Source organism: Lepidochelys olivacea (assembly GCF_965140295.1).
Source record: "Lepidochelys olivacea isolate rLepOli2 genome assembly, chromosome: 3".
Taxonomy (NCBI): Eukaryota; Metazoa; Chordata; order Testudines; family Cheloniidae; genus Lepidochelys; species Lepidochelys olivacea.
In genome coordinates this window covers 208786480-208916850 of record NC_140413.1, presented here as the reverse complement: position 1 = coordinate 208916850, position 130371 = coordinate 208786480, and the positions used below count along the sequence as shown (strand labels likewise).

Here is a 130371-nt window from a genome sequence, read left to right as displayed (position 1 = left end):
TCAACTGTCAGTGTTTTATAGGACAGGGGTCTGTAAAAGCTACGTAGCGGTTGAGTAGAATCTAGAAGTTGCTGTTGTAGATTTTTAAGAATCAAGTCGGTGTACTTTTTCAGTTGTCTTAACAAACACTTCTTGTCCTCTTCACTTAAGGAGTCAATATAAATGCCTTCATTACTCAACTTCTGGGCTGAAGTCTTTGCTTCTTCCAGTACTTTTTCAATGGATAGCTCTCGGAGTGATCCAAATGTAGCTTCTGGGCAAGCTTTGCTGGACAAAGATCTACTACTGTTGTAGGAGATGCCTGGATGGCATTGTTTAATGACCCAAGTGGTTTCAACAGTAGACTTACAAGAGAGAGAACGGCAATAGTCTTCTCTGAATGTAGTAGCAAAAGTAATCCACCAGCGTCACTACTTAGATCCATCCCATCTTGGTAGATACTTTCCAAAGCCAGTAATAATGGCTGGAGTAATTTTAAGACAACAGCCAAGGATGGCTCATGAGAAAGCCAGAGGGTTGTTCCAGGTAGGACTAATTTGAACTTCAGTCCCAGTGTATCTTCGATGTGTTCGAAGATATTCAGTCTTTTTGGACTCTTTTTGAAAAAAGAACATAATGAAGACATTACATTTATAGCTTTTTAAATGTCTTTTGAAGAGTCTGCAGCTCGTACTAGCGCTAGTTGGCGTAGATGGCCTCTGCAGTGTGTATAGGAGAGAACAGGGTTACACTTTTCTCTGATTTCAGAGTAACAGCCGTGTTAGTCTGTATTCGCAAAAAGAAAAGGAGGACTTGTGGCACCTTAGAGACTAACCAATTTATTTGAGCATAAGCTTTCGTGAGCTACAGCTCACTTCGTCGGATGCATACTCTGAGCAAAGCTTGTGCTCTACCATGTCTTCCAGAGAAGTCTGTAGCTCCATCAAATGCACAAGCAGCCATCTGTTTGGGATCCAACTGACAAGCATTTAACTCTTCTAAGATGTGGGTTGTCACAGATGCAGCCAATCTGTCTTCTATAACTTGAACATTTAGAAATGCATCTACTGGCCTACCCCTGACATCAAGATAACGTACACAATGATTTAGTACTTGATGACCATTTGCATTGGTGCATTCATCAGCCATGTATGCCATTTTTTTGAATGTGGTGAGAGAGTTCTTCACTTTTTCAACTGTTGAGTCTTTCACTGTTGCACCGCATGCATCTAGCCAGTCAGTTGAGTTTCGTGCAGAAAGACAGTGAGCATTTGCTGGTCTTGTTCGGAACCAGTGTTCAACTTCAGGATGAACAAGTGACAATGCACTTAACATTGGCCTCCAGTTCGTAGCGTGTGGTATCTCTTGCTGAAACAGAAAGTAGGATGCCACAGCCATGTTTGTTCGCATGAACTGTGTTGTGGCTCCAGCATTCTTAACAACCCCATTAACACTCACCGGTGTTGTCCTTGGTCAGTGGAGACTCAGAGTTCAGAGGTGCTTTCACGTGAGTTCACCTCCCAGGTGGGGGCAAGAAGGCACCTCGCTCGTTCCTCCAGCTGCTCGCTGTTCGCTCTGGCCACTGCTGTTCGTTGTGCCACCGTTCACTCCACTGCTCTGTTGCCAATGGCCCTGCGCCGTCACCTTCTGCTGCCACTGTGACCTCTGTGAGCGGGTCTCTTGAGGCTCTACCCAGCTCTCAGTGATTTCAGCTGAGCTCTCCGTGCGGGAACCTCGCTGCTAGTGCAGACTGGGCCGTCTCTGCCACAGAAACCCTGTCCCACAGCAGGTCTAAGCGCTTAGACTTGATTATCAGTGATTTCAGCTGTAGTGGTCACTTAAAACAAAGACTATCTATGGAGCCTAATCAGCTCTGTCTTTAAACAGGGGAGACTCAGGCAGACTATCAAGCAAAACACCCTGTCCCCACCCTCTCTCTTGATGCCCTCAATCAGCAGAGGCTAAGTACAGTTCTACTGCCTTTACTCCAACAATAAGACCAACAACATTTCATTATGCCCCCTCCCCCCCGCATTCAAGTAATTTGTAACCCAACCCCAGCCAAAATCTATCACTTGGGCAACACAGCTCTGTCTGCTGGATACCTAGGTAGATTAGGTATGAATGTAAATACAGCCTGGCCCTGAAGCCTTACCTCACTAGCAGTTCGGGAGAGCTCCTTTAGACTTTGCTTACAAATTATAATTTGAAATTATTAGGGTGGCCAACATCACTGAAATGAATGCACTGACATGGTCATAAACAGCGGTACAAGGAAGCTAGTCTATGTTTCAAATCTATGATACTTTTTCAGATACACCTATGTTATCATAGCCCGTATATGCTTTTAAAGTCTGTATTAATGTTTCAATTTCAATTCAAATGTACAAACAATCACTAAATTGGCAACACTGCATGTAACTAGATCACAAAACTGGTGGGGGGTGTTAGGGAAATTTGGGGGGGGGTTAAACACCCCCATAGTGGGGGTGTAGGGAAATCCCTGGGTGGAAGTGTGAGCGGGGTGGCTCCCAAGGCCAGAAGCCTTCACCAACCACTGGTGAGGCTGGGCAATAAACGGGGCCAAATCCCCTGCTGTCCGGATCCCGGGCCAGGGACTAGGAATAACCCAGGGCAGAGGCCTCCAGCCCCATTGCGCCTGGCCTGAGCTCCCCCCGCCCCCTCCTGCGCGACCCCGGCCTCTCCTCGTTCTGTTTCCGGCTTGGCCCGGCTCTGTCCCGGGCCAGGCCCGCGCTGCCGCCCCGCATGCGTGCATGGGGCTCTGGCCCTTTAAGAGCCTCCCTCTGTCCTCGGCCCCTCCGGCTGACGTCGAGCGTGAGCACAGCTCCCCAGGAATGTATGCAAATCAAGCCCCACCCCCCTGGGCCAATGGGCGGTGCCGCGCGGTCCCCCCCCCCCCTCGCCCAATGCCGAGCGAGGCCCGCCAGAGGGCGGCCAATGGGCGGGAGGCGCCGGCGCGCGCCATATAAGGAGCGGCTTCGCCATAAAAGGCAACATTGTATCGCTTTATATGGGGGGCCAGCGGCGCGCGGGCGGCGGGCCGGAGCGGATCCCTCTGTAGCGGGAGCGAGCGAGCGAGCGGGGCCAGGCCGGGCCGGGCGGCGGAGGCGGGGGCCGGGCCGGAGCAGCCGGCGCGGGGCCCATGGCAGCGCCAGCCTGACCCGCCCTCGCGGTCCCCTGCGCGGCTCGCTCTCCGCGGCACCATGTTACCCAGCCAGGCCGGGGCCGGCAACGGCGCGGCCGCCCTGGCCCGCGGCTCCGGCATGGCCCTGGCCCGGGCCGCCTCGGGCCGGCCGGGGGCCGGGGCGCCGCGCGGCGCGAACGGCGGCGGCGGCGGGGCGGGGGGCCGCGGCCCCGGCAACGGCGCGGGGCTGGCGGGGGCCCGCTTCGAGCGGGACCGGGACCGGGACGCGGCGGCGGCGGCGGCGGGGGCCGGGCCGCTCTACAGCGGCAGCGAGGGCGACTCGGAGTCGGCGGAAGAGGACGAGCTGGGCAGCGGCGAGCGGCGCGGCCTGAAGCGGAGCCTGGGGGACGTGGTGGTCGGGCCCGAGGCGGCGGCGGCGGCGGCCGCGGGCTACGGCGGGGTGAGCGGGGCCGTGAGCGGGGCCAAGCCCGGCAAGAAGACCCGGGGCCGGGTCAAGATCAAGATGGAATTTATCGACAACAAGCTGCGGCGCTACACCACGTTCAGCAAGCGGAAGACCGGCATCATGAAGAAGGTACCGGGCCGGGGGGCTCCGGGGGGCCGGGCTCCGGGGGCTCGGCGGGGCGCGCCCGCAGCTCCCAGGCGGAAGGTGGGGCCGGGCTAGGAGGCCCGGGCCTTTGCGGAAGAGGGGCCCCTGCAGCCGCCGGGGGGCGGGGAGAGGCTGGGGGTGGGGGGGGGTCCCCTCGTGGGGTCACAGCGGAGGGTGGGGGCGGCTCGGGACACGGCGGGGGGGGGGCCGTGCGCCCCCTTTCCTGGCGTGCGAAGGCGTGTCTGGAGGAAGGTGGGGGCCCAGAGGGACCCCGCTGCGAGCCCCCAGGCCTGGAGCTGCGGCTTGTAAAGGTGCTGAGGGGGATCCCCTGGGAATATCCCCCACCCCACCACCCCAGGGAGCCAGCCCCCGGGGTCAGATCGGGTTCCGGGCTAGGGAGCCCCTCGGGGAGGAGTGGGAAAGGGGCACTGGGGTGGCTGTCTTCAGTGACAGCTGGGACTTCTCACCTCTCCCCCTTCTGAAGCAGGGGCCAGAAAATGACTTCCCCTCCAAGGCTTTGCTGAGCGGGGTCTGTTGGGCCAGATAAGGTCCTGGCATGGCTTTAAACCTGCGTGGGAGCTAGACTGAGGCTGGCATGCTGGTTGTTGGGGTGGAAGGGGGTGCAGAGTCACCCTTGTGGGATGGAGGCTAAGCCCAGTGTAGGGTTAATAGGAGGGGGTGGCTTTAGTGTGCTGAGATGGGAACACTGAAAATACTGAGAGAGATACTTGGGTGACCAGATATACTGATGAGCCAACTTGGGTGGCCCTTAGGCCCTACTGTAGTCAACATGATTGATGATGATAGTCTCTTGCCTCAAGGAGACCAGTCATATCACAGCTGGGCCAAGTATTGGCCGGGTACTAAACTGCCAACGTGCAGCGCCTAGGGAAACGTGTGTTAACTGTTGGTGACGTTTCAGGGCTCTCCCCAGATCATGAGGAAGGAAGATGTTTTTAAAGGTGTCTAAATCCTGTTTACACACAAGGGGCTAAGTAGTATTCAAAACATTGTTCAAGAAGGATTTGCGGACAGGATGTAAATCCCACCAGTTTTCCTATTCTAGACCGGCTGTACGCATGAGGTTCAGCGCTAACTGAAACCTTCTGAGAAAGGGAGGGTCTGTACCCCGTGAGAGGGGGTATGCTTGCCATACACACCCTAGTGCTCTACCCAATGTAAATGCTGACTGACCCAGCTGGGGAGAGCATTCTAGAGTCCTGACCGTTGCAGAGCTCATCTCGATATTTGGCCCAACTGGTCTCTTAGCATGTCCCTAGGAGTGACCGGATGGAGTTTTGTACTGTCCTAATAGATCCCCTCCCTCTGAGTTCGCACCCCCCAACACACTGAGTTATGCTTTGCTGCCCCCCCAAAGTGTTCGCCTAGCCACACTGGGCACATCTCTAGCTCCCTTCCTTGGAAGTCAGTCCCTCTTGCCCATAAATCCGCTTGCTGGTTTCCAAACTCTTGACATATTTTTGGTACTGAAGTCCAGAACAGAACATGTTGTTCCAGATGCGTTTCTACCAGAGCTGCAGGAGCAGGTCTGTTATTGTCTTGCCTTCACTTGATGCTCTCACATGTGATCTGTCCTACTCAGCAGACTTGCTTCCTAGCCTCGAGATCTTGACTGTAGTGAGACGGGGGAACAACCCAAAAACGCAGTATTGGTACTAAGGCAGTGGCCTGGCCTCTCTTGGAGCGGTACAGGGCAGACTTGGGAAGATGGGCTGTTGCTCTGAACAGAATGGTGTGACCCAAGGGATTCAGGAGCTGTTCATCCAAACTGAGGGGTGAAGCACAGAGTGGGTCCCCCTCCTATCAGCTGTCTAGCATCTCCACTTGTGCTCATGAAGGTGTGGCCAGCCAAGAGTTAGAGAAGCCTTAGGAGCTGGGATGAGAAGCTCTACGCCAACCCTGGTTGGCTAGCGACTCAAGGGCTCTGCCTAATGCAAGTCTGTGGCCAGCCCCGGGAAGGTCGTTGGTGAGCTGGTGTTACTGAATGGGTGTAAGGTATCACCTGAGTATAGGTATCTCAGCCAGTCGGGCAGACAGTGCGCCGAGGGGCTGTGCTCGTCAGGACTGCAGTGTGAATCCCAATTCCCAGACTATACTGGGAAACCTCAGCTTGGATCAAGGGCTCTTTGGCATCTTCTCCTCTATCTCAAGGGCTGAGCTGAGCCAGTTGGGGTTTGAACGATTATTGATTTGAGCTGGGAAAGGGGGGTAAGCAGGGATGTCGCAGGTTTGCAGAGGAGACCCAGTTATTTAGGCTAGTCGGGACCAGAGGAGCTTCGGAGAGCCTGAGGCAGGCTGGGAGAATGGGCAAACAGACTCCAGCGTCAGGAAATGCAAAGTACTGGACGTTAGAGGGGGAAACTTGACCTGTTCGTGCAGGTTACTGGGCTCTCCTATCAAATGAGGAACGGGACCTGGGCATCATTGTGGGGAGCTCTCAAAATAATCTAAAAATCGGACCAGATAGCTGAGGAATGGGATGGAAGATGATGCCATTGTACAGGTCATTGGTGCAGCCCCACATGGGGCCCATGTATAGTTCTGCCTTCGTCTCACCCGGGAGGTTACAGAACAAAGCAGTTTAGAGAACGGTCAAGGGCCAGGAGGGCTCCTCTCTGAAGAGTGATTCCTTACTGCAGGAAGACGATGAATTAGAGAGGGTGTGACAAAAGTCGATAAACAATGAGTGGGGCGGAAAAGGGAGACCCTTGGCTTATCCAGGTTCAAAAGGGGACTGGGCATCTCTATGGCTATCGCGAATACCCAGGGTTGTCGCGATAGATCCCTTCCAGAACTTTAAACCTTCTGCCTCAGGGCTTATGCCAGTCTCTGGATGTGACGATTCCCTGCTGTGTGCCGATGTGTCCTGAGAAACGCTGTCTGTGCAGGGCGCCTCTGGGCCAGTACAGTGTGATTTTCCCCCCTGGGTAGAGGGGGAAGCTGCTGGAAGAGGGTCCTGGCAGCGGATGGGGGCAGAGAGCTGCCTGTGAGGGGCTGCTGTGCTGTGCCGTGGGTGTTAGGGGGGTGTCTGGGAAACCTCTGCCGGGCCTGTAACAAACCGGGAAGAATCTGGAGCTGTGGCAGGTTGCCCCTGAGAACAGGGCGGTACCTTGCTGAGTGAGGAGAGTGGCCGGGGGCTGTACCTTTGGAAGCCAGCTGCTTTGATTCTGCAACCCTGAGGCATGCGATGATGATGCTGGGGATGGTCTGGGGTAGTGCACCTGACCGCGGAGTACCTCTGACAGCACCCCCTTCTCTTCCCTGGCTGTGGCCAGTGCCAGCAGGTGCTCTTCCCTGCATGGTGACATGCAGGGCACACGGGCAGGTGATGCCATCAGAGGGGCGGGGAAGGCGGAGTCGGCAGGCTCAGTGGAAGCAGAGCCAGCTGCTGATGTGACCTCCTTGAAGTGCTGCTGAACGGTGCTTTGCCCCCATGGGTGCCTTGCCGGGACCCCGGCATGGTCTCCTCCGGCTGGGGCTGCTCTGCACGGCTGGGGCTGTGCCGTATGTCGCTCTGTACGCGGCAGCGTCCGGGGCGGGGGGCTGCCTCCTGCAGTACGGTGTTTCTTCCCCGCTAGCCTGGCGTGGCAGTCGTGCCGGTGTAACTGATCTGCCTGGCACGGATTTGTCGCTGCTCCCTGTGAGGCTGCACCAGGGATTGCCCTGATTTGACCTGCTCCGAAGGCTGGGCAGCGGCTGCCTCTGGCTTATGGGCTGGGCTGCCCCCTGGATCCTTGGGTGCTCGTGTGCCTGGCCGTGGGCCTGAGACAGCGCTGCTGCCCCCGGGGCGCTCTGGCGGGGCGGGCAGCTCCCCTCAGCAGGCTGGGGGTGCTGGGGGTGGGACAGGCCCTGTTCCTCTGGCCGGGACTGCGCTGGGGGCTTTCTGTCCCCTTCCCCGCTCTTGCCTGAGTGCTCTGAGCACGGTGGGGAAGGCCAGTGGCTCCCACCGGCTGGGTCCAGGCTAGCGCAAAGGCAGAGCATAGTGCCAGCCACCGCAGTCCCTCTGGGGAAAGCTCTGCCTGCCCGAGTGTTGCCAAAGCACCAGGAGCAGCAATCGGCCAGTTTCACCCAGGGGGTCTGTGTGCCCACTGGACCAGGTGGGCACCTGTCTGGTCCTTGCTCTGCATGCTGGGGCGGTGAGTTGAACTGTCCCTGGTCTGTCTCGCTCACTCTCTTCGGCCACTTCGGAGGCCGCCTGGGGTAGCAGGGGTCAGTGCTGGGCCTGGCCTGACGCTTCTGTGCCCTGGCAGGGTGCTGGTGCCGATAAGATCGACCGGGGAGCTGCAAACCCCAGCTAGGTCAGGGGAGTAACACAGGCCCCTGTCTGCGTGGCTGGGAATGGGGACATGCAGCTAGTGTGTTCGGATGGTGTTCCCTGGATCCTCTGCGGCAGGGAGGTGCTATTGGCCAGGTGACAAGTGCTGTACCCGGAGCAGCTGGGCAGCGAGGGGGCGGTGGCCAGCAAACGACATGGGGCTCTGTGCTGTTTCTGCTCTGGCCTGCTGACCTGGAGGAGGGATGGGCCCCAGCAGCCATGCCTGGGTTGTGCTGGGTTTGGTGCGACAGTTTCTGCCTATAAGCACTTACTGTCTGGGTTTAGTGTCGGGAGCTCATTTGTGTGTACGCCGATGCACTTGCTCGTGGGACACTAGCTGAGAACTGCTCTGTCCCGCTGGCCCCTCGGCCCGGCCCTTGCCCCGCTGGCTGACTTCCATGGCAGCAGGATTTGAGGTGCAGGGCATGCCACACGGTGGCAGGACTGCATACCTGCTTGCTCTTGGGCCCCTTGTTACCAGAGACGATCCCAGCCTCGGCCAGGAGAGATGCAGGCCAGACCCCCGCAGGTCACTGTAGGCCAGAACCCTGCTCGCCTCCATCCCTGGAGAAGTGAAGGGCAAGAAGATTGATGGCAGACATCCCTGGCAGCCCCGGCCCCGTGCTGTTGGGCTTTGGGAGTTTCCCGGGGAAGTGCAGGGAGCCTGTGCCCCGGTGTGCTGAAAAATCAGACAGGACCCGCACTGGGTGCAGGTCCTGCCCTGGGGGACAAGGGGCTGTCTCTCCCAGGAATGTTGGTGCTGGTCCTCACAGCGGGGCAGCCTGCTTCCTGCCTGAGCGGGGCTGACTGTCTTGCTCCCTCTCTGAGGCTGCCGGAGCTCTGGCTTTGCTGGGCAGGGCGGATCCCCCAGCGGCTGGCTGCAGCAGGAGGATTGGCTGGGGGCACTTGCGGCCTGGGGGGGTCTGGCTGGTTCGCTTGGTGTGGGTGGAGGGTTTGAAGCCAGGCAGCTCTGGTGGAGCCTAGCTCTCTGTTGCTGGGGCTGTGCGCAGCCATGGGCAGGGGGCATTGGCTTGTTGCTGGTTAGGGCTGTGTGGGGGAGCCCAGAGGCCTCATAGGGCTGGTGCTGTTCAAACCCAGGGAGAGACAGGCACTGCCCAAGATCCTGGTAGCAATCTGGCGGTGGGGGAGAAATGGGGGCGAGGTTTGGACGAGCTCTGCCCATGGCCAAGCCTCAGGCTTGGGGGGGGCGTGCAGGACACTGCGAAGGCTTTGGCAGGAGCAGACAAGCAGTCGAGGCTGGTTGGGGACGCTGTGACAAGAGAGATAAGTGTGGTGGGGCGGTGCTGGGAAGGGCCCTGATACAGAGGAAGCCAGTAGGGTGGTTAGGGTGGAACAGCCGGCCTGAGCGATGATTTGGGGGGCAGCACCGACATCCATGTGGCCTGGAGGGGGGCGAGGTGGGGCTGTCCAGCTGAGTTCAGCGGTGTATGGCTCGCAGGCGTGGGAGGAAGCAGTGGGGCAGGCTGGAGTTGGCCAAGGACTGGTCATGGCAGTGAGGACAAAGGGGACATGGCGGAGGGCTCGGGGGGACTTTGGGGGTTTCAGTGGCACCTACAGACCTGGACCCTGGTGGGGACCCCGTTGTGCCAGGTGCCATGCAGGGACATAGCTCCAAGGAGCTGGAAGGGGGCATGGGGATGGAGAGGAAGTGACGTGCCCAAGCTCACCCTGCAGCCCCATGGCTGGGCTGGGTCTCCAGTGTCCCAGTCCTGTGCCCTGCCCATTAGCCGGGCTGCCTGCCTGGGCTCGGGGGAAGCTCTGGGAGAGGGTGAGGGTGCCTCGAAGGGGCAGAGAAGGCCAAGGCGTGGGATGCAGGGGGAAGGCAGAGGCAAGTAACGCTGGCGTCCCCAGTGGGGGCAACGCTAGCCCTGGCCTGTGGCTGTGCCCCACGTCGGGTGTCCATGACTGACCGGTGCTCTCTGCTGCCTTGCAGGCCTATGAGCTCTCCACGCTGACGGGCACTCAGGTACTGCTGCTGGTTGCCAGCGAGACGGGCCACGTGTACACGTTTGCCACGCGGAAGCTGCAGCCCATGATCACCAGCGAGACTGGGAAGGCGCTGATCCAGACATGCCTGAACTCCCCGGACTCGCCCCCCAGGTCCGACCCCACCACCGACCAGCGCATGAGTGCCACGGGCTTTGAGGAGACCGACCTCACCTACCAGGTGTCGGAGTCCGACAGCAGCGGCGAGACAAAGGTAACCCCCTCTCCTCTGCGCTCGCGGGCAGGGCCTGCCTGTTCTCTGCCCGGCGCGGGGACCACCCTACCGCAGGGGTCAGCTCGAAGGCTCCTCCCCTGCCACCCAGACTGGAGAGCTTGCAGGGCCAACATGGGGCTGCCCGCTAGATCTTGCGGGGGGGCTCACCCCTGCAGTTCCCTGGCGTAGTATCCTGGGCCCTAGTCTGCTGGCCTGGGTGCTGGACCCCCTCCTTCACTCCCTGGCCTGGGCTGCCGCCGGCCCTGCTCCTGTGAGCTGGGTCCCCCTCCCTGTGGTGGGGCTGTGCCTCAGTTTACCTGGGAGCAGGAGCACCAGGCTCCAGAGGATAGTTTCCTGGCCTGGGCTGTGTTAAGCTCAGTGTTGCGGTCCCCTGCCCACCTGGGGCTCACTGGCTAGGAGCTACAGAGCCGCTCTCCCCTCAGTGGGGGTGGGGGCAGCTCGGAGAGGGCGGGGGGTGGGTGACAGGTGTCACTGCCCCTGCAGGCCCCCCCCCCCCGCTCCCCCTCAGCCCCTCGCCCTGTTATCTCTCCTTCGGCGTCTCCATGCTCTCACTCTCATTGATAAAAATTTGATTCTGCCTCCATGGCCATATAAGGCCTGGTTTCCCTCGCCAGAGTCCCTGGCAGGGCCCCTCACATTCCTTATAAGCTGCAGCTGTCTCTTGCTTTGGTGCCGGTTTGGAAGGGGGCAGGGAGGACATGGGGAATGGAAACATTTGGCTGCCCGGGCTGTTCCTGCCCTGCTGCTGGTGGCGTGCCGAGAACGTGGGGCCGTTGCTTTGCCCCTGGGGGCTCCGAGGGGCCTGCTTGCTGGCTGTCTCCCTCCTGGCTTCACGAGCTCCCCTGTGCCGTCCCCGTCTCCCTGCTGGGAAAGGCTCTGTTGTGGGGGGTTGCAGCACGGGGAGATGAGACATCTGGGGACATAGGCCCCAAGCAAGGGAACACGTGGTGCGAGGGGGGAGGGGGCTGGGCAGGCTGTGGCGGTGGCTGCCAGACCCTGTTGCAGGGAGATTGCCACCCTCTCTTTGGCACCAGTGTCCCCACTCCCCCGGTACTGGTGGGGGTCTCGGGTCTGTGGTATCTCTGCCAGCGGATCAGACCCCAGTGAGACCAGCAGCGGGGCGTTAGTCGCACCGAAATGGCTGCGCCCTGGGCTCGGTGGCCTCCAGCTCCATGGTGGGAAGGAGCAGGCAGACTGTGAGGGCCCAGTGGGGTGCTGCAGATGCCCAGGCTCTTATGCTGAAAGGACCTGGGGGGCGGGGGCGTAGCTACCCCCTGCTGTGCGCTGGCTGAGCCCCAGTGGGGCGGTGGGTTCGGTGGGGAAGCTCTGCGCTGCATTGGGAGACTCCTGGCCCCCTCTCTGTGGCACTGGGGGTTGGGGGCAGCACACAGGGCTCGCTGGCCCCGGAGCCTTGGGCATCCTCTGCTGGGCTGGGAGGGGCTATTGGCACCGTCCTGAGCTGCGGCCACCCTGTTTCCGGCTGTCCCGTCTGCTCCCCTGGAGTCGGTGGCTTCCTGGCTCTACCAGCCACCCATGGGGGGTTCCAGGGCTCTCTGGGCACACTACAGCCTGGAAAGGCGGAGGAATGGGGCAGCAGAAGCGGGGACCCTGCAGCTGAGCCCCTGGCGTGGGTGGCCTGGGCCCTTGCTTGGCTGGCAGGCTGAGGTGGGAAGGAAATCAAGCATCCGCTGGGATCTGCTAGCACTGGCAGTAAGGGGGGGCTGCTGCAGCACCCCGGCTCGGGGGTGGGGCAGTACGCAGCCTGTTGGCGTGCCGACCCACCATCTGCGGCACGGGGCAGCCCCCGCGCGCCCCAGCACTTGCTTCGTCTCACGCCTCGTGTTCTGCAGCCTGGGATCCTTCCCCGCTTGTCTCTCGGCCCTTGCCCCTGCTGGCAGGGTGACGGAGCCGCACAGCGTGCCCAGCCCGACTCCCCAGGAAGCTGAACTGGGACCAGAGTCCTGACGCCCTGCACCGCCACCTCAGGGCTGAGTCTCCATGGCCTTACGGTCCCTCGGCAGCTGAACTGCTGGCGCCAGAGGGGAACTGGCAAGCTGCAGCTGCCCAGCCCTGGAAAAGCAGAAGCGTGTCTGTTGCGAGCACTCACGCTGCAGAGCTCGCGCAATTCCGAGAGCCCAAGGCCAGAAGGGCCAATTGTGCTCATCCCTCCTGACCACCTGTAAAGCACAGGCCAGGCAGCCTCCCCCGGCGACTCTGGCGTGCGGCCCAGAACGTCTGTTGGCGCTCGAGCCGGTCTCTGCCGAAGAGATCCAGTCGCGATGTAAAGTCTCCAAGTGTCGGAGAATCCACGTGCCCAGGGTTAATGATCTTCGCTGTTAGAAGTTGACGTCTTTTTTCCGATCTGAATGTGTCTAGTGTCCGCTTCCAGCTGTGGGATCTTTTCTGCTGGCAGGGTGGTCCAATCCCGCAAACACAGGCATCTCTTCCCCATCTACACACTTGTAGATAAACTACCTAGCTGGGCCTCCTTCAGTCTCTGGCTGTGAGAGGTGTTTTCAGACCATTCTCCTCCATGCGCCGTGCTGCAGAACCCCCTCCAATTTGTCCACATCTTTCTTTTCATTTGACGGGTGGACCCAGCGTCCGGTAACAATCTCCCCAGTGCTGTACATGGTGATGACCCCCATGCTTCCTACTTCTGCTTGATGTTCCTCTGCTTTGCAGCCAAGGATCTGTCACCATCTTTCCTACAGTCCTGGCAGTGGGAGCTGGCGTTCAGCCGTGACCCACCCGTAAGTCCCGTTCAGAGGCGCTGCGTTCTAGAATAAAAGCCTCCGTCCTGGGGTTTTGCTCCTCACACGTCTGACCTGGTGTTGGGCTGCATTAACATCCATGTCAATGGAGCCGCTTTACCAAGCGATCCCGAACGCCGAGTATCCCGTTGCCGATTACCACCCACCAAGTTCTGTCGTCTGCCACGTGTTTCCGACAAGGACGTCGGATTTTCTTCCGGACTATTGATAAAGACGTAGAATAGCGCTGAGCTGGGTACAGAGCCCCATGGGTCCCACTGGGAACATCCCCAGCTAGTTATTTTCTGAGCGCTGTCAGGAATCTGGGTCTGTGGGCTGCATGGAGGGTCGCGTTGGCTTCCGCCAGTCGTGTGGCGTTGGGTCTGTGGACGGGTTGTTCGCTTATCACCTGGCCTTGTGATCTCGTTGGAAACGACAGCTGGCTTGTTTCCCACGTGATCCTGTTGACTGGCATTAATTAAGTTGCCCCCCTTCAATTCTCTGCTGATTGATCCCAGCTCCAGCTTTTCAAGGAGTTTGCCCAGGATTGATGCCAGGCTAACCAGCTTTATAGAGCCCTGGGTTCACCCAGTTTGCCCTGGTATAATGGTGGCTCAACGTTAGGGGGTTTTGGGGCCGATTCTCTGGCACTTGTGAGCGTTCCTGGGTGCAGCGCAGGCCGGCCTCCAGCGGCAAGTGTGTGGGAGATTTGTGTGCTCTTTCAGTCTCCAGCCCCCTCGCTGCCCCCAGCGGTGGGCCAGCCTGAGTGCAGGTCGCAGCGGAGGCTGAGATGCTCCCAGGAGACGGGTGCTCTGTGGCAGCCAGCTCCATGCTTGTGGCTACACAGACCCTGGGGGGGCTGATGGAAAGCCCCAGCCTGGAGTGCGTCCTGGGGCTCTCTGCAGTCACAGGCCCTCCAGGGAGCTGGGCTCCTTCTCAGCACCTTTCTGTGCTGTTGCTGGAGGGGCAGCACCTGGGAGTGGCGGTGGGGACGGGCGCTGCAGTACGGTGCCGGGGATGGCTGAGCCCTCGCAAGCACTGGGCTGGCGTATTCATGCCAAAGCGAAGCAGGGAGTGGGGTTGGTTAGTGCGGCAGAGGTCGGAAACGGGGGCAGGGGCAGTGCCCTGAGGTGCTCGGGCTGTGGGGAGGGTGCTGGGACTCCTAGCCGGGGGCCGCTCAGGCTGCTCCAGGAGTCTCTGGCTATCGGCTGGCTGACCGGGGAGGCCAGTCTCTGCAGCCTGACCGCTCCCTCCACCGGGTGCCCGGCTGCACTGAGGCGTGGTGGGTCCCTGCTGCTCTCCCCCTTCGCCAGCCTCCATTGCCTCTGGCAGTGGGCAGACTGGAGAGAGTCCACCAGAGAACGGTTAGAAACCCTGAGCAAGGAGGGAAGGTTACCGAACTGAGCATGTACTGAGCCTCGAGAAGAGAAGGCTGCGGGGGGACCTGATAAATCTTCGAAGATGCCAAGCACTGCTACAGACAGGAGGGTGATCTTGTTCTTCCTGCCCACTGAAGGGAGGACGAGCAGTAACCAGCTTCATGCACCACAGGGAGATTTAGGCGGGATATTAGGAAAACTTCTTGTCTGGGTGGTTAAGCTCTGGGCCAGGCTGCCCAGGGAAGCAGTGCAATCCCCGTCACTGGGGGTCTCGAAGCCCAGCATGGGCAACCCCTTGGCAGGCATGATCTGGGGTTACTTGGCCCTGCCTTAGTGCAGTCTCCCAAGCCTCTTCCTGGCCATGGGGAGCATCTGGCCCAGCAGGGGCGTGTGCCTGGGCATGTCTCCAAGCCCTGTGTGCTGGCTAGGACCACACTTCTGTTTAGGGGGAGCAGGGCTTCTGGGTTTAATTCCTACCTGCGTCCCTCGCCTCTCTCCCAGCGCTGCTGTGCATACAGCATGTCCCAGCTGGTGCTGTGGGTTATGTTCTCCTTAGATCTCCTAAATTAAGCCTGATGGGGCCTGGCTGGCGCTTGGCTGGGGAGTGGGGGAGTCGTTCTGCTTGTGTATCTTTTCTACCTGGCTGATCCCTGGGCTGGCCCGTCTGAGAGGCCTGGAGCCAGGCACCGAGCCATGTGCTGCAGCCTGGTGTGCCCCTGGACGCTGTCCGGGCTGCCAGCTGTTTGATGAGGGCTCTGCTGCGTGGGAGCTGCCTGAGAGCAGCTTCCAGAGGGGGGCCGCCAGGCTACTGCTGAGCCCTGGGCGTTTGGGGCTTGGGGCTGCCAGTGCCTGCAGCAGAGAGGGAAGGTCTGGCGTGGGCAGCCCCTTCCCCACCAGGAACACCTAGCCTTAAGCAGCACCATGGGGTTGAGGAGCTCCAGCAGCATGTCAAGTCCCGTCCCTTGTGTCCCGCACCCGGCCACCGCTGCCTGGGGGTGAGCTGAGAGCGCCCGTGCTTTGACTGGGGCAGTGTAAATGCGGCCCTGGCTGTGGGAGGGACTGTGCTAGGCAGCAGGCTGTTAGCGGCTCGCTACCAGCTTCTAGGAACGGTGGCCAGGAGCCAGGCTGTGTCCTGTTTTCCTGGTGTAGAGATACTGGAGTGAGGATTCCCATGGCATTTGGGGGGCTGCGAGCAGGCCTGAGAACCTCCCCCGAGTCCTGCATGCAAACATGTCACGGGTGGCCGTCCAGGAATCCCTGGCCGCAGGTGGGTTGGGAAGTGTCCCCAGGTTAGTTCCCCTGGCTGTTAGCAATGGGCGTCATGTCTCTGGCCTGCTCTCCACTCTGGCATGCAGCCTGTGCCCCGCAGCGACCTGCAGCATGGCATGTGGTGCATGCAGGGGGCAGGTGCTGGGCGGGCTGGACCATCTCTCCTGGGGCACTGTCCAGCATGGTGCCCCAGGCAGAGCATTTGATCCCTGCAGCAGTGGCAGGCAGCTGGTGACCGTGCTGGGGCTCGGCCTGGCCGGGGCGTGGGCGGCCTGGCCGGGTGCTTAGCCCAGCAGGGCCTGCATGGTGAAGCTGCTGAGGTCTGACCTCACACAGACAGCCCTCTGCCAAGGGTGGGAGGCACCTGTGGGGGCCTGCTCCTCACTGATGTGGCCAGAGACCAGCTTGGTGCCTTGAGCTACGCAGGCCCCCGCAGGTGCCTCCCACCCTTGGCAGAGGGCTGTCTGTGCGCAGGTCCTGGTGCAGCTCAGTGGCAGGAGATTTGGCTTGATTCAGCCGCGCCTGATGCCGGCACACCCCACTGCACGGTCACCTGGGGCAGACAGTAGCACTGAGCTCTGCCTTGGCCCTTCTCCTCCCCCCATAGCTCTGTCCCTCTGGGCTTGGCTCAGCTTGCCACGGGGCCCCCCTTCCTCTCCTGCAGCCTGGCGCCCGCCAGCGAGGGCTGCGCTGGGGTATGTGTGGGCAGAAGGCTCCTGGTCACTGCCTGCCCAAGGGAAGGACACTGGCCTAGGGGACAGTACAGCTGCACCGCCAGGGAGGGTAGGCAGCTGGGAGTGGGAGGTGGCGTGAGCCTCCCTGCTCTTGTCACCCCCTGACAGAGCGGGCAGCTGCCGCCAGGGGCAGGGAGGCAGCCCCCCATCCCAGCCAGCCCCCTGCGAGGGCTGGGTCAGCCTGCGGGTTCCCTTAGAGCAGGTGGGAGCTGAGCGCTCTGGCCTGATCCCTCCTGGGCCTGGCAGGGGCAAGCCAGCCGTCTCATGTCTGTCCAGGCCAGGCTGCCAGTACCCCATAACTTCTCTGGGCCTCTAGCCCCACCTGCTCAGTGGGCATGACAGCCCTCTCCTGCCCCACGGGGTTAGGAGGGGAAATAAGGTAACGGTTGTGAGGCCTGATAATTCCCTGCTAGCTAGGGCTCTCCTTCACCCTGCCCTGGGAAAGGGGGCACGGGGGTGGGGGGTGCTGAGCCTACTGCAAATGGGTGTGGGATGTGACCCTCCTTGCCCCGCTGTCCCTGACCTGAGTGCATGTTGCCCCCCGGGGACCCTGCCGCAGACCAGGGCAGGCACACTCCAGCTGGGAGCTCCCGCAGCGCTCCCCGTGCGGGGGTGCCTGGGAGGCTCGCTAGTCATTGCTCCAGGCTCTGTGTCAGCAGCTGGCGGGGCTCCCCTGAGGGATGGGCCTGGCCTGGGAGAGCTGTAAGCTGGCTGTGGAGAGCAAGGGGGCAGAGAAGAGGCCTCTGGGTGAACCCCAGGGGAGGGAGCTGATGGTTTCCTGGTTCTCTGCCGCTCTGCGGGGAGGTTGGCTCCCTGTGGTGGTGAGTGGGGCCAGGACAGGCCTGGCCCCCTTCCTCCTGCTCTGGCCAGCCAGGCGCCACTTGTGTGCTGACAAAGGGAACAGCTGCAGTGGCCGAGGGGCTGGAATGTGGCTGGGCAGCAGGTGTGGGGGAGAGGCCGGACATCCCGGAAGTGGCATTGGTTTGGGGTGGCCCCTCCCTTGCTTTGCAACTGACCCGGGACTCACATCTCTCACCTGCCGTGTGGGGACGTCAGATCTTGGATCTCCGGCGCCCCTTCTCCGGGACACTTCCAGAGCGCCCTGCTGGCAGGCGGGCCGTGCCCGGCACACGGCTGTGGGAGCCTTCCCGGAGACACAAGGACAAGCTGGCCCCTTCCTCTGTAGCGTGGGGGTTCTGCTCACTTGCCAGAATGACCTGGGTAGAGCTCACTTAGATGTCTCCCCTCCATTTCAGCGGGCAGGGGCCATGGCGCACCTGGGTCCCTCCTGTTCTCTGCCAGGGGCACGTGCCGGGTTCTAGGCAGGTCAGGCTGGCACGAGGAGTTGCTGCTTCCTTCTGGCCTTGGATTCCATGATTCTCCAGTGCGGCAGGGACCTCAGGGTGATTGTGCAGAGCTCTGCCCCCCTCAGAATAACATGGGGCCTGGCCCATTGCTCATTCATCCCTGGTTGCTCCAAACAGCCCCAGCTGCTGCCCGGTTCCCCTGCTGCGTGGGTTGTTGACGTGCAGCATGCTGCCAGTGGGCCAAGGCGCCCCGCCCAGGTGGAGAGTGAGCCTAGGGCATGGGGGCTGCTCTAACTTGAGCTGTTCTGCTGTGGGCCCCCAGGGGCTGTGCATCTGCTGGGGTAGGTGGCGTGCAGCACATGCCAGCTGTGTGCGCCGGGGACTGCAGCGGGGGTGGAGGAGCCAGGGACGCTCCCCGCAGAAGGTGGCGGGAGGCGCACGGGTTGTGAAGGGAAGGGTTTGGAGTTCGCACCGGAAGTTGATCTGTGTGCACGGGGCTGGAATGCTAGCTGCAGTGGCAGGCTCTTAGCAAAGCAGGGAACCTGCCCCCAGAGCCTTGTATGGCCCCCAACCTCTCTTTGGAAATAAATTTGCTTGGCCCCTGGATTCCCCTGCCCAAGAGGGCTGGGAACCACTGACCTGTGCCCAGCTGGGGTCTCTGCAGAGCTGGCTTTTGGGGGTGGGTGCTGCCTTGGCCCGGATTCCCCTCAATCCCCTGCTGCCCACTGCAGGTGCTGTGTGGGAATGAGGCTGCCCAGGCCAGCCGGGACAGCCCTGCCCCAGGGAGCTGCCAGGCTGGGCAGGGGGACACCTGGGCTTGCCAGCCCCAATGGGTCAAAATCCTGAGGCCAGCCCCTCCCACTTGAGACTCCAAATAATAAACGTTGAGTTCTCTCACTTTGCCCTCTGCGGGGGGTGTGTGTGTAAGGGAATCAGTGGCATGCTTGCGGGGGGGGGGGGCCCACTGGCAGCTCTGTGTGGGCACGCTTGCTGGGGGGGGCACTGGCAGGGGGTGGGGGCGCTGGCAGCTCTGTGTGCACGCGTAATGTCTATACACTACCATAAGTCTAGGTTACGAGGACTCGAGTCAGCTGACCCATGTCAGGGAGCCCTGGGCTTGAGCATCTGCCCTGCATTTGAACCCCGGTGAAGGATTTTCTGGCCTGTGCTTGGACCTAGGGCTCCTCGTGTCCACACTGCCGGGCCTGGGCCTGAGTGAAACCCACCGTATCCCCAGTGCCTAGCACCCCCCCCATCCCCCGCCCCGTCCACTCCTGCCCTAGGAGTGTGGGGCAGCATGGACAAACTCTGCTCCCCACCCTGGTCCTCGCCCATAGGTGCGGCTGCTGCTCCCACTCTGGAGTCCAGCTGCCGTGTGCCGAGCTGCTCTGGGGGCTGTCGCGGCCGCGGGGCTGTGCTGAGGAGCCCTGGGCTCTGGCCCGCTGGCAGGACCATGTCCAGGGGCTCCATGGGGAGGATAACCAGGACACAAGTCTCCAGGGCCGTCCAACTATTCAAATGAAACTTGGCAACTCTGTGTTTTGAAACAAGGGAGGGGCTGGTGGGCTGGGTTTTTTGTTTTGTTTTTGGGTTTTTTGGTCCGTTTGTTTCGAAGTTTAGTTTCGGAGAGAAAACACACCTCTTTCCTCTTCTTCCCCGCCCAGCCTTGGGCGCTGCAGAGCGGTGACGTACATCCCCACGGCTTGGGGTGCAGTGTGCCCTGCCTCTGCCGCATCCCAGGAGACAGACGGGTAGGGGATCCCCAGAAGACGGTGGGGGAGTTTTGGGGCTGGCTCCCTCTCACTGCCCTGACAGAGCAGAGTGGGGACCGAGCCCGGGGGGGCTGAGATGTGCCATGGGAACGGGTGGCGGGGCAGCCTACCAGGTGGCGTGAGTTGTGGGCGTTGCTGACAGCGAGCGCCCGGGGGGGGTGCGATACCCAGGGTGCACTGCTGTCAGCGTCAGGCAGTGGGGACAGCCCGCCCAGCCAGCTGCTATTGAATCGCTGGCTGATCCCCTGGGAGTATCAGCAGCAGCAGGGTGGGCTGGGTGGCTGGGGTCACTCTCTCTTGCCCTCCCAGTGAGGGGCTGGGGCCAGTGACTTTCCGTGAGTGTCGCGTGCCCCCACTCCCAGCCCCTACACGTGGGGACAGGAGACTGCCGCTGAGATAATGGAAAGTGAATTTGCCTGGCTCCTCTCCGTTATCACATGCTCGTTCTAATTCCGACTGCAGGGAATCTCAGTGCCCTGGCAAGCGGGGATCTGCCACCCAGCCCTCCCCTCCCCTGGGGGAGACAGGCAGGGCGCTCTGGATTGGCTGGGCCTGTCCAAAATGGGCTGCCTTCCCTTTTTTAGCTGTTAGGCAGGCTGTGAATTCCTGCTTTTTGGCAGCATGACAGGCTGGCCGCAGCACGTGGGAGCTCTGGGTCCGCCAGGCTGTCCTCCAAACACAAGCTCTGTAATCCTTGGCAGCTGGGTGGCGCTGTCAGCCCGGGGAAGCTGGCGCCCTGAGGGCTGGGGCCCCCACTGGCGTGTGGCTCGCTGCTCCTCCCGACCTGTGCACAGGGTGGTTTGTTCCGGAGCAAGCTGTGACCCATGCTGGGGCCAAGGCAGACAGACAGGATCTCTTTCTGCCCAGCGTGGGCCCCTGTCAGGTCTGGCTAATTTCTGTCCCCATCTTTGGTGCAGCTGATCTCAAGGTTCCTGTGTAGCTGTGATTCCTTTGCCTCCTGCCCAGGGCTGGCCCCCTGTCCGTCCCTTGTACTGAGTGGTCACGCATCTCTGGAACAAGAGCAGGATAGTTGGTGTTTCCTTTGAGTGTGGTTTGGTTGGTGGGTGATATGGCCGCTAAGTACCCGGCCATAGAACAAAGCTGGGTGTGGGGGAGAACCCTGTGCGTGCTGAGGCGGGGTGTGCCCGGAGCCCCGGGGGTATGCCCAGAGCAGCGGGGTGTGGCAGCATAGTGTGGATTTTTGGTTTCAGGGAGTTTGGTCCAATCCCCAGTTCTCACATGGGCCTGCCCCTGGCTCCCAGCAGCTCCCTTTACTTGCTAGCCTGCGTAGCCCCTCACCCAGGGGTTTGGCCGATCCTCGACATCTGGTTGGAGGTGGGGTGTGGATGGGGCTCAAGACCTGGTTTGGTTTGGGGGTTTAGCAGAGCCCTGAGGTCTGATTGGGGGTGAGGCACGGATGGGGCCCAGGACCCGGTTTGGCTCTCCCTCACCTGCCCCTCTCTTGTAGGACTCGCTGAAGCCTGCGTTCACAGTTACCAATTTGCCGGGGACGACGTCGACCATCCAGACCGTGCCCACCACCTCCACGTCCATGCAGGTCAGCAGTGGCCCCTCCTTCCCGATCACCAACTACCTAGCGCCAGTCTCTGCCAGCGTCAGCCCCAACACCGTCACCAGCGCCAATGGGACAGTGCTCAAAACCACGGGCACCAGTGCCGTGGCCTCCGGAGGGCTCATGCAGCTCCCCGGCGGCTTCACTCTCATGCCAGGTGAGTGCACGCCAGGGGTGGGAGGCTCTCGGGGACTGGCACCAGGCTGATGGGTTGTGGGTGAAGTGAACAGGGCTGCCTTGCCCACAGCGATGCTGGCTGGGCCTGCTCTCTGCCCGCTATCCCTGCTGCCAGGCCCTTGCCCCAGGGGCGAGCGGGGATGGGCTCTTGCTGCCTCCATGCCTGTGGTGGGGAGTGCAGGGATCCAAGCTGGGTCCGTGCGGCTGTGTCTAGGCCTGCCCCTGGGAGGAAGCTCAGCACAAGCTCTGGGGCTGGAGGAGGTGAAAAGAGCTGATCGTGATGAAGCCTTTCTTTCCCCCTCCTTTCGGCAGGTGCTTCGCTCCCTCCTGGGACCCCTACCATTCCTCTCACTCAGTTACAGTCGCACTCGCTGGCCCTCTCCAGCCAGCAGGGCCAGGCGGCCGCGGGCACAGCTGGACAGCTGCAGCAGGCACAGCAGACAGTCTTCCGCTTCCCTGCCACAGCCGGAGGGCAGATTGTGTCTCTGACAGGTCAGCGCTCGCTTCTCCTCGGCTTTCTCGGGGGAGGGGGGAGGCATGGCCCATGCCAGGCTGAAGGGCAGTGCTTGCCTGCTGGCTGGCAGGGGGGCAGTAGCCTAGACCAGGGCGGCGCGGGCTGCAGGGACGCTGCAGTCCGTGCTGAATTGATCCGTCCAGCTGGGCTCACACCGCTCTGCAAGGCCTCCCCAGGCAGGGGGCTGGGCACAGCCCCCTAGCTGGAGGGGGGCGTCAGCCTGGCAGACTGTGCATGCTGAGTTTGACCGTGGAGACGGGGCCCTGGCAGCTGTGGAAGTTGGTGCAGGAGGAAGGGTGTCTCGGCAGATTGCTGGCCACCCAGGTGCCTCTCTCCAGCCTTGGCGGCGGAGCTGTGTTGATTTTGGGGAGCTGGGAGCTGTGGAGGGGAAGCCAATTGTCTCACTGGGGTGACTGAACCCTTTTAAAAAGAACAGAGGCAGCTGCCCCAACAAAGCGGTGTTACAGGAGGTGATCTGCTAATAGGGCGTCAGGCTAGAGGCAGTGGAGGGTCCCTGAACTCCCCCCAGCAGGTAATAGAGACGAGGCAGGGTCCGAAGTGGAGCAGGAATATACTGAGGGTTACAGAGCAGTGAGTCCCCAGAGCCCACTGGACATGCATGGAGATTGGTCTCGTTCCAGATCAGCAGCCGAGAGCAGAAGGCTCTGGAACCTACCGGGCAGGGGCAGAAGGAGCTCCCCGGCTGGGCGCTGGAGTTGAGGAGTTCAAACTGGCAATAGGGTTTACTTGTCACCAGCCGGGGGGATTCGCCATTAGGAGTCAAGGTGGGGCGTCCAGCTAAAAGCCATGCTCCAGTGTCCGGGTGGGATGCAGGAATGCCCGGGCGATGTCCTCGGGCCTGGGCTGTGTGTTTACAGTTGTCCTTTGAGCTGGTCTAGCACCTCTGTGCTTTGAAACAGGGACAAGGGAGTAGTCCGGGGGCTGGAGAGGTGCCTTTTGCTGCCCCTGTGACCATTTGCCCAGATTCAGTGGAGTTGTAGTTCTCTGAAAATTCCCCTTTGCACATGCTCCGGACAGATTTGTTAGAGGCTCAGCAGCAACCATCTCCAAACACTCTGTCTGCTCTGAACATGCTCCAGCCCCAGGCCACAGGCTGAGCCGGGCTTTCCCTGGAATTGCTGGGGACCAGACTGAGCAGAGCCGGTCTCTCCTGTGCCCTCAGTGCCCCCCGCTGGTGCCCGGGAAGTCCGGAGAGGGAAGAGGAAGCAATGGCATTGCATTGACCCACATGCAATTGGGGGAGGATGGGAATAGAGCAGGATAGGAGGAGAAGGGGACATGCGTAGAAATGGTGGGGCAGGGACAGGAAGGGTCTGTGCCCACATGAGCACACGTCCCTCCAGAGCCTGGTACCGAGCCCAGGATCCCTAAGTCCCATCACTCCTCTGCTGTCAGCCCCGCTGGCAAAGCGTGACTCTCCCTGGCGTAGAAGATAGCTTCAGTTACTCCGTGTGCTGGAGGTCTGTGCTGTGGATCAAAGGTTCTACCCCTGGAGATGACCCAGGCAGGGCTCAGCGAGGTTCCTGTTTGTTTGCTTTTTAAAAACACTGGAAGTCACATAAAACCCGGCGTGAAAAGAATGGGAGCGAAGCAGAGTCGCGCTCTCCAGCCCTGCCGAGTGCACTGCTGCACGTGCTGTGTGGGGCCACACATCGAATGATGAGGACACAAGGAAATCATGAATCGATTCACCCCTTCCCAGGACGCACAAGGGCCGAGTTCAAGTTGCGTAGGCAGCTGGAGAGCTGGCATTTCCCAGTGTCTTGACTTGGCAAGCGGAACGTTCTGCCAGGGTTGGTGTGTGCAAGGGGCCATGTGTGTCCTCGTGGTTCCAGGTAGAAGCCAGTTGCTAACTGGCAGGGTTCAGAACATCCATACCTGCCCGTTTTTGGTGTCCTGCCCTCTCTCTGGACTAGCTGGTCCTGGCTCGTGTCAGAGATGGGACCCTGGGCTGCTCTGAGCCGGCCTGGTGACTGCTGTGCTCTGTGTGTATCTTGCACAAACCGCACATGGTTCCTTTGGGGCCCAGCAGGTTAGACTGGAGGCCTTGTGCTGTGTCACACGGCTGCTCCCAAGAGCATCGGGCATCTCCTTTAGCATCCGGAGGAGCTACAGAGAGAGCCGGCTTCGTAGCTCTGTCCGCCTCACGTCCAGGGCTGCAGCGAGCTTCCCCCATTGGAGCGCAGAGAGCCTGGAGGAGGCTGGCTGCGTGAGGCTCGCCTGTGGCCCTCGCCTGGCTTAGATCGGATGTGGCACCTGCATGTTGTTCGGCTAGCACGTCTCTGGGTGGTGGGTTTCGGCTCCAGCTCCGCACACCCCGGGCTGTGGCCCGTGGCAGGAGGTTCCTAGCCCCACCCCAGCTCGTTTCCTGATTGAGGCAGGGGATGGGATTGCTGCCATGGGGGCCTGGACCAGGAGCCTTTGAGGTAGCCTAGTGAGTAGAGTCCCAGTTGTGAGGGGGTCTTCCAAATCCTGCCAGGGTGGGCATGGCAGGGGGCAGAACACACGGCTGCTGGCTAGGCTCCCCCTTGGCCTCTCTGTTGTCTGGGGTAGGCAAGGGCTGCATGCCAAGTGGGGAGGGCCGTGAAGGAGAGGCCCTGACACGCCCCGTCTGCGCGGCTGGCTGCAGGCTGTAATGCCTTGGGGGGTCGCTGACATCAGTCTCCAAGGCTGCTGAGCCCAGCCAGGGAGCGGGCAGAAATCCAGTCAGGAGGTCCGGCCTTTCCTCCAGCGGGCGGGCAGGCGCCATCAGGTGCATGCAGAGAGCAGCCTCTGCCACACCCCGTCTCGGGGCAGGTCTCCTCCCTTTACCGTGTGAACATGCAGCGGGCCACCGAGTGGGGCCTAAATGCTCTGCTCCCCTTTCCTCCTGCCCTGGGCCTGCGGGTGCAGGGGGGCGGGGGTGTGGCGCGGGGCTGGCAGGTCCCTGCGTTGCCTTTGGGTGGCAGCGGGCGGTGAAGGGCTCTCCTCTCTCCTCCCAGGGGGCACCGTGACGCAGCAGGTTCCTGTGCAGGCCATCCAGGTGCATCAGGCCCCACAGCAAACGTCTCCATCCAGCGACAGCAGCACCGACCTTGTCCAGACCTCTTCCAGTGGAACAGGTAACCTGCTCCTCGGCGGCTGGCTCGCTGCCCCCGGCCACTAGGCCTGGCTGTGGCTCCCTAGCCATGGAGGGCTGGTCTGCACCTTTCTCAGGGTGTCAGGAAGTATGTCACAAAAAGTGTTGTAGCCAATACGAGGGAGTTCTTTATTATTCTTTGTCCTAACACAGAGAGGTACTGATCACAGAACTAAAAAGGAAGGGTCTCTTAAGTCCAAGTGATCGTCACTTAATCATATTTATAATGTGCAAGCAGAATAAAATACAGACCAGTAATATATATTCTGGGTGCTTTAAAAGAACCAATTTTACAAAGCTGTTTACGATCCACATCAGCTGGTTGGAAGAATTTTATTGGACCCATGTGAATGATCATTGGGAATCATTTAAGAACATATTACTAGATGCCCAAAAAGTCTCCGTTCTTTTTCAAGTGCTTGTTCATGTCCATTCCAATCAGGTGTGTGCATGCCACATGCACGACAGCTGGAAGATTTTTCCCCTAGCAGCATCCGTAGGGTTGGCCTGGGCGCCCCCTGGAGTCACGCCTTCATGGCGCCCAATATAGGGCCCTGCTGAACCCCCACCCTCTCAGTTCCTTCTTACCACCGGTGACGGCTAGCTGGAATGTCCCTCGCTCTTGTTTCTGCAAGTGCCTTTAGCAGTGAACTATATACAAAATACCACAGTAGTTTTTGTCTTAAGGTAGTAGTAAGCTAAGTTTTCATTTTAGAGGTTTCCCCCACTGCCGGGGCATGCCTCGGTTGCTGGGGTTCAAACTATGTGAAGTCTGCAGAAAGTTGATGCCAAAAAGTGACTCACACACTTCTTGTTTGAAGTGCCTTGGCGAGAGTCCCCGAAAGGACAAGTGCCGCGTTTGTAAAGGGTTTTGGCCAAGGACCCTTAAGGATTGCGAGCAGAGACTGAGGCTTAGCCTCGTGCAGGCAGCCCTCCGCCCGCAATCTGATCTCCGCCCGTGATCGGCGGAGCCTCCGCTCAGCGCGCCGGCTCCTAGAAAGGAGACTAAGGACTCCCGACACCAACACGGTGCTGAACAGAAGACTCTTGGCAGGTGCTGATCTGTATCCCCAATGCCCCAGAAATGAGAGGTGAGGGGTGCTGCCCCCCTTCTAAGCCTAAGGAGACAGTGGCAGGGAGACCTCAGCCTACTTCGGGCCCAGCGCCTCCCAGGGGCTCGTCGACTCCTGCCCCACAAGGGGTCCAGTCGAGTCTGGCCCACTATGTCATGGCTGGGACATTCAACCGCCCTCTACTCCGGAGACTTTTGAGGCGGCACGGGACCTTATTCGCCTGACGGCTTCGCCTTCCCCAAGGAGGGACGAGGCACCGGTGTCAGCCAGGCCACCTGTTCCATCTAGGGGCAAGCCAGCGATGATGTCACGCTGGTCCCCATCTCTGGCGCACCACTCGCCGGCTCCGACCACCCATGGGTGGTGGTGGGGGGAACCACATCAGTCCCCAGAGGCCTGGCACCGCTCTTCGGCACCAGCCAGTATCGCTCCTCCGTGGTCTACTTTTTCGGAGTCTGAGGCAGAGTCCTATCACTCAGACAGGTCCAGCAGCAGGAGGTCTAGATCTAGGTGACCCTGCCAGCCCCCTTCGGCGCCGTGGGCACCTCAATGGCAACCACCAACTCAGTGGCCCTTTCGAACTCCCGGGGCCTATCGTCAGGCCCAGGGTCCAAGCCAGGCATCGAGATCCAGATTGGCATCAATCACAATGGCATCTGTCCCCCCCTTTGCAGCAAATGGCACTGGGTCTATCTCCAGCGACAAATCCCGCACTCCTGCCTGCCACTTTGAGCTCCTCACTGACGATCCCAGCGCCATCGGCACACCAGCCCCACGAGCACTGCGACCCCCTGGGTGACAAGGGCAGTGACCAGGGCCATGGGCCGGTGTTTTCATCCTCGTCCTCCCCAGATGAGGCTGTTGCGGGCATGTCAACGGTCCCAGCCTTGGAGGGCAGTAGGGTCCTGCAACGTTCTGGGCCACTCTGCACAACAACCGTGGAGATCCAGACAGAGGAGGTGGTCGGGGATGCGGATCCCATGGTGGACGTCCTCGCCCCCTCTGGACCCTTGCGTATCATGCTGCCACTTATTAAAACTATAAATGAAACCACAAATGCTTTGTGGCAGACTCCAGCCTCCTTGCCTCCCACAGCGAGGAGAAATGAAAAACACTATTTCGTCCCCTCCAAGGGGTATGAGTACTTGTACATTCACCTTCCACCCAACTCCCTGGTGGTGAGTGCTGTGAACCAAAGGGAGCGCCAGGGGTTCCAGGGACCCTCCCCTAAAAACCAGGAGGCCAAAAAGCTTGACTTATTCAGGAGGAAAGTCTACTCCACCAGTGGTCTGCAGCTCCAGATTGCACAATAACAGGCCATTGTAAGCAGATCCTCCTTTTAAAACCTGCGGAGTGATGGCCAAGTCTGTCGAGCTGATGCCACCAGACTCCCGTTCCAAATTTAAGGCCTTGGTGGAGGAAGGCAAATTCATTTCTAGGCCCTCCTTGCAGGCGGCTCTTGAGGGTGTGGATGGTGCTGCCTTTACCATGGCTATGGGGGTGGCCATGAGGAGGTCCTCTTGGCTTCAGGTCTCTGGACTACCTCATGAAGTCCAACAGACCATCCAGGACCTACCCTTTGAAGATCAGGCATTGTTTTCTGAAAAGACAGAAGACTGCACCGTTTAAAAGACTCGAGGGCTACCCTCAAGTCCCTGGGTATACACATCCACCACACAACTCAGGCATTTAAGGATGCAACCTCCTCCATGATTTTATCAGCAAAACTGACAGGATGGCTCCCAGAGGAGGAATAAGAGTGGCAGGAAGAGGCCACACCCATCCTTAGGCCAGGGCTCTGGCCAGACCAAGCCTTCTGGGGGCCAGAAACAGGCCTTTTGGAGGTGCGCACAAGGACAGCTTACCAGATCAAGAACTGGATCTACCCCACCTTACTTTCTCTTCCCGACTATTCCCTTTCTACCGTGCATGGTCCCGTATCACTTCAGACCACTGAGTGCGCCACACAGTAGAAAGGGGATACTCTGTCCAATTCTGTGCCCTCCCACTCTTCCATCCCCCTTCCCTCTTCAGGGACCCCTCTCACGAGCAACTCCTTACACAGGAGGTACACTTACGCCTCTGAGTAGGGGCATTGGAAGAGGTTCCTCAGGACTAGAAGGGTAAGGGCTTCTATTCCCAGTATTTCCTAATACCGAAAGCCAAGGGTGGGCTCAGGCCCATCCTAGGCTTGTGAGAACACAACAAGTTTGTGAAGAAACTCAAACTCGTTGGCCTCCATCATCCCTTCATTGGTATGCCTCCCTCAACTTGAAGGACACGTACTTTCACATAATGATAACTGTCCCACAGAAAATACCTCAGGTTTGTGGTGAACAGCACTCACTATCAGTTCACAGTCCTCCCGACTGGCCTGTCAACGGCACCTCGAGTATTCACCAAGTGCCTGGCAGTCATGGCCGCATTCCTGTGCAGGCAGCAGGTACAGGTGTTTCCGTACCTTGACGACTGGCTGATCCAGGGCTCAGGTAGAGAGGTAAGTTGCCTTCATAAGAGCTTCTTTTGATGAACTGGGACTGCTACTGAATGAGGGGAAATTAAAGCTGTCCCTGGTTCAGAGGATAGGATTTGTAGGGGTGGTACTGGATTCGACACATGCCAGGGCTTTCCTTCCAGAAGCGAGATTTCTAGCCCTGGGTTACATTATTCAAGGTCTCAGACAATTCCCCACCACCACAGCACGGAACTGCCTGAAACTTCTAGGACACATAGCTGCATGTACCTACGTAATACAGTATGCCAGACTCGGACTTTGACCCCTTCAGTCATGGCTAGCGTCAGTGTATCTGCAAGTCTGGGACAGTTTGGACAGGATTGTAACCCTGCCTCGCCCGGTACTCAACTCCCTCCTGTGGTGGCTCGACCCGCAGGTCGTAGGTGCAGGGTCCCCTTCACCAGCCCTCAGCCGTCCCTCTCACTAGTGACAGACGTATCAGACTTGGGCTGGGGGGCACATTTGGGAGACCTCAGAACCCGAGGCCTCTGGTCTCAGGCGGATCTTGCTCCACACATCAGTGTCAGAAAGCTGAGAGCGGCGCACCTGGCATGCCAGACTTTCTGACCCACCTAGCAGAGAGATGTGTATCAGTCAGGACAGACAACCCCCCGGCGATGTTCTAGATCAGTGAACAGGGGGGCGCGCGCTCCTCTCCCCTGTGCCAGGAAGCCCTCGTGCTGTGGGACTTCTGTGTAGAGCACTCGATACACCTGCAAGCATTGTACCTCCCTGGAGTGCTGAACGAGCTGGCAGAGCATCTCAGCAGGGCGTTCCACGGCCACGAGTGGTCCCTTCACCCGGACGTCATGACCTCAATCTTCCATCGGTGGGGCTTTCCCCCGATAGACCTGTTCGCCACACAACGCAACAGGAAGTGTCAGCGATTCTGCTCCTTCCTAAGTGACAGCCTGGGCTCCGTCGCGAACGCGTTCCTCCTCCCATGGAGAGACCATCTCCTGTACGCGTTTCTGCCTATCCCTCTCATTCACAAGGTGCTCCTCAAGTTTCGGAGGGAAGAAGCTTCAGTTATATTGACAGCTCCAGCTTGGACCCGCCAGCACTAGTACACATCACTCCTGGAAATGTCCGTGAAAACCCCAGTCACCCTGCCGGACTTACTAACTCAGGATCACGGCTGTCTCCAACATCTGAACCTCGAGTCACTCCACCTCACAGCGTGGAAGCTCCATGACTGAACCTGGTGGAGCTTTCTTGCTCTGATCAAGGCAGACAAGTTCTCCTTGGCAGCAGGAAACCCTCCAGGAGAGCCACCTACCTTGCCAAGTGGAAGAGATTTTCAATCTGGTTGGTGCAGCACCGTTTGTCCCCGACACTCGCCTTTATGCCACTTTATACTGGATTATCTTCTCCACCTCAAGCAGCAGGGACCGTCTACTTCGTCAATAAGAGTTCACTTGGCCGCCATCTCTGCCTTCCATCCAGGCACAGAGGGACGGTCGGTCTTTGCCTACCCGTTGGTCAGCCGTTTCCCTAAAGGTCTCGACAGGCTATATCTGCAGGTCTGACAGCCAGCCCTGTCTTGGGACCAAATTGAGGTCCCATCCAGACTTATGGGGCCGCCATTAGAGCAGGGAGCATGTCACCAAGGGCTCAATCTCTTATACAAGGTGGCGTTTCTGATAGGGCCCTCCTAGCTGAGGTTATCGCTAACATCAGAACCTCCTTACGCTGTGTTCCATGAGGACAAGGTTTAGCTCAGGCCTCATCCTGCTCTCCTCCCGAAGGTCATCTCCCAGTTTCACATCAACCAAGGACATCATCGTCCTTCCTGTATTTTACCCTAAACCTCATTCCAGTGTCAGGGAGCAGAAGCTTCACTCATTGGTGGTCCGCAGGGCACTAGCCTTCTATATCGAGAGAGTGAAGCCATTCCGAAAGTCCATCCAGTTATTCGTGGCAGTGGTGGACAGAATGAAAGGTCTTCCTGTCTCCTCTCAATGGATTTTGTCATGGATCACGTCCTGCAGCCGGGAGTCCTACAACTTGACGGGGTGCCTGCTCCTTTGATCACTGCACGCTCTACCAGGGCTCAGGCCTCTTCAACTGCGTTCCTGGCACAGGTTCCCACCCAGGAAATCTGCAGAGCAGTGACATGGTTCTACATACACACTTTCACTGCACATTATGCAATCACCCAGCGGGCCAGAGACGCTGCGACCTTTGGAAGAGCAGTGCTCCAATCGGTGGACGACCCCAGCTCCTGAATTTGGGTTTGGGAGTCAGTCACCTGATTGCATTTGACATGAACAAACCCTTGAAGAAAAAACCGGTTACTCACCTTCTCGTAACTGTTGTTCTTCAAGATGTGGTGTTCATGTCCATTCCAGTATCCCCCTTCCTACCCCTCTGTCGGAGTAGCCAGTAAGAAGGAAGTGGGGGGTGGAGGGTCGGCAGGGCCCTATGTGGGGTGCCATGACGGTGCAACTCTAGGGGGCACCTAGACCGACCCAACAGATGCTGCTAGGGGAAAAATCTTCTGGCTGTCGTGCACACGACATGCACACAACTGATTGGAATGGACATGAACAACACATCTTGAAGAACAACGGTTAAAAGAAGGCGAGTAACCGTTTTTCCCCCAATCGGGGGAAAAGGGCCAGACTGGTTAAAAAAACTGATCTGACTTAGATGGGAATGAAGGCAGCTGGTTTTTTTGTTTTGTTTTTTTTAATTATATTTGACACGTTCGGTCACAAAGATCCCCTTGGGACTGTCACCTGATGTGCTGAAATTACTTCTGAGCCCCTTTTCCCTGCCAGCCTGGGACTTCAGTACCCTGCCTGCTGCAACACAGACCCAGGGTCTGGGCCCCCAAAGCTGCAGACTTGAACTAAAAACAGCTCAGCAGGTCACCTATTTTCAGCACCCAGACACCCAGTTCCCAATGGGATCCAAACCCCAAATAAATCCATTTTACTCTGTATAAAGCCTATACAGGGTAAGTTAGTAAATTATCCGTCCTCTATATCACTACTAGAGAGAGATGCACAGCTGTTTGCTCTCCCAGGTATTAATCACTTACTCTTGGTTTATCAATAAACAAAAGTGCTTTAAGTATAAAAAGTAGGATTTAAGTGGTTTCATAGAATATCAGGGTTGCAAGGGACCTCAGGAGATCATTTAGTCCAACCCCCTGCTCAAAGCAGGACCAATCCCCACTTTTTGCCCCAGATCCCTAAATAGCTCCCTCAAGGATTGAACTCATAACCCTGGGTTTAGCAGGCCAATGCTCAAACCACTGAGCTATCCCTTCAAGTAATACCGGACAGAACAAAGTAAGGCACCAAGCAAAATAAAGCAAAAATAAACAAGTCTAAGTCTAGTAAATTTAAAACACTGATTGCAGATAATATCTCACCCTCAAAGATGTTTCAATAAGCTGCTTTCACAGACTAGACTCCTTCCTAGTTTGGGCCCAATCCTTTCCCCTGGTACAGTCTGTTAAATCCAGCAGACATCTTAGGTGGCAAGCAGGGGTTTTCTCATGACTGGCGGCTCCCGTTGTCCTGTTCCACCCCCTTTTATAGCTTTGGCACAAGGCAGGAATCTTTTCTCTCCTGGTCCCCACCCCTCCTGCTAAATGGAAAAGTACCAGATTTAAGATGGATTCTATTAGCCTGTGCCATGGTCACATGTCATTGTAAGACCCTGAGTCTCCATTCCCCATGGGCTGGCCCACAGGTACACAGGAAGGTTTGCAGGTAAATAAACCATTTACAACCAATTGTCCTAGGCAGTGGGAGCCATCACGATTCTAAACCACCATTAATGGCCTACACTTTGCATAATTACAATAGGATCTCAGAGTTATACTTCATATTTCTAGCTTCAGATACATGAATGATACATGCATACAAGTAGGAGGAACATAGTCAGTAGGTTATAACCTTTGTTATGATACCTTACAAGAGACTTTTTGCATAAAGCATATTCCAGTTACATCCTATTTACACTCATCAGCATATTTCCATAAAACATATGGAATGCAACATCATGTGTATATTTTTATTTAGGGGAAGTTGATAGAAATGTATGTAAATTAGGAATTATAAAAAATTGTTAAGGGAAGCAAAGGGCTGCAGAAATCTGTAGCAGAGATAAGGACAATAAGAAGGAGTTTTTAAAATATATTAGAAACAAAAGGAATCCTGATAATGGTATTGGTCCGTTACTAGATGGAAATGGTACAGTTATCAAAAAATAACACAGAAGCCAGAAGTGCTCAATAAATATTTGTTCAGTATTTGGGGAATAAACAGATGATATAGTCTCATCATCTAGGGATAACACACTTTCCATTTCACTGGTATCTCTGGAGGTATTAAATAAAAAAACTACTAAACTCAAGACATTTTGAAATCAGCAGGTCCAGATAACTTGCATTCAAGAGTTTTAAAAGAGCTGGCAGAGAAGCTTGCTGGACCATTAATGTTAATTTCCAATAAGTCTTGCAGCTCTGCGAAATTTGCAGAAGACTGGAAGAAAGTTAATGTTGTGCCAGTTTTTAATAAGGGTAAATGGGATGACCCTGATAATTATAGGCCTGTCAGCCTGACCTCTATTCCAAGCAAGATAATGGAGCAGCTGATATGATTAATAAAGAACTAAAGGAGGGTAATGTGATTAGTGCACATCAGCATGGGTTATGGAAAGTAGATCCTGTCAAACTAACTTGATACCTTTTTTTATATATATATATATATATATATATATATATATATATAAAAAGATTTCAAGTTTGACTGATAAATGTAATCGTGTTGACATAATGTACATAGACTTCTGTCAGGGGGTTGACTTGGTATCACATGGCATTTTGATTAAAAAACAGAGAATGATATAAAATGAACATGGCATACATGACATGGACTAAAAACTGGCTAACTGATAGGTCACAAAAATAACTGTAAACAGGGACTCCTCGAGTGGGTGTGGTTCCAGTGTGGCCCACAGGGATTGGTTCTTGGCCCTAGGTTATTTAACATTTTTATCCATGACCTGGAAGAAAACATAAAATCAGTCCTGATAGAGTCTGCAGATAACACAAAGCTTGGGGGAGGGGTAAATAATGAAAAGGAAGGTCACTGATTCGGCATAATCTGGATCGCTTGGTAAGCTGGGTGGCAGCAAACTGTATGTGTTTTAATACGGCTAATTGTAAATGCATATCTCTGGGAATAAAGAATGCAGGCCACACTTCCAGGATAGGGGCCTCTATTCTGGGAAGCTGCGACTCTGAAAAAGATGTGGGGGTGGGTAGTCAGCTGACCATGAACTCCTTGAGTGACGCTCTGGCCAAAAGAGCAAACGGGAGCCGGGGATGCATAGAGGGGAATCCTGTGTAGGAGCAGAGAGGTTGTTTTATCTCTGTCTGGCACTGGTGTGACCACTGCTGGAATCCGATGTCCAGTTCTGGTGCCTACAGTTCAGTAAGGATTTGATAAATTGGGGAGGGTCAGAGAAGAGCCACAAGAATGATTAAAGGATTAGAAAACCTGCCTTAGAGTGATAGACTCAAGGAGCTCAATCTGTTTAGCTTAAAGAGAAAGTTAAGGGGTGACTTGATGACAATCTACAAGAATCTTCACGGGGAACAAATATTTAACAGTGGGCTCTTCAGCCTAGCAGGCAAAGATCTAACATGATCCGATGGCTGGAAGTTGAAGCTAGACAAATTCAGACTGGAAATGAGGCGAACGACTCACCCAGGGTCGTGCTAGATTCCCCAGCACTGGTGATTCTTCAGTCAAGTTTGGGTGTTTTTCTAAAAGCTCTGCTCCGGGAATGATTGGGGCCGGTCTCTGGCCTGTGCTTTCCAGGGGGTCAGACAAGGTGATCCCAATAGGCCCTCCTGGCCCTGGAATCCAGGATCCCCAAACCCGCAAACACCAAGTGAAGGTCACACATAGAAGAAATCCCAGCCTGAGAACGCCCGACTGATGCACCCAGCCAACCTGCCCTCTGCTCTGGAGTAACAGCAGGAGCAGATTGTGAAGTCTCTTAGAAATCCCTGAAATCTAATGCAGGCAATTCACAGCTGGACATGAATCCTCATGGGCCAGCTACTCCAGGGGTGCGGGGTAGGCCCTGCTGGGGCAGGGGACGTGGGGGCTCTGGGGTGCAGTGCTTGTCCTGCCTAAGGAGTGCTGTGGAGGGACACTGCGGGTGCAGTGCAGTGTGGGGGCCCTGTGGGGACAGTGGGGGGGGGGCTGCAGTTCATGGTCTCCTCTCCCGTTCCGCTGACTAGCGCTTGCTCTGTTTTCCTGCCAGTGACGCTGCCAGCAACGATCATGACTTCGTCTGTGCCAACCACGGTGGGAGGCCACATGATGTACCCCAGCCCTCACGCCGTGATGTATGCGCCCACCTCAGGCCTGGCGGACGGGGGGCTGACCGTCCTCAATGCCTTCTCCCAGGCATCCTCGGCGATGCAGGTCTCCCACGGGCAGGTCCAGGATCAGGGTAAGAGGGTTGCCCCCCGTGGTACGCTCAGCTTCCCTTGTGCATGGCCCCCCACTCCCTCCCCACCGTGCATCCAGCCCCCGCCCTGGGGCACAGAGGGGCGTTCCTGAGAACTTTCTGGGAAATGCGGTCACTTGATTCTGGGTTTAAATGAATTAAAAAGCAGGACCATAAAGCAGCATCTCCGGATGATCCTCTAGGCGGGCATTGTCTGGCTACGTGCGGCTTGGCAGAGCTGGGCAACAGGCGTTTCCTGCAGAGACACATGGACGGTGAATGGGCCGTTTCCTTGTATGCGTCCCAACCAAAGGGTGCCCTGCAGAGACACACCAAGAACTGCCCTTTTTAAAAATGGCCACCTTCCCCATTGCTCCCATGGGGAGGCAGGCTGCCCTTAGCAAACATGGCCCCTGTCCCCATTGCCCTGTTCCTCTCTGCCTGCTGGCAGCAGCGGGATCGCCCTCTTCCCTAGCAGTGGGGCCTGGTTGTGCCAAGAGCCACCTGTGACCCCAGGGCCATTGAGAAGGGTTGGGGAGGGCAGCCATTTTGAAAGAGGGTGGCTGTTGAGTGGGGTTGGGTGAAGATTTTTTTACCTCAGCCTCTGCCGCAGGAGCAACAGCAAAAACTGACCCTCAGCCCTAAGAGACTTTGTCAAAACCGACCCCTTGCCCCAGACCTGCTCACCAAGGATGGGAGGTGGGGGTGGGAATGCGGGGGGCAGGAGCGGGATTTGGGGAGAACATGGGGGGCAGGCAGGAGGGGGAGGGAGACTTGAGGGATGCATGCCGTGGCACAGGAGGAGCATTTGGGGGGGTGCATGTGAGGGCAGGAGGGAGAGGGATTTTGGGGAGCGCATTTGGGGGTGGGAAGGGGATTCAGGGAGGGTGCGCAGGTGACATGGGGAACAGGAAAGGAGGGGGGATTTGGGGGTGCACGTAGGGGGAGGTGAGAAACAGGAGGGAAGAGTATGGGGGGGCACAGGCGACTTGGGGTGGACACTGGCTCCTTTGTGTTGCCTTGGCGATGGAGAGCAGCAGGAAGCCCCGCTGAGCTGGCCTGCGTGTTGTGGCCACTTGGTCTGGTGTGGAGCGGGGTGACGCAGCCGGTGCGCGTGGCCGAACTGCCTCTCAAAGGCTCGACGGCTGCTATTCCACGTGGCCCAGCCTGCCACGGCATCCTGGGGCGGAGGATCTAAGCGCTGTCTCTGTGTGGCAGGTGCTGTCCCCCAGGTGTTCCTGACGGCCCCATCGGGCACCGTTCAGATTCCGGTCTCAGCCGTCCAGCTTCACCAGGTAGGCACAGAGCAGTTCGGTGGGTACCTCGCCCGCGCCTCCCACCCGGCCTCTCCCCCCCACACCAGCCCTGCGGATGCGTGCAGGCTGCTTCCCCTCCCCCCTGGCCGCAGGGATCCCCAGGGGTCACTGGTAATGGGGTGTCCCAGCCCTGCCCTGCCCTGCTGGAGGGAGGACATGAGAGAAGGCACTGTGCCTGGTGAGCTCTGACCCTGGGACGGCAGGTGCTCTGAACGCAGTCAGCCTCTGCTTTGCAGCGCCCCCAGCCTGTGGGGGAGACTGGCCAGGCCGCAGAGGCAGAGGACCGCAGCCTGGGCCGCTTGGTGGCAGCAGGGGTGGGGGAGTTGCTCTTTCTCCCTGCTGTTCGCAGCCAGGGTTCCCCATCCCAGCCCCGAAGCATTGCTCTGCCGACTGGGGAGGCCTGGCATTGGCCCCCTGTGCAGTGGGTGGAGCTGGCAGGCTGGCTCTCCGGGTTGGCCTGTCCCCCAGGGCCCTGGCTGCATTCTGGGGTGGCCCTAGAGCCGCAGGCCCCGTGACGCTCCCCGGTGCTCTCCTCCCTTCTCTCTCCAGATGGCCGTCATTGGCCAGCAGTCCAGCAGCAGCAGCAGTAACTTGACAGAGCTGCAGGTGGTGAACTTGGACACGTCACACAGCGCCAAGAGTGACTGAGAGGCCCTGTGGTGCCCCGGCCTGGGAACTGCGGCAGCTGCTGCCCGCCGGGTGCCGTCTCTGGCCCGTGGGCTGCGGAGCGTCTCGCCGGCCCCAGGATCGGCAGCGATTCCCTCTCGTACGGACTGCGTCACTTATTTATTGTTGCCTTTTCACGTTTCCTTCACACACACACACGCACGCACACACAGGGCACGGGGTGGAACTGAGCCGGGGCTGGGCTGCGTTCGGACGCTGCGTTTCCTGTGCTTTTCTCACTCCAGCCAAAGAAACTCTCCTCTCGAGGGGAGGGCTCGCCCCGCCATGTCAATAAACAGCCTGCTGTCTGCCCCGGCTCCTTGCTGTCCAACCGGGCATCTCCAGCTGCTGTTTGCCGGGAGTATTAGCACCGAGCTGGGCACCGGCCCAGCGACGTGACGGGAGCAGCCCCCACCGAAGGAGCTCTCCCAGGTCCAGTTCTCGCTCCCCTCTGCCCATGTGCCAGGGCGGGGTAGGGCAGGTCCAGGCAGCTTGCCTTCAGCATGGCCCAGCAGCAGGCTCCCTCCTGCAGACGGCAAGCTGCTCCAGGGGGTGCCCCAGGCTGAGCCTGCTCCCCCTGCCAAGAGGGATGCAGGGGCATCAGCATCTTCCCCAGCTGCTCTCCTGCTGGCAGGGTGGGCTGGCCAGGACCTTCTCTGGCCCAGGTGGCAGCCCCAGGCCTAGCCTGCATGGCAGAAAGCCCCCCAGCGGTGACAGTGCCAGGCCGTGGGCAAGATACTGCCCTTGCGTGTAGCCCTGGCACTGCGGGGACACAGGAAAGTGAGCCCTTAGCTCAGTCACTACAGCCCCACCGGCCCCGTGCAGTGCCTCCTTGGCCTGGCAGGGGTCCCCGGGGGCCGGGGCGCTGTCCCAGCACCATCCCCGAGGAGTGGGGCCGGAGGTTGCGTGGGGTTGATGCTGGGAGGAACCGAGCTGGAAGCAAATGGCGGTTTGCATTTCCCATGATAAATGTCTCTTGTTCCACCTGGCCAAGGCAGTTGCTTTTGTGCCCTCTGGACACTAGCGAGCTGCCTGGGAGCAAGGTAACCTGGGCGTGAGTCCCTCCCCTTCCTTCTCAGAAAGCCCTGCAGCCCGTGGACGTAAATCATCTCCGCTGGCTCAGCCGGGGGCCAGCATGTGCTCTCGTTCGGGTGCCAGGGCTGGGAAGACCCAGGGATGTGGCGGCAGGATTGCTGTCTGTGCACCGCAGTGCTGCCTGGCTTCGGCCGGGGGCGCTGTCTGTGGCCGGACACCGTTCCTGCTGTGGTTAGTGCTTTCCAAAGCACCATTTCAACGGGAGATGGAGAAACCAACTGAAACGTTAAAGGGAAAAACTGCAGGGCCCTGGAGCTGCCGCGCAGCCTGGCCCAGGAGGCAAAAAGGGGGCGGCGTGGATTCCTTCAGGCCTCCAGGAGGGGATATGGGGTGCCCCAGAGGGAGGTGCTTGGGTGGTGTGGACGCCGCAGGAGGGGGGAGGCTTCGCTCGGAGGGAGTGTCCTGTCCTGCTGGGGAGCAGAGAACGTAGGTTGCAGTGAGCGGCTCTTTGGGGCAAGAGGAGGCTGCTGACTCCTTCGGGAACGAAGCCGCTACTGTAACTTTTTTAAATTAAAGACAAGAAGCCTTGAAAAAAAAAAAAAGACTTTATTTTTCTAAGTGTTAAACTCAGTATTTATGTAATTCTCCAAGGAATTAAAGTCCAGCTCCTGTACAGTTTTCATGGGGTTTGTACCACGGTGGGGGTGGGGGGTAGGGACAGGAAGGGGCCTTGCTTTTTAATATGTATTGTAACCTTGGACATGGTTCCTCCAGCATTAGCGTTTAAGCTGCCCCCCCTCCCCCCCCGACGTGCCCACAGGTGCTAGGCGTTGAATGGGGGCCAGCTCAGCCATTCCTGCCGGCTCTGAGCGCACCTGCGTCCTTTGTACCAGTCTGGCCGCGCTACTGCCCTGGCGTGGCCTGCGTGGCGGGCAACAGTCTAGCCTCTGGCCCCCAGGGAGCAGGGAGGGGCTGCCGGGCTGGCTCCTGCTGAGATGGGTGCAGGGGGGTGGGGGAGGATGGGGCAGAGAGTTCACACCCCAGTGGGGGAAAAGGGGAGAGACTGGTGTGAGGTGCCCCAGCCCTTGAGGGCCCTGTCTGGTGTCGGCTGGGGTATGCCTCGCTGCACAGCTGGAATTGGAACGGTGCCCTCAGAGCTGAGGAGGGGACAGGGCCTAAGGGGCTGTCTGCCCTTGGCACCCCATTCCCTAAAGCTGCTGTCAGTCTGGGAAACAAGTGCCTCCAGCAATGCGTTTTGAGTCCGCTTCGGGAGAAGTTTCCAATGTCCCTGTGAAGCCTTAATTCTCCCTGAGCTGGGCAAGAGGCCAGCACCCAGGCCTGGGGGGGGGGCGAGACGCCGGAGTTTCAGGCTGCTGGCTCTCCTGTGCCCCCGGGGCCGTTCTCTGCCCCTGGCACCCCTCCCGGTAACACTGGCAGATATGGCTCTCTCTCCCTCTCACCTGCCGCTTTGAGGAGTGGGGTCGGCCTCTCGCTAGCTCTCTCCTCGTGCTGTTCCCTGGTGAGCAGGGCAGGTCCCCTGGGGAGTGTGGACATGCTAGGACCAGTCATTCCTCTTAGCGCTGGGGAGCTCCCCGGAGCCTTTCCTCCGAGCCAGGCTCTCCACTCCCCTCTGTCTGCGCAGCTCCTGGTTCCAAGCAGCGCCTGACCCATTGTGGGGCCGTGTAATGGGGGGGAGGCGCAGAGCCCAGCCATGGCTTAGGACGATATGCCCAGGTCTCTCTGTGGTACAGGGCCACTTTTCCAGGCAGCAACTTCCCCCTGGTGTTGCTAACCAGGAGTCAGTCCAGGGCAGGGAGGGAGTCTGGAGCTGTTGTCTGGCCTTTCCCCCCTGTTTTTCTCGGGCTGGTGCTGTGAAACTGACCCCCTGGCCAGAGCTGGAATGAGTTGGATTAAAGCCCCCGTGCAAGGTCAGGAAATGCTCCCCCTGTCCTCCAAAGGAAATGCAGGTTAAACGCTAATGTTGCATTTTATTTAAAGTGCGGACTTGTCAGAACACTTGTGTATCAGGGATGAAATGGCATTTATTGTGTGGTGACCTTTTTAGTTCCTTTTATTGATTGTTTTGGGGTTTGTGTGTGCAAGCGTGTGCTTGGTTGTGTGCGTGCGTCCGTGTGTGTGGTGGTTGTGGGGTTTTTTTTGTTTTTGTTTTTTTAAAACGTTTCCAGGGTTGTGTTTCTGGAAGGATGTGGAAGTAATCACAGTACTATGTACAGAGCTTTCTTTTGTATTAAAAAATACTCTTTCAATAAATGTATCATTTGTGCACAGATTGGGTGGTCGTGAGTCTGCTTCTAGGCACTGGGTGCTTAAAGGAGAACAACCCAGGGGAGGGGCTGAGACGTGCATGGTGTATGTCGTTCCCAGTTGTAAGTGACTTCACACAAGCAGAAATGGCTTGATTATAAGTTAAAGAAACAAACTGGGTGCCCAGGCCAGATGACAAAGGCTGACTCGCTAACACAGCCCTCTGAAAGCCAATCAGCCAACCACAGATTCAATGCCAGCCTCTTCCACGTGTTCTGCTGCTCCTGACCTGACAAGTGAACATCTGGGGGGGAAAAAGGTTTAGGGTTGGTTGCCAATGATTTGAAGGTCTGCTCTATGTCCCTTGAGAGCATGCTCTTGGGGTTTCTTGGGTAGGGCTTGTGTGTGGAATTTTTAATAACAAAGCGAGGATGTTCCAAGACACACAACCTCCTTGAAATGGAGTGAAGGCTGGGCGTATTAGTAACGTAAGAGTAAACCAGGAGGTTGTAATTCATACTAACCCATGCACCCAGGAAACTCAGAGATGAGGCTGCAGTTGAAAGAAATCCTAACTTGTAATGCTCTGGGAAGGCACCCAAACAACCTGGACTCTGCCCCCAAGTCAGGCCATTCAATAACTGCCATTGTGACTAAGCTTTTTTGTGACTGAGGTTCCAGGTTAGACTAAACTGATTTTTATGGTGACAGTAAGGTTTTTTGCCTGCCATGAGATCACTGCAGGGCAGAGTTGTAAATTTGATATTTCCTGACTTTTGAGTGCTGGCCTTTGCTCCACATTCTGAACGGAGCAGTTTTTTGTATATAATTTCCAAGGGTCTTTTAAAAGAAACTCTAACGCCCTCACCCCACCATGATCCTGATTAAACCCAGGCCCTTCAGCGTGGCAGCAGAGCCCCTGCCCACGTGAGTGAAAGATTAGGTGTAGTAGCTGCCGGCGCGTGTCGGCTGTTACTCTCGGTGGCCTAGCCACGGGGGAGCGTCTAGCACGCTGAAACAGCGAGGTACAGCGGCAGGAGGAGCCTTGTTTTAAAGACAGCGAAGCTGGGTCTGTAGCCACACTACCTCTCAGAAAGATGCTGCCACAGCTAAGTGGTTGTCTCGCCCATATTAATCACCTGGGGTCTGTTCCCACCGTGGCCAAGTGTGAGGGCTACGAGCCACAGACGTTACCTCAGGTTTACGCTAGGCCAAGACCACTGAGTAGGAAAGTTCAGGAATAAATAATTACCGATGCAGTCAGAAGACATGAGCTGTGAAACCGTAGTCCCCCGTCTGGTGCACTGTTCCTGAACCCCACAGGTAGCTAAGTGGCTGAGGAGCCATTTTGTCTGTGTCCTGACTGGAAGAGAGCCGTGTGGGCTGGTGCTTGTGAAGTACTCATTGAATGTTCAGGGTTTTTGACAGCAGGCTGCAGTCAGCAAATCACAGATGGGAAATGAGAATTTCCAGCTGCTCCTAATTGCCAGATCTGAACTGAGTTACATGGGGCCGGCAAAAGGCTTTTCCCTGACCCCAGTATGTCCCTCTTGCTGAACTATGGAGTCCTGCCGCATATCGTGGAGGAACTAGAGGTCTTCAAAAAGCAGTCTCAAGAATGGTAATGGAAAGCGTACGGTAACTTAATATAGCAGTCTCTACCATACCTCCCTACTGTTCTCTGGGTGGAGAACTAAAACAAATTTCTGAGCGTGGCTTATGGCACAGTGATTACACACACACTTTCTCAGCATGCTAACAGATACGACAATTGCTACTCTCACGTAAAGACCATGGCTCAGACCTCGTGTGTGAAAGTTAGCGTTACATTATGTACATGTGCTAGATGTTAGGTCTTCTGTTTCTAACTGGGTGTGTAGGATTATTTTGTTCATTGGGAAGATTGCTATTTGGATGTGCTTGCACACTACAGTGAGGAATGCAAGACACCGCTCACTGGGTAGCTAGACGGGCTGGATGCTATTTAGAGCCCTGAGGAACCTCTAGAAGAGGAGTGGACAAAAGGCACATGAGGACTGGTCACAAAGGTAAGATGAAAACCAGGAAAGAGGGTATGAAATCAAGGGGTAAATAGAATCGTAGAGAACAATCAAGGGTAGTGGAGAAGTCAAGGTGGATGAGGACAAAGTGAAGGCTCTGAGATTTAGACAAGTCTCTGGAGATTTTGGGAAGAGCAGTTCTGGTGGAGACCTCATTGGCTGGGTCCAAGGGTAAATAGAGGGGAGGAAGGCAATGGCCAGTCCTCTATGCGGCCAGACGGTGGAGGGAGACAGTGGGGTAGGTGGAGAGACAAGCAAGGTTAAGGGTAGGTTTTTCAGGATTGGGGGAAACCGAGCGGACAGAGCTGGACAAGCCAGGGCCCAAGTGGAGGATTGGAAGTGGAGAATAGGCCATTAACCTGTGTCAGATCCTGTCAATAGCCTCTCTGAAGAGCAAGGTCTCCTAAGTGCCCATGAACAGCATGATGCCTTCAGACACTGTTGTCCAAAAACTTTCCACCCATTCCCTATTTACTGTTGTGTTACACTGCCCTGAATCAGGGAGCTCAGTTCAGTCCCCATCCAGGCCCATGGGGACTGAGATGTTAGTGGGAGCCTGAACTGTACACTTCAGTGTTTGCAGGATGGGGGATGACTTACAGAAATAAGGAGATTTAATACATTTTCAATTACAGAAGGGAGTAGGGGAGGGGGGAAATCACATGTTACCAAAAGATCAAACTGAATGCTACAGGAATGTACAAGCATTTTAGGTATAGGATTCTTTGAGAGGGCTGAACCCTAAAGGCTCAGAAACTAACATAGCAAATTAAAAAAAAAATTTTTTTAATGTAATGACTTTTGGGTGAATAACTAATGATTTTTGAATGCTTGTCCTTGTCAGTCTATCTTGGGTTGAATATCTGTATTTAGCAAAAAATTACAGTATGACTTTGTGCCCTTAAGGCCAGTTTTGTTAAAGGTATTAATTTAGGCAGCTAGTGGGATTTCAAAACCACCTAGTTACATTCAACCTTTAATTCCTGTGAGCCCACAGAATAAACTGGTTTCTTTTTTTCATAACAGAGAGCAACCACTGACCACTGGAAAACTAAGTTGTGATAGTACAGAACAACCAGGAAGTGTTACACTAGGAGTGACAGCAAAGGCTGGTGTGCAGTGTGTGTGTGGGGGGTCCTAACGTGTCTCTTGACGTTCCCAGCAACTGTACATGAAACAGCACACCGCCATCCAGCTGCACAGTGTTAACACGGGTCAGTGACGAAGTGCTAAAAGGCATAAAAAGTAAAAGTAAACAACGTAAAGGTGTGAAATGCAGTTACAGTGGCATACCACAAAAAACAAAAAAACAGGCCCAGTCAGGCAGCCAGAATCGCTCCTAAGTCTCAGCGACTTGCTATGAGGCTTCATGCAGACATACACGCTGACAAGGGATTCTGCATGCATCCCATGCAGTGAGCTGTAGCCCATGACAGCTTATGCTCAAATAAATGTGTTAGCCTCTAAGGTGCCACAAGTCCTCTTGTTCTTTTTGCAGGCAGTGGTGTTGTAACCGGGTCAGTCCCGCGGTATTAGAAAGATGAGGGGAGAGGGAATATATTTTATTGGACCAGCTTCTGCTGGGGAGAGAGACAAGCTTTCCAGCTGACACAGATTCTTTGAAACAGTACAAAGCACAGGTGCTGGAATTAGGGGTGCTTGAGGTGGGCGGCTGCTGCACCCCCCTGGCTTGAAATGGTTTCTATCATACACAGGGTTTACAGTTTGGTTCAATGGCTCTCAGCACCCCACTATAAAAATTGTTCCAGCCCCCCTGCTACAAAAATGAATGACTATGGTAATGGGGGGGGGCTGTATGGGGAAGATTGGGGTCTGCACAGGAACTGTTGGGGGGCTATAAGAGTGGGGGCTGCACAGGAACTGTTGGGGGCTGTATGGGAAATGGGGGGCTGTATGGGGAAGATTGGGGGCTGTGTGGGGAAGATTGGGGTCTGCATGGGAACTGTTGGGGGGCTATAAGAGTGGGGGCTGCACAGGAACTGCTGGGGGGCTGTATGGGAAATGGGGGGCTGTATGGGGAAGATTGGGGGCTGCATGGGAACTGTTGGGGGGCTATAAGAGTGGGAGCTGCACAGGAACTGTTGGGGGGCTGTATGGGGAAGATGGGGGGCTGCACGGGAACTGCTGGGGGCTGTGTGGGGAAGATGGGGGGCTGCACGGGAAGTGTCGGGGGGCTGTATGGGAAATGGGGGCTGTGTGGGGAAGATTGGGGACTACACGGGAAGTGTTGGGGGGCTGTGTGGGGAAGATGGGGGGTGTACAGGAAGTGTTGGGGGGCTGTGTGGGAAATGGGGGGCTGTGTGGGGAAGATGGGGGCTGCACGGGAAGTGTTGGGGGGCTGTGTGGGGAAGATGGGGGGGTGCACGGGAAGTGTTGGGGGGCTGTATGGGAAATGGGGGCTGTGTGGGGAAGATGGGGGGCTGCACGGGAAATGTTGGGGGGCTGTGTGGGGAAGATGGGGGGCTGCACGGGAAGTGTTGGGGGGCTGTGTGGGGAAGATGGGGGGCTGTGTGGGGAAGATGGGGGGGTGCACGGGAAGTGTTGGGGGGCTGTATGGGAAATGGGGGCTGTGTGGGGAAGATGGGGGGCTGCACGGGAAGTGTTGGGGGGCTGTGTGGGGAAGATGGGGGGCTGCACGGGAAGTGTTGGGGGGCTGTGTGGGGAAGATGGGGGGGTGCACGGGAAGTGTTGGGGGGCTGTATGGGAAATGGGGGCTGTGTGGGGAAGATGGGGGGCTGCACGGGAAGTGTTGGGGGGCTGTGTGGGGAAGATGGGGGGGTGCACGGGAAGTGTTGGGGGGCTGTGTGGGGAAGATGGGGGGCTGCACGGGGAAGATTTCTCTGCAGCTGCAGGCACGCAGCCGGCCTGGGGCCGCCCTCCCCGGGCAGAGCACGGCCCCGGGCGGGGCTGGCCCGAGCCGCCCCCTGCAGGCAGCGGGGACCAGCCCCTCGCCGCCCCACCCGCGGCAAGCAGCGGTCCCGGCTACCCAAGCGCCCCCGCGCCCGCCCTGTCCCTCGCTCCGACCCGTAAGCTCGGCGCGCGCCGCGCATGCGCTGCCGTACCCGGAAGCGGGGAGCGGCCGAGGCGAGGACGGGAGCGCGGCGCTGACTGGACAGGTGCCGGGCTCGGGACGCGCCCCTCCCCCCGCGCGGCTGGGTCCGGCCCGAGGGCTGCGGGGGGCGGGTCCGGCCGGGCCGGGCCGCGCGGCGCGCTCTGGGGTGTCCGGGCCGGGAGCCTGGCTGCGGCGGGGAGGGGCCGGAGGGAGGCCGGGGCCGGGGCCGCGGCAGCGCCTGGAGCTGGGTGGCGAGCCCGGGGGCGGGGGCGGGGGCGGGGGCGAGCCCGGGGGCGGGGGCGGGGGCGCGGCCCCGAGGTGCTTCTCGGCGGGGGCCGCCCCGGGCTTGCCGGGGGTGACTTATCTCCGGGGGGAGACGGGCGGCAGCAGCCGCCGCGCTAGCCGGGCTCCCCGCAGGGAGAAGCCCTGCGCCGCTGCCGCTCGGGAGGGTCCCGGGTGCGGTTCCCAGCTTGCGGGGAGAGGGGCAGGCTGGGCCTCTGAACCTCTCTCCGGCAGGGGTTTCTGTGGGCTCCCTGGTGCGGTGTCGGAAGCACCCTGGAAGGTCTAACTGATTTATTTGGGCATAAGCGTTCGTGGGGATCTGTATGAAGCGGGTTTGTAGCCCAGGGAAGCTCATGCTCAAATACATTGGTTAGTCTCTAAAGTGCCCCAAGTCCGCCTTGTTTTTGCGGGTGCAGACGGACAGGGCTGCCCCTCTGGAACCTGGAAGGTCTGTTGCTGGTCAGTGAACTAAGGGTACTTCAGGAGCGGGGAGGTGGATGTTAATAGGGACAGTTGGCTAAAGCAGCAGGTGGGAGCGAATTGGTAATGGACTGGGAGGGGCACGGGTCAAATTGGATTGGAACAAATCGGTTGGAGAGTCCAGTGAGCCGAGGGCGCTCGAAAGGGTGGTGTGGCAGGCTTGCTTCCTGAAGGGCGCAGCAGTGTGGCGTTGTGCTCTCCACAGCTGCAGAGTCCGCGCTTTGTCTCGGAGCCGGGTTCTAAGTGCTCATTACAGGAAGAGTCACCGTGTGTTTGTGAAGACATCCTTGCAGGTGCGAACTGAGTGTAACCAATGCAATGGTTTGAGTCCCTAGACAGCCTGAGGAGCTGTCCCATTCATCTCACTGCCCCGTTACTCTGAAACCTCATGGTATTTACTATTTCACTGCTGAGACCTGCAGTAAAACCACTCAGCTATTGAACTTATCACACAATCCTAAAATGCCTGCTGAGGTGCCTAAACCCCCAGCTGTTCCCTACCCAGCTGCTAAAACATCCAGCTTCACCTGACAACTTTTATGAGGCAGTTACCCATTGCCCGCACAAAACTCGCTGGCACACTGTGAACACTGAAAATGTGAGGACAGTGAAGTGAGTGCAATGTAAGATCAGAGTAAATGACCTGGGAGCTGTTGTGTGTGATTTCTTTCCCTGTTTCATTCAGTTTCTATTCTGTGTAAGCTATTTGGGGCTAGCACCTTCTTTTTGTTGTGTATTTATACAGTATGAGGCACAAGGGGATCCTGGCCCAGGCCTGGAGCTCCTGAGTGCTACCACAATATATGTGTTGAATATGTAGTGTCATCCACTGTTTAATTCAGAGGAAGCACCCACAGAATCCCAGCTCTGCTGTACCAGAGTGCTGTGGAATCCAGGGACCGTGCTACAGGATTTAGGTCTGGCTGTGCCCTCCCTCTACATCTACAGAGGAGTCGTGTCTCAGTGTAGCCCTCCTTTGCATGCAGAGGCCTCCCTCTAGTTGTAGAAAGGATGATCATTTCCTTGTGTGATGTCTGCTTGTTGACAGTGACTCAGAGAACTCAGATCCAGCTTAAGCTGCACAATGTTTCTCCTTATTACCAGCTCCCTTGGCCATGAGGGTAAATGATTCAGGCATCATCTATTCATTTCTCCTCACTGTCTGCCACGTGGACTCCATTAACCACTCTCTCAGTGTAAATAATGTAACTTAATACCATGGGTAGTACAGATAGGTGCTTTACATGCAGCCTAGTCACCAGGGTCTTTGAGAACAGTGCTATGCACAGCGCATGTCCTTAGAACCTCTGTTCATACTGATAGGAAGTTTCCTGCTGACAGGCTGGTCGCTGGCCCCCAGCCATAAATAAGGCTGCAAGCCGGAGAGGAGCTTGAAATGCAGAAATGGCAACAGAAAAGCAAACTGAGTTTCTTGGTCCGCATGTGCCAAGGTTTCATGTCCATGGTACCTGCCTCAATGTGAGGTGATAGTTTCTTAGTCTGGCTCTGGTGAACCTTCCTGTTCAGTACCAGGAAAACTCAGACTGCATGCAGTTTAGGGAATGACTGGGTCAGTGGGAATTTGATTTGTTCAATGAGATTAATTTACTGTATGTGTATTGAACCTAGGAAATTCTGTTAATGACTTTTCCCCTTGGGGAATGATGGCGGATCTTGAGCTATTTGCTGTACAAACACACACTGAGTGGCAATCTCTGCCCTGAAGAACTTACAGTCCAAACGCACAAGACAGATCAAGTGTGGGAGGGAAAACAGAGGTGGTGACTTGCCTAAGGTGACACAGTGAGTCGGTGGCAGGGCTGGGGGCAGAACCCGGTCTCCTAAGTCTCAGGCCAGTGCCCTGTCCATTTGACTGTGCTGCTCCCTGTGGAATGGGCTAGCTGGGCTTTTCCATCCACCGGGATGGCTTTGCCAGGGATCTGGCACCCTCTGGCTCCCTCAGTAAGCCAGGGCTGGGCCCCAGGCTCATAGGAGGTTTAGGTTTGCATGTGGAGCTCTTGCTCATCTCCTGGCGGGGATGTTGCCTACAGAGCTCTGATCTGGGGTGCAGAATGCCAGGAGGCCTGACATGCAGAGATCTCCATCTCTAGCTCCCTCTCCTACCAGCTGGGTCCCAGAGGCTCTTCCCTGGAGGGCTCTCAACTGGGGTTCCTAGGTAGCTCATAACCTGCTCCTGCCTCTCTCTCTGTCTCTGCGCAGACGTTCCCCGTCATGGTGGGCGAGAGGAGGAACGGAAACCTGCTCGTGCACCTGGGGCCCAAGCTGCAGGCCCACCCCGAGGAGCTGATCCGGCAGCGCCGGGGCCACGATGGCCACACCGAGTACCTGATTCGCTGGAGCATCCTCAGCTTGGAGGAGGCCCCAGGGAGCAGCACCAATGCCTCTTCGGCGGAGAGCAAAGCGGAGAACATCCTGATGTGGATGTCGGCAGAGGAGGTTTATGCCAACTGCCCGACGCTTCTGGGCAAGAGGAAGCCCGAGGGGCAACGGGTGAAGGAAGAGAAGGCACCCAGCACGTTCCCTCCGGACGTCACGCTGGACGAGGCCTCGCTGCTGGAGATGAAGGCTGACGTCAGGAACCTGGTGCAGCGGGCTGGCCGGCAGATGGCTGGGCCCACGGGCCCGGAGTCCTCCATCCTCAACACCATCCACGTGCTGAGCGCCTACGCCAGCATTGGCTCGCTGACGGGCGTCTTCAAGGAGACCGGGGCCCTGGACCTGCTGATGAAGATGCTGTGTAATGAGGAGAAGCAAATCCGCCGCAGCGCCGGCAAGATGCTGAGGGCCCTGGCTTCCCACGATGCAGGTGAGATCTCCTGGCAAGGAGCCCCAGAGAAGGGCTGGGCCAGACCCAGCTGCTGAGCATGGTGTACTGGGGGGATCCTGGAGCTCTCCGGGAAGGGGAAAAGATTGGAGCTGGGTTCCCCCAGGCAGCAGGATCTTCTCGGGGACCCTGTTCTCTTCTGGGTGCCTGGGGAGGAGTTGGGACTGGGTACTGTTTCTAGTATGTGGGATCAAGTACTCTGACAATATGACTGGCTGATGAGGGCCTGACTTGCTCATCTCATGGTTGCTCAGCAGAATGTAGAAATCAGAGGCCTGAATGTGTTTCAAGGTGCCTCCTAGGGAGGGAGAAGTCCTGTAATTGATCTCCACACGCTTCCAAGGCCAGCAAACTCAGCAGAATTTCTTGGGAGGAATGAGGCCAAGCAGTGAGCAGAGTGAGATGCTGAGGACAAGGCATTGGGACTGCACTGCTGTGGGAGACCTGGGTTTAGTTCCAGTCTTCTTTCGTCTGCTGGGGGTACTGAAGAGGTCGGACCACAAGCTCATCTACGGTGCTGCCCCGGGCAGACTAGAGCAGCATTCTGGACTCTGAAGCCCACGTTGCTGTGTTATCTGGTGCTCCTTGGAGAATCCCAGTGGAGTTTGGGAGCTTACACAGAATCTTCATTTCCTGCTTGCCATTGTATAGTATTTTATAAGATAAAAACTTGGTGCTAAAAACATTTCCAAGTCTCTTGTTAGCGCGTGGCTCAGGGACGTGGATTTTCTGTGTGCTCCTTGGAAGAGCCTGGTGGTTTCCCATCTGCCCCTCTTCCTTGGAAGGATTTTTTGGCTCATCCTGCCTCCCTTTCCCCAAGGACAGTTGTTCTTGCTGGCAGTGACTAAGGCCAGGTCTACACTGCAGACCTACGTCCACACCCCGGAGCGACTTTATACCGACCTAACCCCTGTGTAGACAGCGCTATGTCAATGGGGCAGCTACTGCCTCTAGGGGAGGTGGATTACACTGACGGGAGCGTTCTCTCCTGTCGGTGTAGAAGAGTCTTCACTTAAACACTGCAGTGGCAGGGCAGCATTGGTGCAGCTGTGCTGATGCAGCATTTTAAGTGCAGACCTGCCCTCGGGCTGTGTGGGATTGTTAACCAATCAGCAGAGCTTCCTTCATGCCCAGCCCCAGCTCTGTCCGAAGAGCTCCGGTGTTCCTAACAAAGCATCAAGCAGCAGAAGAGTTCCCACCCTACAGAGTTCCTTACCTTTCATTCCTCCTTCCTGTTTTCCTTCCCCTTCTTTCCATAGACTTTAATTTTTGTGGCACATTTGGTCTGTCTCTGGGCATGAGAACAGCTAATAAACTGGTCCAATCAAAGATACTATCTCACCCACTTAGCAGCTAATATGTCTGGCTTGGCTCCAGAAGGACTGAGGGAGGAGGTGTCCTTCAGGCCAGGAGATCTTGCAGTCCTGGCTAGAGGGAGAGCTGGGCCCTGTTTCCAGACTTCCTCCCCTCCACTTCTCTTCAGTTCACTTGCAGCCACCCCTATTTTGTCAGGAGATAGCAGAGCCTTCCCATCTGTCCATCCCTACATCCTCTCAGTGGCTTGCTTGAGCTGCAGTGTGGTACCACCTTTCCAGCCGCAGTCCCTTGAGAACTCAGCCCTGGCAAGTGGACCTGTTCTTGTAGCCACAGCCAGCCTGTCACTGTCTCTCTCTCCCATTCCTCTGTGACCCCTCCAGCCAAGTGGGGGAGACAGCTAGCTCCGTGGGAGGACAGTGTCTGGTCCTGTGCAGTTTGATCTGGCCAGGGTACAGTAATAGTACTGAACAGGCAGGTGGAGAGAGACTCTGCCCCTCTCACACAGGGCTCGCGGGCGATAAGAGCCTAAGCAGCTACACTGCAGCAAAACAAGCCCCTTCTCCTAGTTCTGAGTGATCCTCCCAAGAGGGGAGGGCAGTCTGGTTCTGAGCAGGAGACCCAGGAGAGGCTGCTGCCGCGTGAGGGCTTTGAGCCGAAAGCTCTGGAATTAGACTGAGCAGGGGGAGCCTCCTAGGCTACAAGACAAGTGTTTCCTCAGAGATGCTCGGGCGGAGCTGGTTAAATGGAAATTCCACACACAGGACAGGAGTTTAAATAGACCAGCTCTGATGAGTTACCCAAGACAAGCTGCAGTACGTCCAGGTCCTAAAACTAGACAGTCTCTTTCCAAAGGGTCAGGGATGCAAAAGATCAGAGTCTCCAAGCAAAAATTTTGAAGCACTGACCTCATCCATACAAACCTCTCTCTCTTCAGAGCTATCACAGCCTGGTGCAGTGTCATCATGGATGAGCTGAAGTTAAATCCACTGTAAAGTTAAATCCACTGTAAAAACTGTAAAGACAGTTTTCCTAACAGCTCACTGATGGCTGCAGTAAAATTCTCAGTGAGGTCTCTGCCTCCCAATGCTGTAGTTTGAGGCCAACTGTGGCTCTGTGAATGGGAAGGGGGCTCCTACATCAGGTCAGCTGTGACCTCTAAAATCTCAGGGCAATAAACTGTCCGAGGTCATCTTTGTGAGCTGGAGCAGACCTGCAGAGCAGGTGAAATGCCTGCTTCTAGCACCCAAGCCCCCACAAAAGAGAGAGGGCTCCTTTCCCAGAGGGAGTAATTTCTCCTGCCCTACAACTAGTAGTAGGTGTTGTAGGCCCAGGATGGGCAGGGCACCCGTTGACGTGGTATCTGGACACCAGTGCATAGGCACAGAAAAGAGGTAGGTGGCTGGCATGGTAATGTAGCGGGTATTGACAGTACTATTTCAAGGGGATGCTTCAGAACTAGCCAAGGTTTCCCACTTTTGCTTCATCCCAGTCTCCAGCTTCCAGGGGTCCCTGAAGGCAAATGAACATAGTGGGGAGCAATCTTCCACCTACTCCATCTCAGTGCCGGTCAATATATCTGTGAAACTCCATCAGAGCTGTGCCCGATGCTCTAAAGACAATGAAACAGTAAGCGTTCCCTGCCCAATGAGTTTCCAGTCTGATGTGCTGACTAGATGTACAAAGACGTGGCTCTGTGCAGGGCCATGTGTGGTGCGGGTGAGAGCTGCTTGGCTGTGGCTACAAAAATATTGGTACAGATCTATGCAAATTCTGTAGAGCAGCTCTCCAGGATATGCTTGTTTACACCACCACTCCCACTAACCCTACCCTCTTGATATACAGGTCTGTGTCTCGCTTCTGTGTCTGGGAGGCAACCTTGCAGCTGCCTGGTTAGCAGCAGGGAGTGGTGGTGCTCATAGCTGGGACAGAACCGAGTGGACACAGCCTTGATGAGGTTATTCCGGGGCTTGCAACTGCATGACAGGGAACGGGCCTGGTATGGAGAGGCCAAGGGTGGTGAGTGATGGAGTTGGGGAAAAGCCACACGGGTGTCCTTCAGCTCAGTTCCGTGAGAGTTTATTAGCGTAACAAGCTCTGTCAGTGTAAGATATAGCCAGACCCCTCAGATCTAACCTGGCTCCCATTGATATCAGTGGAAACAATTGTGGCTCTTTAATTAGCCACTTTGGGGGGATTTTGCAGTGTGCTTGAATTGGGATCCCCCCTCCGTCCTGCACTATCCAGGGGCAGCGGAGACCCCAGTTGTGCAGGCAGGGAGCTATACTGGTGCTGCATCAGGCCATCTCGAATCCTAACGTCTGCCAAGATGATATCTGGATAGCTTAAACCAGTCTGACTCTTCTACCACGCCAAAGGGGCGACCCCACAGGGGGGTCACACCTGTAATCTGCCTTTGCTGTCTTGGGTTATTAGTGAGAAAAGACAATCTTCATGTGCTGAGCCCTTCCTCACCAGCTGCAGGAAGTGCCAAGCGTGGCACGCGGCAGCTCCAAAGGAGACTGGTCAGAAAGTTACAGGCCCATCAATATAGGGTGATAAAATCCCAACCTCACCTGCAAGGCGACCTGCAAAGGGTTTTAAAAAGTGCTTGTGCCTTTTTGGTTGTGTCTCATGTCAAAAGAGGCCTGAAAGGGCTTTTTCCAAAACCAGGGGTTTCCTGTGGCTTGTTTTATTTTCTCCTTACAATGCGAGGAGTGTACATTTTGTTTTTTCCAGAGGACCTGCTGGAGGTCTGAGAGCTTGTGGAGGGCGAGCTCTCTCAATGGAGAGGCAGGGACGTTGAATCTTTAGCAGGCAGGGTTCTCCACAATGCTCCTCGTCATGCATGTGAAACTTTTCAGGGAGCTTGAATAGCAATGCTGTTTCCCTCTCTCGACCACTCCCGAGTCCCCATTTCACTCATTCTCCAGTCAGCCCCAAAGCTGACAGGACTGGGCGCTCTCATGCCAAACCCGAGGGGGACAGGCTGTTTTGGGAGAGAGGAGCGGAAGGGTCAGGCTTCTTTCGCTGTCAGAAAGCAGCAAAATAAAAGCCCAAGTTTTTTATTTGACTTGGCAAGGTCACTGGCAGGGTGGGCAGGTGCTCCCGGCTCGTGGGTGCAGTCTCGCTTTTGATGGCTTTTTGTTTCGTTGGTTGTTTCGCTTTGGCGGGTGGGGAGCAGTAAACTCCATGGCTCTCACTGACTCTTCTCCCTGGGTGGGGACTTGGGAAAAGCCTGGGGTACTGCAGGCCTTGAGATCTCTACCGGGCAGTGATAGCCCCACATGTTGGTTGGTTGGTTAGTGGCCACGTAGTGGTTGGAAGGTCCGTGGAGGGTGTAAGATTTGAGTCGTCCAAGGGGGATAGGTGGTCAAGGGGCGTGTTGTTTAGCCTTGCGTGGATGATTCCCCTTTCTGGGGCAGAGACGCTCCTGAGGGGCAGGTGGGAGGGAAAGCATTCAGCTGGTGTGTGTGTCGTGGCTGCAGGGAGTCGGGCCTACGTTCTCCTGTCCCTGAGCCAGCAGGACGGCATTGAGCAACACATGGACTTCGACAGTCGCTACACCCTCCTGGAGCTGTTTGCGGAGACCACGTCCTCCGAAGAACACTGCATGTCCTTCGAGGGGATCCACCTGCCCCAGGTACCCGCAGGGCTGGCTAGCTTGGGAGGAGGGACACAGGAGCAGGGGGCTTCACTGGGTGGAGGCTTGGAGCCTGTCTGGTATGGAGATGGACGGTGTGGTGACAGGATAGAGCTCAGAGGCCTATTGGGGTTGGGAGGGATGGCTCAGGATGGCTCAGCGTGGGCAGGATGAGGGGAGGTTGTGGGGAGGGTTGGATCAGAGGCCTGTTAGGGATGGGGGAGGGGAGGGTTGGCTCAGGATGGACAGAATGTGGGGAGGGTTGGCTCAGGGTGGATGGGCAGGCTGGTGGAGGCCTGTTGGGGGTGGGTGGCGATGCCCCAGGACGGCCAGGCGGCCTATCCAGGACAGGGGGGCAAGTGGGGGTGGCTCAGGGTGGGCAGGACGGGGGAGAGGGTTGGTAGAATGCCAGGGGGTAGGTGGCGATGCCCCAGGATGGGTGGGCAGGCAGGGGTGGGGGTGGCTCGGGGTGGGCAGGCTGGTGGAAGCCTGTTAGGAGCGGGTAGCGATGCCCCAGCATGGCCAGGTGGCCTATCCAGGGTGGGTGTGGGTGGCTCAGGGCAGGCCGGGGGTCTGGCTGGGGAGCTCTCATACCGTGGCTCTGACGCCGTATCTGTTGCAGATCCCCGGGAAGCTGCTGTTCTCGCTGGTGAAGCGGTATCTGTGCGTCACCTCTCTCGTGGACAAGCTCAACAGCAGCACGGAGCTGGGCGGGGAGCGGCAGGACTACGCCGTGCCCTGCGCCCACGTCGGGGAGAGGAGCCGCATGCAGCGGGAGTTCGAGTTCAGCATGGCCATGGCCAATCTCATCTCCGAGCTGGTGCGGGTGATGGGCTGGGACCGCAGCCAGAGGATGGAGCTGCTGTCCCTGCAGGAGGGGCAGCCGCGGGTCGTCCGCTCCATCTTCCAGCCCAAGGCTCCCGCCTGCGCCACTGTCCAGGTCCCTCTGGTCACGCCAAAGCCCTCGCCGCGCAAAAAGCAGGGCCCCGGGTTCTTGACTTTGTCCGACTTCTCCAGGCGCAGCAGCTACGTGGAGTACGTTCAGGAGAGCCTCAAGCCAGGGATGATGGTGCGGATGATGGAAGACTATGAGGAGATCAGTGCTGGGGATGAGGGCGAGTTCCGCCAGAGCAATAACGGGATGCCCCCCGTGCAGGTGAGTGCCCGAGGAACGGAGGAGAGTGGGACTGGCAGAGAGGAAGGGAGGAGGGTGAAACACTGCGAGTGGTGTTGGTTCCCATTCTTCCTGGTAAAATGTCCCTGCCCCTGAGAGCTCCGGTCCCAGGTGTGTTTGGCTTGGACTCTCTGTAGCTGGCTTCCTTTGATCCACAACAGGCTGTGCTCCTCTGGCCAGGGGTGAACAGGTTCTTCATCCACACTCTTCCCCTTTAGGAGAGCTGGCCGCAAGTGAGAGTCCGGTCTGAGGGGCTCCCTTCGCACTATGCGTGTGCGGAGCAGCATGGGCTTGGTGCAAGGTCAGAGCTGCAGACAGCCCACCTGGAAGAAGGGCCCATGGCCTGGTTTACCTTCTGCACCGCCAGAGTTGCTTGCTAAATTCCCTCACTGTAACGTACCCTCACTGCCTTCAGCTCCTGCCCTGACACCTGTGCCCGTTCAGCACAGGCTAATCGTGTTGCACAGGAGTCCTTACGGAGGGCGTTGTTTGAAGACAATGGTTGGGTCCCCTGGTTACAGGTCCACCCAGGGGACCTATGACCACAAAGGCCTGTTCCCTTGAGCGGTCGGCTGGGCTGGGCCCACCACCTCTCCTCTTTGGGTGGGCTCAGCCCCCCAGCTCCTTGTCTTCAGCCAGGTCTAAAGGGAGCACTTGGTTCTTCTCTGCTCGCTGCTGAATCTTTGTTTTGAGGGACCTGCTGTTGATACTGCCCCGGCAGAGCGTGGATGGTGGGACAGCAGCAAGGGCCCTCCGGAGTCCCTGTGGGGATGCAGTTGGCAGAGAGACCTCAGAGCGGTGGGTTTTAGAGAACAGCCTATTAGGACGAATGAAAGGACTCTCACCTCTAGAGCCAGGACTGGATTGAGGCATTCCATGGCCATATGCGTATCACGATGTGAGGGGGGAGCAGGGTCAGGCACGGCTCCTCCCCTGCACTGTGGCCCTGTCCTCCAAGTTGAGTAACAAGGAACCCCTTCGTCCCCCTGAAGAGGCAGGGGCAGCAGCACAGGGTCCCTTCTCTCCCTGCCCGCCGGACTGGCAGTTGTGGCAGCTAGGGTGTGTCTGCAGGAGTGGGTGAACTGGGTTCATTGCACTCTGCTTCCCCCTTTGCTTGGAGCTTGCTGTTGGGGGCAGGGGGAGAGCAGTGGGGCTGGCGTTTTCCCCCCTTAGGATGTGTGGAGCAAGCTCTCTGCAGATGCAGGCAGGTGTTGCTGCATCAGTCCCATTCAGGTCACGTTTTTAAACTTTGCCTCACATCCATGAAGGCTGGAAAGATTTTAAAAGGAGAGCTGAGGATTGTGCTTTAATCACATCACTCCTGGATCTGGTACCCTCTGCACGAGCTTACAGTGCCTCTGCCTTATTCTGTCCCTGCTTGGAGCTTTTGTTTCAGGCTGTCCCTGCACTGATTACTCAAGCCATGTCTTTGAGCTTTTCTTCCCAACCCCAAGGGCTAGTGCTAACTTTTTTCCAGATCAGGGTTTGACTGTGCTGTCGTTGTGTGGTCCATGAGCCAGGGATCTAGGCACTTGCTTGTTGTGTTTCTGCCTTAATGGAGTCCAGGATTGCACAGCTTATACCTAAGGGCGTAACGGTGGTGATGCATAAATTAGAAATTCTATCTTGGCTGTTGGATGCCCAAGGGAAGAGTGTGGAACTGTCCTTTAGAAAAATAACATATGAACAAACTGAGCACAGTTGATCCTGAAATCAGATGCAAATATGAAGTCTTGGGGCCAGTTTAGTCACTTCAGGTTTGAATGGTCTCTTTGGTCTGGGCTGGACGCATGGGGGCCTTGCCCGCGTGAGGCTCCCTTCTGTAACTGTATAGGCCTCTGGCTGTCTCTGGTCACACAGTCTACAGCCTTTAGGAAATGCCCTTTGTCTGTTACTGTGCCATGGCGTGTTTTAGTGGCTCACGTTACTGAGCTGTCTCCTGAAGCATCCCCATTTACCTCTTCCTATCGTTACAGTTCCCCTGGCCTCCTGGGATCTGACTTACATTTTCTGTAAGTCTTGTCTTGCAGCTTTATGAATGATTTCCTTTTCTGTCAGTAATGATGGTTCCCTCTTTTGTGATGCCCTGAGCTGGATGAGTGAGTTCCAGGTGCTGATGGTTAATCCATCACTTCCTGGATAAAATGGCACCTCATCTGCCCTTGCAGATTCACCCCAAAACTGTCAGTGGCACTGTCATCGGTTTCCCTTCCATGTGCTTTCCGCTATGGCAACTTACGCCAGTTAAGGACAAAACCTTCCCGGTTGCTGTCTTGCCTCTTGTCGCCCAAGGGACTCTGTTGTTGTGCACAGGTGGCTGAAGTGTTTAGTGCTTTGAAGCCTGCTGCGAGGAGGGTCAGTTTGGGGCCTATTCCACAACTTCGTTGTCGCTGTGTAAAGGCCTGATCTGTGCCCTAAGGGAGCTTGCAGTCTGACTTGGACACCTGGGGTCCTTAGTGGATTCCACACCTAGCGTTGGTGGGAGGCTTTGAAAAAGGGTGTTTTGGAAGAGTGTCCAATTCTGAAACCTGCCGTGCGGTTTCTGGTGCTCCTTGTGTCCCTTATAAGCAAGGCTCTGTGCACTCTGGTGCGAGCTGGACACAATCTGTAGTCAGACCTCCGTGCTGTGTGATGCATCGGTGCAGCACGTTGGATGTTCTGTGGCAGCCTCAGAGAAATTCCATCATGAACGGTTTCACTGAATGGAAGATTCACAGATTCAGAGTATCTGCCTTACTTAATTTCCTCTTTGGGGACTGTCACCTTGTTGTGTTGAAGGGGCTTGCATGTTCCAGTGATCCTCAGAGCTAAGTTGTCGGGAGCTTCATGTTCCTGGTAGAGTCTCTCAAGACGAACAGGTCTGAGGGGAGGTCCCAGACAAAGCACAGTCCAATTCCCTAAGTCCTCAATGGTGGATCAGGCGTAAGAGGGTCCTCGGATCTCAACAGGTGTGAAAGCAGATAAAGGCTGCAACAAGTTGGAGATCTCCAGTCATCTCGGACTTTCCCTGCCACTGAGCCCTAGACCTCCAGCTTGTCATGATCGTGAGGTTGCTGTAGGCCCACCAGCCTCCCCATGTTAAAAGAAATCACATGCAGGCTTCTATCACGGGAAATAACATCTTTCCAACTTTCCAAGCCCTGCGGTGACGGACTAGTGGTGATGGAGACAGTATTAGTGAATCTGGCAGTCCCTAGCCATGAATCTGCACATAGGCGGTGGTAGTTAAATGGTCGTCTGGCACCTGGACTGAGACGGGTGCAATTCAGCAGCTACTATCGCGACTGAGCAGTCCTCTTTAGGATCCTCTCTGCTCACTCCGCATGGTTAGAAAAGGTGCCCTAAACTTAGACTGTCTCATACGCTCCTGGCTGGATTACTGCAGCAGGTGGGATCACTCTGCCTGTGTTCGAAGCTATAAAAAGACAGTGACTTTTTCAACATGGAATGTTCACACCTGGATGGATAACAAAGATAATGTGTGGCCGGAAGAAGAACTGCTATCGTCGCCATGGAACTTGCCAGATATACCATCGACGTCACGGCCCTGAGTGAGACAAGGTGCCCAGGTGAAGGTCAACTGAGAGAAGGTGAAGGCTACACCTTTTCTGGAAAGGGAAATCTGCAGAGGGCAGGCGCATTCATGGTGTCGATTTTGCAGGTAGGAATAAATGTGTCAGTCAGCTTACAGAGTTTCCTGTAGGAATCAATAAATGTCTTGTGACTCTTCGTCTTGAGCTCAGCAACAACCAGTCTGCTGCTGTCATCAGTGCATATGCCCCAACACTTGATTCTATGGAGGATATCAAGGAACAATTCTATACAGATCTTAACAGAGTCTTGACCAGCATTCCCAAGGAGGACAAGATCATTCTCCTCAAAGATTTTAACGCTCGAGTCGGGCGGGGGTCAGATCTTTGGAATGGCACTATCGGAAAAGGAGTAGGAAAGGCTATCTCCAACGGCATCTCTTCCTGAGCAAATGCATAGAACATGGCCTGATCATCACAGACACCCTCTTTAGACAAAGTGAGAAATATAAGACCATCTGAAGACACTCTCGCTCCAGTCATTGGCACCTTCTTGACTATGTTATTGTTACAGCTTGAGATCGGAAGGATGTCCGCATCACAAGTGAAGATATAGTGACTCAGAAGAAACTTAAGCAGTGTCTCCAAGAGAAGTTTGCCACTATGCCTACAGCTGCTGCTGATGATGAAAATTTCTGGGGTTCAAGACTGCCATTCTCTCGGCATGTGCTGAGTCCACTGGCTATGTCACCCACCATCACCAAGATTGGTTTGATGAGAGCTAGGCTGAGATTCAGGGCCTGCTTGACGAGAAGAGAAAAGCTCATTGCATGTGGCAAAACGACATATCACACCAGCAGAAGAAATTCATACAAGCAACTCAAGGCTGAAGCTCTAGGAAAATCCATGTCATCAAAAATACATGGTAGTGAGAAAAGGCCAAGGAGATTGAGCTTTACACTGATAAACATGACATGAGGAGTTTTTTCAGGCAGTAAGGGCCATTTATGGTCCATGCTCCCATGGACCCACACCACTCGGAGGCCAAGACGGGTCAACATATTTTAAGGAGAGCAAAGCCATCAAAGCCAAATGGAAGGAGCCTTTTGAGTTACTCCTGAACCATGAGTCAACTGTCTCTGATGCCACTATCGAATCTATACCTCAAAGACATGAAAGAGACTCTCTTGCTGATCCTCCCTCTCCCCCCGAAGAAGTAATATGAGCCATTATGCAAACTAAGAACAATAAGGCAGCAGGGCCTGAAGTCTACAAGTTTGGAGGTGAAGAACTGGTAGGAAAGCTCCACGAACTTTTTCTTCATAAGTGGTATAATGAGAAGAAGACTTGAGAAACGCTAACATTGTTACAATCTTTAAGAAAGGAGATAAGTTGGAGTGTGAAAACTATCGAGGCATTGCCTTGCTATCTACAGCAGGGAAAATTCTTGCCTGTATCTTCTTAAACCCATTACTTTCCCTTGCTGAGGAAATATTGCCAGAATCTCAGTGTGGTTTTAGACCATCCTGCGGGACAACCGACATGATCTTTGTTGCCTGCCAAATCCAGGAAAAGTCTCAAGAGCAAAATCAGAACTTGTACATGGCTTTCATCAATTTGACAAAGGCCTCTGACTCTGTCAATCGCGAAGCCCTGTGAAAGGTGCTGGCCAGATTTCGCTGCCCTCCAAAATTTATTAAGGTTGTAAGGCTTCTCCGTGATCAAACGACTGCCACAGTTCTCTGTTATGGCCTTGAGATGGAACCTTTCGTCATCAAAACTGGGGTTAAGCAAGGTTGCATTATTGCCCCAACCCTGTTCTCCATCTATTTAGCAGTCATTTTGGTTAAAGATCACCTCCCCAATGGAGTTGACATTCAATACAGAATGGACGGGCGGCTCTTTAATCTTCAAGTCTCTGCTCGAAGTCAAAAGTCTTCAGGGCATCCATTACTGATCTTGAGCATGCTGATGACTGTGTCATCCTCACACACACTGAGAATGACCTTCAGTCCATACTGGATTTTCTTGCACAAGCTTACCGAAGCCTAGGACTCTCTCTCACTATCTCACTCAGCCTGCCTCAGGCCTTGCACGTATCCCACCACAAATCACCATCGAGGGACAGACTTTGAAGACAGCTGAGCACTTTTGCTACCTTGGTAGCCCACTTTCTCAAAACTCAAAAATGGACAGTGAGATCCAGCACAGGATCTAGTGTGCAAGTGCTTCCTTTGGGAAATTGCTCCATTGTGTTTTCATGGACCGTGACCTACGTCAGGACACCAAGATCCAGGTCTAGAAGACAATTGTTGTTCCTACACTCCTCTATGGATACAAAACCTGGGTGACCTATCGACAGCACCTCAAGAGCTTGGAGAGGTACCACCAGCAATGCCTCCGGAAGATCCTTCGCATCAAATGGCGAGATCGCTGTACTAACGCCAGCATCCCCACTGAAGCCAATGTCTCCAGCATTGAAGCAATGATCCTCATGTACCAGCTTTCCTGAGCTAGACGTTGTGTGTGGATGCCAGACTCTCGCCTTCCAAAACAAGCCCTCTACTCTCAGCTCGCCCATGATCAGAGATCCCGTGGTGGTCAGAGGAAACGCTACAAAGACACTCTGAAAGCATGTCTTAAGAAAACTGATGTGGATGTCACAAGCTGGGAGGAGCAAGCCACTAACCGATCCCAATGGTGCCATTTCCTCCATCAGGCAGTGGCCCGCTTCGAGGACAAGCGCCTTTCCCTCAAAGCTGAAAAGAGAGAGAAGGAAGGAAAAAGAAATAACTTTCTCCCAGTAGGCAACTGGCCTGCCACGAAATGTCTGTACCTACTGTGGGTGGATTTGCAGGTCCAGGATCAGACTCTCGAGTCATCTCAGGACCCATATTTAATTTCGTGATAGAGATCATCCTTGAATTGAGGGATCACTTACTTAGTTTGTTAGTAAATTCAGTTTATGTGCTGATGCCCTGAAGGAGATAGTGGTTGAGGCAAAGGGGGGGTCAAGGGCGGGGAGTTTAAGGTGGGAGAGACTAAAGCATGCTGGTCCTGGGAGGGGAATGAGCCGGAGGTGAGGGGGATCAGGGTGGGATAGGGTCACGGGGGCTGGGTAGAGGGGCTGTAGGAAGAGAGAAGATGAGCTCTTGGGTTCAGTGATTGGGGCCATGAGAGGGGGTGGTGGTGAGAGGCAGAGGGGGAAGGGAAGTGGGGACTAGGGGGCAGAGGGATGGAGTTCCACTTAGATCTTGTGAGTTTACTTCCCGCAGAAGTTAGGTGACTCCCGGGAGGAGGGGGATGTGAGGGAGGGATTAAGGAGGGAGTTGAAGGTGGCCGGGTGGCACAGTGCTGCTGGCTAGGGGCAGAGCCATAGAAGGAGAGGGGATTTGCAGTGGAGCAAGTCCTCCTGGGGCTGGGACATGTGCTAGAGGCCTTCCACTGTGCAGCAGCAGGAGTTGAGGAAGTGGATGGTGGGGCTTGGGTGGAGTGGGGACCTTTCAGCTGGGTGAGTGTGGAGAGTTAGTGACTGTCACCGGAGAGCAGAGAAGTCTGGCAGTGCTGGGGGAAGTCACAGACCGCTGGCAAGGAGAGGGTGCAGCAGGCTTTGTTGGAGCTGAGACACTGGCCAGGCGCAGGGGTCTCAGTGAGGGAAGGACCCGAGGGGAGCAGATCAGGGGGTGGGAGAGCTGATCCTCGGCTGTGGTCAGAGGGGTGGGATTGTGGCACGCAAAGAGGAGGCGCTAGGAGTCCAAGCCAGAAAGGAAGGTGGCTGAAATGTTCCTGTGGGCAGTCCATGCCAGCGCCATGGAGGGAGAGGAGAACAAAGTCAGATGCAGTGTTGGTCTCATTCATTCTCTGTGTTTGAAGAGGGGTGGGGGGTGTTGGGAGAGGAAGGCTGGCGCTCTCGCTGTGCTCCTTAGCGGGGAAGCCGGGCTCTGGGAGTGGGGAAGGAAGGAATGACTGCAGTGTTGCGGGAAGTGCAGGTTTCAGTGAGAGCTGGGAGTTGCAGGGAGACAGGGTCCTGAATGGCTGTGATCTGTCTGGAGATTGACCAGACCGTACCCCTGTTAAATAGGGTACAGAATAGCCGGCACCGTATGCTTTTCCCTTCAGACTGCAGGGGCTGGGGGTGAAGAGGATTTTCACCTGGGCCAGTGGGTGTTGGGAAACTTTGAGCCCTGACCACACCCACTTCCGTTCCATGGTTCTCCATGGATTTCCTTGCCATGCTCCCTACTAGACTCTCCCTTTTCCCTGCCATAGATCGGTCAGCTCTCTCCGCCCTGTGCGATGACTGCCCCGTGGGTTATGTGTTTATTCAGGATGTTCATTGCTCTGCTTGGCATCTGGGGTTTGTTTGAACATTTCATGTGTCTGTCTTGTGCTGTAGCATTGCACGCTCACCTGTCTGCTGGGCAGACCATATTCCCTCACACCCAGTATTGCGTTTACAGCCTAGCCCTCCCTGTCCCAGACTGCACTTGTAATCAATATTCTGTGACCACTCTTCACGCTCCCTTTTCCCATTCAGTTCCGCAGCGGTTTCCCTCTCTGAGGCCACGTCCTCGCTTGGCCTTGGACCATATTTAGGAATAGTGTTTGGATGTGGTTCCAGTTAGCAAGAGTTCACTTGATTTGCCCAGCCCTGTTCCGGTGTTCTGGCTTAGGTCCCAGAGTAGACTAGAATGTGTTGCAAAGCATGGTGTGTCTGCAGCCAAACAGGGTTAGACAGAAGTGCTCAAATGTGCTTTCCACTGTGTTTAGGAACCAAAAGCCATGGTGTCATGCTGTCTGGAGTAAATCACGAGTGAGAATAGCAGCCACAGGGCACAAACCCCAAACTGGTTATGAGTTGTGTAATTGGATTTCACCATCCGAGTAACAAGTGTAAACTTCGCAGGTACTGTAATAACCTTACCATGGGGCATTCCAGTCTATCTCGTTACCCAGGCAAGCTTGCCTCTGTGATAGTTACTGGAGGACAGGGCGGCTCTAGTGATCTGGGAGTTCTCCCTCTGCTTTCAGCTAGTTCCTTTCACAGCTGATCGTGAAAATCTTCACTTGTGGGGCCCAGGCCTGTGCTTTGTCAGATGTTGTTTGTGAAGCAGGTTTTTCTGCTCAGGTCTTTAAGAAGTTCCTAGGCTCTGACTCATCCTGCCTTTATCTTTCTTCAGAAGGTTTTTGAGAAGTCTGCAGCCTAGGAGGGCCGATAATATGAGTGTGACGAAGGCCCTGTACTTTCAGAGCTGTGCTCAGACTTGTGGACACGATGCCAGCTTTGTCAAAGCACGATCCTGTGCTTGAATACTTGGCCGGTACCGATCTCTGTTGAGGGCTAAGGCCTTCTCTTGGCTTGAAAGACTCTGCTACGATGGCAGGTTTCAGAGTAACAGCCGTGTTAGTCTGTATTCGCAAAAAGAAAAGGAGGACTTGTGGCACCTTAGAGACTAACCCATTTATTTGAGCCTGAGCTTTCGTGGGCTACAGCTCACTGCATCGGATGCTTGCGATGGGACAAGCTGGAGAGCGCCTGCAGAGCATGTACAGCAGAAAATGTCCCTAGCTGTGCACTTAGCATTAGGCGTACGCGCGCTCTCTCTCACACACAGACACACACACACTCATCTAGTAGACGAGCAGCTTTTAACTTCTATAAGCTGAGGCTGTTTTTACACTGCAGCTGAGAGCATGCTTCCTGGCACTGGTAGACACATGCACGGCCCCTGCTCTAGCTAGCACTAAAAATAGCAAGGTTGCATGGGCAGTGGCTTAGGCTAGGGGGCCGCGATTGTGCCCAGGAGGCTGGGTGGCTTTGCACTCAGCAGCTAAGCTGAGTTGCTGCCCCGCTCTCCCTGGCAATGTTGCTGTTCGTGGTGTCCCGGCTCGAGCAGAGCTGGTGTGAGTCTGTCGACCTATGCTGGGAAGCTCATTCCCAGCTGCAGCGTGGACATACCCTGAATAACTCAAGAGCAAGGAGTTTCTAAGCAGCACAAGCAAAGCTGGTAGAACTTATGTAAGTAGTCCCTGATGCTGTTTTTAAAAAAGAACTTAGGAAACAGATGCAAAAGAACTTGTTAATGCAGTATTAAGTTTGCCCGTTTAAAATCAGGAAACGCAAAGGTTCCAGTATCAATATTGACTAAGCCACATTGGGTGTCCTGGGTACCACGGAATGGGCCCTCGTTTATACAGCTTAGTGGGTGAGATGGGTGGTGGGCATATTCCCTTCTCTATTTATAGAACGTGGGCACTGGGGAAGTGGCAGGTCTGATCACACAGGTCTGTTTCCCCCACAGGTTTTGTGGCAATCTACAGGCCGAACTTACTGGGTGCACTGGCACATGGTGGAGATTATTGGTGCTGGAGAGCAGCCTGAAGAAGAAGCTGCCCAGGAAAAGGTATCCAGTCTGACCGAGAACTTGAAACTAACCACAGGTGAGGTTATGTGCACTGTATGTACATGTGCATTCTCTGCCTATTGCTCCCACGCGCTTTGGGGCTGGTCACGTTTCCTTTCCAGTATGGAGTGATTTAAATTTCTTCTAGGGATTTTCCTAAAGAGAAAAGTCATTCTGTGTGTTCTGTATGAGGGGTGACAACTTGTCAGTCAGTGATATGACTTAGAGCTGCATGGGACACATGTTCAAATAACAATAGGTGTAAAATGTCATTTAATACATTGATGTTACTCCAGAATATGCACATAAACTCTAGTTAGAATTAAACTGAACTAGCTGCTACAACCAGCATGTTATGATATTTTGGCACTTGCTAAAAATGAAACCACCTGAAATTTGGTCCATATAAAATCAAGAGGAATGAATAAAACAACGTAGGTTCATACGTTGTAAAAGCACCGATGTGCTTTTTTTGGAGTTTGATAGGCTAAGGTTTTAAAAGCTGTTTAGTAATTTTGGGTGTCTGCATTTCTGGGGGTTCATCTTGAAACACCTTTAAAGGTCTGGTTTTGCAAGCCAGGGTACTCAACAATTTCTGAAAATTACATCCCTTTAAGGTGTCTTAAGTTGAACACCCCAAAATCGAGGCACCTAAAATTTAGTCACTTTTGAAAATCTTTTTCATAGTTCATCTAGTCTGACCTCCTGCGTAATACAGGACCGAGAATTGCCCCAGTAATTCCTGCATCACACCCAACAACTCATTGAACTAAGATGTATCTTTTAGACAGACATCCAATCTTGATTTAAAGACTCCAAGTGGCAGAGAGTAAGCTGTTTCAGTGGTCAGTCACCCTCTGTGTTAGAAAAGCATGCTTCTATTTCCCATTTGGCTTTTTCCATCACTGACACCCAGCCACTGGACCTTGTGATGTCTCTATCTGTTAAGCTTTGCCTGAACGCCAGCTTGCTTTGGCTTAATTCAAAACTGGTTTAGTTAAACAGCTGCAAACCCCTGTAGGGATGCTCTTATTTCAATTTACACATAGTTTAATTCAGTTTAGCTTATATCTATTCCTAGTCAAGTTAGTTTACCTGAAATAAACCTGGAGTAAGTGTGTCCCCACAGCTTTGGCAATGGTTTAAATACATTTGTTTAAAATCACACCTTTATCCTGTGCAACTCTACATGTAGGCGAGCCCTTCTGTTACCCCGCTCTCCAGTGCTGAGACCTTCTCCCTGCGTAGGAACTTACGGACAATGATTAGGGCTCCTTTTATCCTTCCTTTCAATAAGCTAAATAGATGCAAGGTATGTCTACACTTGCCATTTAAAGTGGAAAAAGTCCCTTTTTTGTGCAAAAACCGTGGGAGCGTCTACACTTGTTAATGACTTTTTGCAGTGAAACTCAGAAGTTTCACCCCAAAAGGAAAACCACCTCCACGAGAGGCATACAGCTCTTACCGGTGATGTTTTTGCGGTGATGTGTAAGTGAAGACTTGTTTTTCCTGTTTACAGAGCTTTTAGCCTCCGGAGGATATCTCGCAGTGCCTAGGTCAGGGGTTCTCAAAGTGGGGGTCGGGACACCTGAGGGGGTCGTGAGGTTATTATGTGGGGGGTCGCGAGCTGTCAGCCTCCACCCCAAACCCTGCTTTGCCTCCAGCATTTATAATGGTGTCAAATATATAAAATAGTGTTTTTAATTTATACGGGGGGGAAGGAGGGTCGCACTCAGAGGCTTTCTATGTGAAAGGGGTCACCAGTACAAAAATTAGAGAATCACTAGCCTAGGTGACCACTTTGACCAGCCCCTCTGCTGCTCCAATGCCAGGTAAACAGACGTCCACCCCTCCTCCTGTAAAGGCTCAGGAAGTTTGAAACTCCCCTTCCTGTTTTCTTGGCAAGTGCTCACTTATCTGGCCAGGTGACAATGGCTGCTCCACAGGGCAAACGATCCCCTGCTTGGAGCAATGCTGAGCTCCTGGAGCTGACCAGTGTTTGGGGAGAGGAGGCTGTGCAGGGACCCAGGACGCCCTGCGATCACCCCCCCACCCTTCCGTCAAGACCTATCGTCAAAACAGAGAGAGCTGCACTGTGGGATAGCTGCCCTCCTGCGCTCTGCTCATCGGGGATGGAAGTGCTGCAAATGTAAACGCAGTCTGACACCTGTGGAAGTGCGTGAGCACACAGACCAGCGCTTTACTTTCACACTCCCATGGTTTCACCCGTTCCCTATCACAGGTGAAACTGACAGCGCAAAACCTCTGCAAGTGTAGACATAGCCTAAGCTCTTTAAGAGTCTTGCGTGTTTTCCAGACTGTTGATCATTCTTATGGCTCTTCTCTGACTTCTTTATTTTTGCAACATCCTTCTTAACATGTGAACGCTGGAACTGGACATGGTATTCTAGTAACGCGTCATAGCATTTAAGGGCAGAAGGGAATGACTAGATCATCTAGTCCAGTGGCTCTCAACCTTTCTAGACTACTGGACCCCTTACAGGAGTCTGATTTGCCTTGTGTACCCCCAATTTCACCTCACTTAAAATCGACTTTAGACATAGAAATACAAAAGTGTCACTGCACACTATTACTGAAAAATTGCTGACTTTTTCATTTTTACCACAGACTTATTAAAATAAATCAACTGAAATATAAATATTGTCCTTACATTTCAGTGTATAGTAGATTGAGCTGTATAAACAAGTCATTGTATGAAATTTTTGCTTGTACTGACTTTGCTAGAGCTTTTTCTGTAGCCTGTTGTAAAACTAGGCAAATATCTAGATGAGTAGATGTAACCCCTGGAAGACCTCTGCGTTCACCCGGCTGAGACCCACTGCTCTAGTCTGACCTCCTGTGTAACACAGGCCAGAGAATTTCACCAAGTTGACCCCAATATTGAGTTTAATAGATTAGGTTTGGCTAAAGCAACTTCTAGAAAGGGATCTCATCTTGCTTTGAAGAGATAGAAAATCCACCACTTCCCTTGGTAGTATGATCATCCTCACTGTTCAAAATCTGGGCCTTACTTCTAATCTGTATTTGTCTGGCTTCAGCTTCCAGACGGTGGTTCTTGTTCTGCCTTTCTCTGTGGGATTAAAGAGCCCTTTAGTACACGGTATTTTGTCCCCATGGAGGTATTTATACACCACAATTGAGTCACCCCGCAGTCTCCTTTTTGATCAGCTAAACAGACTGAGCGCTTTAAGTCTCTCACTGTGAGGCATTTTCTCCAAGACTCTTGTTTTTATGGCTCTTCTCTGTCCCCTGTCCAATTTTTCAACCTTCTTTTTAAAACGTGGACCCCAGAACTGGACGCCATATTCCAGCATCAGTCTCAGTAGGGCTGTATATGGAGTCAAATCACATCCCCGCTCCTGTTCCCTCCTCTCCAGTTTATACCTCCTGGGGTCGCATTAGCCCTTTTTGGAGCTCACCTTGAGTTGTTGGTCCACTGTGACCCCTAAATCCTTTTCAAAGGGGCACTGTGGGGAAAAAAACAGCATGTGGTCACGTAATTAAAGACTGTGTCGTAATGCAAACACACAAGGTGGCTGAGTGAAGGTTGCACTCATGTTTCCTAACTTCTGAGTGCTTGGCTTTACGATATGTTCTTTCAGTGTAGTTTTGTTGTCTGTAAATTGCTAGGTTTTTAAACCTAGATTGAAAGGTAAGCTGCAAATGCTATTCAGTCTCCTCTAGAATTCACAACTTTGAAAGGGAATTGTTTTGATTTTTAGGTGCTTAATAAAAGATTTACATTGTTATTAATTATTCATAGTATCCAGTGCCGAGGAGCCCAGCTGAGGGGGATCAGTTTTGTCATGATGGTTGCCACAGGGTCTAAGCCTTGTCTATACACACAGGTCGTACTGCTTTAACTATACTGACAGAGTTAAATTGCTATGATCCCTGGCGTGGATGCAGTTATACCAGGATAAACATGTGTATACCGATATGGCTTATTCCTGCCTGGGAAGAGGACCACGCTATACCAGTATAAGGCACACTTATACCAGTATAATCGTCTAAACTATATTGGTAGAAATCACCCCCAGTATAAAATCTGGGCCTAAATCAGGCCTACACAAAACTAAGATCTCTGAGTACTCAAACCCCAAGCCACATCTGCTCACTACTGTGACTCTGAGCTCAGGACCCTCACCCCAGTTAATACAACAATGAACAAATGGGGTCTTTTATGGTTGCCGTTTTGGTGTGCGTGAAATCTCTTTACCTAGGTACTTGTATGGCCCCGGGACTAGTTTCTGAGCACCAAAAGCATGTGCTTCTACTGAGCAAATGTTTGTTCTCTTCAGGTCCTTCTTTATTTTTCAATCCTCACTGGCGTTCTCTGCTCCCCCGAGCGGAGCACAGCCTGCTGTTAAGATGCTGCTTACTCCCTTCTTCCAGATGTTAGGGAGGCTGTTAAGTAAGACTTAGCTCTGATCTCCACAGGACCCGCTAGAAGTCCTCCATTTCCAGCCCCCTTTCCTTTGTTGACAGTCCTGTAGACAATGGTCAGTCTTTGTGATGGTGTCGTGTCCCAAAAATGACAATTGTGACTGTAATAATTCTCCCCTTGCTACGCCACGCCGGCCACCAGGCGTCTGTGGATTGAACTGAGCAGCTGGCTCTGACTAGCGAGCTCAGATTTCAGTCGGTTTAAATGGAAATCCTTCTATTTATAATCACTGCTGGAGCGCCCCTCTCCATCACTTCGTGTCTCTAAGCAGGAAGGTGATGGTTGGTCCTGCAGCCACCTAGTGTTCTCTGCTCTTGCTTCATGCGCTCGCTCTGTTTGCCAGTAGATGGCAGGCTGGGAATCCGGCCAGCCTGTTGAGACTGAATTCCCTTTGAATCCTGGCCTTTGGCTGCCTGGCTAGCCCAGGCCAGCTGTCCCCTCCTGGCTCAGGTGGCTCTGCAGCAGGATAACCGTCTTTCTGAGACGCTCAGGGTTTGTGTCTCTGCCTTGCTGTGCTCCCCTGCAGTGACCCAGACGTTTTACTGCAAGCCCCTTGGAGGGCTGTACTCCCTGCCCTATCTGATGGACCGGCTGAGCGAGGACTCGGAGGCCCTGAGCCGGGCCGAGTGGTGGGAGCTGCTCTTCTTCGTGAAGAAGCTAGAACCGCACGAGCAGCAGGAGATCGCCCAGCTCATCCGGCAGCACCAGGAGGAGCAGGTGTGGGACAGGGGTGGTGCAGGGGAGAGAGAAGGACCTGGGAGGAATAGGGAACTGGGGAAGGTGAGAGATACCATGGAGCGCAGTGGGAGAACAGGTGAGAGGGGAGTGAGGGGAGATGGAAGTGGATGGGGGCAGCAGGGATGGAGTGGAACAGGGAACTGGGGAGCCTTGGGAAGAGCGGGGCAAACTGGGAGGGGAGATTGAACCAGGGAAGTAAGAGGGAATGGTGGGGGTGCAGGTGAGGGGAGGACCAAGGAGTGTGGATGGAACAGAGGGAGGAAACGAAAGAGGAGACCAGCTCAGCCCCAGGTAGAGAAACTCTGTCCAACAGACTCTGGATGGGCAGGTCACAGGCATGGGGAGATGCTGTCAGCAGCCACTGAGACATCGATCTGGGACAAGAGAATTGGACGTGTTTGGTTCTGGCTGGCCTGGGGATATCGCAGTTGGACTAGCCCGGTGTCAGCTCGGTTCCAGCTGGCCTGGGGACCTCCCCGTGTCGGCTCGGTTCCGGCTGGCCTGGGGACCTCCCCGTGTCGGCTCGGTTCCGGCTGGCCTGGGGACCTCCCCGTGTCGGCTCGGTTCCGGCTGGCCTGGGGACCTCCCCGTGTCGGCTCGGTTCCGGCTGGCCTGGGGACCTCCCCGTGTCGGCTCGGTTCCGGCTGGCCTGGGGACCTCCCCGTGTCGGCTCGGTTCCGGCTGGCCTGGGGATATCCCGGTTGGACTAGCCCGGTGTAGGGTCTGTTCTGACTGGCTGGGGGATATCCTGGTTGGACTAGTCCAGTTTCAGGTCGGTTCTGGCTGGCCTGAGGATATTCCGTTTGGACTAGCCCAGGGTTGGTTTGGTTCTGGCTGGCCTGGGGATATTCTGGATGGACTTGTCCAGTGTTGGCTCGGTTCCGGCTGGCCTGGGGACCTCCCCGTGTCGGCTCGGTTCCGGCTGGCCTGGGGACATCGGGCTGCTGAGAATTAACCCAGGCCCTGCATTTCCAGCTGTCGGAGCTGGACGAAGAAGCCCTGATCCAGCTGTCGGTACCGGTGGAGCTGGCCCAGCAAGTGCTGCGGGTGCTGAGCAAGCAGTGCCAGGGCTGCACCCTGAGTGACCTGCACAGCTCCCATGTCTACAGCAAGTACTTCCTCCGCCCAGGGGGGGCGCAGCCGGGCGGCCTGGGGCTGGACGCAGCCCCCTCGGAGTGCGCCGAATCCCTGGTGTCCAAGAAACCAAAGAAAGACCCTCCTGCTGCCAGAGTGCCTGCCCCAGCCCCCCCGGAGAAATCCGACTGCCAGCTGTTCACCGAGCTGCTGCGAGCGGAGGGGCTAGCCTGCCCGGAGATGGCAGAGGAGAAAGCCAAGGGTACGTGCCGGCCGGGGAAGGAGCCGTGCGCGGCAGTGGCTGGGTGCTGGGCTCTAGCTAAAGCGGGTCCCTGCTGGCTAAGGGGTGTCTGGGCAGGGGAGACCCAGCGATTGGCTCGGGGAGAGGTCGGGAAGAGGGGCGATCCGTGGGGGGTGGGGAAGCGCCGTGGGGAGGGGCTGGCTGGAGGGCTCGTGGGGCAGCCTCGGGTTGACGGGTGTTATGGTCCCGGCCAGTGTTGTGCAGCGCGAAGGGGTCGGGGAAGAAGAGCTCGTTGGAGCGGATTGCAGAGGTGGTGGAACTGATCCAGAGGTCCAGCTCCGAGGTGGGGCTGCAGCTAGCTGGGCTCAGGTTCATTATCAAGACTCTGGAGGAGGAGGCCGGGCGAGAGCGGCAGGTCATCAAACCTGAGGGACTCACCATCAGGTCAGTTCTCTGGTGGGTCCTCTGGGCGCGCCCAGACCTGGAGATGGCAGGCCCGTGCCTCCCTGGAGAGACGGGGCAGGAAAACCAGCTGCTCCTGTCTGTAGGGGCCGGCTGCTGGCCAGTGTCTGTCTCTGGCGCGGGCATTACCCCTGGGTGATGTTTCTATTAGAGTAGAGCCAGGGGATGCCAGTCGTGAGTAGATGTGCTCACGATCCTGGCTCCAGACGCTTATGGTCTAGCTACAGCAACGTACAAAGGATTTGGGCAGGAGGGCGACAGATACATGTCACCGGTTGTACAGCCAGCAGGGACCATTGAGGTTGGCTGGTCTGATCCTGTGTGTCGCGCAGGCCAGAGAGCGTCACCCAGTGACTCCTGCACAGGTCTGAAGTCTCCTGGGAAAGTGGCACTATGGAGCCCCGTCAGTGGTGGGTGAGCTGCAGGGTGGGCTTCAGGCAGATGGCCCCTCCCAGCGTAGCGACCGCAAGCGTTGGAAGACTTGCCCCATCTCTGGGACGCTGTTCCCATGGCCGGTCACCCTCCCTGGTAAACAGGTCTCTGATTTCCCGTTAGAGCTTCGCCGTGGCTCTCCTCCCCCTCTGCCTGCTGGACCCAAGAGCCCCCGTGTCAGCAGCGTTCTCCCTGGGCAGGTGCCTACAGACTGCGAGTAGGTGTCCTCACCCTTCATCTGAGGAGCTGCCAGGATCCAGCTTCCTTAGTCACTTGCTGTGAGGCTGGTTTTCCAGCCCTGGATACTTGTAGCTCATTTCTGACCCCTGTCCGGTTTCCCAATAGCTTGTGTGGACACCTGGCGACCAAGGGATGACTTGTTCATGATGTGCAAGGACCTTTCTGGGGGGAAAACGTGAGCACTAATGGGCCCGTTAGTCTAGCAGAGATGGGCAGAACCAGAACCGGTGGCTGGAGCTGAAGCCAGACATGTGCCTGTGAGATGTAAGGCCCAGATGTTTACCAGGGAGGGTGATGAGCTGGAACAAACTTCCAGGGCAGGGGTGGATTCTGCACCTCTGGATAGCTGGAAATCAAACCTGGCTGCCCTGCTGGGACTCCTGTGACAGCTTGGGGAGTGGGAGGCCCGTGGGGGGCCGGGGGATCTGGTTTCTGGACCAGAGCTGACCTGGAGCCACGCAGCAGGTCAGTCCCCGGTTGCCCAAGCCCGGCTCCTGAGCCGCCCGCCGTTGCTCCCCGCAGGGAGAAGCTGGTGAAGATGCTGGTGGAACTGCTCACCAACCAGGTGAAGGAGAAGCTGCTGGCGGTACTGGCTCTGCGGCTGCTCTGTGTGCTGATGGCCAAGTACGACTGGCGCGTGCTCTTCGCCACGGAGGGCGGGGTGCGTGCCGTGCTGGCCTGCATGCAGGAGTACGCCCCCTCGGCGCTGGTCCAGCAGGCCGGCCTGGCGGTGAGTGCAGCTCACGGGGCAGGTGGGGGCTGTCGTGGGCTCGGGGGTGGGGCATGCCGGGATCGTGGGTGGGAGAGGGCGGGGACCGGGTGGCCAGTGCCGGGTGGCCAGGGGGCATTGGCAGCCTCGTGGTCTCGGCCTGGGGCTGGCGCTGCCAGCTCTCCGCCCTGACCGGCTCCCCTGGCCTCCCAGGCGCTGAAGGTGCTGGTGGGCGCCGGGACCTGCGAGCCGCTGGGTGCCAGCGAGAAGCCCTGTCCCCTAAACCACGCCGATGCCCAGGTGATGTGGGAGATCTTCGCCAGCATCGGCTCCGCCTCCAGCAAGGACTCGGACAGCCTGCTCTGCGCCCTCCCTGCCGCCATCCGCACCATGCAGGGCACCGCTGGGTATGGGGGCTGAGCGGGGTCATTGCTGTGGGGGCAGTGGTGGGGGGCAGCTCCCTGGAGGCTCTGGGGGTACCTGGCGGGAGGGCCCCTGGCTGGCAGGAGGTGCCATTGCCCCACAGACCCGTTGGGGAGGAGCAGCGGCTGGTGCCCACGGGCACTCACCCTGGCACTCTGCCCCACAGGGCCTCGTCGGCCGTGCAGAACGGCCTGCTGGTGGCCAGCATGCTGATCGACAGCCACCGGGGCCTGGCCGAGCAGCTGGCGAGCTGTGACATCCACTCGGCGCTGCAGAGCTGCTGCCAGGGGGGCCAGGACCCCGCCACCCCCAGCCACGCCAACGAGACGCTGGCCCAGATCGCGCTCAGCCGCCTGGCTGAGCACAAGCTCCCCATGAACCTGGAGACGACAGGTATGGACCCTCTTGCCCCCGCCACAGCCCCTGTCTGAGGTTGTGGGGATAGCAGGTACAGAGGTCCTTGCTCCCCACCCAGCCCCTGTCTGAGAGCTGGGGGATGCAGGTATGGAGCCCACCCCACCCCCACAGCCCCTGCCCCCCCAACCCCACCTACAAGCCTGGGGACAGCTCGTACGCAGCTCTGCCCCACATACAGAGCTCCCTCCCCCATCCCACCTGTCTGAGAGCCTGGGGACGGTAGGTACGGAGCCCCTGCCCCCCACCCACAGCCCCGTCTGAGAGCCTGGGGACGGGGGTACAGGGCACCTGGCGCCCCAGCGAGCGTGCAGCCGGCGGCATGCAGTGCCCTGCCTCAGCCCCGGCCCCACGGCGCTCTCCCTGTGGCAGAGGCGGGCTCAGCCCTGGATCTGAAGGACGTGGACGTGCAGACGCTGCTGGGCCGCCTGCAGGAGGGCAGCCTCTCCAAGGAGCTGGTGCTGGCCCTGGAGCGCTGCCTCTGCGAGGAGGCCGGCCCCGAGAGCGAGGGGGCCGAGGCCCTGCGGGACCGCCAGCACTTCCTGCTGCTGCTGCGCAGCCTGGAGCAGCTGGGGGCCGAGAAGGCCGTGCAGCTGGGGATCCTCCGGTGAGTGCAGGGTGCGGCCGGGTCCTCGGTGACACGGGGGGGAGGGGGTGACCTTTGCCAGGGATCCTCGGGTGACACTGGGCGAGGGGGGCAGCCGGGGATCCTCGGGTGTCACCGGGCGTGGGGGACCTTGGCCGGGGATCCATACGCTGTACTGCGAGAGTGTGGCTGGGATGTCCCAGATGGGAATGGCAGCCAGCACGGGGGCGTGTCTGTTTGGGGCTGTCCTGGGGGTGGATTGAGGCAGGGTTTGTTGGCACTGTGCTGGGGGGCGTTGGTTGGGGCTGTCCCGGGGCTGGAAGTGGCTGTTTCTGGGGGGTCAGGGTTGGTTGGGGCTGTCCCAAGGTGTGTGTATATGTGTGGTCAGTTGGGGTGTCCCGAGGTGGGGGTGGGGGCTGTCCCAAGGCAGTGGGGAGGGCTGGGATGAGAGGCTGTCATGGGAGGCTGGGGCAGGCATGGCAGTGAAGGTGGCTTGTGTGGCCAGAGGCCCGGGCACATGGGGGGGCTCGGGGCACTGGCAGCCGCTGGCCTCTCCCCTCAGGCCCCACCTTCCCCCTTCTCTTGTGCAGGATTTTGAACAAGCTCCTGGACAGTTACCAGGAGGAGGGGCTGCCCTGGCACGAATGCATCGAGCCCTGTCTGTCCTCCATGAGCGCCCCCAGCAACGAGCGGGAGGTGAGGAGCCACGGGGGGACCCGCTTACCTGTCGGGGGTGGGGAATCCAGGAGCAGGAGGTGGGGGCGGGGAGGGGCTCCTAGCTCAGCCCCAGTTATGGGCTCGCGGCAGGAATTGCTGGTGAAGTCTCTGCCCGGTGCCTTGGCTCATAACAGCCCTGATCTGCTGCAGGCCTGCCCCGGGGAAGATGGACCTGTGCCCCCTGGCATCACCCCTTTACCCAGCGCCCCCCAGCCAGGGCTGGGGCCTCTCTCTGTTCTGTCCGTGCCGTGCCTGGAGACTCCAGCCCAGGCACGGCAGGAGCTGAGAGCCGCCCTGCCCCAGGGAGCTGTGCGCTCCATGCCCCAGGCGGCCGGGGGCGGAGGGGACTGGCCCAGGGAGAGCGGGGACTCGCCCCAGCCCCCTGGCAGGTCAGTAGCAGAGGCGGGACTAGAAGCAGGTCTCCTGGCCCCCAGGCCGGTGCCCCAACCCCCAGTCCGCGCTGCTCCCTCTGCAGGTCGTGCAGGAGTTCGTTCGCTTCCTCCACCGCCTGGCCACCGCCACCAAGGACTGTGCCGTGGTGATGTGCCGTCTGGGCACCAAGGAGGCCCTGTCCAAAGCCCTGGACAAGCACAACTCCAACCTGTTGCTGGGGCCAGAGCTGCGGGACCTGGTGACTGACTGTGAGAAGTACGCCAGCCTCTATCAGAAGCTGACGACCAGCATCCTGGCCGGCTGCATCCAGGTGAGCCGGGGCACGTGCGCGGTGTGGGGTGTGCGTCCTGACCCCGCCCAGGTGAGCAGGGGTTCTGCCATGGGGGAGGCCTCCCCCCACCGCCTGGGGCGGTCTGCCTGGCGGGTGGGAGGAACCTCTGCAGCATGCCGGGGCGCTGATCTGGGTTGAGACCATCCGGGAGTCCCAGGCGCTGGCTGGGGGCTGGCTGTCCCTAAAGGGAGGGAAGGGAGGAGGGCAGGTTGTTTGTCTGTGGGGAGGGGTTGGTGGTCTTTGCAGAGGTTGGCCTGGGGGGAGGGAGGGTGTGACTTTCCTCCAGGTGCAGCCTGGACTGCTGAGTCCCCTTAGCTCTCCTGCCTGGGGTGCCTTTTACACCGCTTTGCTGGGAACAGCGACCCGTCCAGGCTCTGCTCGCTCCCAGCCCCCAGGATGCAGCCGAGTACGTGAGGCTGTGCCCAGCAGTCCATGTGTTACGTAGAGGGTAACACCCGTAGAGCCCCATCCCCAGCCTTGCTCCCCTCCTGCACTGCGCCCAGCCCTCCCGGACAGCGGAAACTCCTTGCTAGTCATTCCAGCCCTGGGAGGGGTTACGGGCCCGCCTTTCTCGTCTCGGGTAGAGGTTTCCCAAACACGTCGGTCAAACACACTGGCTTAGGCAGAACCACGAAAGAAGTTTATTAACAAGAGAAGGGTGGATTTTAAGTGATCACAGGTGGGAAGGCATAACAGTCGGAATTGGTCATAAAAGGATAAACACGCCAGCGAATTCCTAAACTGTACCAGGACTAATAGGTGTAAAAGCAAAAGAGGGAATTTTTCTAACCAGCAGCTGTGATAAGTTTCACAGGCTGCGTCTTTTCCCAGCCTGGGACCGCTCCCCCCTTTGTTCAGTTTCTTGTGCGTCGTCGTTGTCATGAGCGGAGACGGACGGAGGAGAGGGGTGGCTAGGGACGTTTTCCCCACTTCTTATCCTCCCGCCCTTTGTGCTGGAAAAATCCTTGCTGGGTCCTGGGGTTGGGCAGTGCTGTTGTGTATGTGAGCTCCAAATTGCCCTCATGATGAATGGTAACTTTCTTGTTTCCCTTCCCTTCCCTCCCCCAGCCCCTGCTGGTGAATGTCTGATGTAGTATGTAATGGCTCTTTGGTACTTTGCTGGTGTGCTAGGGTGTCTTTGTCTCTGAAAAATTAGTTTGTGAGCATTACCCAAAACAGTACCATAGTTCAGTCACAATCATGCAGTAAAATCTCATAGCTTTACACACAGTGTTGTTACACACATCTTAACAGCACAATGATGTTCAGCAGTTTATGAATCTTCAGATGATACCTCACAAGGCTTACTTTGTACAGAATGTAACATAACCATATAAAAGTGGTGAACATGGAGTACAGGGTGTCATGTGGGGTACAGAGTGTCACAGAGGTTGGTGGTATCTGGAAGGGATGACCAGGGAGTGGTCTGCAGGCAGGGGGAGGGGTTGGTGGTCTCTGGAAGGGGGTGGGCAGGGAGGGGATAGCCTTGGGGGGAGTGGCCGTGGGGCAGAGGCTCTCTCTGGACCCAGTTCACTCAGCTTCCCCCACCCCACCCGTGGGGCTGCATTCCTTGGGGGCTGGTTGCTGCCCAGAGTCCAGCAATCGGGCAGTGGCGAAGGGGTGCCAGGTGGCTCCCCCCATTGACGCTTTGCGCCCCCCTCTCTTCCAGATGGTACTGGGTCAGATTGAGGAACACAGACGGAGCCACCAGCCCATCAACATCCCCTTCTTCGACGTCTTCCTGCGCAACCTCTGCCAGGGTCAGTGCTGGGGCGGTCGCCCGGGGCCCCTCTGCCCCACCTGTGCCCCCGCCCAGGTGGCTCCCCAGGTCCCTTCAGCTCTGTCCCCTCTCCCTGCAGGCTCCAGCGTGGAAGTGAAGGAGGACAAGTGCTGGGAGAAGCTGGAGGTTTCCTCTAACCCCCACCGAGCCAACAAGCTGACGGACAGGAACCCCAAGACCTACTGGGAGTCCAACGGCAGCACCGGCTCGCACTACATCAATATCTACATGCACCGCGGCGTGGTGGTCAGGTGGGGCGGGCGCTGTGGGTACTGGCCCCCTGGGGCGGGGGTGTGGCTCTGTGTGCCGGGTGGCAAAGAGCGTGTCCCAGTGGTGGGGGAGGGATCAGGTAGCTATGGGAGGGGGTTGGACCTGGGTAACGATTTGGCGAGGAGTGGCAAGGTGCCCGGGGTGGCAAAGGGGTGTTCCCGGGGATGGGGGTGGGATCAGGTGGGTAGGGGGGTGGCTGGCTGCCCGGGGTGTCCCGGGGATGGGGGTGGGATCAGGTGGACAGGGCAGGTAACAATTTGGCGAGGGGTAGCTGGGTGCCCGAGGCAGCACAGGGGGACTGCACATGCCGGTTCCCTGGCTCAGGCTGGGGTGGGTTCCCTTTCCAGTAGCCAGCCATGCAGGGACTTGTCTGTGTCCCCGGGCGCCATGCTCCCTGCTGGAATGTCTGGAGGCGCTGTGGGCCCAGAGCCATGAAGCGCCAGGTGCAGCCCCCCAGGAGCTGGGCCGGGGGGCTCAGGGGCTCCCGTTAGGACCGGTGGCCATGTGAGGCTCTGAGCCTGCTGGCGGACATGCCCCTCGGGATGGGCACCCTAGGCTCAGGCTGGAGCACAACCCCAGAAATGGGCCAGTGCCGACGCTGTGGCTCTCCCTGGCTGCAGGCAGATGAGCGTGGTGGTGGCCAGCGAGGATTCCAGCTACATGCCAGCCCGGATCGTGGTCATGGGAGGAGAGAACCCGGCCAGCATCAGCACCGAGCTCAATACAGTGAGTGTGGCCCAGGCCGCCCTGGACAGAAAAGGGGGAGCTGCAGGGAGTGGGGGTCCTGTGGCTTGGGGGCTCCCTAGCAGGGCGGGTGCAGGCTGAGAGCTTCGCACCTGCCAGCGCCCATCTCTGCTGTTCAGTGGAGCTGGGTCAGCCTGGCCCAGGCTCCGGGGGGACGACTGCCGCGGAATTGGGAGGCAGCCAGCACCCGAGGCGCAGGGAGTCGCCAGCCCCAGGCCTGTAGGCCCTATCCTGGCGGGCACGTCACCAGCGCTCCCCTAGGAGGGGAGGAGCAGGGCAGGGCCCTGAGCTTAGGGTCCGTCTCCAGTGGTGGCCAGGATCAGCTGCTCCAGTGGGAGGATCAAGACACCCCAGTGACCAAGTCCCGGCTTCCCCTCCTGTCCTGCTCCTCATCTGCCCCAGGCAGGCCTGGCACAGCCTGCCGTGTCCTAGCTGCTCCCGTTTCTGCTGCTAGACCCTCCCGCCCTCTGCTTCCCCAGACCCGAGTGCGCTGCCCTGGGAAACCTCTCCCCAGAACCCAGCGGCGCTGTCTGGGCCGGGCAGTCTGCCTAGCTTAGGGTGTACCAGGGTCTCCGCTGCCCGGGGGCTGTAGAGCAGAAGAGGGACCGAGAGGAGCTGGGGAGCCGCCTTCTGGCCCCTGGGGCAGCACTGAGTCCCACGAGGTCAGTGGGGTGGGCGGAGCAGAGAGGCAGCCCTGCGCGTTCCCAGTGGGAGCAGCATGTACACCGTGCCAGCAGCCAGCCGGCTGCGTGGGGCGCTGGGCCTGTGCTGGCAGTGACGGTGCTGATGCCAGCTCTCGGCACGGCTGGTCTGTTCCTTCAAGCCGTGGCTCCTGGGGGCCGGCGATTCCTTGAGAATCCTGCCTGTCGCTTCCCAAGCGAGGCTCCCCCCCGCCCCGCTGCAGAGAAAAGCTGGAAATTGGGACACCCCCCAGCTCCAAACCGGTGGATGAGCCTGATCTGGGCGCTGGGAGTGGGGCGTGACGCTGGCTCAGTAGCACCACTCGGGCTGGGAGCCCAAGGGGCGCAGCGGGAGATCTGCGTCTCTCTCGGGCGCCTCTGGCACTAGGTGCCGGGTGCCCGCAGGGCTCGCTGGGCCGCTGGTTGGTGGCTGTCAGCCAGTTCCCGTGCCCGGCGACACCCCTCGATCCCCGTTGGCTGTGGTCTCTGCGGCTGCTCCCGGCGGGTTGACGGCAGCTCCTGAGCAGGGTGGAGCTCCCAGGGGCTGGTCTCCCAGTGGCCGTGCCGGGAGGGGGCAGCAGGAAGTGGTGGAGAGGGCTGGCGCGTCTCGCTGCTCCAGCAGAGCCATGGTTTCTCTGATCTGCCCAGGTGTGGCTGGGCGGGGCCCTGGGGCTGCCTGATGGAGCGGCAGAGGCTTTGCTGGCCAGTCCAACCCCCGCTGGGAAGCCGCCACTTACGTCCCAGCTGCTGGTCATCTCCTCGCCCCATCCCTTTTGGGGCCCATGTTCCTGCACGCCGCTAACCCCATGGCTTTGCCTCACGTGGCTCTGGGGGCTGGGCCTGGACAACTCTCCTGCGGGGCGGGGTGGGATCTCTCACAGCCTCGCCGTTTCCGTGTCTGAGGGATGCGGCTCTCCCTGCCTCCCCAGGTGACTGTCATGCCCTCGGCCAGCAGAGTGATCCTCCTGGAGAACCTGACCCGCTTCTGGCCCATCATCCAAATCAAGATCAAGCGCTGCCAGCAGGTGGGTGTACTGGCGGGCCCCCTGTGATGAGTTCGGTCACAGAGACCCCGTTGGGACTGTCCCCTGATGTGCTGAAATTACCTTTGAGCCCCTTTTCCCTGCCAGCTTGGGACTCCAGAACCCTGCCTTGTTGAGCCAGACACACTAGCCTGCTGCACCACAGACCCAGGGTCTGGACCACTCCTCCAAAGCTTCAGGCTTTAACTGAAAACCACGCATCAGGTACTCCTGTCTCCAGCACTCAGATGTCCAGCTCCCAATGGGATCGAAACCCCGAATGATCCGTTTTACTCTGTATAAAGCTTATACAGGGTAATCTCATAAATTGTCCGCTCTTTGCATCACTGATAGAGAGATATGTACGGCTGTTTGCTCCCCCAGGTATTAATCACTTACTCTGGGTTTATCAGTAAACAAAAGTGATTTTATTAAGTATAAAAAGTAGGATTTAAGTTCTAATACGTTAAGCCTAATACATTAAGAAACTGATTACAGGTAATATCTCATCCTCAGAGGTGTTCCGATAAGCTTCTTTCACAGACTAGACTCCTTCCTTGTCTGGGCCCAGTCCTTTCCCCGGTACAGTCCTTGTTAATTCCAGCAGACATCTTAGGTGATAACTAGGGGTTTTTTTGTGACTGACAGCCCCTTTTGTCCTGCTCCACCCCCTTTCTAGCTTTGGCACAAGGCGGGAATCTTTTGTCTCTCTGGGTCCCCACCCCTCCTTCTAAATGGAAAAGCAACAGATTTAAGATGGATTCCAGTATCATGTGACATGGTCACATGTCACTGTAAGACCCCGAGTCTCCATTCCCCATGGGCTGGCCCACAGGTACGCGGGAAGGTTTGCAGGTAAATAAACCATTTACAACCAATTGTCCTAGTCAGTGGGAGCCATCACGATTCTAAACCACCATTAATGGCCCACAACTTTGCATAATTATAATAGGACCTCAGAGTTATACTTCATATTTCTAGCTTCAGATACATGAATGATACGTGCATACAAGTAGGAGGAACATAGTCAGTAGGTTATAATCTTTGTTATGATACCTTACAAGAGACCTTTTGCATAAAGCATATCCCAGTTACATCATAGTCACACTGACAAGCATATTTCCATAAAGCACCTGGTGTGCAACATCACAGCCCCATCCCTGTGTGCAGCCAAGCCGGTCTCTGGCCTCCCTCACCCCCTGCAGGGGCTCTACGGGCCGCGAGAGGCCTGGCCCAGGGGCACCCCGTGGGAGTCGCTCGGTCAGCTCCGGGCCCGGCGGGCCCATGTCTAACCAGGGAGGTTTGTGCCCTCTGCAGGGTGGTATTGACACACGGGTGCGTGGCATCGAGATCCTGGGGCCCAAGCCCACCTTCTGGCCCATCTTCAAGGAGCAGCTGTGCCGGCGGACCTACCTGTTCTACACTACCCAGGCGCACACGTGGTGCCAGGAGATCGCGGACGAGCGCATGCAGCTGCTGCAGCTCTTCAACAGGTGAGGCCTGTCCCCGGGGTGCCCCACAGCGCTGACCAGAGCCCCGGGCAGTGCCCTGCCCCGTGTGTCTGTGCCCGGGGTCCCCCATGGGCAGTGCCCTGCCCTGAGTGTGGCTGTACCTGGGGCTGTACCCCTCTTCTCCCTCCAGCGCTGGCCATGGCCCTTGGCAGTGCCCTGCCCTGTGTGTCTGTACCCAGGATCTGCCCGCCCTGCGCTGGCAAGGCCCCAGGGCCCCGCCAGTGACTGGTGCGGGTGTCTCTGCTGTTGCAGGCTGAACTGCGCCCTGCGGCACGAGCAGGTGTTCGCCGATCGCTTCCTTCCCGATGACGAGGCGGCCCAGGCTCTGGGCAGGACCTGCTGGGAGGCCCTAATCAATCCCTTGGTGCAGAGCATCACCAGCCCAGGTACCATTTCCCCCTGCCCGGTTCCCCGCTGCCCCCAGCCTGCCCGGCCCGACTGGCTCAGCCTCCCCCTCCGGCCTTGCAGATCCCAGCGGCGTCAGCCCCCTGGCCTGGCTCCTGAGCGAGTACCTGGAGAACCTGGAGACGGCCCGACGCGCCAAGAGCCGCGCCACCATCTTCAATTCCCGCGTGCGGCGCCTGAGCCACCTGCTGGTGCACGTGGACCCCGGCAGCCCGGAGCCCGAGGAGCTGAGAGCCCCGGTCAAAGCCAGTAAGGGCCCCTCCCCCGGCGGGGCTTTGGGGCCGGGCAGGGAGTGGGCCGGGTCCCAGGGTGGGGCTAGGGGAGGAGGCCCTGGGGTGCTGCCCGAGGCTGAGTGGGGAGAGGGGTCCCTCCGGGTAAGGACTCTCCGGGCTGCCTTTGACACGTCCTGCTGCCAGGGCCGGGCACTGGTGCTGCAGCTCGGCGCGACCCTGTGTGTGCCTGGCGCCCGCAGGCGGGGTGACGTGGGAGAGGGCTCTGTGGGGCTGGCGGGCAGCCCCTGGGCCTGGCGCGGCAGAGGTTGGTCCTCAAGGTCCTGGGCGGCTGGCTCAGCCTGGGTGTAGGAGGCAGAGATGTGGGGGCCTAGCCCAGCCCTCAGATCCGTGGGTCTGGTGCCCACAGGCAGAGCCGGCAGGGGCCAGCCCTGTTGTAAGGGGCAGGATCCTGGCCGGGGGTGGCTACTCCGCTGCCCCGGGGTCTGCGCACCAGGGTGCCCGGGGCTGGCTGGCTGCTACGCGCCCTGAGCTCCAGGCTTGGCCCCCGCAGCCCCCGCGCACACACACACTCAGTGACCATGTGGGGCTGAGCCGGGCCCATGTGGGCAGGGGGCTCCCAGCCACCCCTGCCAACTGCCAGCGAGCTGCCCTCTCCGGGGGAGCGCTGGGAGGGTCGGGCCCAGCCCACGCCCCACAGGCAGCTTTGGGGTGGGGGAGGCTGCTCGTGCTGGTGCTGCCCCCGCCCTGCCCCCCGGGCGTTGCCCTCACGTCGGCTCCCCCTTGGCAGATGGGAAGAACGGGAAGAACAAGGAGACGAGCTCCGGGGCCGCCAAGGTGTCGGGGAAGAAGCCCAGCAGCCTTACGGGGATTACGCAGTGCTGGAGGGGCGTGGTGCAGCAGCAGGTGTGGGGGGGCGATGGGGGAGGGGCGTGGTGCAGCAGCAGGTGTGGGGGGGCAACGGGGGAGGGGGGCTGGTGCAGCAGCAGGTGGGGGGGCGACGGGGGAGGGGGGCTGGTGCAGCAGCCGGTGTGGGGGGAGGGGTGTGGTGCAGCAGCAGGTGTGGGGGGGCGACGGGGGAGGGGCGTGGTGCAGCAGCAGGTGTGGGGGGGCAACGGGGGAGGGGGGCTGGTGCAGCAGCAGGTGGGGGGGCAACGGGGGAGGGGGGCTGGTGCAGCAGCCGGTGTGGGGGGAGGGGTGTGGTGCAGCAGCAGGTGTGCGGGGGGGCGACGGGGGAGGGGGCTGGTGCAGCAGCAGGGGTGAGGGGAGCATTGGGCTGTGTGTATCTGCTGCCCGTCCCCCACCCCACCCTGTGTGGGGGGAGCAGGGCCCCGTCCACCTCTGTCTCTGCGGCTCCTGCCCCAGGCCCATGAAGCCCTTGGGACACTAGATGCGAAGGGCCCTCCCCATGCCTGTCCCCCTGGGACCCTCCCCACCCTCGGGGCTGCCCCCATGCCCGGCCTACCCTCTACCCCCTGTGTCTGTCATGTCCCATCCCCCCCCGCACACCCATCCTGCCCCCCACGGACACCCCAGCCTGTCCCCTCCCGGCGCTCAGTCCCGCCTGGACCCCCTTGGGTCCCTCCCCACGCCCGTCCCGGCCTGTACTCCCCCCAAGGCTCCCTCAGGGCCCTCCCCGCCGACCTGTAACCGTGGGCTGCCTGCCCCGCACAGGTGAAGCGGTTCCTGGAGTCGTCGTGGCAGGGGCCGGACTTCGTGGAGCGGTACTGCCGTCTCTACCTGGGCCTGCGCCGTGCCATGGAGGAGCTGTTCGGGCAGCAGACGGCCTTCACGCTGGCCCTGCGGCAGGGCTTCTCCGGGGGCCTGCTGCAGCTCTCCTTCCTGACGGCCATGCACGTGAGTGGGGGGCTGCTGTGGGGCTGGCCTGGCCCTGGGGCACGAGCCTGGGGCCCAGCAGAGCTGCCAGGCTGGTCGGCCTGGTGCCAGGTGTGAGGGGGCCCAGGTGCGTGGGGGTCTCTGCCAGTTACCCCTGCTGTATTCAGGCCGTCTAGTCCGCTCCTGCTCCAACAGCCCTGGGCCCTGAGAGGGAGCGAGCCCCTCGCGCCCCCTTGCCCACGGCCCAGACATGCAGCTCCCACGGCCCCACCTCCCCCATTCTGCCTCCCTGTCTCCACGGGTGGGGTGACCCCTGGGAATGACCCAGCTCCTAGGGAGTGGCCCCTCCCCCTCTGCAGGACTGTTCCCTCCCCTGGAGCCCCCCCATCACCCCTCTCCATGGGAGCGTCCCCTGAGCCTCCATGGGGACTCCCTGCCGTGGGGAGCCACCCCGAGAAGGCCCCTGGCAGCTGGCGCTCTCCCCTGCAGGTGAGTGAGCAGTTTGCTCGCTACATCGACCAGCGGATCCAGGAGAGCCAGAGGGACACGGCCAACGTGGAGTCGCTGCACCGGCTACAGCAGAGCCTGGAGCCCATCCTCTTCCTCTCCGGCCTGGAGCTCGCCAACACCTTCGAGCACTTCTACCGGTGAGCGGCCCCAGCCGAGGGAGTGGGGCGCTGGGCCCCACCCCCGGCCTGGGCTCTGTCTTGGGCCTGCCACGTCTGTGAGTGCTGGTGCCTGGCTTGTTATGGGGGCTCTGGCTCGGCTTGGGCCGTGGGCTCCCCAAAGTCCCGCCAGACTCCGATCAGCAGCCCCAGAGCCCTGCTCCAGGCCATAGCAAAGGCAGGGAGGGTCCCGGGGGGGTTCCGGGACGGGAATTAGGGGTGGCTCCAGGCCTAGGGGCCGGGGTGGGTTTGTGGGGAGGCAGTCGGGCTCTGGGCCCCGCCCTGACGCCGGCGGCCGTTGCAGGTATTACCTGGGCGACCGGCTCCTGGCCCAGGGGAACGTGTGGCTGGAACGGGCCGTCGTGGAGCAGATCGGGCTCTGCTTCCCCAATCGCTTCCCCCAGCAGATGCTGAAGAGTCTGAGTGAGTCGGAGGAGCTGCAGCAGCAATTCCACCTCTTCCAGCTGCAGCAGCTTGACAAGCGCCTGCTGGAGCTGGACGCGGGCCAGGAGGACGCGGTGAGCCCCCGGGCGGGGCAGGGTCTGCCCGGGGCCCCCTCCCTTCCCATGGGGGTGGGGGGAAGCAGTGAAACGCCCTGGCGGGGCAGGGTCTGCCCAGTGCCCTCTCTGTTCCCAAGGGGCCGGGGAATGCGGTGGGCCCCCAAGCAGGGTGGTGTGGGGTCTGCACGGTGCGTTCCCAGGGGGTGCTGCAGCCGAGCCCCTGGCGGGAGCCTGATCCCTGACACCCCTGCTCCTGTCCCCAGGCGATGGCGGAGGAGCCGGCCACGCTGGAGGAGGAGCCGGAGGTGAAGGTGCTGGCCCTGTCCCCGCGCTGCTGGACCGTCTCCCCGCTCTGCTACCTGGAGGATCCCAGCAGATGTTTCCCGCGGCCCCTTGGGGGCTACTTGGCGCGGTTTGCCGACTTCTACACCAACAGTGAGTCTGGGTGCTGGGGTGGGGCCGACTAGGCCGAGCAGGGGCTTGGGGGCTGTCCCTGTGCCCCGTGGTGGTGGTGGAGAGCGGTGTGTGACAAGAGAGGGAGCACCGGGGGGCTGTTCAGGTCGCTTTGCAGGGGATGGGGGGCAGGGCTCTAGAGTCACTGCACTGGGCTGGAGGTTGGGGGGGGGGGGTGTCAGACGCAGCAGTGAAACCCCTGGCCGTGGCCGTGACTCCTGGGGCAGCTGCTAGTGCTGGGCCAGGCTGGCGAGCAGTGGGGTGAGCTCCAGCCCCACCTGGGGGTGTGCAGCTGGGAAGGGGGCCAGGCTGGCGAGCCGAGGGATGAGCTCCAGCCCCACCTGGATGTGTGTGGCTGGAATTGGGCAGGCTGGCAATCAGTGGGGTAAGCTGCAGCCCTGCCTAGGGGCATGTGGCTAGGGGGGCACAGCCCTGGCTGGCTGAGGACCCCGGGGGCCTGGCCCTCTGGTGGCTCTGCTGGGACTGGCCGCGTCTCTTGCAGGTCAGAGCCGGTTTGGCCTGGAGCACACGAAGCCGCGGCGGCTGCAGTGGACGTGGCTGGGCCACGCAGAGCTCCGGTTCGCGGGCAGCACCACCCTGCACGTCTCCACCCTGCAGATGTACATTCTGCTGGGCTTCAACAGCGCCCAGGTGGGACCCCCCTCTCCTCCCCCGGCGTCCTGGAGCTGCCCCCAGCTCCCCGCTGGGGGTGGGAACCCCCAACCTGGCTGCAGACCCCTCCTGTCCTCGCAACACAGGGAGAACTTCCCCCCAGCTCATCCATATGGGGCAGAGACCCCCTGTCCTCCCCCCTGCACAGATGCCCCCTTTCCCTCTGTCCCCTCCCCCAGGCAGTGACCCCCGAGCCCCTGGACTCTTTTCTCCACAGCCCAGTCCCTGCCCCCCCGTGACCCAGGAGCCGCTGCAAAGCAGCCGCTGTGTCCGGTGTGGCTTGTGCCAGAGGAATCGGTGCTGTTCTCTCTCCCCTTTGCCCCTCAGTCCCCTAATGCGGTACCACAGCCCCTTGGCTGGCCCCCCCCCACAAATGCCCTATCGCCACAGCCTCTGATGCCCCCCCATTGCCACGGCCCCTCCCCCACAGCCCCTGGCACCTCCCCCGCATCATCCTGGCCCCCAGACACCTCGCCCCAGTGCAATCACTCCGGCCCCATTGCCCCAGCCCCTGGGCCGTGGCTCCAAGACACCTGGCCAACTTGCCCTGTCCTGGCCCCCAGAGCTGTTGCCCCATCACCATGGCCCTGCCTCTGCGTATTCATTTCCTGTCTCCTTTGCTCCGCAGGAAGTTGCTGTGGAGACCCTGGCCCAGGCCACAGGGCTGTCTCCTGTCCTGCTGAGCCACGCGCTGAAACCTCTGACAGGAGAGGCCGGGATCCTGACCCAGAGCCTGCCTCAGGAGGGTGCGTATGGGGAGACTGGGGAGGGGCAGTTGAGCCCTGTCCCTGGGTGGTTCCTGAAGAAGGGGACCACAGATGGGGATGGAGCCCCTACGCTGGGCCTGGTTGGGGGGTATGGAGGGTTGGCCGGGCAGGGCTGGTCCCAGAGCAGATGCCAGGGAGCAGGGGTTTGTCTGTGAGCCGGAAGGGGGTTTGCATCTGGAGTGGCCAGTCCCCAAGCAGGGCTGGCTGGGGGGAGGAGAGAACTGGGCTGGTGTCTGTGTGTGGGGTGGGGGGTTTGGGGGTGGTCCCCAAGAAGGGCCGGGGGTTGGGTACATGGGAGGGGCTGGGACTGGTCCCCAAGCAGGTCAAGGGGGGTAGATGGAAGGGGCTGGGGCTGGTCCCCAAGCAGGGCTGGGGGGGATATGGGAGGGGCTGGAGGAGCCGCTCCCTGGGCATGGCTGAGCGCGGCTGTGTCGGTCCCAGGCGTCCTGCAGCTGAACGAGGCAGCCCTGGCGCGGGCGGCGGGCCAGCACCTGTGGCTGCTCCCACAGCAGACGTACCTGAACGTGGAGGATGACGAGGGAAGCACCCTGGAGAGGAAGAGGAACATCATCTGCTGCCTCATCATCCAGATCCTGAAAGGGGAGAAGGAGCTGCACATCGATAACCTGGTGTTCAGGGTACGGGTCCTGGCAGGGGAGCGGCCGCGGGGCTCCGTGCCCGGGCAGCGTCGGGGTAACTCTGCCCTCTCCCCCCCAGGTGATCGACGCCTGTCAGAAATGGGAGTCTGGCCCCGCCCTGCAGTTCCTCAGCTTTTGCTGCAGCAGCACGGACGTGCTGTCCTGCATCCTGCACCTGCTGAGCCAGGGCTACCTGCGGCGCCAGGAGGAGAACCCCCAGCTGCTGGCGTACGTCTCCCCGGAGCCCACAACACCTCACCGGGGCCAGGCCCAGGTTGTTTTCCGGAGCACAGAGTGCCGGAGGGGGCAGGACAAGGGCAGCAAGTTCTCCCCATTCAGGTAGGGGAGAGTGTCAGGTGGGGCTGGAGGGGGCCATCAGCGGGAGCTCTCCAGACGGGTGACGGGCGTTTGCTCTCTGCCAGGCTGGATGCCCGTGGAGTCGGCCCAGAGGCGGTCCTGATGGAGACCCTGCTGCTGCCTATGGGGCGCACCATGAGTCCGGAGGAGGTGCAAGCACTCATGAACCAGACGGTGCAGCAGGTCCTGGACACCCTGAGTGTCTCAGCCGATAGAGCCCAGCACCTGCTCATTCACTGCAAGTGGAATGTGGACCTGCTAATCCAGCGCTACACCGAGGACCCCGAGCTGCTGCTGATTTCCTCAGGGCTGCAAGTGCAGAATCCCCAGCCACCCCCGAGCCCTATCACCCACTGTCCGGTGTGCGTGAGCCAGCTGTGCCCGGACGACAGCCCTCCCACCCTCTGCTGCGTGCACTACTGCTGCAAGGTGAGGGTCCTGGGGGCTGGCAGCATCTATGACCGTGAGGGGAGGACCCTGCTCCCAGGAAGGGGGACACAGCTGTCAGGGGAGGGTCCCGGGGGCACATCATCACCCCTCTTTCCCTGGCTTCCTCGTGTTCCTGGGCTCGCTTCCTGTTTTCAGGTGTGCCATGATCCTGGTGCCACTCCACCTGCGAGGCAAATTCCTGAGTTTGTCTGGAGCTGGGAGACGGCCCCTGACAAAAGGAGGGGGCTCATCAGGAGGTTCTGTGCATTCTCTAGATCTGATCTTTTCCCCCTCCCCAGTCCTGCTGGAATAAATACCTGACGACTTGCATCGAGCAGAACTTGGTTCAGAACTGCACCTGTCCCATCCCTGACTGCCCTGCACAGCCCACCACGGACTTCATCCGCTCCATCATCTCCTCCCAGGAGGTCATTGCCAAGGTGGGTGAGGTCACTGCCGGACGTGGGGCCATGTGTAGTCCACCCTGAGCGGGTGTGTTAGGGAACATGCTTTGTTTCTCGGCCACCGCCTTTCCCTCTTCCTGTCTTGGAGAGTGGTGGGGCTGAGAGCTACCCAGGAGAAACCTGGTGCCTTTGAATGAATGAATCCTCCCCTGTGCCGACTGGCTGTTTTGCTCCCCTGCCCTATCTCACACTCTTCGCACCCCCCTCCCTGCCCTCGTCCCTCCCTTTGCACCCCGCTGCCTCCGTTCCTGTTGCTCTGTGTATCTAATCCCCTTCCAACCCAAACCAGAAACCAGCCACGAGAGAACGATGGCACTCCCTGTGCAGAAACAAAAATAGCTCCTCTTCCCCAGGGCACATCAATCTAAACAGTATGTGGCTAGAGTGTCCCTGTGTTACGAACATGAGCCCCCAGTTCTCAGACCCCCCCCTCTGCCCAGTTTCCTCCCCCCACCTTGGAGAGCCATTGGACAGGAGATACCAAGGTGGCAAAGAGGGAGGAGTCAAGGTCAGGCTCCCAGTGGAAGGCTTGTCTCAATATTAACATCTTTTCAGAACTGGGCTTTCCTTCCTCTTCCGGAAATGACTGGTGGCCTGGTGGGAACCCCTTCCCCATCTACAGAATTATCAAACACCCGCCCACGTCCCTGTTGTCCAGGGAAGTATGGCATGGCTAGATTTGCGGAGAGCTATTTTAGTTTCTGCACAATTTCTGTGGGAGTTCCTGGTGGAGAGCGCCTGGAGGCAAGGGTCGCTGGGCCTGGAGCAGAAAGGGGTGACTAAGGTACTGCTGTTTGAGTCTTAACTGGGGGAAACTTGGGATCTGCTAACTCAGCCCTTTGGGAGGCATTTCTTGCTTGGATTTCCTTTGACATCCGGGCAGCTGCTGTTGGTGGCCCGACTGGTGCCCAGATGTTTCTCTCCATGCTGACTTTCTCTCCGGGAGTGAGTACTGTCCTTGTTATGATTGGGAGCAAGAGAGGAAGTTCCTTATTTGCACGGAGGGAGAGGTTTCTATTCCTGCTACTTCTGGATTCCCAAAAAGAGAGGCGGTCTGTGACCCATTCAGGACTTAAGAATGTTCAAAGAAATGTTGTCAAGAAAACGAAGTTCAGGATGACCACCCTTCTGTTATCCCTTGCCTGGAGGTTGAGGGCAGCATACCATCTTTCATGTGGCAATACAGCTGGACCACAGGAAGCTTTTTTCAATTCATAGTACACAGTATGCACTGCCAGTATACAGTCCTGCACTTGGTCTAGCCTCAGCCCCATGGGGATTCACAAAGCACGTGAAGATAGTTGTGGCCCATCCATGCCATCTTGGAATTCAGATATTTCCTTACCTGAATGATTGGCTATTCCAGGAAGATTGAGGTCACGCATCCAGAACAGCCTTCTTGTCATCAGATATCTGTTCTCTGGTCTAGGTCCAAAACTGGACATAGAAAAATCAATTTTACAGCCTCGAAAGAGAATACATTTCATGGGGATGGGCCTTGCTAACACGTCTGCCATGGCTTATCTTCCAATGAGTATAGTCTCTACAGCTGAGAGTCTCGCGTCCACTCTGCGAACAACAGTGTGTGAGAGTCTGCAGCTCTTGGGACACATGGCCTCATGCACGTACATGCCATGCTTTACTTGAGATGTCTACAAACCTGGTTTCAGTATATCCCCCAAACTGACATTTCCTTGGCATGTGGGTTTGCGTACCTGCATGAGTGCTTCCGTCTCTTAATTGGTGGATAAAGCTTTAGAATGTATGCAGAGGAGTTCCATTCCTGCCATCAGAACCCACTGTGACATCCCTAGACTGGTGAGCTGCGAGGTCGCTCCAGTCCTCGACTCTGGGAGACAGCCTTACCCTGCTCTGCTGTGAGAACCCCCACTCCCGGACTGTTCGTGCACAGCCTCTAGCATGTAAGCTGCTCCCAGTTACGTGAGTGATCACTTTTGGCCAGCCACTGCTTGGATCCGTGCAACCGAATGACACTAGCCATTATCTCCGGTCCCTGACACAACCCTAGGAACCTCCATCTTGCAGTATCCAGTTATCCCTGCTGGACACTGCAAACTTATGAGTTCGTCAATTTAACAAAGAAACTGATATGTACTAGACTTGTTATCCCAAGGGGCGTCTCTGACACGCTTCAAACCAAATGCACTGCTTCAGGTAGACTGAACAAACAAATGTATTAACTACAAAAGACAGATTTTACCTGATTATAAGTTAAAGCATAACAAGTCAGATTTGGTCAAATGAAATAAAAGCAAAACGCATTCTAAACTGAACTTAATACTTTCAGTGTCCTTAAAACTTAGATGCTTCTCATCAGTTGCCCTTCAGCCAGGCCCTCCACTTTGATCAGCGCTTCATTCGCTTGTTGTGTTGTCTGTAGATGTTGGTGGAATAGAGAGAGAACATTGCAAACATCTCTCCCTTTTATCATGTCCTTTCTTTCCTCTTGGCTTTGCGCCCCCCCTTCAGAGTCAGGTGAGCATTACCTCATCATAGTCCCAAACTGACTAAGGGAAGGAGGGTGTCTCACTTGAGAGTCCAGCAGATCCTTTATTGCTGCCTAGGCCAGTGTCCTTTGTTCCTGTGAGGCTGGGCTGGGTTTGTCCCATACATGCCATGATGAGGCGTGAACTGCCCCTCTGCTCTTGGAGAGTTTTTGCCTGAACTTGTTTTAAGCCATGAGGACACATTTTCTGCCTCATAACTATATACATGAAATTACAACCTATAACATTACTATAACAACAATGCTCAGTGCATCATGAGCCTTCTGAAGACACCCGACATGACAAACTTTGCACTGGATATCACACAATCATAAGGATGAACATGGGGGTGCAGGGTGTTCCCCTGAGGTACACCCACCTTAAACAATAGTCTATAAGGACAAAATCTCACTCCAACTACACCAAAATTTCATATAAACCTGTCGGTTCACTTACCTGTGTCTTTCCCAAAGCCGCATGCATCTAGCAAGAAAAGGAGACTTTGTTTGCTTGACATGAGATGAGCCCTGGCATTGTACCTTCCTAGAACAGACCGGAACAGAAAGCCACCTAGATTTACTGCTGCCATAGCAGAATGAGTATGAGGACATGAGTACGAGCTGTATCCTCTCAGAGAATATCGAAGTGGATCTCTGGCTGTATCCTGTTATCAGATGGCACAGCTGGGAGTAAGGGCTCCACGTGGGTGTAAGGACTCCCTCTGCAGGGTCGCAAGCAGCCTCAGCAGCATCACCTCAAGAGGTGCCCCTTGCTATTTGCAGGTGAGCTACATGGAGTTCCATCTACACATTCCTGAGACATATCCCCTTGGTCCAAGGCTCCTCAGCTGACTTCCTTTGGCACTGGGGCTCTCCAAGCAGCTATACCTTCTTCTTGAGTAGTGTCCCAATGGGTGCGCCACTTCAGATGGGCGCGCGTCCTGTGCGCCTTAGATTGGAGATCCCCGCTTTAGGTAGCTGTGCCCATTGGGTCCACACATGCACTCTACTCTGCCTCGTGCTCTGCGCCATGGCTACATAGAGCTCCACGGGCGACCCGCCCTCAGTTCCTTCTTAGCCGAGACTGAGCCTCGGCAGCATCCCAGTGGAGCTGAGCCCAACTGTACTTTTTAGTTTTGTTTTTTCTCCTAGCTTTACTTAGCTTAGTTAGCTACAGTAGTTAAATCGTTACACAACCCGCAAGATTTATTGTAAGGCCCGTTGTCCTTTCAGTTTTTTCCCTGAGGGGAACTTTGGAGTCCTGGGAGGTATGTCCAGCTCTCCGGGTTTTAAATGTTGCCTTTAATGCCAGGATGCTCTCCCAGTGAGCGGCGGGCACTCCTGGTGTGTCTGATGCTGTGGGGAGTCACACCCCCCCACCCCCACAAATGTAATTTTTGCCTGGCTGTAAAACTGAGACAGAAAGGACCAGGAGATTAAATTGCGCCTCCATCTGGCTTCTGACCCAGGCCACTGGACCACCCCCCCATGCACCAGTCTCCAAGCAAGTCTCAACCACATCAGTACCCCGCTCCTCAAGAGCTTCTAAGAGGAACTCAAGAATCCTCTCAAAGAGACACTAGGAAACAGAGCTTGGGTTCCCCCAGTAGGGAATCTATCTCAAAGAAACCCTGATCACCGATCAAGACAACTGCTTCAGCACCCACTGGTTCCCAACTCTGTACCCACGAGGCTGCAGTTTTCTCAGGTACTGTGAGCACCATTAAACCCAAAGAACGTAAGGGTCCCAACTCTGGGAGATGATCAGTACCACTGGTGTTTGAGGTGACAAGAAGACTACTCTAAGTTGGTATCAGTAGAATCAGCCAAGCCGTTGGTACCACCGTAGACCAGACTGTCATCTAGCAGACACTCCTTGGAGCTCATAAAACTTACGGCACTGTCAGCTCCCTGTCCCACAGTAACATCTGCCCAGGCTGCTATCTTGGTACCAACCACTTGGGTACTACACAAGTTTAGATTTTCATGAGACCTTGTGGCAACAGAGATGCCTGACTCCCCTTTGCTTGGTATCAATGTGTTCCAAGACATGCATAGATCCCTGGACATTCAACCAGTACCAACAGGGTACCTTTTTCTACCAGTGCTCTTTCAAGAGACTGTCTAAAGCAGGAAATAGACTCTTTCCTGAACTGAGTTGCACCCCTCTAGGATTCTGTATTGGTGAAGGAACCAAGGACCAGCTTATCTCTTTATGCCCTGGGGTGAGGGGACGTGAGGTCCTTAGGGTGTAGGCATGGCCGCAGCGAACATTGCTGGCTGAAGTACTCTGTTCATCTGAAAGAGCCACCGTTACTGTAAGGGAAATAACATTCCTGCAGGGACTTTGTTTGTTCTAGGTGTGTCAAACAGAAGGCATTCAGCCCTGACACACAAGAGGGTCTCTCCTTGTTTGCAGAAGTAGAACACTGTCCAGCAGTAAGTGCCACTTGCTTTCTGCCTTTGTATCTAGATTCCTGTCTGCCTCACTCTGCCTGGACATTGAGCCAACCCCCCACCGGGCAGTCCGTAGCCTGTGGCGCCGATGGGTAAAGAGTGGCTGCTGCTGAATGTCTGTTTCATATATCCTGTTTCTTGGTGCTTTGGGTTGTGTTCTCTGTGCATCCCTGCAACTGTCCTCTCTGTGCTGGACCCTGCTCTGCCTCCTGTGCAAAGCCAGAAGCTCACTGAGCCCCTCAGCCGTCGCCCATTCCCCTCTCCAGTTTGCCAACTCCATTTTTCTTTCCCTGAGAGGATTTGACAGGACCATCCCTGTTCTCAAGACAGACAGCTTCTCTCCAGGATGGCATTGTTTAAAAACTCCAGCGTGTTTGGTGCTGGGGAGAGGTGATGGCTTGAAAGCTCTAGGGAATCAAGTCTTCTGGTCTCAGAAGCTGTCCAGCGTGGCCAGTGACATGGCAGGTTTTCCGCACGCTCTGCTCTTCACCAGTTCGCCTCTTCCTAGCCGTGAGAGTGGCTCATTCAACCTGTGGCTCCTCTGCTCAGATGGCCATGCTGCATCAGCTGGGCAGACGGTTTTGGCGACGTGTCGCATAGGCACTAACTAATGGCCATAGCCTATTCCTTCTGCGCTGGGCTGCCCTAGAGGGGAAACCCATGGCACTTTCCCCTGAGCCAGCCAGCCCTTCGGGGCTCTTTGGGGATCTTCTGCTGGTTTGACCTGCCTGTTGAATTATGCTGAAGCCTTTATTACGCTCCATCCTCCACTCGGCCCTGGGTGCCCTTTCCTCTACACCTGACTCTCAGGCAGTGTCTCTATACTGCTTAATCCTCCTCCTGTATCTGCAGTAAGTGTGTGAATATTGCAAGATCCCTCGGGGCTATATTGTTTCCCACCCTTGTGAACCTAGTTCGCACCATGGTGGGTATTTTGCACAGCCCTTACTCCAGAGAAACCTACCTATCAAGGCAGAATGAGAGCAGAACTGCCGTGTGCTCCATGGCTGCCCCACCAGCAGTCCTAGGGCCTTTGCCAGGAAGCTTGTTGCTTTCTATTTGTATGACGGTAGTGTCAGCCAAAATTGGGTCCCTTTGTGCTAGGCCTAGTGCGAGTCAGGGATGTCCCGGCGAGCTTACGACAATCTAAACAGACATGACAGATGCAGGGTGGGAGAAAGGAAGCATCATCGTCCCTATTTTACGGCTGGGGGCTAAGCCACAGAGGAGGGATGTGACATGCCCACGGTCACACAGTGAGTTGGTGCCAGGGGTGGGAATTGAACCCACAGCTTGTGAGTCCCAGTACAGTGCCTTAACCACAAGATAATCCTTCCTCCTCCTGCACCTCTGCCCTCATTTCTCTCTCTGTAGTACGAGAAAGCTCTTCTGCGAGGCTACGTGGAGTGCTGCTCCAACTTGACCTGGTGCACTAACCCCCAGGGCTGCGATCAGGTCCTTTGTAAGGAGGGACTCGGCTGCGGAGAGGCCTGCTCCAAGTGCTGCTGGATATCCTGCTTCAACTGCAACTTCCCGGAGGTATGGCTGAGGTTTGCTTGGCCATGGGCCTGTCTTCACGCTGGCTCGCTACTGCCTTCCCGCTCCCCCATGACTCATGTTCTGTCCCTTGCAGGCTCATTACCCGGCCAGCTGCAGCCACATGTCCCAGTGGATGGATGACGGAGGGTACTATGAAGGGATGACGGTGGAAGCCCAGAGCAAACACCTGGCCAAACTCATCTCTAAGCGTTGCCCAAGCTGCCAGGCTCAGATAGAGAAAAACGAGGGCTGTCTACAGTGAGTATCTTTCCCCATTTGGGGGCTGGGCCAGGAGGAGAGGGGAGGGATCCAGGCAGGTTTCTGGGGCACTTAAGAACATAAGAACAGCCACACTGGGTCAGACCAAAGGTCCATCTAGCCCAATGTCCTGTCTTCCAACAGTGGCCAATGCCAGGTGCCCCAGAGGGAATGAACAGAACAGGGAACCCTCAAATGATCCATCCCCTGTCGCCCATTCCCGGCTTCTGGCAAACAGCAGCTAGAGACACCATTCCTGCCCATCCTGGCTGGTAGCTGTTGATAGACTGATCCTCCATTAATTCCTTGAGTTTCTGTTCTTGCTGGTCCTGGCTTGTCTTCAAGGAGATGAGCTTCTGTGCTGTTGTCTTGTTACCCTGTTGGATGGCTGAGCTGCTCTGGTTCATGGGCTTTGCGAAGCTGGTTTGCTGATCTTAGGTCCTCAATGGCCAGAATGAAATCCCCCCCAATGGCTCTGCAGTGCTGTACGTGATATAAGTTGGTGGGTCTTGGTCTGTTTTTCAGTGGACAGTTGCCCACTTCACCACTACAACTGGGACATGGCCTGGGCTGCATGCTGGAGCACAGGAGATGCTCAGCTCTGCCACTGTTCTGTTCAAGTGACTTGCTCCAGATCACCCGAATTCTGTGCTTGCTTGTCCTTCTGAATGATCGGGAGAGCAGTGTTATGGCAATGGGTGCAAGTGGCTTATACAATAGGGGGGTCATTGACGTCTGAGCAGAGAGGATGAAACTTCCCATGGGAAGAGCGAAAGGTGCCATGTAGTAATGGCACCTGTGAAGGTTGCTGAGGGGTTAAAGCACCCTGTCTGATAGCAGAAGTGCTGAGGATCACCTGTCCAGGCCATGCGATCTCAAGCGAGCAGCCTAGGGCAAGGGGTTTGCAAGGCAGAGTGCTGAGGGCAGACGAGGAGACAGTGAGACTTGTGAGCAACACAGGCCCCAGAGAGCTGCCTCTGTGGACAGGGCAGTGCTTTGAGGTTCTGCAGGATAGAGTTGTTCATGCCATTTTTTCACCACCCCGTCCAAAGCTCTGTGTTCATCACAAATTACTCAAAGAAAGTGCCCGACTCCACCTCACCCATTTCTGCTCCAAATGGGAAACCAACCCGCAGAGCCTGGAAATCGTCGGCACTACTAGGCACAGGGGCGACTGGTGTTCTCCTTCCAGGACTATCAGTGCAGATCCCGGCTCTGTGCACCACCGAAAGCACGGAGCCCTCTGGAGAGCTTTGACCTTTGGGGACCATGTGGCCTTTGCCTGGAGCTGTGGAGCACTCCTTGGTAAGCTATGTCCCTGCCTCCCTTGGTTCCTTCCCACACCAGACCAGCAAGTTGAAACTTCCTCTGGTTTCTCAACTTCCTACTCGGACACTTCTTATGTTTGCGCCTTAATCAGGAGCTAGCTTCAGTGTAAACTGTGTTACAGTGATAGATCTAGAACTAGTGTGTGGCGTGGGTATGTTTTAGGAGTTCAGTGTTTCTCGATTCTGACTCACTCGCCCTCTCTGGCCTTTTTGAGGTAGTTTTGGTGTTTTTGCTGTAGGGGCAAATAAGGGAAACTCCAGGTTTCAGGACTGATTTTCTTGCAGGGACAAGAAGTCCATAATAGACCCCCCTACTGTTTAATTCTGGGCCCTACGTCTAGGAACAAAGAATAGTAGATCCCCATACAGCATTGGGAGACTGTCTTCTGGAAAGCAGCGAGTCTGGAAAGGACTTGAGGGTCATGGAGGAAATCAACCGTATACAACCCTAGCGTGATGCTGTGGCAAAAAGTCTGTGGGTCCTTCCATGTATAAATGGGAACATGGAGGAGGAGTAGGGAGGTGGCCTCACGTGTGACTAGGGTGCATCGGAGACCATTCCTGGAAGCTGTTCATTGTCCATTTCTGGTGTCCACACTTTAAAAGGAGGTTGACAAAAGAGCTGCCAGAGCTATCTGAGGCCTGGAAAACCTGCCTCCCCGTGAGAGACAAAAGCAGTTCAGTCTGCGTGTAGGGGTTTAGTGGAGGAGAGCGAGAGCCTACAAGTACCTGCCTGCAGAGACGATTTCTGATGCTAGCGGGCTCTTTAATTCAGCAGAAGGCAGCACAAGATCCGGTGGCTGGACGTTGACGCTCAAAGCAAAACATTCAAATGGGAGATAAAAGTATCCTTTTTTGTGGGTAGTTAACCCTTGGGACCAAGGGCTGGATTCTCCATCACTTGGCATCGTGCCATCATGATTGGGAGTCTTCTAGAAGGCATGCTCTAGCTCCGCCGCAGTTCAGGGGGCAAAGCTTTTCTTTGAGAGTCTGTGTGTTCCCACTTACAAGAATGGTTTCCTTGACTCTACAGAGCCCTTTTCAGACATTGTCCGTTGGGCTGCACACTCTCTTCAGTGGGATTGAACATTCAACACCCAACATTACTTGAGCGCATGCAGCCCTCAGCTGCCTCAGTTCCTTCGCAGCCGCTGCAGAGAGCTCAGAAAACCTGTCCCGGATAAATAAACCTGCCAGTCCCCTGGCCTGTGGGTATCTTTTAGTGTCTTTGCCATGGTTCCACACTGAGGGCCGGAACTGAGCCCCCTGAGGGATTCAGAGGACATGCTACTTGTCCAGCCCTTGAAGCTTGATGCACGTGTTGGGAGCCTGGTATGTCCGAGGGAAGTGCACTCCCTGGCATACTCTGTCTGCTGAGCATTCACTTCTGGAGCACTGTGAGATAGTCTCTGGGGCTTCAGCCTTATTGTACCAACAAGGTGTTAAAAGGTCTGGGCTCAAAACAATAGCCAGAACAACCCTCATCAACACCTAGACCCACTGTGACTAAGTGGGCAAAGCTATCGCCTCTGCATTCAGATATGGTCTCCCAAGGCCCATTCCTTCCTCCGGATTCAGCCTGGCTTCAGCTGACAGCCTGGTTATTGAAAGGAAAGCCTTAGCAATGCTCCGTCGATCTGCCAGAGTCATCCAGACTTTGCTAGCACCCGAGAGAGCCTCAACTCAAAAGGTGTACTCCTCCATCTGGTCCAGGTCTAGCGGCTGGTGCCAAGAGCATGGGGCAGACCTCAGGAAACTGGAGATTTCAGCCATTTTGGACATTCTCCAGGAAGGCCTAGACAAGGGCCTTCAATCCAGCACCACAGCTCACCAAGTTTCTGCTTTTAGGAGCATCTTTTTTATGGGGTCTGCGGGATCCTTGGCAGAGAACCCCCAGACCTCCAGGTTCCTCAGAGCAGTCAGGCCAGTTTTCCCAAAATGGGATCTGCCGCAGGTTTTGAAGGCTGTAATAGATCATCCCTTCAAGCCCCTGATTTCAGTGTCCATAAAAATCTATTTTTTTTATCGCTATCGCATCTGCTAGATGGGTATCAGAGCTGGCGTTATTGTCTGTGCAGGCAAAAAGTGGTGCGAAGAACTAGAGTCCTTTCTTCATGAAGTAAATTCTCCCTTCTGAAGTTCCCAAGAAGCTGTCCATCTTAGTTCTGTCTGAAGCCGGAAGATCTGGTAAAGGAGTGGCATATCCCAGAGCTGAGGGAAGTGGTGGACATCTACATCGAGCGCATGGAATCCACAATGAGGTCAGGTGCCCTGTTTGTGTCCTTCCAGCCTAAATGTCAAGGACTCAATTTCCAAGTTGTCTATCGCTAGGCGGCTTTGGCTCTGTATCGTTGAGGCCAACAAGGCATCAGAAACCTGTTTCTGGAGGCTATCAGCACACTTCATGGGAGCTCTATCTGCCTTGTGGGTGGAACGAACGAGATCTTCCACATGGAAGATCTGCAGAGCAGCCACCTGATTGCTGGCCAGCACCTTCATCAGTCACAAGAAGGTGGAGTTTCTGTCCTCAGCAGAGGCTTCCTTCGGCAGGCAGGTGCTGCGGGCAGTGGCCCACAAATGATGTTGCCCTTTAAGCAATTCTTACAAAAAAGGGTGGTCCCCTTTTTTTCCACTTCTGTCTCATTGCTGGATTTCTTGCCTTCCCCTCCCAACCTCCATTCACTGCTTGCTACTTCCCTGACATCTCAGAATTGTGGGAGATGCTGGGCTGCAGAATGGAAGATTTTTTAATTTTCTTTTCTTTTTTTTTTTTTACTGTTAACATCCTTTCTGCTGGCAGCATCTCCGACAGTTCCACCCATCCGGGATGGCGTTATGCCAAAGGGTCAGGTATTTTCTGTGTGCTGGATCAGTACGATGCAGGCCATGTGCTGGTTCTCCAGAGCTGCTGTGCTCCCTGGAAGTTGCGGATCTCTTTCTACAAGTTCTGTACAGCTTTGGACTGACTCATCGGGCAGCAAGCAAGAGCAGGGGGGCGGCCAGTGCTTGTGTGGCTGCCGCTTTGGACGGCCTCTGTGAACAGTGGCGCGGAGAGGAGCAGCCTGAGTGTCGCAGAGTTGTGAGAGAGGCTGCTAGCAGAAAGGCGATTATCATAAAGAAATCTTCCAATTCCTTGTCCTCCTTCCCCTTCGCTGCACGCGCTTATTTGTTACTCTTTCGCTTCAGTCTAAACTGTAAACTCTTTGGCACAGGTTCTGTCTCTATTTTTGTACAGCACCCAGCACCCTGGGTTCCCTGGTCTTGTTTGGGGCCTCTGAGCAACTGTGATAGAATAAAAATAATAGTGGTTTGTGTGTGAGGGAAGCGTGCAGAGCTGAGCACGTGAGACACAGCCACCCCCATACGCCAGCCCTGCAGCCACCCAGGGACCGGGCGGGTGTCTGCAGGGATTGGGACTGTTTGCTACTGCACCTTGCATCGGGCCAACTCCAGCTCCCCTTATCTCTTCTTCCTGTGCAGTATGACCTGTGCCAAATGCAACCACGGATTTTGCTGGCGTTGTCTCAAGCCCTGGAAGCCAACGCACAAGGATTATTACAATTGTTCTGCCATGGTGAGTGTTTGCTGCATGTGGGCAGTTTGGATACTCCTTGGGGCGAGGACAAACTTCGGGACTCTGGGGATCTCCTCTCGTGCTAGGCCTTGGTGCGGAGCTGGGCTGTGGCATTTGGTGGTTGTGGGCCATGCATGTTCTGGCCCTCTTGTGTTGACCCCCTTGGAGAGATCTCCGGGTAACTGCTGCCTTTCCTTGCAGGTGAGCAAAGCAGCTCGGCAGGAGAAGCGTTTCCAGGACTACAATGAGAGGTGCACTTTCCATCATCAAGCAAGGGTAAGGGCTGCTCCTGCCACACTCCGGGCACGGACCCTGCTTCCTAATCCCAGGCACCCATGGCAAGCGATTCAGAATCCAGTGGGACTGCAGTTGAGGACTGGGCTGCAGATCTATGTGGTGGAGTTGAGCATGTCACCCTCCCCCGTGGTGTGTGATAAAATTCTCTCGCAGTATGCTCCTCTCTGCCGACTCTGATTGGGAGCCTGGCTTTTGGATTTCACACAGTAAGCGTGGGGATGAGGCTGGTGGGGTGGCAGAGAACAAGTCAGGTCCAATAAGGACTTGTAGACTTCTGTGCAGGCCACTGGTAGGGGATAGAAGCTGCTGGAACTTTGCTGCCACTGCTCCTTGCCAAGAAAAAGACAGGATCGGCCTGGTAGCTGCCTGCCATGGAACAATGTATAAGCTCATGGGGCATTAGCTCTTCATTAGACTTTACCAGCTGTGAGGGGTGGAAGTCAATTTTCCCAGGTGGAGATTCCCCAGCAATTCTACGTGCAGATTCCATCACAGCAGCTGAGATGGAGACGGGTGGTGTCACTGGAGGCACCTCGGTCTCAGCAAGGCACAATCGGTCACAAGCAGACTCAGGTTCGCTCAGCCCAGCTCACCCAATAGAATAGCTGGACTGGAGGTGTGATCGTAGCAGAGGGACGAGGCATGGGGAGCTCAGTCCTTCGTAGAGAAGAGGAGGGGAGGTTGAGCCCTTCTGGCTGGGGGAGTGATCTGGAAGCCGGTGGAGGGGGAAGTTGGGAGATGACTTTGCTCTTGGTGGTTGTAGGAATTTGCTATGAACCTGAGAAACAGAGTTTCTGCCATCAGCGAGGTGCCGCAGATTCGGACCTTGACCTTTGTTGTGGATGCCTGCAAAGTCCTGGAACAGGCGCGGAAGGTAAGTGCGTGAGGAGCCGGAGACTGATTGATTGGCTTTATTTCCGGGTATTACAGCAGTGCTCAGCGACCCCAGCCGATGGGGGCCCCATGGTGCTGGGCACCATACAAGCATGTACTAAGAGACCGTCCCTGCCCTAAAGAGCTTGCAGGCCAAATAGCTAAGATGGACACAGGCTTGGAGGGGGAACGGAGGCACAGAGAGGGGAGTGATTGGTCCAGGGTCACGCAGCAGGGTCAGGACTAGAATCCAGGTCTCCCGAATCCTGGTTGGTGTCTTAACCACTAGACCATGCTGCCTCCCCAGGCTGACCTGTCATTGAGCCATAGACACTGGAGAGGGGAAAATCCTATTAAATGACCTAGTCCATGCCCTGGTGTCAGTGCAGGGGTGTACCTAATAACCTTCACCCCTGTCCACTTTGAAATGTCCCAAACGACTTCCCCAACCTCCCTTGGGAGACCTTTCTAGAGGCTAACATGCCTCACTGTCAGGTCGTGTCTCCTGATGTTCAGTCTGTAATTCTCCTTACTTCTTTCTACCTCAGAATTCCTAAATCCACTCCCTCCTTGGTATCCACCTCTCCCATACCTGGGGACTGGTGCCATGTTCTCAGGTTAAACATCAACTATGCCAGACATATGGAGCCCTTTGAATTTTGCCGTGCAATCCCTCTAGCCCCCAGATAATTTCTGTGACTCTTTCTGCACTGCCTCCCGCTGGTTCCTGTAGGTAGGTAATGTGCCCAGAAAAATGCAGCATTCCAGAGGTGTACTCTTACTTCCCTGCTCCATGACATGACACCCCGTCTTGCTGCAAAGCTGTATGTGATTAGCTTTCCTCCATCACCTGTGGGTGTTTCTCGGCTATTCCTGCTTTCCAGGTTTCTCCCTTCCATGGAGTGCCTGGGTTTTGGATGCTTTCCCTAGAGGCAAGCTGCGATGTCTCATACAGAGAACTCTCTCGTTGAGGGAGTAACTTCTGGGTGCACCGTGCACCTGAGACCAGAGGCAGCTGATTGTAAAAGCTCTTGGTGCCAGCACTGCTCACCCTATAGCAATGTGGGAAGTGTCACAATCCTGGTCTGCTGCCTGTGTGTCACAAGAACTACTCCTGGGGGAATTCTGCACCAAAAAAAATTAACAATTCCGTGCACAATATTTTAAAATTATGCAAAATTATACATTTTTATAACACAATATAATTTCACCAGTTTCAATTATTTTTGGTCATTTATTTCAAAATACCTGTCAGCAAGTGTGTCTGTAACACTACAGACAACAAAAAAGATTCAGGAAATGTTTTCTGACAAATAGATTCCTTACTAGGCATGTTAATACAGAACTCTGAGTAATAATTCATTTAAACTACAATATAGAATCATATTTCCCACACCCCTCAGAAGCTTGGGGGAGTCAGGGGTAACGGAGTTTCTAAGGGAGAGGGAAGTAAATTTCTGGGAAATAGCCTAGGTGTGAACTTGGAGGGTTGTTGGGTATAGGTGGGAAAAATATGGAACAGGTTTTTTTGGTGGGGGGGCAGGGAGGGATTGTTAGGGAGCTTCCCTCATGCAGACCCTGGCTGAACCCAAGCCTCTCCCATTCAGTCTTGCACATCTGCCCCTGTCCACATGTGTCCTTGTACCCCTGTCCACATGTGTCCCTCCACCCCCACTCAGGCACCCACTCCCCCCGTCCCCAGGGGTGTCTGTGCCCCCATCCAGCCACCCCCTGTCCCCATGTAGCTCTGCACCCCGTTCCGCATCACCATGTGGCCCTGCACCTCCACTCCCATTCAGGCCCTGCCCCAGCCTGTCCTCCCCCACTAGCCCTTATGAGCCCCTATCTGACCCCCCCCAGCACCCCACATTGTCTGTCTCCCCATAGCCCCTGTCTCCTAACCTGGCCCACTGCGAAGAAGGCGGTCTCTTTCTCTTCCCTCGCTGGCTTTCTATCACCACAGCACCCTCTGGTGGGCCAAAAGCAGAACTGCAACAACATTTTGGCAGAAGCTTTTTTCTCACAAAAAATGAAAAATATGTGGGGCTCATTAATTATGCATGCGCACAGTAGTGCAGAATTCCCCCAGGAGTAAAGAACATCTCTGTGCATCTCTGCTCTGAGCTCTCAGGAAAGGTAACGGGCCCTGTGGCAGCTCTTCTGTGCTTCTCTTCTTTTTTATTCCATTCCTGCTCTAAAAGTTGGTACCTCTTTTGTTTTCTGCACTTGCCTGGTGCCACCCACATTCTGCATGGTTTTTCAGAAATATTTGAGTGGTTGGTTAGCTGTGTTAGCTATTTCCCGCAGGTCTAAACAGGCTAACGTGTCTGCATTCATGCTTTCCTGATAGAGAAGGCAATTTACCAGGGGTTTTGCTTGGCACCTGAGCCCTTGGGTAGCATCACATTGTCCAAACTTGTCTTGTCTTGTCTGTCACGTGTAAATGGCAGCTGAGTGTATCTGCCATTAATGGTCCTGTTCTTCCTCTCCCTGCTAGTGTGCCTGTCTTCAGTTCTTCTCTCGGGGCCTTAACAGCGCCCTTGAGTATAATGAACTGTGCTTCATGCTGTCATTTGTTATCTATGCATAACAATCCAAGAATGGCTCCTTCTGGCCCCGTCTCCTGGTCAGTGGTTGGAAATGCGTCTCAATCGGTGACTGTATTTTTGATAGTCATTTCATTGGTCAGTGAACCAAGGGAAAGGAATGTACTCCTGAGATTGGCTGAACAGAGCCAGCATCTGGGCAGTGCTCCCTGGGCCTGGGAAATGCCCACAACTTTCAAACCTAAAAGTCACAAAGGGCAGTCTAATGCTGGAGAGAGTGGATTGGAAACCTGGCTGCCTGACATGGACACTTTCCATCACTCCTAGTAAACCATAAACTCCCTGCAAGAGCTACCGCTTTGATCCAGCGTCCTCTGTGGATGGAGGAGTTCTACAGAGATCCTGCTATTCTTAGCTAGACAGGTCCAGAGTTTGGAGCTCTGCAGTTCACTGTCTCCATGGCACATGCAGCCACGTCCCGTCAGAGGAGAGAATGTCTGCCGTTCAGGAACTGGCCTTAGATGTTGTGAGCTGGGTGTGAATATGAGGGCTCATGCTGCTTTTGCTCTCCACCTGGCTTGGCTACCTGGGGGTCTGATGTTTCAGGTGCCGTTCAAGCCCTTCTATCATTCTGTTACATTCCCAGTTCCTGTCCCTCTGTCGTCACTGTAGCATGTGCAGCCACCATAGAAACCAGCTTCTGCGAGTCACACACGTGGAGCTCTCCTGGCCTCAGTGCTTAAGGGGGACCACTGATCGGGTTCTCCTGTGGACGTCTGTGGAACCTGCAAGAGGCGTTTGTGATAGGGAATGCCTGTGGGAACGTGTGTGTGCTGAGATGCTGTGGAACCCCACATAGCCCCACTTGCCCTCTCCCATCTGCTGCTAGGCTGCGTTTTCTTACACTCCCACCTCAGCTAGTTCCCGCCTTGATTTAACTTGGCGCGTCCGTGAATCTCGTGACTGTGCTCACGTCTAGTTTGGGCGTCCCTGCGAGCCTATACGCTTGCCTTGCTCAGCGCCGTTTGTGCCAACCCTGACTGCTGTTTGCTCACCCTGTGGGGCCAGTTCACATGCTGTCCGCACTTTGACGTTGGATGGTTACCCCCGGGTCAGAGCTGGGACTGCCAAAGCCCACCCAGCGCACTGCAGCAGTTGGTGGGTCAGGGTGTTCCCGTTAGTGCCAGGTGAAGTCAGAAATGAACTTCCAGCTTAGAGCCCCCGGCTGTTCCGTCCGTGCTGGCCCTGGGCGCTGACAGCAGGCTCTGTGCTGTTCCAGGTGCTGGCTTACTCCGCCGTCTACAGCTACTACAACCAGGACACCGAGAAGATGGATGTCATGGAGCAGCAGACCGAGAACCTGGAGCTACACACCAATGCTCTGCAGATCCTCCTGGGTGAGGGGATGGCACTGCTGCCTGGGGGTGGGCGGCTGGGCAGTGAGGGAAGCATGCCCACCGACTCCTTAGCTCTGTCCTAGGATTGGGTTGGAGGTGTCCCATCCAGGAGCTGCTCTGGCCTGGGTCTGCTTAGCTTATCTGACTGGATCCAGTCCAAAGGAATCAGATGCAGCTTTTTAACAGGGAGGGTAATTAACCACTGGGACAATTTACTGAGGGTTGTCCTGGATTCTCCATCTGTGCTAATCTTTAACCCGTGGTTGGGTGGGTTTCTAAGTTTGCTGCTCTAGTTCAAACGGGAGTTTGTGCAGGGAAGTTCTGTGCTCTGTGCTATACAGGAGGTCTGACTCCATCACAGTGGTTCCTTCTGGCCTTGGAACCTGATCTGGCTGTTGGCAAGCCAAGGCAGAGCAAGAGAGAGTCTCCATTGCTCCCTCCTCCCCAGCCCTGCCGAAAGGAAGGCTGCTGCGAGCAGGCCACCTAGCAAGTGCGCTGTGACTGCGGCCTGGGGGGGATGGACCCATTCACTTGGCCGGCAGCTGCTCTCGCTTCTGGTGACTGGTCCCTGAGTAGGGACGCTGTGTAATGCTGCCTCTCTTATGTTCCAGAGGAGACTCTGCTGCAGTGTCAAGACCTGGCCTCCTCCATTCGGCTACTCAAAGCCGAGCATTTTAACACTGGCCTGGAGCTGGTGCGCAGGATCCAGGAGCGGCTCCTCGCGATCCTGCAGCACTCCACTCAGGTACCAGCTGCAGGAGCCTCGCCATTTCAGCTGGGGGATGTGGTGGGTGGAATGGGAGGGAAGGGCAGACTTTGTCCCCTAGGCTGTGCCATGGATTGTGAGTGGGGGAGGGAAAGGGGTGTGCAGGGGGTGAAGCCTTGTCCAAGTGCCCCACCTCCATCTCTTGTTCTGACTGCTCTTCTGTCCTGGCAGGATTTCCGCGTCGGCTTCCAGGCCCGGCCAGGCTCCGACCAGAGGGAGATGAAGTTGTCAAATGTGCCTAATGCAGCCCCACCTTACAAAGAGTGAGTTTCCTTCCTGGGAGGGACGCTGGGGTGGGGAAGGAGCAGGATGCTAGCGTTTCCGACTGTGCTCACTGAAGTGTACACTGTTGCCACGGGAGAGGAACCAGGCACCCCGGCAGGCAGGGCAGTGCACCTCCTTTCAGTGCGCAGCTGTAATCAAAGCAACCAATAAAGAATGGGAAGGAGAATAACACAATAGATGGTAATGCCACTAGAGAAATCCCTGAGGTAGCCTCCCCTGGAGCCTGCATGTAGTGCTGGCCACCCCATCTCACCCAGGATCGTGCAGAACTAGAGGGGGGCAGAGGAGGGAGACGAGGACGGCCAGGGGCCTGCAAAGCTCTCCTGTGAAGATGGACTGAGAAGCCTGGGACTGTTCACTTTAGAGACGAGACCAAAGGGCAGGTGGTGAAAGTCTGTAAAGTGAAGACGGGCAGGGAAAGCAGCTGAGGTACTTTGGTTCTCCCTGTCTCCTAGCGTGAGAACAAGGGAAATTCAAACCCATCAACATGGGTGAAAGGAAAGCCTCTGTCAGACGTGATCACGCTGCAGACTTGCTGCCACCGCCTGTCTGAGCCCAGAAATGTAGCAGGAGTCAGCAGGGGAATGGCCACATTTTCTGGCTAGCAAGAGGAGAGCTATCGTAGCTGATGGTAGCGACGTTTGGAAGGGATAGCAAAGCTCCTGCTCAGGGCTGGACAGTCTCTAACCAGGAGGGATCAGGAGATCACCAGATGCAGGGGGCCAGTTCTCACCCCTGCCTACTGCCAGGTTTTTACCCCTTTTCCCTGGAGCACTGGCTGCTGGCCCCAATGTCAGAGACAGGAAACTGGCACCCAGGTCTGATCCAGTCTGCTCATTGATGTGGGCCTAGGAACCCAGGCTGGTGGATCTGTGGGCTCAGTGAAAGGCAACCAGAGCGGGTCTCCCCACTCTCCAAGGGCAGGATCTTGAATTCTTTCCAGAGACCTGGCTCTAGGCATTGCCAGAGCTGGTGTGTCAGACTTTGTGATTGGCCTGGCAGGAGATAGGCTGTCCTGGGAGCAGCCTGCGCTGTGCTGATGCAGAGGGCCCTGATCACCTGACTCCTAGGGGATGCTGCAGTCTCTGACTGCGGGCCGGGGTCACGGCTACGGCTGTGGCTGTGGCGCCAGACAATGCCCCTGATGGCCCATGAGTGCGGGTGGAGGGGACGGTCGTCAGGCCGATCTCTGAGCTCAGTTCTGCATCGCAGACCTGCCCACCTGCCTGAGGCTCGGCTCGGGCAGGAAACACTTGGCGTACGCCGACTCTCTTCGTTGCTTCTATGCAGGCTGAAGTTTGATGGGGCATCCGACTCCCCTGACACAGACGAGGGGGCCAAAGAGGAGGAGGAGGAGGAGGAAGATGAGGAGTACGTCCCGGAGTGGCAGGAGGAGTACGATGATGAAGACCTTGATGATGACAACTTTTCCTATGACGACGAATCGGAGAATCTAGAGCGCGATTCCTTCTTCTTTGACGACGAGGATGAAGCTTATGACTAGAGGTGGCCCCCGTGCCGCTGAGCCCATCTTAGAGCCTAACGTGACACCACCTCTCCTCTGCCAGCCAGCTCTGACACACCACCACGCCCTGCTCTGCCCCAGCCATGGTCGCGGCCCCCCAGACACCAGCCGGGGCTGTTCATTCGTTTCCAATAAAGGGAAGTTTCCTTTTAGGGCTGGTTGCTCCATGACTCTGTTGAACTTCCTTGGCCACGGTCCCTGGGCCCAGGTCCCACAATGCCCTTACCAGCCCTGGCAAGAGGGGACGACCTGTTACCGCTGCTCCTTTTCCAGCGCTTACCCTCAAGGCATACGGCAGGCCCCAGTGGATCTCAGCAGAGCAGCAGCTGGCAGCCTGCAATCGGGGCAGCTGTTCCTTGAAGGCCTGGCCCCTGGGGAGGGTGGACAGACCCAGTCGGCTGTGTGAAAGGATGTGCTTTGTCCAGCGCCCCATCCCTTCCCCTGTAACAATGTGTTCCCACCTGCCTGGCTCCTGCCATCTCAGCCCAGCGTGCCCGGAAATAGCATCTCCCAGCCTGGGGGAAGGGGGGCGGATCCCACACGCTGACTCCTGGTTCCAGCAGTGCCTCTGGAAGTAATGTGTCTGCCAGGGCCTAGCCCGCTGCCTCTGGCCCTGGGTGAATTCCCTGTCACACTCGGTGAGTGAGAATTTTAGAGTGCGGGGCTTCTCCCATCCGCTGCACTGCATCTTCCAGAATGGTGGCAGGCTTGGCAGGGCAGTGCGCATGGCAGCAGCGGGGTGTGGGGACGGTTCTCAAACTGAGTGTCCAAACTGGAGCCAAAGTGCCCCCCTGGAGCTGCCTGGGGGCTGGGCGTGTTTCAGGCCTGGAGGGGTACGTTGGCTGTAACTGCATTTTTGCTCGTTTGCCATTGGAGCTGTGGCCTTCTCTGGCTTGAAGGGGGGTCCTGCGGGAAGGCAGGCAACTTGCTGGGCCGTATAGATAGTATAAATATATATATATATGTGCAGAAGCTGTCATTGTTCACAGATTATGCTTTATCTTTCTGGAAAAGAAAAACCCTACAGATACAACTTCCGTTTATGAAATAAACGGATTTTCTTCTAGCAATGGCCTCCGTGTCCTCCTGTGGGGCTGGGCGGGGGACCCCCAGAAGAGCCCGGCCCGTCAGGCAGAACAACCTGACATGGCCCTGTTTCTTCACGAAGGTGCCCCATTTTATGGAGAGGCAGTGGCTGGGCCACGGTCATTCAGGGGGTTAGTGGTGGAATGAGGAGAAAAACCATCTCCTGACTGTCTTTTCTCCAGGCCGTGGACCATGCTGCGTGCTCTGAGCCATAGAGTCAGAGCCGGCCTCTGTCCAGCCGGACAGTAGCTGGGAACTTGTCAGGATACGGCAAAGAATCTCCACCCCGTCCCAGCCTGTGTGGGAAAGAAATGACTTCTCAGTGGGAATCTGCCCCTTGGCCCATGTAATCACCAGCTCGCTCTAGATGTTCCTGTTCCTTTGGCTTGCGCTCTAGCGATCCCACTGCACTCCTCCATCTCCCTCAGCCACGGATTTGGGTCCACCTCTTACCTGCGGGGCCGGGGCCGGGGCCTGTGCTGGTTAGAGCAGTCAGTGCCAGCGGGCAGTGGGCCCACGCTCTGCTCTGCATTCAGGGTCATTCTGGGAACAGAGACCCCAGGGGGACCCTGGAAGCCTACAGGCTCTTTCTCCCTCTCTCTGGGTGTGTCTCAAGCTTTCCACTCCTGGCTGTGAACACTGGCCCTGCCCATCCTGTCTTGGGTGGTGTTTCTGTCTGAGCGCCAGGTAGACCGTGTGCGCGATCCTGCTGCCCCTTCACTCTCAGGCATGGGGCAGCTTTGCTAAAGCTGGCTTGGCTGGGCCGCCGGGGAGGGGCAGCAGCTAGGGCGTGTGGATTGTGCGGAGACCCCGGAGGAAGGGCCAGTGTTCCCTGCAGGAAGTGTACTCCCAGAGCTGGGCGTCTCCCTGCTCCGGCTGGGGCAATGCGGCTGTTGGCGCGCAGCTGAGAGAGGTGGCTGCCTGGGAACGAGGCTAGTGTGGATGCAGCCTTGTATCCCAGCAATGCGCGAGCTTGCGTGCTTCTGACTCCGCCAGCTCGACACGACGCACTTCGGAATAACTACCTCACTCGGGTGTGAAAAATCCACCCCCCGGAGCAACGCAGTTAAACTGGCCTAGCCCCTGGTGTAGACAGTGGTGTGTCGCCGGGCGGGGTAGCTGGATTAATTACACCGATGGGAGGAGCTCTCGTTAGTAAGGTCACTGAAGCGCTACGGCAGCTGCAGTGTTTTAGGCACAGGCCTGTCCTCCCTCGCCTCTGTAAGCAGCACGGGCCTCCATGGGCCACGGCTGGGCTGATTGGGGCAGAAGGCGCCCCGCCCTCGGTCAAGGCCATTGCAATTTCTCTTCCAGGTGGATGTTTGGCGCGCTCTGAGGTGCACGGGCAGAGTCTGGCTGGTTTCAAAAGTGCGGTGCCTGCGGCCGGGGCAGAGCGCGCCGGCCCCGGCAGCAGGTGGGTTGCAAAGGCATTCTGGTTTGCAGGCAGCCAGACGCAAGCTGGCTTTGAAAACTGGGGTGTGCTTGTTGATTTTTCCTGAAGCTCCCGCTCCTTCGCCCTGTGTCTCCATTTGTGACCTGTTGGCACACGCTCCTCTGACACGTCAGGGCCTAAAAGAACCCCAAACCGTCAACAAAAATCTTTGTTCCAGTTAGCTGTGGTGCCTTGTGCCCTTCTGACACTGACCTGGCCAGCAAGCAGGCGCGACCTGTAACCAAACACCATAAACCCCGGCAAAGCCCCCACTGCAGAATGGTAGCCCCCTCCCCGATTTTGCCCGTGTGACGCTAACCCTAAGCCATCCCTCCCTAGGCTGTAGTGAGCGGCAGGCCAGGTGAAGCAGAGCACCGGTAAGGAACTTGTGAATGGGGCCGGGGGCCGGGTCTGAGCAGGGCAGGGATTGCTGATATGAAAGGAAAAGAACTTGTTATTTCTGAGCTAGATTTGGAGTGTTTAATGGATGGGCTGGGAAGACACAGCTGCGTACGGGCAAGTTGTCTGACCTTTCCCTCCCGGTTCCCCAGCACAGCCCCACTCTCTCATGAGCAACAGCGAGTCCTGTTGGATTGAGCTTAAGAGCCAACATACGAAAGGTGTGTGAAGTGTTTTCGCTGTCCACCATTAAAACAGAGCCGAGGTGGGTGAGGGAATATGAACGAAGACGTTCAGAGAAGGGCTCTGCATGTTTCCCCACCACAAGTTAGTGCAATAAACCCTCCCTCACCGTCTTGCTCCGAGATCCTGGGACCAACACGGCTACGTTGACACCACAGACAACGTTAAAACTGTCATACAAAAGGGGGTGGGGGTTCTACAGAACCCCCAGCTTACTTGGTTTCTTGGCAAACACCCAAAAACATTCGTTCTGAGGTTGCAAGTTTATTGAGCAAACACAAGGAAGAACAAGAAATCATTCTCAATGGCCCTGGGCTGGGTTGAGAGGGAAGGGCTGGCTGGCCTTGTAGTCTGTGGTGGAGCAGGCTGAGCCCCCTGGAAAAGCTAGGGGGTTAATGGGGGCGGGACGGGGGGGAGAGACAGGAAGTCTGGTATGACACCACCACCCGTACTAGGTCACATGGGACTGGGGGGCATGGGCTGGGATGTATTCCTCTAGGCCAGGATAAGCTCTGAGTTGCTGGGCATGGCCCTGAGGCTTTTAGGCCCTCCGTCACTCCAGATGTCCCAGGCATTGGCGTAGCCATGATGGGAGAATCTGCAGCTGATGGTGTCCAGCCAGTTGGGAGGGACTGGGGGCCTCCAGCCTGGTGCTATCGTAGAGCAGGGGGGACATGGGACACTGCACTTCACTCAGGTGAACCCCTGAGCAGCCCTGTAGGCACACGGGACCGTTCTTTCTAGGGAGCCTGGCCTTGCACCGCTGGGCGAGTGGGGGTCACTCACCTGGGCTGCTCCCCTTCCCAGGGATGGTGGCGCTGGACCTCCGCTAGGAAGCTGAAGCCATGCTGGCTTTGGGAATGATCAGCCACTGTGCAGCGCAGGCTGGTCCCCAAACCCAACGGCCCCATTAGCTCTGCATGGGAGAGAGGCAGCTCTGTGCCCCCTAGAAACCCCAGGCCTCCTGCAGATGGAGGGCTGGACCTGCCTCCTCGTCACTGTGGGCTCCTGCACTCGGCCTACCTGCGTGTTCACCACCGCCAGGAGCCAGCCTGCATTTCCTGTCCGCCTGGGGGGGCTCGGCCCAGGGCTGAGCGCGTTCTCCCGGGCCTGCCTCGTGGACGCGGTTGCACTCTGCCCCTTGCGCCAGGCTGGCCGAGAGCAGAGACGCGGCCGGGAAGGGGTTAGTTTGGCAGCTGTGGGTAAAGGCGAGGGTGGAAGTATCTGGCCAGTGGCCTTGCTACCCCGCTTGGTTGCCACTTTCCCTCCTCATTCCCCACCTCTCTTCCATGAGACTTCTGGTCCGAACCCACCCCTGCAGAGGGTTGGACTAAATGGCCTCCTGAGGTCCCTTCCCACCCTAATCTTCTCTGGTTCTATGAATGGAGGCGGCGGAGGGGACCTTGGAGTTGGGTCTGACAGTCTTCAGCGCGGAGAGCTCAGAAGCATTAATGTGGAGTCCTGCTCTCCCGGCAGGCAGCGTGGGCTGCTGCTGGGGGCATGGAGACACTGCTCCAGCTGCCATCTGAACGTAAAGGGACAGCATGCTGACACACTCCCCCCCCCACCCCGTTTCTGTGTCTCCCCCACCACACACACTCCCGTACCCCCCACCACATTTCAGGTGAAAAGCAGCTGGCAATCATAGAATATCAGGGTTGGAAGGGACCTCAGGAGGTCATCTAGTCCAACCCCCTGCTCAAAGCAGGACCAATCCCCAACTAAATCATCCCAGCCAGGGCTTTGTCAAGCCTGGTCTTAAAAACCTCTAAGGATGGAGATTCCACCACCTCCCCAGAACCCATTCCAATGCTTCACCTCCCTCCTAGTGAAATAGTGTTTCCTAATATCCAACCTAGACTTCCCCCACTGCAACTTGAGACCATTGCTCCTTGTTCTGTCATCTGCCACCACTGAGAACAGTTGAGCTCCATCCTCTTTGGAACCCCCCTTCAGGTAGTTGAAGGCTGCTATCAAATCCCCCCTCACTCTTCTCTTCTGCAGACTAAACAATCCCAGTTCCTTCAGCCTCTCCTCTTCAGCCATGAGCCCCAGCCCCCTAATAATTTTTGTTGCCCTCCACTGGATTCTGTAGTGGGGGGCCCAAAAGTGGATGCAATACTCCAGGTCTGGCCTCACCAGTGCTGAATAGAGGGGAATAATCACTTCCCTCGTTCTGCTGTCAATGCTCCTACTAATACAGCCCAAAATGCCGTTGGCCTTCTTGGCAACAAGGGCAAACTGCTGACTCAGATCCAGCTTCTCGTCCACTGTATTCCCCAGGTCCTTTTCTGCAGAACTGCCGCTTAGCCAGTCAGTCCCCAGCCTGTAGCAGCGCATGGGATTCTTTCGTCCGAAGTGCAGGACTCTGCACTTGTCCTTGTTGAACCTCATCAGATTTCTTTTAGCTCAATCCTCTCATTTGTCTAGATCACTCTGGACCCTATCCCTACCCTCCAGCCTATCTCCCTCTCCCCTGAGCTTAGTGTCATCCACAAACTTGCTGAGGGTGCAATCTGTCCCATCATCCAGATCATTAATGAAGATGTTGAACAAAGCTGGCCCCAGGACAGACCTCTGGGGCACTCCGCTTGCTACCAGCTGCCAACTAGACATCGAGCCGTTGATCACTACACATTGAGCTCGATGATCTAGCTAGTTTTCTATCCACCTCATAGTCCATTCATCTAATCCATACTTTTTTAACTTGCTGGCAAGAATACTATGGGAGACTGTATCAAAATCTTTGCTAAAGTCAAGGTATATCATGTCCACTGCTTTCCCCATATCCACAGAGCCAGTTATCTCATCAGAGAAGGCAATCAGGTTGGTCAGGCACGACTAATCTAATAGGACTCCCATGGAACAATGTGATTGAGAAACCTGCATCACGTGACGCTGTACCTGCCCCATGAGGCATTGCAAACCCTTCCGAAAGCACCCTGTGGCCAGTTGCACAGTGGGATAGTTACCCACTATGCACTGCTCTCTGGGTCGATGCAAGAGCTGCTCGTGTGGGCGTGCTCTGCCGACACAAGGAGCGTAGTGTGGACACGCAACAGCAGTTTAATGAGACCAGCTTAACTTTTGTCGACAAAAATCTGTAGTGTAGACATAGCCTTGGTCATCAGCTCTGAAGTCATTAGCTGGCAAACAATGACCTATTAACACGTCACTGTAATTGAAAGCAACAGTCAACACCGTGCACTGGAGTTGAGGAAACACTAGGGACGCCATATGAACTGCTGGAAGAGCGGCATGGTGGTGTTGCTATTAAGGAGAAGCTTTCTAGGAGAAGTGGTTGTGAACACTTCCCAGTGCTAAAGAGCATAGTACTGGCTTTTCAGGTGACCCAGCCAGGGCAGGCAAACGCATAGCACAGCCTGTCCCTGTTTCGGAAATGCAGTGCTAGGCCTACGCTATTGAGTGCTCCTAAGGGTGAGCTGGAATTGGGTTCCTTCGTACGTGTGGTAGATTCAGGAGGTGAGGAGGTGCTCTCAAGCCGAGGAGCTGGATGCCGGCCCTACCTGACATCTTTGGGTTTGTTGGCTTTTTATTCCATTCTTTATGCGAGAACGAGATTCAGTCAGTCACTTGTAAAGTTGTTGGTTTTTGTTAAAGGAAATAAGTCCCTGCGCGTTTCTCCTGATCTTTGGGGCTTGCATAACGTGGGCTCAGTTTTAACATACAATTAAAATCCATGCGGGGCTGTGTCATGAGCTTCCCTCTTTTTCCCTTGCTCCTTCTCTCTCTTTCCTTTACCCGCCGTCGCCAACAGAGGGTGAAACGGATTGCAGAGCCCATGGGGGTCTGAACTCCTTCCGCCCTGTAGAGGGCAGCGCCTGCAAGTTCGAACAGGCAAAGCTGCTAACAGTAGCTGTTACTGGTGTGTAAACTGCAGGGCTGGCTGAAAAACGACAAGTCATGATGTTGGCAACATATTTGTGAAACCCGTATCCTCTTTGACGAATTCTAATGAGCGAGTGTGTATACACACGGCATCTAGTGTGTCACACCGCTTCAAAAATCTTCAGTGCCTGCTGTGAAGCTGAATCATGGGCATGTGCTAAATATCAGAACCAACCTGTTTAGTCATGACAGACGCTAGGGGGGCGCTTGGGAAAAGAGGAGTTTCCTGTCTGGGGAGGAGAACGGCAAGCCCCATTTCTCTCCAACTGCGTGGCTATGCCGTTACCCCCCGAATGAGCCTGGTTTTCCTGAGGACAGAGCTGAGGTTCTCCCTGAGGAACGTGTTCGCGATGTCCCCAGGAAATAGTATCCCCAGTCAAATGTCGCTTGTCTTAAAAGCAGATGGTTTATGGTAAAAACAAGGAAACGATGAAATGACAGGAAATGCAAAAAAGGCTGTGAAATGTGTCCAGTGACCAGATCATGGGCCCTCCATCAATCTCTTCTTTGAGGACAGGACCAAAAAACGGCCATCAATATTATTCTATTTGATATAGGCTCTTATACTGTGCTCATCTCTGGAGTATCTGAACACCTTCCAGCAGTGCATGAGGCAACATCCGTCACTGGTTGTCTGTTCTCCCCTCCCCTGTCCAGGGGTAGAAGCAAGTGCAATGGAGTGACTTGTTTTGGTAGTGTGTGGATATTTTGTTATATGAATACACCGGCTCTGCACTTACGTTAGAGAAGGCAGGTCACATAAATGTGCCTTGCACTTGGAGCAGGCAGTGGTGGGGTTTGTGCTGGCCCTTCGTTCTTGGGGGTGTTCATTCCACAGTCTCAGACCGCCCCGGAGAAGGGTCCGTACCCTGCACAGACGAACTTTACTCCTCTTGCTGAGAGTTCCGTTCTGCCAGACGGGCAGAGCTGTTGACCATGGTCTTCGTCCCTGAGTATTCAATGGTCTTCTAGGTACCCTGGGCCCACGCCAGGGAGTGCTTTGGAAGATAAAGACAGAGACCTTGTATTTGACTTGCTATTCTCTGGGAAGCCAGTGTCGAGAGCAGAGGAGAGGTGAGATGTGTTCACAGCAGTCTGCAGCTGGGGTGATGGGCTGCAGCATTCTGCGCCCATTGGAGTTGCCTGAGGGCTGAAGGCTTCATGCCCAGGTATGTCATGTGGCTGTAGCCCAGCTGAGAGGTGATGATGGCATGAATAATTGAGGCCAGGTCTTCGTCCACCAGGATGGGGGAGAGTCTTCTAGCCAACCAGAGATCGTAGAAAAAGTTACTCGCAGCTGCATGGGAGCTCAGCCTTGGCAAGGAATCCAAAAGTGCTTCTAGCTACAGACTGAATTGACCAATTGCGGATGTGTATCTTCAACCCGAGGAGACAGGCAGTTCTTCAAAATACCTCTCCCCACCATCATTGCCTCTGACTTGCTTAGCATCAGCTTCAGCCAGCTGTCCTTCATCCTTGAACTTAACACCTCCAAGGACCGGGCCATCTTGGTGGTAGTGGTGTGGTTGTATGTGGTGAAAGACAGGTAGAGCCATGTGTCATCTGCATACAGCTGCATGTTGATGTTGAAAAGGATGGGAGAGAGAACTGAACCTTGTGGTGGAGGTGCAGTTTCCCATCAGTACTCATTGGGTGTGTCCCTCCAGGAAGGACTCAAGCCATTTTAGAAAATTAACCTGGACTCCTACCACCTCTCTCAGGCATGACAGCAGTATTGACAACATTGTTGAGTGTCGCAGACAAGTCCAGGAGAGTAAGAGTGGAGGCTATCCTCTCTCCTTTGAGAGGAGGAGATCATCCATCACCGCCACTAAGGTGGTTTCGATTCCATGCCCTGGCCTGAATCCAGGTTGTGCTGTGTCTAGAATGTTGGCTTCAGTTCGATGAGCTCATAGGTGGCCTTTGGCTAGCTCCTGTCTGAGCTTGCTCAGGAATGGGAGGTTTGACGCTGGGCAGTAGTTGGCAAGGACTGAAATGTCTAGGGTGGCTTTCTTCAGTGTTGCTTGAACTACTGTGTAGGAAAATGTTAAACTCACGTGGAGAATTGGCGAAGCCAAAAGACAGCTGGTTCCAAGTGTATTGTCTTCTCCTAAGGAGAAGAAGACCAGCTTGTCCTGCTCCTGGGGTACCACTTCTAGGGTCCACAAGCCATTGGATACATCTAGGACTGTGAAGTACTTGGTTCTGGATATTGTGGCTAATCTTTGGTCTATGCAGACTATCAGCCACCTAGATGGGGTACTACTTTGTTCAACTTTCTGTAATTGATAAGGAGTCTCCATTTTCCTGTAGGCTTCAGGCCAGGCCAGATAGGGGAGCTCTAAGTAGAGTTATATTCCCGGATAATGCTTCTTTTTAAGACAGAGTCTAGTATCTCTTGGATAGATTTATGGGCAGCTAAGGGTATGCAGTATTGTCTAACATGGACTGATGGCCAACCCTGGCATGTGAGAACCTCTACAATGTGCAGCATAGTGCAGCCACACTCAAGGCTGTCTTTTGAGAAAAGATTGTGAAATTCTTGGAATATCTGGACTAGATCTGACATTTCCTTGGGTAGGCGTGTACTCCACTTGGAGTTGGGTTTGTTCTTGGAATTCAGGATATGGTTCTTTCCTATCAACTCTAATTCTATCTCCTTAAGCGAGTATTAGTTCTGGTTGTCTCAGGGAGGGTGCACCAAGTGTTTTCCCCAGGTGTCATCCCTTCTGAGGGGATCAGGTGCCTTTCTCCCCAGTGTGGGGGTGTGTAGTGAGTGTGTATCTGGATCGGACAAAAAGGGAGAGAGACATACTCTGTATACTCATTCCCTTCTAGTGAGATCTCTAAGTAACCTCTCCCAGGAAAGGAATGTGGGTGTAGCATCTGTCAGGGTTATCCTCATGCTTGTAGCTCTGGAGAGCCTGGAGGTTCAGCGCTGCTATTGCTCTCAATGGAGTGCGTAGTTCCTATCTGGCTTTGAGGGAAGGAGGATGCTGTTTTCTCTGTCAAGAGGCGATTTTCTGGTGGTACGATGCTGGAGTCAATGGTCCTGTCAGTCTTGGCCTTGTTCTCTTCCTGAGGAATATCTGTTAGAACAGGCTCCTCCATCTCTCATCATCCTTACTTAACTGGTTTGTGTCAGGCAGTCTCATCCTGTGAGAAGAATGACTCTCCGTGGGCCCTGGATTTGTTTCTTGAGCAGATAGCTCAGCATTGAGAAAGGTTGCTGATGTTGTCCCAGAACATCTTTCAAAAGGCTGGATTCCGATTTCGCTTTCCCTGCTTTGGAGAATGTAATGCAATTCCAGCATAAGGAAGAGGATCTGAAACATATGACCAGAGGGTTGCTTGGCAGCTATGGCTCCACCAGATCTAAGGATTAAATCCATGCCAATAATCCTTTGCTTTGTTTTTCATAGATATATAGCGGATGTTTGCTCTTAGTTCCCACAAAGTCTAGGGTAAGGCAGGCCTATCCCAAAAGTCTAATAACACTATTATCACAGTTAGACAGGGTTATAACATTCCCTCCCAACTCAATCGCACAGGGATAGCCAGTTTGGCTAAGTTCTTGGAAGAGTCCATTAGTCATGAGGCAAACCTCAGTCCCGGAGTCTAGTAATGCCCATGCTGGGACCTTACCTCTTAAGATTATCTGCACATATTGTCAAACATTCTTCTGCAGTTGGAAGAGTCTTTGGAAGAGTCCAAAGAAACCTTGTCCGAGTTGGAGTAAGTGACCCGTCTCTCCTTTGTTTTCACTGCACCAAGGGAGAATAGAGGACCAGCTGCATTCCTGAACGGTGTTGGGTATCGCTCTCGGGAAGACCCACTGGTCCAGTCCTTGGTTTGGACTCTGGGCAGGAGCGGAGGGTGCCCCGTTCAGTGTCCCATTTGTTCGTATTGCAGCTCCGGGAAGTGGGGAAGGGAGGTGCAGAGGGAATGCAGGGCGATGCAAGAGGCAGTGGCCGTTTGGAGGGCAGGAGAACAGGGGAGCTGGGGTATGCACTTGGGGTATGTCTCCTCTGCATTTAAGCCCCCACGGCTGGCCTAGCTCAGCTGACTTGGGCTGCGGGGCTGTAAAATTGCTGTGTAGATGTTCAGGCTCGAGCTGGAGCCTGAGCTTTGGGAAACCTCCACCCCAGGAGGTCCCAGAGCTTGGGCTTCAGCCAGAGGTACTGGAACAGGGAGGGCCAGGGGGCCAAGGCTCCCCCACTTTTTACTGGCCTTAAGGGCAAGCGATGGGGGGAAGGGGTGGAGGGGGGCAGGGTCTTGGGGGGAAGAGGCAGCGTAGCCACTGACTTTCCAATGTGCCAGGGGGTGCTCGACCCCTGGCTCTGCCCCAGGCCCCGCCCCCGCCCCTGCCCCTGCCCCCACTCCACCCCTTCCCCCAAGGCTCCACCCCCGCCCCGCCTCTTCCTGCCCTGTTCTGCCCCCCTCCCCCCGAGTGCATCGCATCCTCGCTCCTCCCTTCTCTCCCCCAGAGCCTCCTGCATGCCACGAAACAGCTGATTGGGGTGGGCGGGAGACCGGAGTGGGAGGCGCTGATCGGCAGGGCCAGCCGGTGGGCAGGAGGTGCTGGGGGGAGGTTCTGATGGTGGGGCTCCAGCCCCAGAGCACCCACGGTGTCAGCACCTGTGAGAGGTGGTGCGGGACTAGGGCCTGGGGGAAGAAGCGGGGCGGGGTCTTGGGTGGAAGGGATGGCGCAGGAATGGTGCCGGGCCACGGTCTGGGTGCCTGTGGCCGTCCATTTTTAGGGTACTTCTGCCACTCCTGTCTTCAGCCAGAGCCCGAATGTCCACACTGCAATTGTTAGCCGCCCAGCCCAAGCCCTGCGAGCCCAAGTCAGCTGAGCTGGGCCAGCCACAGCCGTGCTGTGGATCTCTCTTATTCCAGTGTATTTTGTGTGGCGGCTGCAAACCTTGTTCCATTGGCCGAGTCACTCTGTCTGCTTTGTGCTGCTTCACAGTAGGGCAAAGCAGCAGGAATGTACCAGTGACTCTAGGAAGAAAGGCTAAAAATATACATTTCATATCATGGCTTCGGGTCATTAGAAATATCGCCTGGTAAGATTCTCTTTGCGATACTTGCGTACAGTTCAGGGATGAAATACTGATTTGAAAAAAAAAAACCGATGAAATGCCCAAAGCAAAGGGACGTTAAGATGTGGCTAAAGTTGAGAGAACCTGTCAGTAACTTAGAGCAAAGGACAGGACAGGAATGTTGCCATTTTCCAAACACAAAGCCTGTCCCCACTTCCGCTGAGAATCTCCTTCCATTTCCTTTTCCTCAGTACACCCATTATTCCCTGTTGTCATAATGGCTCAGCCCCACCCCAGGAAATTCCTCTCCAACCCTGGGGAGAACATCTTCCTCCACAAAAGCCTCTGGCAGGGGCACAATCCCTATCACTTCCGTACGGCACACACAGACAAGGGGAAGACATCTACATACCAGTAAGCCTCACAAAGTCAGGGGGCTGCGACTCAGCACACTAAGTTACTCACGAAAGATCGTGGTGTTTCTCAGACTAACCCACGCCGCAGCCATCCCTTTCCCGTGCAGCCCATGTCAGGAGGCGCAGGATCTGAGGGACCCCCGCCCAGGAGGGAGGTGACGCAGCAGTGGGAAAGGGAAGCGTCACATCCATTACAGACCGGTTATTTCTACTTCTTTTCCCATTTCTTCCATCCCCCTGGCCCATCTACGAGGACGCGTTCACATCACGGGGCCCATGCGGAGGCCAGCTCGGATTCCAAGAGCGTTATCTGCGTCCCAGCAGGGCAGGGCTTTGGTGTGAGCTTAGTGATATAGTGCAGCAGCAAACGGTCCGCGGCAGAGTGACTAATAGCAGACGCCTTTGCTCTGCCAAGCAGCTTGTGAGCTAGCCAGGCACATTTTCTCATGGCAATACCGGAGAACGTCCGAACGGCCATGCTGGGTCAGACCAAAGATCCATCTAGCCCGGTGTCCTGTCTTCCAATAGTGGCCAATGCCAGATGCTTCAGAGGGAATGAACAGAACAGGGCAATTATCGAGTGATCCATCCCATCGTCCAGTCCCAGCTTCTGGCAGTCAGAGGTTTAGGGATACACAGAGCATGGGGTTGCATCCCTGACCACCTTGAGTAATAGCCACTGATGGACCTATCCTCCAGGAATGTATCTAATTCTTGTATTTGTTTTAAACCTGCTGCCTATTAGGGTCATTGGGTGACCCCTTGTTTGTGTATTACGTGAAGGGATAAATAGCACTTCCCCATTCACTTTCTCCACTCCCTTCCTGATTTTATAGACCTCTCTCCTATCCCCCTCTCTAGCTCTTTTCTAAAATGAACGACCCCACTCTTTTTAATCTCTCCTCATACAGAAGCTGTTCCATCCCCTTCATCATTTTTAATTGCCCTTCTCTGTAACTTTTCCAATTCTAATATTATTTTCTGAGATGGGATGACCAGAACTGCACATAATATTCAAGGTGCGGGCATAATATTCTGGGATGACCAGAACTGCACATAATATTTAAACTACGGCCCAGGGGTCACATCCAGCCCTTCAGACGTTTTAATCCAGCCCTCGAGCTCCTGCCGGGAAGCAGGGTCCGGGCCTTGCCCAGCTCTGCGCGTGCTGTGGCTCTGTGCGGCTCCCACAAGCAACAGCATGTTCCCCCTCCAGCTCCTATGCATAGGGGCAGCCAAGGGGCTCCGCAGCTCCCATTGGCCAGGAGCCATGACCAATGGGAGCTACAGGGGTGGCACCTGTGGACAGGGCAGCACGCAGAGCTACCTGGCCACGCCTCTGTATAGGAGCCGTAGGGGGGACATGCCGCTGCTTCCAGGAGCTGCTTGAGGTAAGCGCCATCTGGAGCCTGCACCCCTGACACTCTCCCATGACCCAAGCCCCTACCCCTGCCCTGATCCCCCTCCCACCCTCCAAAGCAACCTCCTGCACCCCCAACCCCTCATCCCTAGCCCCACCCCAGAGCCTGTACCCCCATCCAGAGCCCTCACCCCCCTCCGCACTCCAACCCCCTGCCCCAGCCCAGAGCCCCCTCCCGCACCTTGAACTCCTCATTTCTGGCCCCACCCCAGAGCCCGCATCTCCAGCCAGAGCCCTCAGCCCCTCCTGCACCCCAACCCCCAATTTCATGAGCATTCATGGCCCGCCATGCAATTTCCATACCCAGATGTGACCCTCGGTCCAAAAAGTTTGCCCACCCCTGTCCTAGACCATAGGGAAGTGACATCCCTTCAGTTAAGCCTCACAAACGCAAGGGGCTGCAACTCCATGGAAACCGCAAAGAAAGCTAATCAGAAATAAGTTACCAATGAAACACTGGGTTGTGTCTCAAACTAACCAGCTGCTGCAGCCGCTCCTTTCCCAGCAAGACCACCCTCAGGAGCTCCAGGGGACCCCTCCCAGGGGGGAGGTGATGCAGCAGTGGGAAAGGGAAGCATCAAAAGCTGTTACAGAAAGGCAATTTCTACTTCTTCCCCCATTTCTTCCGTTAAGAACAATGGCCCCTGTCTGTTGTCACTTGCCTGTTATGACGTTCCCTTGCATACAAGCTGAATTGATCCTGCTTGCCCGGAGGCTGTTTTCAGCATTTCAGATTAGGGACGGGCCTCTGTCCAAATCCCCAACCCAAATATCCGCAAACCTTGGATGTGGCATTGCGTATTTCTAACAATACTTGAGGTACATTTTTGGGGACATAAAGTTTGCCTAGGTCCTTTTTTTACAGCTAAACTGTCTTCCTAATGGCTTTAAAATCTCACGTCTCCTTCGCCAATCGGATTTGCAGAGAACAAAGTACTGCAACAAATATTGTGCTTTTAAAGTCATTATATTGATACAGTTAGCGGTAACTTGGTTCTCATCTCCCTTATTTAAAGCATCTGGATGTTAGGTGATGAATCCTAGCGGAGTGTTTTGTTAGTCCAGTCTTGTTTTTTATCTGAAAAATTAAAGCATTACTAATGCCATTTTTAATACATACGGTTCTCTACATAAACTAGCTGAACTGGTCTGTCTCTAAAGTAACGTTTAACGTGCCCAGTGCTTTGGCTTCTGGTTGTTCCACACTCCCAAGGTTAAGGGAGGTTTTGACACAGCATTTTAAGGGCTCTTTACTTGCCTTGAAACACTGCTAACTTTGGAACCGGGCAGTCTTTTATCAGGTCCAGGCGTTCATTAGCCAATTAGCTGCTAACCAACCACATACGCAGCTAGGTACTTCCAGATGGGCCAAGATGAGCTCATTCTCCTTCAGGGAACCTGTCACAGGTAGAATGGACCCTCCCTCCCCTTACAGGGGCCAGCGCTCCTGGTGACAGTGTTTAAGGTTGCCAACTTTCTACTTGCACAAAACTGAACACCCTTGCCCCACCCCCTGCTCCACCCCCTCCTCTGAGGCCCTGTCCCTCCTCCGAGTTCCTGCCCCCCACTCACTCCATCCCCCCTCCCTCTGTTGCTCACTCTCCCCACCCTCACTCACTCGCTCATTTTCACTGGACTGGCTCAGGGGGTTGGGGTGCTGGAGGGGGTGTGGACCCTGGGGATGAGGGGTTTGGGATGTAGGAGGGTGCTCTGGGCTGGGATCAAAGGGTTCAGAGGGTGGGAGGGGGATCAAGACTGGGGCAGGGGTTTGGGGCACAGGAAGAGGTGCAGGCTCCGGGTGGCGCTTACCTCAGGCAGCTTCCGGAAGCAGCGGCATGTCCCCCCTACGGTTCCTATGCAGAGGCACGGCCAGGTAGCTCTGCGTGCTGCCCTGTCCACAGGTGCCGCCCCTGCAGCTCCCATTGGCCACGGTTCCTGGCCAATGGGAGCTGCGGAGCTGGTGCTTGGGGCGGGGGCAGCGTGCAACGCCTCCTGGCTGCCCCTGTTCCTAGAAGCCAGAGGGGGGACATGCTGCCCTGACCGGAGCTGCCAGGGTCCCTTTTCGACCGGGTACCTGGGAACCCTTAGTGTCATACTGACCGTAAAACTGTACATTGTTAACCACTCTTGACTTTTCAGGATGGGTTCCCCAGATGTGCCAGAGCAGCGCGAAGGAGCCAGAGCATCCCAGCTAGCACAGCTGGATTTACAGCTGCTTTGAATTGCCAGAGTAGCAGGAAGCAGCCAGAGCGCACGGGAGAGTCTGGCCGCTTTACTCTGCAAGTGGCCGGCTGGTTTTTAGGGGGCTGTGCTACGGAGACTGGAGCTATGTGCAAGCAGGAGTCGGGGGAGCCCAGGGCCTGGGTCCCAACGTCTCTGTGCTCATCCACGCTCCTGCCTCAGTTCCCCTGCCTGCGTGCCCTGGACCCAAGGCAGTAGTGCCAGGGGGAGGGCGGGGGAGCCACGGAAGAGTGAACGAGCACTGACAATTGGACCCCACGATCCACCAGTGGGAACTCTTGCAACCTGTGTCCACCCAGTCTCCCTTGCGCCCACTGATTCATGACAACCAATAGAATTGTTGCATACAAATTAGCTGTGGAGGAAGAGTGATGATTGGCTGATTTTTTCCCGCTGAGGTCACAATGGTTCCTGAGCTGTTGATCTGATGCTCTTCGTCTCTGTAGCCTACATGTCCACAGGGATTAGATACAATTGTTAATAACTTAGGCTTTGAAGAAATTATTTTGTAAAAGCTATGTACACGACTGCAGTTAATTTTGACTACAGTATATGGAAAGTTGGACACGTCTGTCACTCCACCTTTAAGATTCTTTGAGACAGACTGATACAGAAGCTGCGTTTCTTAATGGACCCAGTCTTTAATTAATTTTAATTCTAACTAACTGATTTACTTGTAAAGGCTCAGAAAATCCATTCTTTACCCAAAGAGTAAGTGCCGTAATTTTGGGGAGTACATGCTTGAATTTGTATAGAAAAACAGAGAGGTTGAATCCCAGCTTTCAATGCAAAACAAAACAGTCTAATCATATCAATTATTTTACTGTTTCTATGTTGTAATTTTTTTAGTAAAATGACCCCATTATGACATTGGGTAAGATATTTGCACAATGCTTTATTTATATAAGTGTAATGATGAACTTAATATTCAAGCAGAATTCTGTTTCATGACTTACATAATGTATTTATTTACTTATTTATACAAAATTACATTAATTTGTTTCCTTCTGTTAACTTGTCTAGATATTCCCAGTTGGGGTTTCTGATTCACAACCTTTCCCCTACGTAAAGGGCGAAGGGGCTGAAAATAAGACACATTTACAAAGCTGAAGAGGAAGTTCTGAGGAAGCTTGCAGGCAGGATTGTACAGGCTTACACTGAGTGTCTTGACTGGGCAGGAGACAGGAAATCCCATGCAATGAAAGAGATGGGGAAAACTGGAGCCGTAGTTAGAGGCAGGATGAGATTAAGGGTTATTTTTTTCAGAGTAGCAGCCGTGTTCGTCTGTATCCGCAAAAAGAACAGGAGGACGTGTGGCACCTCAGAGACTCACCAACTGATTTGAGCCTGAGCTTTCGTGAGCTACAGCTCACTTCATGTGTGTGTGTGTGTGTGTGTGTGTGTGTGTGTGCACAAGGGCCACGTGCACCTCTGCAGACGTATGAGGGTGCAAGGAGGTTGGTGTGGGGCAGCAGGGGGTGGGACGAGGTGACCTCCGGAGGTCCCTTCCAACCCTGATATTCTATGATTCTATGACTGCATACACTCTGCAGGTGCATGGGAGTGTGGGGGCTGTGTACACAGCTGGGGGGGGGTGTATGGGGCAGGTGCACATCAGCTGCAGGTGGATGGAGTTGCTGGGGCTGTGTGCACAACTGCAGGTGCCTGGGGGATGTGCAAATCCGCAGTAGCAGGGGCTGTGCTAATCTGTAGGTGTCTGGAGTGTGTGTGTGTGGGGGCGGTGTACACATCTGCAGGTTCATGGGGGGGCTGCGGGGCTGAGTGCACGTTTGGAGGTGGGGTGGCGGCGGGGGGGGACGGTGCAGCGCTGCAGGTGCGTGGGGGGGCTGCGGGGCTGGGTGCACATTAGGAGGTGTGTGGGGGGGGGGACATGGTGCAGGGCTGCAGGTGCGTGGGGGGGCTGCGGGGCTGGGTGCACATTAGGAGGTGTGTGTGGGGGGGGACATGGTGCAGGGCTGCAGGTGCGTGGGGGGGTTGCGGGGCTGGGTGCACATTAGGAGGTGTGGGGGGGGACATGGTGCAGCGCTGCAGGTGCGTGGGGGGGTTGCGGGGCTGGGTGCACATTAGGAGGTGTGGGGGGGGACATGGTGCAGCGCTGCAGGTGCGTGGGGGGGCTGCGGGGCTGAGTGCACATTAGGAGGTGTGGGGGGGGACATGGTGCAGCGCTGCAGGTGCGTGGGGGGGCTGCAGGGCTGAGTGCACATTAGGAAGTGTGTGTGTGGGGGGGGGACATGGTGCAGGGCTGCAGGTGCGTGGGGGGGCTGCGTGGCTGACTGCACATTAGGAGCTGTGTGTGGGGGGGGGACGGTGCAGTGCTGCAGGTGCGTGGGGGGGCTGCGGGGCTGAGTGCACATTGGGAGGTGTGTGTGGGGGGGGACATGGTGCAGCGCTGCAGGTGCGCGGGGGGGCTGCGGGGCTGGGTGCACATTAGGAGGTGTGGGGGGGGACATGGTGCAGCGCTGCAGGTGCGCGGGGGGGCTGCGGGGCTGAGTGCACATTAGGAGGTGTGGGGGGGGGACGGTGCAGCGCTGCAGGTGCGCGGGGGGGCTGCGGGGCTGAGTGCACATTAGGAGGTGTGTGGGGGGGGGACGGTGCAGCGCTGCAGGTGCGTGGGGGGGCTGCGGGGCTGGGTGCACATTAGGAGGTGTGTGTGGGGGGGACATGGTGCAGGGCTGCAGGTGCGTGGGGGGGCTGCGGGGCTGAGTGTACATTAGGAGGTGTGTGGGGGGGGACGGTGCAGCACTGCAGGTGCGCGGGGGGGCTGCGGGGCTGAGTGCACATTAGGAGGTGTGTGGGGGGGGGACGGTGCAGCGCAGCAGGTGCGTGGGGGGGCTGCGGGGCTGAGTGCACATTAGGAGGTGTGGGGGGGGGATGGTGCAGCGCTGCAGGTGTGGGGGGGGGCTGCGGGGCTGAGTGCACATTAGGAGGTGTGTGTGTGGGGGGGACAGTGCAGCGCTGCAGGTGCGTGGGGGGGCTGCGGGGCTGGGTGCACATTAGGAGGTGTGGGGGGGGATGGTGCAGCGCTGCAGGTGTGTGGGGGGGCTGCGGGGCTGAGTGCACATTAGGACGTGTGTGGGGGGGGGGGACATGGTGCAGCGCTGCAGGTGCGCGGGGGGGCTGCGGGGCTGAGTGCACATTAGGAGGTGTGTGGGGGGGGGACATGGTGCAGCGCTGCAGGTGCGTGGGGGGGCTGCGGGGCTGAGTGCACATTAGGAGGTGTGTGGGGGGGGACATGGTGCAGGGCTGCAGGTGCGTGGGGGGGCTGCGGGGCTGGGTGCACATTAGGAGGTGTGGGGGGGGGATGGTGCAGCGCTGCAGGTGCGTGGGGGGGCTGCGGGGCTGAGTGCACATTAGGAGGTGTGTGTGGGGGGGGACGGTGCAGGGCTGCAGGTGCGTGGGGGGGCTGCGGGGCTGGGTGCACATTAGGAGGTGTGGGGGGGGGATGGTGCAGCGCTGCAGGTGTGTGGGGGGGCTGCGGGGCTGAGTGCACATTAGGAGGTGTGGGGGGGATGGTGCAGCGCTGCAGGTGCGTGGGGGGGCTGCAGGGCTGAGTGCACATTAGGAGCTGTGTGTGTGGGGGGGATGGTGCAGCGCTGCAGGTGCGTGGGGGGCTGCGGGGCTGGGTGCACATTAGGAGGTGTCTGTGTGGGGGGGGGACATGGTGCAGCGCTGCAGGTGCGTGGGGGGCTGCGGGGCTGAGTGCACATTAGGAAGGTGTGTGTGTGGGGGGACATGGTGCAGCGCTGCAGGTGCGTGGGGGGCTGCGGGGCTGGGTGCACATTAGGAGGTGTGTGTGGGGGGGACATGGTGCAGCGCTGCAGGTGCAGTGGGGGGGCTGCGGGGCTGGAGTGCACATTAGGAGGTGTGTGTGTGTGTGGGGGGGGGGACATGCTGCAGCGCTGCAGGTGCGCGGGGGGGCTGCGGGGCTGAGTGCACATTAGGAGGTGTGTGTGGGGGGGACATGGTGCAGCGCTGCAGGTGCGCGGGGGGCTGCGGGGCTGGGTGCACATTAGGAGGTGTGTGGGGGGGACATGGTGCAGCGCTGCAGGTGCGTGGGGGGCTGCGGGGCTGGGTGCACATTAGGAGGTGTGTGGGGGGGGACATGGTGCAGGGCTGCAGGTGCGTGGGGGGCTGCGGCTGACTGCACATTAGGAGCTGTGTGTGTGGGGGGGACGGTGCAGTGCTGCAGTGCGTGGGGGGGCTGCGGGGCTGAGTGCACATTGGGAGGTGTGTGTGGGGGGGGACATGGTGCAGCGCTGCAGGTGCGCGGGGGGGCTGCGGGGCTGGTGCACATTAGGAGGTGTGGGGGGGGACATGGTGCAGCGCTGCAGGTGCGCGGGGGGGCTGCGGGGCTGGGGGCACATTAGGAGGTGTGTGTGTGGGGGGACATGGTGCAGCGCTGCAGGTGCGTGGGGGGGCTGCGGGGCTGAGTGCACATTAGGAGGTGTGTGGGGGGGGGACATGGTGCAGGGCTGCAGGTGCGTGGGGGGGCTGCGTGGCTGACTGCACATTAGGAGCTGTGTGTGTGGGGGACGGTGCAGTGCTGCAGGTGCGTGGGGGGGCTGCGGGGCTGGGTGCATTAGGAGGTGTGCGGGGGGGGATGGTGCAGCGCTGCAGGTGTGTGGGGGGGCTGCGGGGCTGAGTGCACATTAAGAGGTGTGGGGGGGGACGGTGCAGCGCTGCAGGTGCGTGGGGGGCTGCAGGGCTGAGTGCACTTAGGAGGTAGTGTGTGGGGGACATGGTGCAGCGCTGCAGGTGCGTGGGGGGGCTGCGGGTCTGAGTGCACCATTAGGAGGTGTGGGGGGGGACATGGTGCAGCGCTGCAGGTGCTTGGGGGGGCTGCGGGGCTGAGTGCACATTAAGAGGTGTGGGGGGGACGGTGCAGTGCTGCAGGTGCGTGGGGGGGCTGCGGGGCTGAGTGCACATTAGGAGGTGTGTGTGGGGGGGGGACATGGTGCAGCGCTGCAGGTGCGTGGGGGGCTGCGGGGCTGGGTGCACATTAGGAGGTGTGTGTGTGTGTGTGGGGGGGACATGGTGGCAGCGCTGCAGGTGCGTGGGGGGGCTGGCGGG

At 56.5% G+C, this 130371-nt stretch overlaps 2 protein-coding genes across 5 annotated transcripts; both read left to right on the top strand.

Moving 5' to 3' along the window:
• Positions 1 to 3015: 3015 nt before the first annotated feature.
• SRF (serum response factor) lies at positions 3016 to 40298 on the top strand. 2 transcript variants are annotated; one of them, XM_084623415.1, is made up of 8 exons: positions 3016 to 3719; positions 10025 to 10291; positions 20995 to 21256; positions 21589 to 21768; positions 24793 to 24912; positions 34812 to 35003; positions 36219 to 36295; positions 36866 to 40298. In XM_084623415.1, the coding sequence occupies exons 1-8, from the start codon at positions 3204 to 3206 to the stop codon at positions 36962 to 36964; spliced, it is 1713 nt and encodes a 570-aa protein (XP_084479541.1). In that variant the 5' UTR covers positions 3016 to 3203; the 3' UTR covers positions 36965 to 40298. The 2 variants fall into 2 exon arrangements, with proteins under 2 accessions (XP_084479541.1, XP_084479540.1); XM_084623414.1 differs by lacking the exon at positions 21589 to 21768 and having other exon boundaries at positions 3071 to 3719.
• A 5083-nt stretch (positions 40299 to 45381) lies between these two features.
• On the top strand, positions 45382 to 110155 carry LOC311517435 (cullin-9-like). 3 transcript variants are annotated; one of them, XM_084622286.1, is made up of 41 exons: positions 45382 to 45479; positions 48398 to 49004; positions 53825 to 53979; positions 54602 to 55135; positions 64986 to 65124; positions 70082 to 70272; positions 71269 to 71629; positions 71863 to 72052; positions 73265 to 73472; positions 73665 to 73858; positions 74041 to 74267; positions 74661 to 74895; positions 75465 to 75570; positions 76067 to 76294; positions 77985 to 78075; positions 78175 to 78346; positions 78986 to 79091; positions 80719 to 80814; positions 82129 to 82304; positions 82575 to 82708; positions 82791 to 82976; positions 83748 to 83863; positions 84632 to 84814; positions 85283 to 85440; positions 85763 to 85976; positions 86222 to 86393; positions 86914 to 87062; positions 87712 to 87829; positions 88292 to 88488; positions 88568 to 88827; positions 88911 to 89274; positions 89574 to 89714; positions 96076 to 96240; positions 96335 to 96498; positions 101307 to 101400; positions 101602 to 101676; positions 102461 to 102571; positions 106396 to 106513; positions 107125 to 107258; positions 107451 to 107542; positions 108855 to 110155. In XM_084622286.1, the coding sequence occupies exons 2-41, from the start codon at positions 48410 to 48412 to the stop codon at positions 109066 to 109068; spliced, it is 7563 nt and encodes a 2520-aa protein (XP_084478412.1). In that variant the 5' UTR covers positions 45382 to 45479; positions 48398 to 48409; the 3' UTR covers positions 109069 to 110155. The 3 variants fall into 3 exon arrangements, with proteins under 3 accessions (XP_084478412.1, XP_084478413.1, XP_084478414.1); XM_084622287.1 differs by lacking the exon at positions 45382 to 45479 and adding an exon at positions 46296 to 46470; XM_084622288.1 differs by lacking the exons at positions 45382 to 45479; positions 48398 to 49004 and adding an exon at positions 52246 to 52355.
• The last annotated feature ends 20216 nt before the right edge of the window (positions 110156 to 130371 follow it).

What these genes read in the sequence shown, in the direction of transcription:
- SRF (XM_084623415.1), top strand. Translation starts at nt 3,204, where the DNA reads ATGTTACCCAGCCAGGCCGGGGCCGGCAACGGCGCGGCCGCCCTGGCC. An exon ending in AGACCGGCATCATGAAGAAG is followed by an intron (nt 3,720 to 10,024) that starts GTACCGGGCCGG and finishes GCTGCCTTGCAG; the next exon opens with GCCTATGAGCTCTCCACGCT. An exon ending in CGGGCAGGTCCAGGATCAGG is followed by an intron (nt 35,004 to 36,218) that starts GTAAGAGGGTTG and finishes TCTGTGTGGCAG; the next exon opens with GTGCTGTCCCCCAGGTGTTC.
- LOC311517435 (XM_084622286.1), top strand. Translation starts at nt 48,410, where the DNA reads ATGGTGGGCGAGAGGAGGAACGGAAACCTGCTCGTGCACCTGGGGCCC. An exon ending in AGATCAAGCGCTGCCAGCAG is followed by an intron (nt 80,815 to 82,128) that starts GTGGGTGTACTG and finishes TGCCCTCTGCAG; the next exon opens with GGTGGTATTGACACACGGGT. An exon ending in GAGAGCCCCGGTCAAAGCCA is followed by an intron (nt 82,977 to 83,747) that starts GTAAGGGCCCCT and finishes CCCCCTTGGCAG; the next exon opens with ATGGGAAGAACGGGAAGAAC.